We start from the raw sequence: 114,525 nt of genomic DNA, 5'->3' as shown, positions 1-114,525 counted from the left end.
GCCTCTCCCAGCAGTCCAGGCTGACAGCCTCATGAGCTGTGGGCTGAGTCTGCTTCCACACTAGACTCATTTCTTTTTTTTTTGGCTGCCCCGCAACTTGTAGGATCTTACTTCCCGCACCAGGGATGGAACCCGTGCCCCCTGCAGTGGAAGCATGGAGTCCTAACCACTGGACTCCCATGGGAGTCCCATGGGGCTGACTCATTTCTGCTTCTCCCCAGCAACTAACATGAGGTGAGGCACAAAGTAGACATTCACTAAAAATCTGAATGAAGAGATGAATGAATGAATGGCATATTCCCTCACACCTTTATCCCAGCATAAAGACAAAGAAGGGGGCTTCCCTGGTGGCACAGTGGTTGAGAGTCCGCCTGCCGATGCAGGGGACACGGGTTCGTGCCCCGGTCTGGGAAGATCCCACATGCCACGGAGCGGCTGGGCCTGTGAGCCACGGCCACTGAGCCTGCGCGTCCGGAGCCTGTGCTCCGCAACGGGAGAGGCCACAACAGTGAGAGGCCCGCGTACCGCAAAAAAAAAAAAAAAAGACAAAGAAAATAAGTTCCATGAAAGCAGGGATTTTCTAAAAATTGAAATATAATTGATGTACAGTATAAATTATGGGTGTACACTATAGAGATTCACAATTTTTAAAGGTTATACTCCATTTGTAGTCATTATAAAATATTGGCTATATTCCCTATGTTGTACAATATATCCTCATAGCTTAGTCATTTTATACATAATAGTTTGTACCTCTTAATCCCCTATCCCTATATTGTCCCTCCCCCTCCCTCTCCCCCCTGGTAACCTCTAGTTTGTTCTCTATAACTGTGAGTCTGCTTCTTTTTTGTTATATTCACTAGTTTGTTGTATTTTCCAGATTCTACATATAGGTGATATATACAGTATTTGTCTTCCTCTGCCCGACTTATTTCACTTAGCATAATACCCTCCAAGTCCATCCATATTGTTGCAAATGACAAAATTTCATTATTTTTTATGGCTGAGTAGTATTCCGTTGTGTGTGTGTGTGTGTGTGTGTGTGTGTGTGTGTGTGTACCACATATTCTTTATCCACTCATTGGTTGATGGACACTTAGGTTGCTTCCATATCTTGGTAATTGTAAACAATGCTGCTGTGAACATTGGGGTGCAATTATCTTTTTGACTTAGTTTTTTTTAAATTGTTGTTGTTGTTGTTTGGAAATATACCAAGGAGTGGAATTGCTGGGTCATACGGTAGTTCTATTTTTAGTTTTTTGAGAAACCTCCATACTGTTTTCTGCAGTGGCTGCAGCAATTTACATTCTCACCAACAGGTTCCCTTTTCTCCACATCCTCGCCAATATTTGCTATTGGTGTTCTTTTTGATGACAGCCATTCTGACAGGTGTGAGGTGATATCTCATGATGGTTTTTTTTTTTTTTTTTTTTTTTTTTTTCTTTTCAGTACGCGGGCCTCTCACCATCACGGCCCCTCCTGTTGCGGAGCACAGGCTCCGGACGCGCAGGCCCAGCGGCCATGGCTCACGGGCCCAGCCACTCCGCAGCATGTGGGATCTTCCCGGACCGGGGCACAAACCCATGTCCTCTGCATCAGCAGGCGGACTCCCAAACACTGCGCCACCAGGGAAGCCCCTCATGATGGTTTTGATTTGTGTTTCCCTGATGATAGTGATGTTGAGCGTCTTTTTATGCGCCTGTTGGCAATGTGTATATCCTGTTTGGAGAAGTGTTTATTCAGGTCTTCAAGGCAGGGGTTTTCGCTTGTTTTGTCCATTGCTGGTTCTCCAGTGGCACTATGGCACCTGGCACATAGTAGGTGCTCAATAAATATTAGTTAAATGAAAAAAAACAAAACAAAAAAGTAAATATTCATTAAATGAGTGAATGTGTGAAAGATGCACAATTCAAATCTGGCTGTGGCTCTAAGGACACATATAAGCACACACGATGTGATGACAATGGTAATCCGTCTCATGGGTCAGTGATTTTGAGCTCAACACATCCATGATCACTTAAAGTCCACTCAATAACAATGTGAGGTGGGTTGCCTGGACCACACACCAGCCTCCTGTGCAGTCTCCCTGCCTGAGTGGCCTTTCTAGAGCATCAATATCACCAGGCCAGCCCCTGCTCAGAAAACCTCTCCAGTTCCCCATTGCTGATGAGATAAAGCTCAGACTTTCTCACCTGACTTCCCACTTTAGCACATACCACCATTCCCCATGTACCTGATTCTGGTCCCAAGGTAGTTCCTGCGTCTCCCCACCTCCATGCCTTTCTTCATGTCGTTCCTGACCCTTGGAATACCTTTCCCTCTCCCATCTCCAAGTCCAACTCCTACTCTTCCTTTCACGGTGAGCTGCAGGAGTCTTTCTTGACCCTCCCGAAGCTGGAGGACAAGCCTGTTACATATACAGATGACCAGGTCTCTTCCTTGGAAATTCTGAGTCAGTAGATCTGGGTTTTTAGCAATTACCTCTGGCAATTCTTATTTTCAGTCAAGTTTGAGAACCACAGTTTATCAGATAGGGAAGGCTAAGGCTAGGTTATGCTACATAACAAATATCTCCCAAATCTCAGTGATTTAATACAACAAAGGTTTATTTTTGTAGTGGGCTTGGGTTACTTCCCAGAGCATCTATCCTTCAAGGAAGACTCAGTGCTTCAGGTGGCAAAATTTAAATGCAGCTTAACAACCCATTGGACTCCGAGTGCCTCATATTCAAGGACCCCATCTGATTAATCTCTGCCTCCCCATGGTACCTGGCACAGGACCTATCACACCTGCTTGCTCAGGAACAAAAGAAGGAATACCCATTTGACCTATTCATCCATTAACCAGTATTTATTGAGGCCCTGCTCTTTGTGCCAGGACTATGCTCTGTGGCTACAGACACAGAAGAGGGCAAAACAAACATCAACCTGTCCCCATGGAGTCACTTACCTCTCTAATCCCTAGTTTCCAAATCTGTAAAATGGGCTCTAATGCTTATCCTTCAGGCACAGCATGAGGATTTACTGAGAAAACGAGCATGAAAGCCATGTATAAACTTGAAAATTTTCAATTCAAGCAGATGTGGAAAAGCACTGTTATTCTGGTGTGTGCCCTTTCCTGTTCCTCCACCCCTCAAATCCAGTGCTCAGGTTATATTCATTAGGGCCCTGGAATTTAGTCACACATCCCTCTCCACACTGTCCCTACTGACTGTTAAAATCATCCTGAGCCCAAAAGTGAATATAATGTTAATAACTTACATAGTGCTTATCATGTGTCAAGTTCTGTTTAAGTGTTTTTGTTTGTTTTTTAATTTTTTTGGCCACACCACACAGTATGTAGGATTTTAGTTACCTGACAAGGGATCGAACCCGTGCCCTCTGCATTGAAAGGGCGGAGTCTTAACCACTGGGCCACCAGGGAAGTCCCTGTTTAAGTGTTAGTTCATTTAATCTTCACAAAAACCATCTGGGATTACTGTTATTATTATCTCCATTTACAGATAAGGAAACTGAAGTAAAAGAGTTTAAGTAACTTACTCGAGACAGGAGCTAGGATTCAAACCAGGCAGAAATCCTGGACTACTGAAACATTCTCCTGATCGACTGGTATCTGCCTCCCAGTGGGCTCATTCTAGCCCTTCCCTCCATCAAAACCAGAGTCAACATCATGCAGCAGAGACTAGATCATGGCACTGACTTTGTAGATGTGTTTTGGGAGAACCGATGGCGTTATAATATTGAGTCTTCCTATCCACATATGTGGTATATCTAGCCATTAGTTTAGGACTTCTTTAAAGTCTTTCAGTAAAATTTAAAAATGTTCTCTCAGAAAGGCCATTGACATATTCTTAAAAGATTTATTTAGGCACCATATATTTCTTTTTTTAAATATTTATTTATTTGGCTGTGCTGGGTCTTCATTGTGGCATGTGGGATTTTCATTGCCGCATGCAGGATTTTCTTTGTGGCATGCGGGATCTAGTTCCCTGACCAGGAATTGAACCTGGGTTCCCTACATTGGGAGCATGGAGTCTTAGCCCCTGGACCACCAGGGAAGTCCCAGGCATCATATATTTCTGTAAATGGTGTTTTTACATTTCCTAATAGTTTGTTGCTATGATTTATAATGCAATTTATTTTAAGGTATTTCTCTTATTCCCGCAAACTTGCCTCCACATACAGCAAGGGCCAGAGACTGAGGAGTGCTCTAGGACCCTCCTCCTCCCTCACCATCCCTTCCAATCTGCAACTGTGTCTGATAGATTCTGTCTCTTTAGTGAATGTTGCATCCCTAACTTCAGGCCTCATTATTTTTGGCCTGATCCCTAACTGATCTCCTAATTAACCTTCACTATAGTCAATACTTACTGCACCCTTGTGCAAATAGAGAAAGGTGTCCTTTCCCAGGACACTCTACCTCCATCTGTCAGATAACTGTTGTAATAAGTGTTCAAATACATGGTATCTACATGTACTTGGTGGCCCTTTTGTGTGGTGCCTTGTGTAGTGTACACTGGCACAGTCATCTGTGGTGGCCTTGCACGTGGCCACCAGAGGGTATCTCTGTAAAATGAAAGTTTGATCATGGTGTTCTATCAGGGGCTGGCTGTCTGTGTCCCCCCAAAATTCATATTTTCAAGCCCTAATTCCCAATGTAATGGTAGCAGAAGATGAGGCCTTTGGGAGGTAATCAGGTTTAGATCAGGTCATGAGGATGGAGCCCCTGATGGGATTAGTGCCCTTATAAGAAAAGGAAGAGGCAGCAGAACTTTCTCTTTCTGCCACGTGAAGACACAGTGAGTACAAGCTAGGAAGAGAGCCCTTACCAAGAACTAAATCTGTTGGCACTTTTTTTTTTGTGGCCGTGCCACGCTGCTTGTGGGATCTCAGTTCCCCAACCAGGGATCGAACCCTGGCCCTGGGCAGTGAGAGCACAGAGTCCTAACCACTGGACAGCCAGGGAATTCCCTCTGTTGGCACCTTGACCTTGGACCTTCCAGCCTCCAGAACTGTGAGAAATAAATGTCTGTTGTTTAAGCCACCAAGTATATGGTATTTTGCTAGAGCAGCCCAAGCTAAGACATATTCCTTTGCTTCAAATTATTTAAAGGTATGCCTTTACCATTCTTTGTTTGATATAATTATTTAAAATAAATAATACTGGGCTTCCCTGGTGGCTCAGTGGTTAAGAATCTGCCTGCCAATGCAGGGGACACAGGTTCAAGCCCTGGTCTGGGAAGATCCCACATGCCGCGGAGCAACTAACCCTGTGCGCCACAACTACTGAAGCCCGTGCGCCAAGAGCACGTGCTCTGCAACAAGAGAAGCCACTGCAGTGTGAAGCACCGCAACGAAGAGTAGCCCCCACTCACCACAACTAGAGAAAGCCCGCATGCAGCAACAGAGACCCAACGCAGCCAAAAATAAATAAATAAATAAAAATAAATAAAAATAAATAATACTTTCACATGGTCCAAAAATCTAAATTATACAAAAGGTTTCCAGTGAAAATTCTTACTCTAACAACTGTACTCACTACCTTAGTCTCACAAACCACCCACATTTGTTTATGTACAACTTTCCAGGATTTCTTTACGAGGTTCCAGGAAAAACACGTACATATGCCCGCACGCACACACACACTCACACGCACACTTTCTTTCTTATACAACAGTAGCATGATACACTCATTCTAACATTTAACTAACAAGATATTTTGAAATGTTTTCATATTTATACATAATGAATATCTTCATTCTTTTTGATGGCTGCATACCCGCTAATGGACAAGTTTCGGATGTACTGCAAACAATATCCAATGAATAACATTGATGTATGTGTCATTTCACACGTGTGCAGATCTGGTGAATTAAAATTCCATTTCTTCACCCTTTGCAGCCCGCATGGACTTGTGACTTGCTCTAATAGAATATGGTGCAAGTAATGTTGTGCCAGAGGGCCTCAAGAGACCTTGCAGCTTCTACTCTCACCCTTTTGGAACTCTGAGGCCACTATGCTATGAAGAAACCCAGGATGAAATACCATAGAGAGAGAGTGGCTCAGCCATCCTGGTCAACTGGACCATCAGAGCTTAGGTCCCAGACATGTAAGTGTGAGAGAGGTCATCATGGGCCATCCAACTCCAGCCAAGGGGCAAGCTGACCGCTGCTGAGTAATCTAAGGTAAGATGGGCAGAAAAACCACTGAGCCATTCTTAGAATCTGGAGACACAATATATGCTTTCAGAATTCAGAAACAATATATACATTCAGAAACTTGATAACTATGGTCTGGGTTGTATCATTTTGCAGCCCCACCAATGAGTGAAAGTCCCTGTTTCCCCACAGTTTTGCCAAAAGACTATGTTGTCAAACATATGGATTTTGCTGGACTTCCCTGGCAGTCCAGTGGTTAAGACTCCACACTTCCACTGCAGGGGGCCTGGGTTCTATCACTGGCCGGGGAACTGGGATCCCACAAGCTACGCAGTGTGGCCAAAAAAAAAAAGAAGAAGAAGAAAAAAACCCATGAATTTTGCTAGTGCAATAAATAAAAAAATAATATCTCAGTATTATCTTAATTTTCACCTCTTATGTGCAAAGATGAACATCTGCATATTTGTTTGTCTTTATTGTCTTTTTGTGATCTGTCATGTTCTTTGCCCATTTTTTTATTGAACTGTTGGTCTTTCTTATCGATATATGGGAGCTCTTTAAATAGTAGGGAGATTAGCCCTTTGTATATGATAAGGATTGCAAATATTTTTTCCCAGTTTATTGTCCTTTGATTTTGCTTTGACTTTTTTGCCATGCAGAATTTTTTCATGTAGACAATATATTAATCTTTTATTTTATAGTTTCTGAATTTTTCATATCCATTGGTAATGTGCTTTTATTTTTTTTACTGAAGTTTGGTTGATTTACGAAGTTGTGTTAGTTTCAGGTGAACAGCAAAGTGATTTAGTTATACATACATATATATCTTTTTTTTTCAGATTTTTTTCCCTTATAGGTTATTACAAAATATTGAGTATAGTTTCTGAATTTTGAGTTGTAGTTGGAAAGGCCTTCCTCACTCTAAGAATTATAAAGAATTTTGCCCATATTTTCTTCTAGTATTTTATTTTATTTTTTAAATTTTGGCTGTGTTGGGTCTTTGTTGCTGTACACGGGTTTTCCCTAGTTGTGGCGAGCAGGGGATACTCTTCGTTGCGGTGCGCGGGCTTCTCATTGTGGTGGCTTCTCTTGCTGCGGAGCACGGGCTCTAGGCGCACGGGCTGCAGTAGTTGTGGCACATGGGCTCAGTAGTTGCGGCTCGCGGGCTCTAGAGTGCAGGCTCAGTAGTTGTGGCGCACGGGCTTAGTTGCTCTGCAGCATGTGGGATCTTCCCGGACCAGGGCTCGAACCCGCGTTCCCTGCCTTGGCAGGTGGATTCTTTAACCACTGCACCACCAGAGAAGCCCTCTTCTAGTATTTTTATGGAGGTTATCCTGACAAGTTGTGTGAAGCATCACCTTTAGAATGAAGTTCAAGGCCAAGGTTATGGCATGGGTGACACGGTGTCATCCACATGGAGGAAACAGGAGGAACAGAAGCTGGTTTAGGACATTCTCAGGGGGGAGATGATGCATGGTGTTTGGGACACGGTGAGTTTAAGACGTTCATGGGACCTCCAGGAGGGGAGGAGGGGATGTCCAGGAGGCAAGTGGATTCAGGGGTCTAGAGCTTATGAGAAAATTGGGGGCTGAAGACGTGGGCTTGGGAGCCAAATACGGATGTCAGTTAAAGCCACAAGAATGTGTGTGGAGTTTAAAGAAGGGAGGTTCTCAGATGGCGCTCTAGGGAGTGATCAAGGTCAGGCTCAAGACACATCATGAGGAGAGCGCTGTGTGGGCTTCATCTCTGTAGCCCCTGGGGCTTGGGCACAAAACCAGCCTCAGAGACATCTGCAGGGTGAAGAGAAGCCCTTTATGTAATACATGCATGGACATCTTTGGTTCCTGGGGAGACGGCAAACAGGGAATGGGAGGAGGACCAACAACCTCCCCGGCAGTCTGCCCCAAACCAACAGGTGTGGAAGAGAGACCCTGTGATGGGGGAAGGAAAAAGGCTCAGTCTTGCAGTCGGCCCCCTCCTCCCCCCACAGATGATCCAAAGCAGAGCATCAATAGGTGGCAGCAACTCCCCAAAGGTGGGTGGAACACAGGGAGCCATCCCTGGCTGGCGTTTTCCTTGGATCCTAGTGTACTGGCTAAGAGCATAGAGTCTGGGGCTTCCCTGGTGGCGCAGTGGTTTAGAATCTGCCTGCCAATGCAGGGGACACGGGTTCGAGCCCTGGTCCGGGAAGATCCCACATGCTGTGGGGCAACTAAGCCCATGCACCACAACTACTGAGCCTGCGTGTCACAACTACTGAAGCCCACGCGCCTAGAGCCCATGCTCTGCAACAAGAAAAGCCACTGCACTGAGAAGCCTGTGCAGCAATGAAGACCCAAAGCAGCCATAAATAAACAAAATAATTAACAATTTTTTTAAAAAGGGCATAGAGTCTGTAGCTTCCTGTCTGGTTCCAAATACTGGCCCTTGCATTTACTAGTGTGTAACTTTGGGCAAATTACTTAACATCTCTGTGCCTCAGTTTCCTCCCCTGTAAAATGAGGACTCTGTAAAATAATAGTACTTTCTCATAGAATTGATATGAGGATGAAATGAGCAAATATTTATAAAGTACTAGTATTGGTACCTGGCACATAGTGAATGCTAGGTAACTATTAAATTAAAAAGAAATAATTTAATTCCTTCGTGAATACTTATTGACCAGCTACTATGTGCCAGGCACTGTTGTAGGCAATGGGGACACGGCAGTGAGTAATGCAGGTGAAAATCCCTGTCCTCATGGAGCTTAAATTCTAGTAGGGTGGAGAGGAAGGGTGAAGGCAGACAATATATAAAATAAATTAGCAAAATATATGGTGTGTCAGATCCAAGTGGAGACACGAGAGATGGGCAGGAGTTGGCAAGACAGGTAGCCTAGGATCTGGCGCACAGTGGGGCTCAGGAGATGGAAAGGGGAAGGAAGACGAGCAGCAGCGTGGAAACCCTGGCAGAGACACTGGGACTGATGACATCATCAGCGTGACAATCGTGATCATCACTGTCATATAACAGCAGAAAACACTTAGCTAGCACCTAATACCAGATACTGTTCTTTCACTTTACACATATATCATTTCATTGAATCCTTATGGCAACCCTATGAGATTGGTACTGTTATGGTTCTCATTTTTCTTTTTTTTTCCCCATTTTTAAAATAAGGAAACTGAGTTAACATAGAGAGGTTAAGTAACTTGCCTTACAGAGTTATACAGCAAGTGAATGAGCTGGGATTCCAACCCAGGTCATCTGGTTCCACTGTTGGTAGATGGACCTGCAGATGGAGGGGACAGGACAAGCTGCCGAGCATCAAGATCAAGTAGGGTTTGAGACTTCCCTGGTGGTCCAGCAGTTAAGGATCCACCTTCCAATGCAGGGGATGTGGGTTCAATCCCTGGTGGGGAAACTAAGATCCCACATGCTGTGGGACAACTAAGCCTGTGCACTGCAAGTAGAGAGAAGCCTGCACGCTGCAACTACTGACCCCACGCGCTCTAGAGCCCAAGCGCCACAACTAGAGAAGCCCGTGCACCACAACGAAGAGCCCGCAAGCCAAAAAAAAAAAAAAAAAAAAAAAGATCAAGTAGGGTTTGACCTTCACACAGACTGAAAGGAAAATACCCCCCAACACCCACACATTCGAGGCCCAATATAGTTAATGCACCCTTCAAGGCTGCTCAGAGGGCCTGAGAGGAGTCAAAAAGGACCTTGAAACCATGAAACCATGAGAGATACGGGCTCAGCTCTGGAAAGCTCCATCCCCAGAGCCATTCCCTCTAGATGGCCTCTGGTCCCCAGCTCCTCCACACACCACTCCATGGGGCTTTGAGCCCAGCCTCCTATGTATGACCTTAAGTCACCATCCCATAGCCCTGTGATCCCATCCAGAGACCACAAGTAAAATAATGACTATCATAATCCTGGGAAATTTAACAAAGGCACCAACAAATCCAGATCATAGCTGGAACCAAGAAGGCAAGTCATCAAAAGGCTGAGAAACAGAGAGGCAGGTGGGACTGGTGGGCCCAGAGAGACCTGGAATCCACAGTAGTAAAAGCCCACAGAGGGGGGCTTTTGCAAGACTCTTTCATATCCTTCCTTACCTCACCTGATATTCCTCAATTCTTACCTTAGGCAAAACAGAAATGACCAGACCAAGTTGTCAAATGGAGAAATTAAGGCCCACGGAGGAGCAATGAATTATTTAAGACAGGATTAAAGGTCAGATGTCCAAAAGCCCGTCCACCGTACCACTCAGAGAGACAGAGAGAGACTAGGGACAGAGACAGAGGGAAAGAAAGGAGTGGGGCAGGGAGGCAGAGGCCAACAGGAAAGACCCAAGAGCAGAGCAATTCTTCCTCATGATTTCCAGGGAACTCCGCGGGCAGGGCTTGGCCTCCTGAACCCTTCATTTAAGCCTCTAACCCTTCATTCCCGCTGTGGGTTGATCAGAGCAGCACCATCTTCACTCCTTCATCCCCAACCCCAGATGAGCCGAATTCTAAAGGGAAGAGGAGAAGGATCAAAGCCCCTCACATAGAATGATACAGCACTTGCCAGTTTCACTATCATTGAACTTTAGAGCAGGGAATACCCATAAAGACTATCTCCCCATCCCCCTATTGCCACCCATTGTAGAGATGGGAGATCAAGGCCCTGAGATAAGAAGTGACTTTCCAGAAGTCCACAGCAACTCAGTCACAGAAATCTAGGTTTCCTTGGGACTTCCCTGGCTTCCACTGCAGAGGGCATGGGTTCGATCCCTGGGAACTAAGATCCTGCATGCTGCACGGCATGGCCAAAAAAAAAAAAAAATGTAGATTTCCTTACTAGGCCATAATAGAGAGGGACCCTTCCTCCCCTTGCTTGACCTTCATATAAGCTCCCTGGAAAGAACCCTGGGATCCAGGAGAACTAATATTCATTCTGGCTATGCTGAGACTCACTCAGTGGCCTTGGGGCCTCCTCCTATAGAATGTAGCTTCCAAAAGTGCAAGGCATTCTTGTCTGTTACGCCCTCATGTATCTCCAGCCCTAGAACAGTGTCTGGCCCATAGTAAATTCCCAATAAATATCCACTGAATGAATGAATGTCTACAGGGCTAGGGTTAGGGAAGTGTCACCGTGACAGCCTGAGGCCTAAAAGAGAACACTAGGGAACCATAAGCTTCATCTTCAGTTGAAAGTCTAAGATTCTGTCCACAAATATTTACTGAGGGTCCACTATGTGCTGGGTATTGAACTAGGTGCTGGGATTCTGGTGAGAACCCTACAGTCATGCCCTCACCTCAAGAGCTCACAGGCCACTATAATGTGGAGTTTTTTTGTGGACTCCAGAGGGTAGACTCCGGTGGAAGGTGGGGTTCTGGGGGGGGCGGTCTAAGTGACATGCTGCTCAATATAATAGACTCTTTTCTCAGCCTGAGCTGCCCTGAAATGGTGTCGCTGCTCAGAAGGTGGTGAGTGCAGCAGGACTGCAGCGTTCAAGCCGGGCGCCAGCCGCCCACCTGTCAGAAGCTGTGCCAGGAGTATGCGGGAGAAGAGATTTCTGCCTCGGGTGAGGTCACTTCCCACCCCCAGATGCTCTGCCTACAAAACCCTGCAACTCTCTGATGCTGGATCTTTTCCTTTTCTGAATTTCAAGGTCTCATCATGTTGACAGCTCCAAATTCTAAGTCGTCTGCCCAACACGCCCGGACCCAAAAGAAATAAAGCCGAATTCAGCCAGGGTCCTACCACCCACTGCCTCTGGGGATAGTCTGCGCCCCCTCCCCGCCGCGTGGGGGCTGAAGGGAGGTAACTTGGGCACCGGGGTGCCGAGGACGTCGTGGGGAGATAGGTGTTCCAGAGACGGAGTTGACAGAGCCGAGACATGTGACAGTCGAAGCGTCACGTTCTGTGGTCCGAGAGGCTGGGACCGGGCCGGTCACGTGACGCGAGGAGGGGTGCACCGTGGGGTGATGTGAGATGAGGGGCCTCTCAGATTACATACCAGTGACGCATTCTCACCCCTTTTGGCAAGTAGATTTCCGTTTGAAGATGCGAGAGTTCCGGCGAAGTGGGCGGGTTCTCACGTCCTGGCAATTTTGCTTCCGTTCGGGGCCCTGCTGCTTCCGACCTCCGCCTTTCCCTCGGGTGGGGAAGGGACGAGATCCCGTGCGCATGCTCCAGTCATCCCAGAGGGGGCGGGGCCGAGGCTACTGGAGCGGGAGGGGGGGGAAGAAAAGGGAATTCCAACCTGTGGAAACTTGGGGGTCCCCGAGGTCGGCTCCTTCCCCTTGACTGTGGATGGTGCCAGGCAAAGAGCCTCTGGCGGCTCGTGGGGGGCAGTTTTGGGGTCCGCAGGGTGAGGGCGGAGGGGAGTGTCAGAGTGTGAGTGGGATACGGGAGTTCCAAACTTAGAATCTTGAGGCCCGCCGGGCTCCGGCGCCGGGGAGAGGGAGCTCGGGCCGCCATGCGGGACAGGACCCACGAGCTGAGGCAGGTGAGAAGTCGGCGCAGCAGGGTTGGGGACGGGCGGACGGGATGGGGTCTGGCTGGAATGCAGGACTCCTGGTCTTCGGGGCAGGGAGGGGTGGCTGTGGGCTAGGAAGAAAAGACCCGGAAGTCTGTGAGTCGTGCTGGGCGAGAGCAATAGCAAGGAAGTGATGCCAGTGACCCCGGCCCTGGCAGGGGGATGACAGCTCGGACGATGAAGACAAGGAGGGAGTCGCGCTGGTGGTACACCCGGGCACTGCACGGCTGGGGAGCCCGGACGATGAATTCTTCCAGAAGGTAAGAGGCTGGGGTCTCGGCCTGGATTCACGAGGGAGCTGGAGGACTCGAGGAACATAGCGGCCTGGAGTACTCCCATATCTCCTTCAGCCCTCTCGGTCATCCTCCCCAGGTTCGGACAATTCGGCAAACTATTGTCAAGCTAGAAAATAAAGTCCGAGAGTTGGAGAAGCAGCAGGTCACCATTCTGGCCACGCCCCTTCCCGAGGAGAGTGAGTCAAACCCTGGGTGTAGAACGCATGCTCAGCCCGAGGGATTGTGGGGATTGTAGTTCCACGCAGGTGGTGGGCAGGGAGATTTGTTGAGGTAGGGGCTGCTGTTTGGGCATCATGGCTTTCTCTTGTTCAGGCATGAAGCAGGACTTGCAGAACCTGCGCGACGAGATCAAACAGCTGGGGAGGGATATCCGCGCACAGCTGAAGGGTGAGCTCCTAGGACCTCAGATTCTTTCCTCTGATCCTGCCCAGCTCCTGGTATATCTGGGGAGTGTGTGGCCCAGAGAGGCCAGTGATATATATCCAGGTCACACAGCAGGCCTACGTCTAGAATCTCCGTCTCCTGACTTCCAGTCCAAAGTTCTTTCCACAGCATATGCCTGCCTCTCAGGTTCCCTTATTTATAATGAAACCATTTACATTTGACCCTTGACCGAGGCAGAGGTTAGCGTTGCCACCCCACCCCCCAAGTCATAATATGCATATAACTGTATGGTCCACCCTCCATATCCCAGGTCCTGCATGGGTGGATTCAACTAACTGTGGATCATGTAGTTCTGTAGCATGCATTTATTTTCTAAATATCCAAGTATAAGTGGACCCACGCAGTTGTGCAAGGATCAGCTGTACTTCTACAATTCTTGCTGCCCAGTGTGCATTCTTTGGGCAGGCAGATGGGGGTTTTGTTAGGAGGCCTCTGCATGCCTGTGGGAATTCTCCGATGTATTTATTGCAAAGAAAAATATACTTTTGCCTGTCAGAGACTCAGAATTAGTCACTTTATGATAAATTTTATTTCCAAAAAAACATCCTATGGCCATAATCACCTCTCTATTGTATGGCTGGGTGGCTGGGGTCCTAGTCCCCAAACGAATTTCAGAAGCCACAGGTCAAACTCCCCTGCTCTACCAATACTCTTGTGTCTTTCCACAGCCATAGAGCCCCAGAAGGAGGAAGCTGATGAGAACTATAACTCGGTCAACACAAGAATGAGAAAAACCCAGGTGGGTTCATTATTCCCAGAACTAGGAAATTTCAGCTAGTGTTTTATAGATCATTAGATGGCAGATGTAAGAAGGAAGGGCCCTTAGGGATCATCAAGTCCAACCAGATGATTTTCCAAATGGGGAAACTGAGACTCAGAGAGGAATAGGATTCACCCAAGGTCAACAACCCAGGTCTCATGACTTCCAGTCCATTATATCCCTGCCCTCTTCTCCTCCATTCAGTGGGAAGTTGCTGAGTCCCTAGACATGATCTGGGCTCGGCTGTAGGAGATACTTTCTAGAAGCCAAGATGGGGAGTTAAGCTTGAATAGATGACAAAGGCATTATTCAGGTAGGACTTGGTAGCTAATGGCTCTACCCAGGGAAGAAGAGGGTGCAGTCAAATGGCTGGGAGGTTCCCTGCCCATGTGACAGGGACATCCTCTGCCCCAGGGACAGAATTCAAGAAGTCAGGAAGAGGAACTTCCCTGGGGTGGAAGGTCACTGAATCAACAGCTTTGTAAGGAGATTTTTTTTTTTTTTTTTTGCGGTATGCGGGCTTCTCACTGTTGTGGCCTCTCCTGTTGCGGAGCACAGGCTCCGGACACACAGGCTCAGTGGCCATGGCTCATGGGCCTAGCCGCTCCGCGGCATGTGGGATCTTCCCGGACCGGGGCACGAACCCGTGTCCCCTGCATCAGCAGGCGGACTCTCAACCACTGCGCCACCAGGGAAGCCCTGTAAGGAGATTTGAGGTGGTCTGAGCAGCCTCCTCTGAATGCCCAGTGGGGCATGGTTTGGAGTTCTTGGAGATCAGAGTTGAAGTAGGTGGGCCCAGAGCTCAGCAAAGACCCCAGATTGAAGATGGAACAGTTTGGACATCTTGAAAGGGTACAGCTGAAGCCAGGAGAGCAGATGTGTCTTTGAGGAAGGAACTCCAAGGAATGAGCAGATTTTAGATATCAGCGAAATGGACAAGGAGAGAGGGCCTTTCGGGGGGGGGGTGGCTTGTGGTAGTCATTGGTGTAAGAGGCTGACGGCCCAGGTGGGCCTGTAAAAATCTGGGCAATCGCTATGACCCCTGGGCATCCCAGCACACCTCTAGTCTAAGCAGTGAGGCTGGTGTTCAACAAGCATTCCACAAATATTTGTTGAAGGTCTACTGTGTGCCAGACCCTTTTTCAGCTGTTTGGGATACAGCCGTGAACCAAAGATCCCTATCCTCACAGAGCTTACATTCCAGTGCGGAGAGACAATCACCATAATAAATGAGTAAATTATTTTAGAACATAGGAAGTATTAAGGGAAAAGAGCAGGAGAGGGAATGAGAACATCGGGAAAAGGCAGGTTGCAATAAGGTGGAGAAAACTTCACTTAGAAGGTGACATTGTAACAAAGACTAAAGGCCTTTGTGGACCCTGAGCATTCCAGGCCGAAGGCACGCAAGTGTAAAGGCCTGAGGTGGGGCTGTGCTCTGCTCAGGGAGGAGTAAAGAGCCCACTGTGGTTGGAGGGAAGGGGTGAGGGAACAGTGTCCGGAGGTAAGGTCAGAGGGGCAATGGGGGAAGGGGCGGGTCATATAGGGCCTTGCAGGTCCTGGTAAGGGCTTTGGCTTTTACTTTGAGAAACTGGGGGAGCCTTTCAAGGTGGTCAAGGCAGCAGGCACCTATGAGGTCATGCTCTTTGCTCACTGTACCCACGGGGACGCTGAAGCCCAGACCGGGCAGGGATCCTCCCAGGAGTACCCAGCTTCTATTCTCCATCCTTAGCACGGCGTCCTGTCCCAGCAATTCGTGGAGCTCATCAACAAGTGCAACTCAATGCAGTCCGAATACCGGGAGAAGAATGTGGAGCGGATTCGGAGGCAGCTGAAGATCAGTGAGTTGCGGCGTCTGGTCCACAGGGTCAGGTGACCTGACCAGCTCTGAGCCTGGCCTTTTCCTTCACAGCAAATGCTGGAATGGTGTCTGACGAGGAGCTGGAGCAGATGCTGGACAGCGGGCAGAGCGAGGTGTTTGTGTCCAATGTGAGTGGCCGCAGCCAGCCTCCCTCTGCCAGGCTGCCCGTCCTCTCTGAGTCCTGGCCCTTTTTCATGGAGGGAATCCTGAGGCCCAGAAGGGCACGAATTAGCCTGCCTGGAACCACTCATCAGGGGCCTGGCCCCAGTTCTAGGCCTGAGGGCTCCCCAAAGCTGAACAGGAAATTCTGAACCTGCTGCTGGTTTCCCTGTGACTTGTCCCTTCACTCCTGTCCACTCTCCAGATACTGAAGGACACACAGGTGACTCGACAGGCCCTAAATGAGATCTCGGCCCGGCACAGTGAGATCCAGCAGCTTGAGCGCAGTATCCGTGAACTTCATGAGATTTTCACTTTTCTGGCTACTGAAGTGGAGATGCAGGTGGGCACCCCAGGCAGCTGGCCAGGCTTGATTCAGCCCCTATACGTGAGACCGTGTTGTGCCTGTCAGCCCACCTCCACCCTTAGCCTCTCTCCCTGGGGCTTTTGTTCCCCTCCAGACTGGGCCAAGCCCCCAGGCTGGCCTTTATTTCTATCCTTAGCTGTGCCCCCAGATTGCGTCCTCCTGAACAGCTACTTGGATGGCCACTCCTCTATACATTGTACCCCATCCCTCAAACTTGAGCCCACCCCAGGTATGGCCCCAACCCTGGCTTCTCCTCCACCAACAGAATCTACCCTCATACTTCTGAGAGGTCCACAGCTGCCCCCTAGAGGGCCTGCCTCCTAAAGTCTGTACAAGGATGGAGTGGGAGGTGGTATTCTTCCCCCGGCCCTTATCTCAGGATAAGGGGAGCTTCCAGCCCTGTCCTGGAGGAGCTGACCCAATGCTCTTTCGCAGCTGGGAGTCATGGGGAAGAGCTTTCACTCGGTAGGAGTACCAGGATAGGGAGAGCTTCACAGCAGCAGGGAGACAGGCCTAAAGAACACGTGACTTCAGACAGACTTGTGAGGGGACAAAAGTTCACCCTGTGTGAAAAGATAGGAGCCATGTAAGGCACTCAGCTCCCAGCCAGCACTGCGAGTAGAGGTTGTACGGGGCGAGGGAGCAGGACAGAAGGGACCACATGGTGGAAGGGGGCCTCGAAGCCACCTGCAGGAGGGTGGACTTTGGTCAGATGTGGTCCTGCCTCCACATCTTTGTTAGTGCAGTGTTTTCTGCCAGGAATGTCCTTCAGTCATTTGTGGTTGGGCTGGGCAGACTGAGGAGCTGCTGGGCCCTCCACCCCCAGTCATTCCTACCTGCCTGAACCGCCCCCTCTTCCGAGCAGGGGGAGACGATCAACAGAATTGAGAAGAACATTCTGAGCTCAGCAGACTATGTGGAACGTGGGCAGGAACATGTCAAGATGGCCCTGGAGAACCAGAAGAAGGCGCGGAAGGTCAGCCTCCCCCCACCCCCACCCTGGGTGGCCCTCCCTCCCCTCCTGAGTTTCCCTGACCCCCACTCCTCTCCCACAGAAGAAAGTCTTTATTGCCATCTGTTTGTCCATCACTGTCCTCATTCTGGTGGTCATCATTAGCGTCTCCACGTTGGTTTGATAGCGCTGCATATTCTCGGTGAGATACTGTGGGCCTGCCCCCTGGCCTGCCCCATCCCTGACCCCAGCCTTTCCTCCTCCTCTCAGACCCTCTTCTGCCCTCCTTCCCTTGCAGGCACTAAGAGCACCAGGGACCCCGGGTCTACCTTCTCTCCCAGCAGCTGGGGGTGGGCAGGACAGAGCCTCCAGCCAGACCCCTTCCTCACACTGGCCTTGTGCAGAGGGGCAGACGGTCCTTCTGGGGTCGGCAGCCCCTCATCCATGGGGGCCTCCCTCCTCAAGCCACAGTGCCTGGGGGCGGGCCTGCACTGTCCTGTCTGGCTGGGACATGTGGTTTTGTAAGAAATTAAAAAAAAAAAAAAAAAAAAAAAAAAGCTTGGAGATTCCCCTGTGCATGTGTGTTCCTGAAAAGGCTGGTCCAGGGCCCCCAGGTAACCAGCCTCCCACCTCCTGGCCACCCTTGGGGACAGGCCCAGCCCAGGCAGGCTCAGATCAGACTGTCATAGGTGCTGTGAGCACACCAGGCTGGCAGTGCCCTTCTACTCTCCCATGAGAATGAGTGGGGCCGGGAGGGGGTAACACCCACATCTGGCTGTGAGTACCTAACCCCAAAGGAGTGAGGCTGAGCCAGGCCAGGCTGGGACACAGGTGGGATGTGTGTATGTGTGTGTGTGTGTGTGTGTGATCTATGGGCATTCCTGAGGCCAAGAAGAAGAGGCACTGTGAAAAAGTAATTGAGCCTGTTACTTTGAATATAGTGGACTCGGAAGGGCCTGTCTCAGAGGGCGTGATATTTGAGTGGCGTGGCAAGTGAGGAGGGGCCGGTTATGGGAAGAATCAGTGAAGAGGTTGCCAGGCAAAGGTTCAACAGGCCAGGCCCTGTGCCCAGAAAAAGGCATTGCCCCTTATATGAGTTCAGGTTAGAGAGCCAGGCACTGCATCAGCTCACCTTGTTTCTCAGGGGTCTTGTGGCTGAAGCGGGTAGAGGAGGCAGAGGAGCCTGACCCCAGGGTTTCCATGACTCACCTGAGCTCCAGGCTTCCACTCTAAATGTCTAAGAGTTCCAAGTCCCATGCCTAGTTTCTGCAGCTGGGTGTGGCGCCTGTCCCCAGACACCTAGTTTCAGGGCTTCTGGCTCCGAAGCCTGGTAAAAACAGGGAGGTGCCTGATCCTGACCAAGGTCTGGGAGCTGGGTTCCAGCCGCCCTGTCCCATCGCACTTTCGATCCCACAGGTCACCGCTGCTGCTCCTGTAGCCCAGCCCGTCTGGTTGCAGTACCGCTCACTTCGGCCACCAAGTATGGGGTGCACATGTGGGTGCCGGGGCGACGCGAGCGATGAAGGGCTAGCTGTGTGGTCGTTGGTGCAGACTCAGACCCGCCCCTGGACCCGGGATGGGGGAGGGGTCGGAGGGCGGGATTGGGCCGCAGTGACGTGGGACAGGACCGCTCAGCCTCCATCCGCGGCTGGGCGCCCGCCTGCAGCGCCTCCCTGTGGCCCTAGAATGGCGGTTGCTCTGTGCCTGCGCCAGATCCGAGGGTACACTTGGCCCCGAGTGTACAGGGTGTGGCTGAAGGGTAGCCCGGTCGCTACTTGGAAAATGACTGACTAGCGGACCTAAATGTTGTTCCTGAAGAGCATCAGGATTGGTCCGTAGGGCGTCCTGAAGAAGCGAGCACCGGGTATTAAACAGCAATTAGAGGACGCTGATGTGGGCGGGGCCTCAGAGGGAGTCCTCAGTCGCACCCAAAAGCGATTGGATCACAGAGCTCAAGGGGCATGATCAAAACGCCAAAGGAGACGGAAGGCAGCTGGCCAGTGAGAGACTGGCGTGCGTGCGTAGGGAGTCAGAACCTCACGCGAGAAGGCGTGGCCGGGTCGCTCTCCCGCTGCCCGGACTTGCGGCTGGCCGAGTCTGGGAGGTTACCCACGCCTTCGTCCTGCCTGAGATCCTGTATCCTGTGTACAGAAGAAACTCTAGACGCCTACAGGAAGGAACCCCTCATTTTCAGAAGCGTGCGAACACTCTGGATGCCCACCCAATGGGGAAACTGCGGAGCCGGATGGATCCTGCCCCAGGGGAAGATTGATTTGGACGCGGGGCCTCTGCGCTTCCCTGATTCTCCATTCTCCATCTCTTCCCCTTGCGGCCTGCTTCTTCAGCAGAATTCTGTCCTTTTGGTCTCCTTTGTCCAATCCCCCATTTTTCTGCCTTCAGAATCAAACTGCACGACCCATGGTACCTACTGGAATCTGGTAGAGACTGTCAAACCGACGCGGAGACTGCCACATCTACACAGCTGGGTGTCCACGTGCAGCGTGTGTCTTCCGCTTGGCCGTGCTGGACAGCGCCACCCTGAAAGGCTGCTTACCCTCTCACCCAGGATGCCGTCCAGAACCTCCTGGAAGAGTTAGCTAGATGGCCAAGCGAGGGCTCAGATGCCGGGCTCAACAATTTGAACTTTTTCTGTGGGCTGTGGGGACCTATAGAAGGTTTTTGAACAGGTGAGTGGCAAGTTTGGAGCAGACTTAGCAGACAAGTGCACTGGAGGTTTCACAGGCTCCCTTGCGTATACCCCTTCCCTGTGGGAAACCGACCTGAGTGAGGGGCTAAGGGCAGGTTTTGCACTGAAATCCTGGCTTGGCTGCTGTCAGCCCAGCTTTCAGGGAACATGGCCTGTGTTAGTTGTGGCTTTTCCAAATCATGTTGCATCACAACCTTTCACCTGCAGCCCTCTCCACTTACTCCCTAACCTGAATATTTCATGGTTCAGATTCTTAAGAAAAGGAACCTGACTGGTCTAGGTCAGGCTACATTGACCTACCTATGAATCGTCTACCTTGAGTCAAGATTTTACCCTTGACCAAGATGTATGAGAGGCGTTATGTGGTACAAAACGCTGCAGCAGAGTGCATATGAAGCAAGAATGGACGAGTTCAGTGATTGATATCAGTTTCTGGTACAGCCCTGTGGTAGATTATTGTTCCAAATATATGCTGTCCTTCCTACTGGGCCCCTCACATTAGGAGGATTATACATTCATGCCCCACTTACAATGGGCTTGGCTATGGCCAGTGGAATGTGAGTAGAAATGCAAAGTACCACTTCCAAATAGAAGCTTTAAGCACTAATGAGTATTCTGAGAGCTTCCCTTCTCTTTTTCCTCGGCCATGAAACTGTCAGTTGCCATATCAAGACTTCTTCAGCCTGGAACCCAGAATTAACAGGACATGAAGCTGAGCTGTAGCCCACCTGTAAAATGATGCGTAATGTAAATGAGAAACTTCTCTTGCTGTGAGCCACTGATATTTTGAGGTTGGTTGTTACCACATCAACAGTCGTTTCAACTGTTACAGAATTATTACCCAGCAGTGGGGTGTTGCTACAATAAAAAATAAACCTGAATTGTGTGTCATTGGCTTTGGAGCTGGACAGTGGCTGGTGAGGAAACTACCATTGGAAGCTGGAAAGATGGTGATGTGTGTTATGCAGTGGTGAAGCATCTTTTTAAACTGTAAGCTGGAAATAGAACTAAGTATAAATAATGTCCCACTGAGTTTAGAGCTTTAGGCAAAAAACTGGGGAAAGAGAATATTAGTAGCATGCCTTGGTTGCTATTGGGTGCATTTGACAAGTTACTGTAAGAAAGAAATGACTCAGAATATAATTGGCCAGTTTTTAAGCAGAAATGGAAGAGAATATAGAAACTCCAGGCAAGTGATCCAAATTTTTAACCAGTGAAAGATACAACTTGACAAGGCCATTAAGGCACAAAGTTTTATTAAAATTCATCTTTGTGGGACTTCCCTGGTGGTGCAGTGGTTATGAATCCACCTGCCAATGCAGGGGACACAGGTTTGAGCCCTGGTTGGGGCAGATCCCACATGCCGTGGAGCAACGAAGCCTGTGTGCCACAACTACTGAGCCTGCACTCTAGAGCCCATGAGCCACAACTACCGAAGCCTGCATGCCTAGAGCCTGTGCTTCACAACAAGAGAAGCCACCTCAATGAGAAGCCCGCGCACTGCAAGGAAAAGTAGCCCCCACTCGCCGCAACTAGAGAAAGCCCATGCGCAGTAACGAAGACCCAGCGCAGCCAAAAATAGAATAAATAAATACATTTATTGTAAAAAAACAAACTCATCTTTGTGGCAAGGGCCATATCAAGTGTATGGCTCTCATGCCTTATGTAAAAACCTCTGACTTGGTCGAAGTGGTTCCCAGTAAATCCTTTCAGTTATACAAGGTGATTCAGGGAAAAGAGATTAAGAGTGTAACTCTCAAAAAAAAAAAAAAAAAAAGAGTGTAACTCTCCATTTGCCTACAACTAAGTCGAAAAAGAGGCATGTCTGGGGCTTCTCTGGTGGCGTAGTGGTTGAGAGTCCACCTGCCAATGCAGGGGACACGGGTTCATGCCCCGGTCCGGGAAGATCCCACATGCCATGGAGCGGCTAGGCCCGTGAGCCATGGCCGCTGAGCCTGTGCGTCCGGAGCCTGTGCTCCGCAACGGGAGAGGCCACAACAGTGAGAGGCCGGAGTGCCGCAAAAAAAAAAAAAAAAAAAGCGTGGCCAAGGAGAATAAATGGAAACGGATGGGCCATTATAAGGGCAGAGCCAGAACTTCCCTCGTGGTCCAGCGGTTAAGACTCTGCACTCCCAATGCAGGGGCCTGGGTTCGATCCCTGGTCAGGGAACTAGATCCCACATGCTGCAACTAAAGATCTCGCATGCCACAACTGAAGATCCCGCATGCAGCAACTAAGACCCAACTAAGACCTGGTGCAGCCAAATAAACAAACAAACAAACCAAAAAAGGCAGAGCCAAGGACATGGATAAGAATGAACTAGGGAACTAGTCCCAGGAAGCAGTCCCACTCCCAGGGGAAGGAGGGGGTCCTTTTCAACATCTGCCCAGCAGGATTTTTAGAATTATCATAGACCAGTAACTTCTGTCTCGCATTTTTCCTTCTGAATGAGGGTGTTTACTGCTATTATCCTGTCCCTGTTCCACTTCATATGTTGGATGTGGTGGAGGGGACAGAGATAACTTGTGATTGATTGATTGATCTATTTATCTACTTATCTAGTTATTTATCTATCTAGTTATCTGTTTATCTGTTTATTTACTTTGGGTCATAGGTCTCTGGATCAAGAGATGCCACATCTGGACCTGATACAGAGACTATCAGAGGTCCTGGATTTGAGCCTGATGCCATGATTAGATAGGTCATTTGGGTGGTCTGCCTTGAGATGGGGATGCATTTATTTTGCATGTGGAGGAAACACAAAAGACAGTATTTGTGACAAAGAGGGCAGACGGGGGAAGATTTTACAACTGTTCAAAAACTCATTGGCCTTCCCTGTGGGGCCCCTCCATATGAAAAGATTATATATCCCCACTCCACTGACATCAGCTATGGTTTGCTTTAGGCAATGGAACTTGAGTTTCTTATTACTCCTGGCACAACTTACCATAAACTTAGTGGCTTAAAACAACATACATTTATTCTTTTATAGTTCTGGAGGTCAGAAATCCAAAATTAGTTTCACTGGGCTAAAGTCAAGGAGTTGGCCGGGCTAGCTCCTTCTGGAGGAACCATTTGCTTACCTTTTTCAGTTTCTAACTGACGCCTGCATTCCTTAGCTAGTGGCCTTATCCTCCATTGCAAAGCACATCATTCCAATCTTGGCTTCTATCATATCACCTTCTCCCACTCTGACCTTCCTGTCTCCCTCTTATAAGGACCCTTGTGATTACCTTAGGCCTATCCAGATACTCCAGTATAATCTACCATTTCACCATCCTTAATCACATTGGCAAAGTCCCTTTTACCATGTCAAGTAACATTCTCAGGTTCCAGGGATTAGGATGTGGACATATTTAGGGGGCCATTGTTCAGCATACCACACCACTCCAATCCACATTTAACTGATTCTTTCATTTATTCACAAAATATTTATTGAGCAAGACTTACGCACCAGGCATTATGGCGGGTGCTGGAGAAATAGAGGTGAAAATTCAGACAAGGTCTCTGCTTTCATGGAGTTTATATTTTAGTAGAGATGACAAGTAAAGAAATAGCTAAGACATCCCAAAACCAGGACATGTATTATTAAAAAATTAAACAGTGTGTTGTGACAAAAAATTACAAGGGGTTGGAGACGGCTGTTCTAAAAGATAGGAATGGTTTCTTAAGGGAGGTGATTAATCCAAAGGGCAGAACTGAGAGCTCATAAGGCAGAGCAGAGCCCTGGAGGGTTACTTATAGGCCTGGACACCTAAAGAAATTTGCCCAGCTGGCTTTTGAAATTGCTTTGGATCAGTGACTCCTTTTTACCTTCCATTTCTTCCCTTTTTGAACCAGAATGTCTATAACTATTACCCTATGCATGTCTCAGCATTGCATGTTGGAGTACATGACTTGTTTCTTTAGTTTCATAGGTCCACAAATGGGAGGAATTGTGCTCCAGGATGGATTATACCCAGAGCCTCATCTGCATCTAATTTAGATAATGAGACTTGGGACTTTTGGTTTGATGAGATTTATTATGAGATTTTTTTTTTTTTTTTTTTTTTTTTTTTTTACTCTGACTTGATGCTGTAATGGGATGAGACTTTTAGGGACCTCGGGAGGAAGTGAGTGTATTTTGTGTGGGGGACAGACATGAATCTTTGAGGGCTAGAAAGTGAACTGTGGTAAGGAGAATAATGGCCCCCAAAGATTCCATGCCCTAATCTCTATGAATATGTACCTAACATGAGAAAAAGGGCTTTGCAGATGTAATTAAGTTTACTAATCAGTTGACCTTAAGATGGGGAGATTGTCCTGAATTATTCATGTGGGCCAAATGTAATCATATGAGCTCTTAAAAGCTGAAAAGCTCCAGCTAGCTACAGAAGAGGAAGACAGAAGTCAGAGAAATTTGAAGCAGGAGGACTCAATGTGCCATTGCTGACCTTGAGGAGGGAGGGCCCCCTAGCCAGGGAATGTAGATGGCCTCTAGAAACTGAGAACAACCACTGGCTGACAGCCAACAAAGAAACAGGGACCTCATTCCTACAGCCAAATGGAACTGAATTCTGTTAATAACCCAGGTGAGGCTGGAAGTGGATTCTATGCCAGGGCCTCCAGATAAAAGCTCACACTGGCCAAGACCTTGACTTCAGCCTCATGAGACACTAAGTAGAGGACCCAGCTGAGTCAGCCTGGACTTCTGATCTATAGAACCATAAGATAAGAAATGGACGTTCAGGGCCTCCCTGGTGGCGCAGTGGTTGAGAGTCCGCCTGCCGATGCAGGGGATACGGGTTCGTGCCCCGGTCTGGGAGGATCCCATATGCCGCGGAGCGGCTGGGCCCGTGAGCCATGGCCGCTGAGCCTGCGCGTCCGGAGCCTGCGCGTCCGGAGCCTGTGCTCCGCAACGGGAGAGGCCACAGCAGTGAGAGGCCCGCATACCGCAAAAAGAAAAAAAAAAAAAAAAAAAAAAAAAGAAATGGACGTTCTTTTTAAGATGTAAAGTTTGTGGTCATTTATTATGCAGCAGTAGAAACAGTAAGATTTGAGCTGAGACTTGAACAGAAAGAGCATCATGGGCAAATCTAGGATTACGGGTTCCATCCCCAGGAAGGAGCAAGTGCAAAGGTCCCAAGACTGGGAAGAAAATAAACAGAAGGCCAGCATGGCTGGAGCCTGCTGAGTGTAAGAAGTAGGTAAGAGATGAGGTCAGAGCTGGGATAGGACTTGAATGGAAAGCAGGATCCAGGGAGAGGGATTTTAGTTGAGAGTGGGCTGTGCATAAGTAATTGAGAACAAGTCTCCAAATCTCCTTGGTTGAATCTAGAATGACAGCCCCATCTACAAAGCCTGCTGTCTTCCGTTACCTCTGCCTCAGCCCCGGTTCTGGAGTTTTCTCCTGCGAGGGGTCCCAGTTTATGCAGACATTCAGCTGGGGAGGGGATCATGACTGAAGTCCAAAGTACAGACTAAGGAGTGATGCCAGCTATTGCCCCAGCAGCGGGGCCTATGATTTTGCATTCCTAAGATGCTTTCACTACCTGGGACAGTCCTGGCAGAGAGCCAGGGAATTAAAGGAAGTTGGGGCAGAAGAAAAGTGAGGGCCAAAAGTCAGATTGTCTGGGAATTATCCAGATAACAAAACGGGACAAAGACATCACAAGAAAGGAAAACTTCAGATCACTATTTCTTATGAATATAGATGTAAAAATCCTCAACAAAATACTAGCAAACAAAATTCAGCAATTTATAAAAATGATCATATAAGTGGGATTTATCTCAAGAATGCAAGGTTGGTTTAACATCTGAAAATCAATTAATGTAATAAAGAATATTAGTAGAATAAAGAACAAAAACCCTGTGATCATCTCAATAGACACAGAAAATACATTTGACAAAATTCAACAACTTTGATTTTCTTTTTTTTTTTAATTAATTAATTTTATTTTTGGCTGCATTGGGTCTTCATTGCTGCGCAAATGCTTTTCTCTGGTTGCAGTGAGCCGGGGCTACTCTTCGTTGTGGTGCACGGGCTTCTTATTGCGGTGGCTTCCCTTGTTGAGGAGCATGGGCTCTAGGCGTTCAGGCTTCAGTAGTTGTGGCATGCAGACTCAGTAGTTGTGGCACATGGTCTTAGTTGCTCTGCAGCATTTGGGATCTTCCCGGACCAGAGCTTGAACCCGTGTACCCTGCATTGGCAGGCAGATTCTTAACCATTGTGCCACCAGGGAAGCCCAACAACTTTGATTTTTTTAAAAAAGCTTAAGAAACTAGGAATAAGAGGGAACTTCCTTAACTTGCTAATTATCAAAGGGCATCTGTGAAAAAGTCACAGCTAACCTCATATTTAAATGATGAAAGACTGGATGTTTTCCCCCTCAGATCAGGATGTCTTCTCCCATTACTTCTATTTAACACTGTAAGCAATAAAAAGAAATAAATGGCATCCAGACTGGAAAAGAAGAAGTAAACAATCTCATTTTACAGATGACATGATCTTGTATATAGAAAATCCTTAGGAATACACACACACACAAATATTAGAGCTAGTAAACTGGTTCAGCAAGGTTGCAGAAAACAAGAACAATACAAAAATCTATTGTATTTCTCATCACTAGCAATGAACAATCCAAAAAGGAAAGAAAACAATTCCATTTACAATAGCAACAAAAGGAATAAAATACTTCTATATAAATTTAACAAAAGAAATGTAAGATTTATACACTGAACACTATAAAACACTGTTGAAAGAAATTAAAATCTAAATAAATTTAAAAACACCCCATGTTCATGGGTCAGAAGATTTAATATTGTCAAGATGACAGTACTCCTCAAATTGATCTACGGAGCCAATGCAATCCCTATCAGAATCCCAGACAGCTTCCTTTTCTTTCTCTTTTTTGCAAAAGTTGACAAGCTGATCCTAAAATTCATATGGAAATGCAAGGGAGGTAGAAAAACAAAACTAATCTTGAAATAGAAGAACAAGTTGGAAGACTCACAGGTCCTGATTTAAAATTTTACTACCAAGCTACAGTAAGCAAAACAATGTGATACTGGCATAAAGAAAGATATATACCCAGGGAATAAAATTGAGAGTCTGGAAATAAACCCTTATATTTACAGTTAGTTTATTTTCAACAATGAAGTCAAGACAATTCAGTGGAGAAAAAAATAGCCTTTTCAATAAATGGAGTTGGGACAATTGGATATCCACATGCAGAAGAATGAAGTTGGACCCTTACCTCAAACCATATACAAAATTAACTCAAAATGGATCAAAAATCTAAATATAAGAGCTTTTAGCTATAAAAACATAGTTTACTTTAAAAAAAACTTTTATGCATTTTAAACTTCTACGTTTATAACTAAATTATAAACTTTGTAAATGTTTATAAAACTCTTGGATGAAAACATAGGCATAAATCTTCATTACCTTGTATTAGGAAATGGGTTATTAGATATAGCTCTCAAAGCACAAGCAAAAATAGACAAAAATAGACAAATAAGACATCATCAAAATTAAAAATGTTTGCACTTTAAAGGGCACCATCAAGAAAGTAAAAAGACAACCCACACAACGGGAGGGAATTTTTGCAAATCATAAGGAACTTGTATCTAGAATACATAAGTCTTACCACTCAACAGAATCAATCCAATTTAAATGGGCAAAGGGGGACTTCCCTGGTGGTCCAGTGGCTAAGACTTGGTGCTCCCAATGCAGGGGGCCCGGGTTTGATCCCTGGTCAGGGAACTAGATCCCACATGCCACAGCTAAGAGTTTGCATGCTGCAACTAAAAGATCCTGCATGCCGCAACTAAGACCCAGTGCAGCCAAATTAAAAAAAATAATAATGGGCAAAGGACTTGAATAGATATTTATCCAAAGACGATATACAAATGGCCAATAAGCCCATGAAAAGATCCTCAACATCATTTGCCACCAGGGAAATGTAAATCAAGACAACAAATTTACACCTACTAGGATGGCTGTAATAAAAAAGACAGATAATAACAACTGTTGGTGAAGATGTGGAGAAACTGGAACATTCATACCCTGTTGGGAATGTAAAATGGTGCAGCCACTTTGGAAAACAGTCTGACAGTTGCTCAAATGTTTAAACATAGAGTTACCATATGACCCAGCAATTCCACTCCTAGATATATACACAGAGAATTGAAAAATATGTCCACACAAAAGTACAGGTACTTCCCTGGTGGTGTAGTGGTTAAGAATCCACCTGCCAATGCAGGGGACATGGGTTTGATCCCTGGTCCGGGAAGATCCCACATGCCACGGAGCAACTAAGCCCGTGCGCCACAACTACTGAGCCCGCAAGCCACAACTACTGAGCCCGCGTTCCACAACTACTGAAGCCTGCGCACCTAGAGCCTGTGCGCCACAACAAAGAGAAGCCACCGCAATGAGAAGCCCGTGCACTGCAACGAAGAGTAGTCCCCGCTCGCCACAACTAGAGAGAGCCCGCGCGCAGCAACGAAGACCCAGTGTAGCCAAAAATAATAAAATAAAATAAGTAAATGTATTTAAAAAAAAGACAGGCTCACTTAGTTCATTAAAAAAAAAAAAGCTTGTACATGAATGTTCACAGCAGCATTACTCACAATAGACAAAAAATGGAGACCCAAATGTCCATCGGCTGATGAAAGGATAAATAAAGGTAGCATATCCATACAATGCAATATTATTTGACAATAAAAAAGAATGAAGAATTGATCAAACTACAACAAGGATGAGCCTTGAGAACATTATGCCAAGTAAAAAATCCGTCACAAAAGACCACATATTGTAGGACTCCATTTACATGAAATGTCCACAATAGGCAAACCTATAGAGACTGGAAGTAGTTTAGCATTTGACTAGGGCTGCGGGAAATGGGTTGGTGGGGGGAGGGGCTTGGATCAATAGGAAGTGACAGCTAATGGGTATGGAGTTTCTTTTGAGGGTATGAAAATATTCTAAGATTAGACTGTGATGGTTGCGTTACCCTGTGAATATACCAAAAAAACACTGAATTGTACACTTCAGACAGGTTAATTGTATGGTATATGAATTATATTTTAATAATGCTATTAATTTTTTGAAAGTCAGACTGAGTCCTCAGGGAGCAGGAACTAGGGTATGGGATACGGGGGGTGTCAGAGAAGAGGGACCAAGGGATGGGTGTGTTGTCTGGGCCCAGAAAGGGAGCAGGAGTTGTGGATCTGTTCTGAACATCCAGGGGACCCACTTCATCCTTCATTGTAGATAGCTACCCAGGGATATCTGTTGATTAGTGTATATGGTATCTTTACACCGATTTTTAAAAGGTGTCTCCCCAAACCCCAAGATAAGTCATCTTGCTCAAAGCCAAAAATCAAGTCAGTAGTAAACAAAAGTTCCCCTGCTTTCAATCCCCCAGTCCGGTGTCTGTTTCTTTCCTGCTCTGGATATGGTTATGGGCAGTGAGTGTCCTTGGTCAAACTGGTGCCCTCTTTCTGCAGCCATGACACTGGTCCCTGCTGTTGCCATGTGGCCCCCTTGTTCTGCTGTGGCGAACAGGAATGAGGGCCTGGGCATGACAACACTGAGTGAGGCCCCTGACACCAAGGGGATACCTAGTACTTCTGCTCCAGGTGCTACCTGGTATACCAGTCCTGGGCTACAGCCAACTGCTGCCTAGTCCCCATTACTGGCAGTGGCACATTGGGCACTTCCTAAGGCTGCCAACTTGGTGGCCCCCAAGTCTACAGATAACAGCATAGAAAGAAGGATCTGGTTCACTCTGACCTTTGGCTTTGTTTTGGCTTATAAATGCAGAAGTCCCTGGTAGTTGGAATTTATAGTCCAGAATCAGTTCTTGATTATCTTTCTAGAAATATTCTATAGGAATTTGAGCACTTATGTGTAATTCGGCCCAAATGGGAGCATACTAACCACACTGCTTTGCACTTCACTATTTTACACTTGACATATTTTTTGAATATTGCTCAACAACATAGATTAATAAGCCTCATTTTTTAAAACATTTAAAAAATTATATTTACTTATTTTTGTGTGTGTTGGGTCTTCATTGCTGCCTGCGGGCTTTCTTTAATTGCGGTGAGCAGGGGCTACTCTTTGTTGCGGTGTGTGAGCTTCTCATTGCGGTGGCTTCTCTTGTTGCGGAGCACTGGCTCTAGGCATGTGGGCTTCAGTAGTTGTGGCACACAGGCTTAGTTGCTCCACAGCATGTGGGAGCTTCCCGGACCAAGGCTCAAACCCGTGTCCCCTGCATTGGCAGTGGATTCTTAACCACTGTGCCACCAGGGAAGTCCTGATAAGCCTCATTTTTTTTTTTTTTTTTGAGTTTTGTGTTTTTCTTTCTCTTGGCTTTTTTTTTTTAAACATCTTTATTGGTTTACAGTGGTGTGTTTGTTTCTGCCTTATAACAAAGTGAATCAGCTCTACATATACATATATCCCCATATCTCCTCCCTCTTGTGTCTCCCTCCCACCCTCCCTATCCCACCCCTCTAGGTGGTCACAAAGCACCGAGCTGATCTCCCTGTGCTGTGCGGCTGCTTCCCACTACTGATAAGCCTCATTTTTTAAAAAAACTGTTGCATAATATATCTTACAGCGGCCTTATTTAGGTAGTCCTTTGCTAATGGACATATAGGGTGTTCCCAGTTATCACAAATTTTGCTGCACCGAAGAATCTTTCATCTTCAGTTTTGCCACAGAACTGGAAAAAGAAATCTGTGATGTAAACTCTTTGAGGTGTACTTGCTGAGAGTATATGCATTTTACCTTTTTTTAAAAAATGTGTTTGTTTCCCCCCCGCCTTCCAGTTTTGAGACGTGACATACAGCACTGTATGTTTAAGGCGTACAGCATAATGATTATATACATCATGAAGTATTTAACTTTTGATAAACATCAAATCATCTTCCCAATTTACACAAATGTGGCGCCTCATTTTTGTTTTTCCATTTTTGGTCTTTTCAAAATTACTTTAAAAGTTATGTAGCCTTCCAGCGTATGGCTATAACTGTCAAATTATTTAACAGCCTACATTTTTCCCGATTTGAATAATCATATTTATCATAAACTACATTCCCAGAAATAGTGAGGGCTGCTTTTGAACCCTCTCCCCCACTCTATTAATTAATTAATTCTTGTGTCAGTAATTTCCTGTTTTTATTCCAGTGCTTTGGTGTTTGATTATCTAGCATGTCAAATACATCACTTCCACTGTTTTTTTGTCTTTGTTTGTTTTGGGCAGCACAGCATGCAGGAACTTAGTTCCCTGACCAGGGATCGAACCCTTGCCCCCTGCAGTGGAAGCACAGAGTTTTAACCACTGGACCGCCAGGGAAGTCCCCTCCACTGTTTTTAAATATATATATATTGCACAGGAATTTAGGATTTTCAAGTTTTGTTAAAACATTCTTTTGGATGGCAATGAACTTAAGGATTAAACTGGAGAATCAACATCCTTTAATAATATCTTTCCACTCAGCTACATGGTATATCTCCATTTAGTTAGGTCTTATATCCTTCAGGACAGAGATACTATTTTCTTCATACCGGGTTTGCATGTTTTTTGTGAGGTTTACTCCTTTGTAGTTTATGGGTTTTGTTGTTATTGTGAATGGGACCCCAAGTGTATTTTCTAATTTGTTATTGCAATTTGTGGGAAATATACTAACTTTGGGCCTCAGTTTATTATCTGCAAAAGGACAGAAGTAGAGCTACTCAGTAACAGGTCAAGTAAGTGTGGGCTAAACAAAGCGAAATAGATTTGTTCATTGCAGGACTTATCGATGACTTTAATATACTTTGATCACCAAGAGTCTCCAAGAAGGGTACAGGAATTTCCTGTACTTACTTGACCATGGAACCCTTTGTCACAAGACATTCTGAAACATAGAGAAAACAGTGCACCCAAAGACCCTTCTAGTTTCTAATTTGTCAATCCAGGGATCTCCACTGAACCTTATCTGATGCCCAAACTCCCATTACTTACCCCCGACCAGAACACAGAAGACAACCCAGTGTCAAAGCGAGTGCTTTAATGAGTGGTGCTCAGAGGGAGCCATGTCTCTCGGAGGCTGCTGCCAGCCTCCACTGTCCCCAGCTCTTTGTCAGGAAGGTGAGCTAGCTGCCTGGGGTGAAGGGATGGATCTGGAGTCTAAGAGTGAACTGAGGCAAAGGGAGGTTCAGGAAGCACCCTGTAGGGGCAGAGCTCCCAGCGGGGGCCTGGGACTCAGGCTGGCCCCTCTTCAGGCATTCCTAGCAAAGCCACGAGGGGCTCGAGGGGCGTGGGGGTCCCGATGGGCACAGGGTGGGTACGTTCGTGCTTGCGCAGGTCGCTGGCACTCAAGAAGGCCTTGGGGCAGTGGGAGCAAGTGTAGGGGCGCACAGAGCTGTGGGTGCGGCTGTGCTTGCGCAGCCCAGCCCGGTCTGAGAAGCTCTTGCCGCACTGGGTGCAGGGGAAGGGCCGGAGCTCTGGGTGTGAGCGCTCGTGCCGTCGCAGCAACGTCAGCGTGGAGAACGTCTCCTTGCACTCCCGGCATACAAACTGTGGTGGTTTCTCGTCCACCTCCTCACCCCCCACTTCGCCTGCCCCCCCCAAGGGACCAGGAGCCTCCCCAACCCCAGCATCTTGGCACTCCACGTGCTCCACCGTCATGCCCACCACTTGCCACTGGGTGGCCATCACACCACCCGATTCCGGAGGCAGCCCCAGCAGCCCTGCTGCAGGGTCCCCAAGCCCAGCCCCTGCTGCTGGGGCCGCTGAGCCCTCGCCTGCCACGCTGACCGGCAGCGCCAGCCCCACTACCAGCTCCTGCTGCGGGGGAGGCCCTGCGGCCTCGCTACTGCGATGAGTCCGCTCGTGCTTCCTCAGGCTTGACGAGACCACGAAGGACTTTCCGCAGGCGTTGCAGTGGAAGGGGCGCTCACCCGAGTGCACCCGGCTGTGCTTAGTGAGGCTGGCTCGCTCGGCGAAGGCTCGCCCGCACTCCTCACAGCGGAAGGGCCGCTGGCCGGAGTGCACCAGCGCGTGCCGCTTGAGGTCCCAGGACGCGACGAACGTCTTGTCACACTGCAGGCACTTGAACGGTCGGTCGCCTGTGTGCACCCGCCGATGCATGGCCAGGTCGGCCGGCTGCCGGAAGTCCTTGCCACACTTCTCGCAGCGGTAGGGCTTCACACCCTCGTGCGCCCGCTGGTGGCGCCGGAAGCTCGAGGGGTCGGAGAACATGCGGCCGCAGCGGGGGCAAAGGAAGGGCTTCTCGCCAGAGTGCGTGCGCTCGTGGCTCTGGTAGGAGCTGAGCTGCGTGAAGCCCTTGCCACAGGCCGGGCAGCGGTAGGGCTTTTGCGCCGCATGGATGCGCTGGTGGCATGTGAGCGAGGACGAGCGGGAGAAGCTCTTCCCGCACTCTGAGCAGAGGAAGGGGCGCTCGCCAGTGTGGGACCTGTGGGAGTGGAGAGGCCTGGAGTGAAGGTGGCAGCCCATCGCCCGACCCCCGCCGCCTGTCTGTACTGTACGTTAGGGCCCCCTAACATCGCTGGGACCTTGGACCAATCCCCTAAGGGCTACAGGTCTGTACCTCAGAGTAAGAAACTTTCAGGCTGGGTGTCTAGGTGTTCTAGATCCATCTCTGCACTCAACAGACCCGGCCCCCCACTCGTACCTCCTGGGCAGCAGCCCAACTTCAAGCCCCGCCCCCTTCCTAGTCCAGGAACCCAGGCCAATCAGACCCCAGTTTCACCCTCCGCCCCCATAGCTCTGCCTCACTCACTTTCCCATTGGTTCCTTCCGATCTTTGGGACTCAACGCCTTCACGCTATTGGTGCGCTCTTCCCAACCCCTTCAGCTGCCCCCCACCCAGCCCAGCGCCCTCACCGCTCGTGGTTGCGGAGGTCCTTGAGTTCCGCGTAGGCCTTGCCGCAGCGCTCGCAGCTGTAGGGCCGCAGGCCTGCGTGTGTGCGCCGGTGCTTGCGGAACACCGAGGGGTCAGCGAAGCTCTTGCCACAGTCGGCGCAGGCGTAGGGCCTCTCGCCGGTGTGACCACGCTGGTGGATCTTGAGCTTGGAGAGCGCGCCATAGGCCTTGGGGCAGTGCGCGCAGCGGAAGGGCAACTCGCCGGCGTGCGAGGCCAGGTGCACGCGCAGGCACACGGGCTGCATGAAGCGGCGACCGCACTCGGGGCAAGGGAAGGGCTTCTCGCCCGTGTGGCTGCGCCCGTGACTGCGCAGCTCTGGTGCCGTTTTGTAGGCCTTGGGGCACAGCGGGCACGCATACGGCCGAGGCTTCGCTGCTGCACCTGATACCTTGTCCCCGCTGGCATCCTCCGCTTTGGGGTCTGTCTCTGGCTTCAGCTTTGCCTCGGCCACCTCCTCTGTGCAGTCTGCAGGCCCATGTGTGGCAGCATGGCGTGCTGCCCGGGGTGCATTTGGAAACGTCTTGGTACAGGACAGGCACTTATAGCGGCGGCCAGAGCGCTTGTAGCCAGGGGCTGGGGACCTCTCCTCCGAAGACTCTACCTCCATGGCCTGGATGGGCGGGGCTTCTCTGCAAGAGAGGCAAAGTTAGAAGCCACACCCCTTTCCAATTCTCCAAGGCCTGTCTCCTCACCAAAGCCCTCTGAGGCCTCAGAAGGAACTCTATCTTATCTGCATTTCCCACCCAGGATGCACATCCTTCCTCGTAAACATTCCTGTCTCTCTGCGCTCAAGTTTCCTCTCTGGTCTGTTCACTGATGAAAGGAGCTGGACCAGGTGACCTCAGAGGAACTAAGAGAGGAAGCTGGGATCATCGAAATGCCCACCTGCACTTCCCTCCCCAGCCTCTGAGCTTCTCCAAACCCTGTGGCATTCCCAGAAGGCCCAGGCTCTGTCCATCTCACCATCTTCCTTCTACAGCTCAGAATCCAAGACCTGTGCAAGGCTGCAGACACGGAGGCTACCTAGATGTGGGTCTGGCCTGAAGGTCTCCAAGTGCTCAGGAAAGACAGAGATAGGTCCAGAAGAAGGCAGAGCCAGTGGGCTAAATGTGGTGATTGGCACCATCTGTCTGGAAGGGATAGGTCCCCAGCGTATGTATTTTTGTCTTTCCCCTCTGGTTGATTAGCTTTCAGAGGCAGCAACTGTTCACACAGAATTCTGGCCTTGCACAGCTGTAAGGTGCTCCACCCCAGATAGGAATCCTGGTCCACCCTCTGCTCTGGAATGGGTCTTTGGTTCTTGCTCCCATAACTCTGGTAATGGGAAGTTCAATTACTCTCAAAGCAGCTTGAGCCATTGCTAGCAGAAGTTAGAAGTCTCTTTCTCATACTCAATGTATCTGCTCTGGCCTGGCCTCCTGGGACACCCACTCTAGCTATGGCCCCTTCTTTCTCTGTTCAGAGCCCAGACAGCCTCCACCCAGCTGCTCCTGCAGATCATGGCTGGGAGCAAATAGGATTAACAGCTGCATTAGTCTTAACACCAGCTCATCCTCCCTGGGGGATGAAGGGAAGAGGATTACAGCAGATCCACTTAAGATGCAGCAGCTGCTGGGGCAGCCAGGGTGGGGGGAAGGACAATGTTATAGAGAGGGGAGGGGAGCCAGGTGTGTCCAAAAGATGGGCTGGGAGGTAGGAGGTTTGTATTCTAGCACTCCTTTCTAGGCCTGTTTCCTCATCTGTATACCTCAGGGGTTGGTGTCTTCTAAGTTATGACCCAGGGAGGATGCAGGAGTCCCCGGGTGATTGGCAAGGGCTGCATCTTTAGAATCAGCACCCTTCTGCCTGGTGGCCCTGCCTCAATCTCCCACCCCTACACACACAATCTAGTGTGCACAGGCAGCCGGAGTCTTTTCTCCAAGGTACCATGTGATGCTCTGTCCCCTGCTCAAGAATTTTTCATGGCTTCCATCACACCATGCAAGTTCCCAGGTCCTTCCTGGCTGTTATGAATCCTACCAATCCTTCCTTTGAGCCTTACTTCCCAAAGGAAGGTCTTGCATCTCCCCTTTGGTTTCTGGCCTATATCCCACACAGCTCTGTTCCACCCTCAGCTTGGTTTTTTCACTTTCCCCACTAAATCCTAGGGCTGGAAGGTGAGTTAAAGGGCTTGAGGCCCAGCCTTCTCCAGGGCTTGAATTCCACCTAGTTTCTAGGGAATCTGCCTATCCTTGGATGAGGCCCTCACTACCTCCTTTCTAGACCATCTCTGGACAGTCTGATAAAGTTTCTCCTTAATAAAAATGATAGCCTGGGACTTCCCTGGTGGCTCAGTGGATAAGACTCTGTGCTCCCAATGCAGGGGGCCCGGGTTCCATCCCTGGTCAGGGAACTAGATCCCACATGCATGCCACAATTTAGAGTTCACATGCCACAACTAAGGAGCCTGCCTGCCACAACTAAGACCTGGTGCAACCAAATAAATAAATAAATATTTTAAAAAAGAAAATGATAGCTCACATTTACCGGGCACTTGCTAAACAATAGGCAACATCCTAACCTTTTTACATGTATTAACTTACTTGCACTTCATGTCAGCACCATGAAAAAAGTTCTGTTATTACCCCCTTTCACAGATAAGGGAACTGAGGCCCAGAGAAACAATTTACCATTGTCGTTAAGTGCAGTCTCCGAAGCCAAACTGCGTGGCTTCGAATCTTACCTTCCTCACTTCCTAGCTGTGCAATTTACTTCATGCCGTAGGACCTCAGTTTTCTCATCTGAAAAAAGGGAGGTAATAACACTACTTACGTCACAGGGCTGGGCGAGGGCTGAATGAGAAAAGAATAATTACTGCCCTCAATTACTGAATCTTCTCAGAGCCAGAAACCTTGCTGAGTGTGCAACCTTATTTAATTCTCTCATAGGTTCCTGAGATAGGGATTATTGTCCTCATTTTACAGAGGAGTAAACTGAGTCTCTGAGAAGGTTAGTGATTAACCTATGGTCACATACCTAGTAACTCATGCAGCTGAGACTTGAATCCAGGTGTTTAATTCGCCTTGAGTAGTTGGGCCCTCCCAGACTTATCTGCTACCTGGGCCAGCCCCACGATGACCAGAACCCTGAGCTCAGGTTACACCTTGGTCTCCTCTCATTCCTGTAGAAGTCCCTGGAGACCAGAGCCAGCACCCTTTATGTTTCTGTTTCCCTCTCAGAGGGCTGGACCCATGGGTTCCAAGCTCTGGGCCTCAGTCTTCCCATCTGTGACCCAGAAACCAGGTAGCTGGAGGGGTAAATCCCTCCTCCTAAGGCACTTCCCAGGGTAAATAGTAGGGGCGTGTCAGGCACAAGCTCCATAAAGAATGAAGGGTCAGGTAGGCTAGGCCCCTGTCTAAAACCCCTCCATTGGGAATTCCCTGGTGGTCCAGTGGTTAAGAATCTGCCTTCCAAAGCAGGGGACGTGGGTTTGATTCCTAGTCGGGAAAGTAAGATCCCTCATGCCACGGGGCAACTAAGCCCATGTATCACAACTAGAGAAGCCTGCACGCCACGACAAAGACCCAGTGCAACCAAAAAAAGAAGTATTAAAAAAAAAAAAAAAACCCATCGTCAGGGGCTTCCCTGGTGGCGCAGTGGTTGAGAGTCCGCCTGCCGATGCAGGGGACACGGGTTCGTGCCCCGGTCCGGGAAGATCCCACATGCCACGGAGTGGCTGGGCCCATAAGCCATGGCCGCTGAGCCTGTGCTCCGCAATGGGAGAGGCCACAACAGTGAGAGGCCCATGTACTGCAAAAAAAAAACAAACAAACCCATCATCAGCTCTTCACTTCCCTGTTCACGGAGGACTCTTCCACCCACCACTCCCTAGAGTGATTCTGTGAACTCCCTGCATGAAAATAATCATGCAGGGAGCATGGGGTAGGACTCAGAAATCTATTCTAAACATGCTTTCTGGGTCATTCCAACTAACACTCATTTAAGAACCTTAGGTTTTCAGAAGCTTCTAGGAGAGAGGCATTTTTAATACACCTCTTTTTCAGATGTGGAGATTAAGGCATCCGTAAGGGAAAAAACTTACATAAGGACACATAGCTAGTCGAGGAGCCCAGACTCAAACACGAGTCTTCAGGTCCCTGGGCTGGGCTCTTTCTCTACCAGTCTTCATTTACTTAAGGTTTATTAGCCAAATCATGAGACTTTCCACTGCTCCCAGGACAAAGACCAATATCTTTTCCATGGCAAGCAAGGCCCTGAACTATCTAACTCCTGCCTATCCTATCTCCCACTCCTCTCCCCTTGGCTCACTAGGCTCTACCCACACAGGCTCCCCCTTTTTCCCCTCAAAGACTTAAATTCCTTCCCATCTCAGGGACTCTGCACTAGTAGTTTCCTCTGCTAGAAACATTATTTCCGAGGGTCTTTGTGTAGCTATCTCTTTGATTCCATTTGGGTCTCAGCTCCCTGTCACCTCCTTAAAGAGGGCTTTCCTGACCACCTTTCTTAATGCTATCTGCACCCCTGCTAATCACTCTCTATCCCCCTCCTGTTTAATTTCCTTCATGTTGCTCATCTGGATAACATTCCTTGCAAATTTACCATGGGCCAGGTATCATTCTAAGCATTTCATGTGTGCTACTCAAGCTAAGCCTCACGATGGCCTAGGAGTCTGTTATGGATGAATGTGCGTATGCATGGAAGAAAGGCCATGTGAGAACTTAGACAGAAGGTGGCCACATACGATCCAAGAAAGGAGCCTTCACCAGGAACGGAATTGGCCAGCACCTTGATCTTGGACACCTCAACCTCCAAACGATGAGAAATAAATTTCTGTTGTGCCCCCCAGTCTGTTATGTTTTTTTGTTTTTGTTTTTGTTTTGCGGTACGCGGGCCTCTCACTGCTGTGGCCTCTCCCGTTGCGGAGCACAGGCTCCGGACGCGCAGGCTCAGCGGCCATGGCTCACGGGCCCAGCCGCTCCGCGGCATGTGGGATCTTCCCGGACCGGGGCACGAACCCGCGTCCCCCGCATCGGCAGGCGGACTCCCAACCACTGCGCCACCAGGGAAGCCCTGTTATGTTTCGTTGTTGTTGTTGTTGTTGTTATGGTAGCCCAAACAGACTAAGTTAAATGGTATTATTTTCCCCCCATTTTTCAGACAAGGATACTGAGGCACACAGAAGTGAAGAAACTAGTCATAGTCACAGCCAATACTCAAAGCCAGGTGGTCTGCCTCCCAAACTTCTGTCCTCTGTCCCCTGCTTATTGCTTTGCTAGCACTTATACATTTTATGGTTCAGTTGTTAATTCTCTGTCTCCAGCTTGAGAGTCTAGGCTGGCAAAGAGCCAGGAACCTTTATTATTCTGTATCCTCTACACATAGAACCATGCTTGGTGCCCAAAACAAACTGAACAAATCAACCTCCGAGGCAGTATTTGAACCCAGGTCTACAGCCTCTGCCTCCTCCATAGTAGGAGTTTGTAAGAATGTCGGTCAACAACTATTTAGTAACTGAATTTCTCTGCTTCTCCAAGTTCACAGGGTCCAAATATCGCCCCCAGTACCCCACAGTGGATTCATTGCTCTGGTGAGGGAGGCTTGTCTTTGTCTTTGTTTACTACTGAATTTAGGGGGCGGGAGACGTCCTGCTGCATGAACAGGCTCTAAATGCCAGGGATGCAGAGATTTAATTCCCAGAGTTTAGAACCCTGCGGGCAGTGATGAGGTGAAAAGCCACTTTTTATCCTCTCTGCACCTCAGTCTCCCCACCTCTAAACAAGTAGTTACCAATAGGCCTCACAGGCCATGAGAGATCCGGTGAGACGGCAGATGGGGAACTGTGAACCATGCAGAGATAAGAACTAATCATCTCCTAGGCATCCAATCTGGTCAGTCCACAACCTAATCCCAACCCACTTTTTCAGCCTCACCTCCAGAGGCAGTGTGCCCCTCCCGACTGCGACCTTAGCTCCAGCCACAATTCTCAAACTTCACCACCTAAATACATCTCCATATGCAGTTCCCTCTGCTTTCTCCCGTGGGAAAACTCTTTTGCATCTTTCAAATACCTGCTTCCCCAGTGCCCTCAGGAATACTTAATAGACTATAGAGGTAAGAGCGCCATGGCTCTCTGGGCCTCAGTTTCCTCATCAGTAAAATGAGGTCTCTGAGGCATGTGGGAGTTTTAAGGTCGTTAGAGCCGAAAGCTGCGGAAACATTGCGCATTCTCGCTCCCTGCAACTGTCTACGTGTCGGAGCCCCCGGCAGACAGACAGCCCCGCAGGGCAGGGCCCTGGGCTGCCTCTTCTCAGGAAAAGCCCTGGGAAAACGTGGAATCGGAGAACGTGGCAAGAAGGAGTGAACGAAGGATGACAGAATGAACAAATGAATGGACCGAAGGCCATACTTTGGACAAAGGCCGGCAAGATGGCGTTCTCTAGGACCGCGGGAGGGGCGGCCAGGACCTCGACCGGGGAGGGGGGCCGCCGGCGCCGGGGACCGTGCTTGGAGGGCCGCACGCCTGGGACAAAAGCCCGCAACATGGCGGGCTCTAGGACCCTCGTGCGCGCACGGCGCAAGGCGGGCAGCCGTGCCGCCCGAGCCCAGGCGTCTGCTGCAGCCGGTCCGCCGGGACAGCCGGCGGGTTCTAGGACCCGCTGGGCCCAGAGCCCGCCCGCCCGCGCCCTCCCGGGGCCGCACTCCTCCCGCCCCGCCCGCGCCGCTCGCGCCAGGCCAACCCCATCTGCCCTCTGCACCCACAGGGAAACTGAGGCCCGCTCGGATTGCGTCCGCAGTGGGACTGCCCGGGGGTCCCTGCGGCTTCCCGCCGGCATTTCCTACCTGAACAGACTGGGGTTGGTTCTGTGGCGTCAACGGCAGCTCCTCTCACCGACGGAGCTCGGGACACAGCCAGGGAGCGGCAGGCACTAGGACCCAGCTTGGGGGTGGAGGGAGGGACGGGAGGCGGGGCCGGCGAGCGGAAGTGGAAGGGAGCTTTTCCCGCTAGGGAGGAAGGCAAAGTTTATCCGAGCACCGCCCCCAGCCGAAGGTGGCGGAGAAACACCTTGCAGGGGGTCACTGTGGGTGCTAATGACAGAGGACACCGGAATAGGTTTACGGGATGCACCGGCTATTGCTAGCCTAGGGATAGATCACCGTGAACTAGAAGGTGGGAGGACAGAAAGGCCATGCCCAAGATTTGTAGTACCTAAATCCGCTTATATTCCACAACATTTCCCTTAATAGCAAGGAGTAAATGACGCTCCCTTCAATTGTCTTTAGAAGTTTTACAAGAAGCCCCAGGAAAAGTCGCCAAAATACTGAGGCCAGGGCTGCAGAACCCTTTTTATCCTCTTCTGCGCTCAGCCAATATGCACCGGAACGATTTTAGCGGCTCTTCCCGGAAGTGTGGCTAAGGTTAGTGCAGAAAGACACAGCTCTTTGACCTACGTGGGCGGGGTCAGAGTCGCGCGTTAGCCGCTTCTCATTTAGCACCGGAAATGTGTCTGTGTAGAACCGGTGCTTGGAGGCGGGACAGAAGCTTTTTTAAGGCGGAAGTTTCGCGGGGAAGCTTTTGCGGCTAGGACACTTCCTGTTTCCTAGTAACAATAGGAAGTGTCCGCGGAGCTGGGGGGTAGACTGCTGGCTCGTGCCAGCTGCGCCTTCTTTCCTCTACGTCCTTCCTTCTCCCCCTCTCCTTTCCCTCTTTCCCTCCCCTGCCACCGCCCAGGAGCCCTGGCAGAGTGTGCGTGTGTGGGAGCTCGAGAGCCCCTCCACAACCACCCCTTGGGGCGCGCGGCTGCAGTTAGGGTGAGGGTCCCAGTGCGCAGGCGCATTCCCGTTCGCGGTCCCCAGCGGACGCACCCGCGGCGGGAACGAGAAGGGGCCACCGGTGTGAGGTAGGGGTCCTAAGAGAAAACTGGCCGAGGAGATGAGTGAGGCAAGAGGACCTTATTGGTGGTTGATTAGGAGAGGCGACTCTTGAGCGAAGGGGCTTTGTGAAGTGAGAATTCTGGGAGCAGGTTCAGTAAGGGGGTTTAGAGTCGGAGATAGGAGTTGTATTGGGGTCCCAAGGGAGTGAACAGTCAGAGTCAGAGAAGGCCAAGGTGCTGTAGGAGGCATGGGGGCCTGCCATGGAGAGAGCAAGGGCTTTGGAAAGAAGATTGAGTCAAACGGGCTGGCTTGTGTGTAAACTGGGATAGCAGGCACTGCAGTGTGTTGTGAGGACTAAGTGACATAACGAATATTCTTTACTTAGCACAGTGCCTGACACATGGTAATGCTTAGGTAGCACGTGTTGCTGTTGTCATCAGTATTATGAGAGAAGGTAGAAGAAAAAATGAGAAGGGATGGAGAGGCGTAGGAAAGATAAAGGTTAGGGGTGAAGAACCAGAAAGGAGATGAAATTTCCAAGATGGAAGATCGTTTGGAATCCGGGGAACCCAAAAGAGTCTTTCAGAAAGGTGACTTTGTGACCCTGAAAGGAATAGGGCAGGTGGGGGAGCAAGCCAGCCCTTTCTCTGAAGGGGGCCTCTCACCTCACCTCTCAGGTCCGAGGCTGTCAACTGAAGAAAGAAGCTGCTTTTTCCATGCCTCTAGGCTACTCTTTAGCTGAGGGGTGAAGGAGGGAGGATTGGACTTACCTTATAGAAGGTCCTAGGAGAGGTACAGGTTTCCTTTTAAGATGTCGCAGAAGATAGGTTGTTTCAGATTTATAGAGAGCAGAGGGTTAGGGACAGGAAGGCTTTTGGGATTTGGTCTGAAGACAGAATAATAGGTTTGTGATCAGAGGTAGGTTGCATTCCTTTAGATGTCAGTTTCCTTATCTATACCTCCAGAGATGAGTCAGGCCTAGAGGAGCTCCCATGTTTGGGGAGCTTGTATGCAGGGAAGTATTAAATGATGGTGCTTCCAGAATAGATCCAGTAGAGAGCAGGTCTCTGGGCATTGCTGCTTGGGGAACCCATCTGTGCCCTCTGGTGAACTTGTTGCTCATAGAACTAGAGGCAAAGTTAATTCAGGCCTTCCTTCTGACCACTGCCCCTCTGTTCCTAGGACTTGGACCCTCCACCAGAGGAAGATGCTGCCACCTGCCTGCTCTTCCTGAACCTTCAGGTTTCTGCCACACTGCCCCATGGAGGACACGCCCGCCTCACTCAGCTGCTCTGACTGTCAGCGCCACTTTCCTAGCCTCCCAGAACTGTCACGGCACCGAGAACTGCTCCATCCATCTTCCAACCAGGACAGTGAGGAGGCTGACAGCATCCCTCGGCCCTACCGCTGTCAGCAGTGTGGGCGGGGCTATCGTCACCCAGGGAGCCTGGTCAACCACCGCCGGACCCACGAGACTGGCCTTTTCCCCTGTACCACCTGTGGCAAGGACTTCACCAATCCCATGGCCCTCAAGAGCCACATGAGGACTCATGCTCCTGAAGGCCGCCGGCGGCGCAGGCCTCCGCGCTCCAAGGAAGCCACTCCATGCCTCCAGGGGGAGACAGTGTCCACTGACTCCTGGGGCCAGAGGCTTGGCCCTGAGGAAGGCTGGGAAAACCAGAAGAAACATACTGAAGAGACATCTGGCTGTGAATCTGGGCCAGACCCTAGGGCAGCTCTGGGCACTTGGGAAGATCCACCCACCAGACAAAGAGAAGGCTGGGAAAGTCAGCCAGATCCTGAGGAAGGCACAGAGGGCTGGGGGCCCACCACCAACTCTGCCAGAGACCCACTGCTCCCCACCCCGGCCAGCAGTCTCCTTAGCAATTTGGAACAGTATTTGGCTGAATCAGTAGTGAATTTCACAGCGGGCCAGGAGCCCACCCAGTCGCCTCCTGCTGAGGAGGAGCGGCGGTACAAGTGCAGTCAATGTGGCAAGACCTACAAGCATGCCGGGAGCCTCACCAACCACCGCCAGAGCCACACCCTGGGCGTCTACCCTTGTGCCATCTGCTTCAAGGAGTTCTCTAACCTCATGGCTCTGAAGAATCACTCCCGACTCCATGCCCAGTATCGGCCTTACCAGTGTCCCCACTGCCCCCGCGCCTTCCGGCTCCCCCGAGAGCTGCTGGAACACCAGCAATCCCATGAGGGTGAAAGTCAGGAGCGGCTGTGGGAAGAGAAAGGGATGCCCACCACCAATGGGCACACAGACGAGAGCAGCCGGGACCAGCTCCCTGGTACACAGATGCTGAATGGCTCTGGGGAGCTGAGCACCTCTGGGGAGCTGGAAGATAGCAGCCTAGAGGAGTACCGGCCATTCCACTGTGGGGACTGTGGCCGTACCTACCGCCATGCTGGGAGCCTCATCAACCATCGGAAGAGCCACCAGACAGGTGTCTACCCCTGCTCCATATGTTCCAAGCAGCTGTTCAACGCAGCTGCCCTCAAAAACCACGTGCGGGCTCATCACAGACCCCGGCAAGGAGCCGGAGAGGATGGGCAGCCATCAGTACTGCCAGCTCCCCTGCCGCTGGCTGAGGCCACCCACAAAGAGAAGGAGGTCCCCGCCACCACCCTGGACCACCGCCCTTATAAGTGCAGTGAGTGTGGTCGGGCTTACCGGCACCGGGGGAGCCTGGTGAACCACCGCCATAGCCATCGGACAGGAGAGTACCAGTGCTCACTCTGTCCCCGCAAGTACCCCAACCTCATGGCCCTGCGCAACCACGTGCGGGTACACTGCAAGGCTGCTCGCCGCAGCACAGGCCCAGGGGCCGAGGGTTCCCTCGGTCGCCGCAAGGTGGAGCTCCCAGCTGACCCAGTGGGAGCAGAGGCAGCCCCCCGTTCAGATCAGGGACCTGGGTGCAGACGTGAAGAGGGGGCCACCAATGTCCCGCCAGCAGCAGATAGGACCGCGCCACAGATGTGTAGCCTGGGTGGCATGCTCTTTGAAGACGCTGAGAGTCTTGAACGTCACAGCCGGAGCCATGGGGAAGGTGAGAATGGCAGGACCGAGACCAGGGGGGTGTCACCTCCTCGGGCGTTTGCCTGCCGAGACTGTGGAAAGAGCTATCGCCACTCAGGCAGCCTCATCAATCACCGGCAGACCCACCAGACGGGAGACTTCAGTTGCGGGGCCTGCGCCAAGCACTTCCACACTGTGGCCGCCATGAAGAACCACATGCGCCGCCACAGTCGGCGGCGGAGCAGGCGGCACCGGAGGCGGGCTGGCAGTGCTGGCGGTGGGGGAGAAGCTGAACTCCCGTCAGGCAGGAGCTGGGCCCCAGAGCTGGTGGAAGACGGTGAGGGCCTGAGCCGTCCCCAAGACCCTTCAAGGCAAAGTCTGAGTGGAGCCGAAGGCAACGTGGAAAGTGATGGGAGCTGTTTGCAGGCTGCAGCTGAAAGGGACAAATGTGGGCTTGAGAGGGATGAGGCCTGTTTCCAGGGTGATAAAGAGAGCAGCGGCACTGAGGAAGGACTGGAAAGGAAGGAGGCCTGTTTCCTTGACAACTTGGACATCCCAGGCGATGAGGAGAGCAGTGGGACTCGCTTCTGTGGTGGCCCCCCTGGGGTGGAGGAAGACCAGAAACCAGCCCCTGGCCAGCCCAGCTCCCCTTCCCACTCTGCCAGAGCTGCCACTGGCTGGCAAGCTGAGGTCTCCCACACGTGTCCTGACTGTGGGCATTCTTTCCCCCACGCCGCTGGCCTGCTGAGCCACAGGCCCTGCCACCCACCGGGCATCTATCAGTGCTCCCTCTGCCCGAAGGAGTTTGAGTCCCTGCCTGCCCTGCGCAGCCACTTCCAGAGCCATGGGCCCGGGGAGGCAGCCTCCGCACAGCCCTTCCTCTGCTGCCTCTGCGGCATGATCTTCCCTGGGCGGGCTGGCTACAGGCGTCACCGGCGCCAGGCTCATGACTCCTGTGGTATGACTGAGGGCTCAGAGGAGGAGGGGGAAGAGGAAGGAGCAGCAGGGGCAGCCTCCACCCATAGCCCCCCACTGCAGCTCTCGGAAGCAGAACTGCTGAATCAGCTGCAGCGGGAGGTCGAGGCCCTGGATGGCGCCGGGTATGGGCACATCTGTGGCTGCTGCGGTCAGACCTACGATGACCTGGGCAGCCTGGAGCGTCACCACCAAAGCCAGAGTTCTGGGAACACCAATGGTGAGGTTCCCAGCCTCATTCATCACCCGGGAGAGTCAGGTGATGCCACGGGGATGGTTGCAGATGGCACCTTTGAGGGCACGGTGACCTCTTTTTCTGGGGAGGGTGGAGACACAAAGTCTGGAGAGGGAGTAGGTGCCATGCTTGCAGACAGCCTTTGTATGCAGGGTGGGGAAAGTTCTCTGGAGACCCAGCCCCGCCCCTTCCGCTGCAACCAGTGCGGCAAGACCTATCGCCATGGGGGCAGCCTGGTGAACCACCGCAAGATCCACCAGACCGGAGACTTCATCTGCCCCGTCTGCTCCCGCTGCTACCCCAACCTGGCTGCCTATCGCAATCATCTGCGAAACCACCCGCGCTGCAAAGGCTCTGAGCCCCAGGTGGGGCCCGTTCCAGAGGCAGGAGGCAGCAGTGAGCCCCAGAACATGGCAGAGGAGGGCCTCGGGCAGGCAGAAGTGGAGAAGTTCCAGAAAGAACTTAAAGTGGAGCCCCTGGAGGAGGTGGCGAGGGTGAAGGAAGAGGCCTGGGAGGAGACCACTGTGAAGGGGGAGGAAATGGAGCCGAGGTTGGAGACCGCAGAGAAGGGCTGCCAGACTGAAGCCAGCTCTGAGCGGCCCTTCAGCTGCGAGGTGTGCGGCCGGTCCTACAAGCACGCCGGCAGCCTCATCAATCACCGGCAGAGCCACCAGACCGGCCACTTTGGCTGCCAGGCCTGCTCCAAAGGCTTCTCAAACCTCATGTCCCTCAAGAACCACCGGCGCATCCACGCGGATCCCCGGCGTTTCCGCTGCGCCGAATGTGGGAAGGCCTTCCGCCTGCGGAAGCAGCTGGCCAGCCACCAGCGGGTCCACATGGAGCGCGGTGGGGCTGGGGGCTCCCGCAAGCTGCCCCGGGAAGATCGGCCCTTTCGCTGTGGGCAGTGTGGGCGGACCTACCGCCACGCCGGCAGCCTCCTGAACCACAGGCGTAGCCACGAGACGGGCCAGTATAGCTGTCCCGCCTGCCCCAAGACCTACTCCAACCGCATGGCCCTGAAGGACCACCAGAGGCTGCACTCGGAGAGCCGGCGGCGCCGAGCTGCGCGGTCCCGGCGGGCAGCTGTGCGCTGCGCCCTCTGCGGCCGGGGCTTCCCTGGCCGGGGATCTCTGGAGCGGCACCTGCGAGAGCATGAGGAGGAGACGAAAGGGGGTCAGGGAGGCCCAAGCGGCACCGAGGGCGGTGAGGGGAACCTGGTCGATGACCAGGGACTAGAGGACAGGTGTTGCGGTCCTGGGTCGGTACCCCTGCTGGAGGCCGGAGTCGTGAGGCCAGCAGAGCAGAGTCCGAGCCCCCTCGAGGCAGCAGGTTTAGAAGGCACAGAGCCAATGTCCTGGGGCACGGGGAAAGCAGATGGGCGGCGAGGAGACAGAGGACCGGTGAATCATGATGGAGATTGGGTTTCTGTGGGTCCCGTACCAACCAAGCCGGAAGACGAGTCAGGGGACAGTGTCCCCAGGAGTCCTTGCCACCTTGGCAACAGCCAGCCCAATGGACCTAGTCTGATTCCCATGGATAGCTGGGACAGTGGAGACAGCAGCCCTCAGCCTCAGCCGGAGAGCCACTCCTTTTCCTGCAGCCCTTGTGGCAAGACCTCCTGCCAGTCGGAAGGGCCCTTGAACCACCACAACACCCACAAGACAGGCCGTCACTATTGCCTGCTCTGCTCCAAGGAGTTCTTGAATCCTGTGGCCACCAAGAGCCAGAGCCACAACCACATGGCTGCCCAGACCTTTGCCTGCCCTGACTGTGGCAAGGCCTTTCGGTCCCACCATGAACTCGCCAGCCACCTGCTGACTCATGCCAGGGGCCTCAGTCAGGTGTCGCCCCAGATGGAGGCCAGAGGTCCCAAAGCTGGGGCTGTGGAGGATGAGGTGGATCTCCCTGGTCAAGTCCGGAAGGCCCCATCAGAACCCCCCAGGGCCCCAGGAGAGAATGCCGGGAGAGCTAATGGAGGCCAAGGCGTCAGGTCCGCAGCGGCTGTGGACGAGGAGCGGCCCTTCCGCTGTGCCCAGTGTGGGCGTTCCTACCGCCATGCCGGTAGCCTGCTGAACCACCAGAAGGCCCACACCACTGGACTGTATCCCTGCTCCCTCTGCCCCAAACTTCTACCCAACCTGCTGTCCCTCAAGAACCACGGCAGGACCCACACGGACCCCAAGCGCCACCGCTGCAGCGTCTGTGGCAAGGCCTTCCGGACAGCTGCCCGGCTGGAGGGCCACGGGCGGGTCCACGCACCCCGGGAGGGGCCCTTCACCTGCCCCCACTGTCCCCGCCACTTCCGCCGCCGCATCAGCTTCCTGCAGCACCGGCAGCAGCACCAGGAGGAGTGGACAGTGGCCAGCTCTGGTACGGGGGCGTGAGTGGGCTTGCGCAGAGGACCGGAGGGTCCCAGAGGAGGCGGGCACACGGTAGAGGGTAAAAACTGGCCCCAAGGGGAGCAAGGAGTGAGGATCACTTGGATTCCAGGAGGTGGCCAGGGCTGGGATGTAGAGAAAGCTAGTTTGCAGATGCTGCCTTTTGAGTGGCTGAGATCTGAACCCCTGGGGGCTACCTTACCCCGAGGTGAATAGGTAGCCTGGTGGGTTGGGGTAGTTGGGGGTGGTAGGGAGTGGTCAGGGGCAGAGGCAGCTGCCGGGGCTCCTCTGCTGTGCCGGAGCCAGAGAGGAATGGTCTTTTTGTTTTCAGAGGGGAGGTAGCTGGGTACCACCTGGCTGCTGCATCCGGAAACTCCCCTGATCCAGCCAGTTAAGTAATGATTTCCAGAGAACAAGATGGTCTAGGTTCTGCTCTTCCCAAGAGTAGGCAAGGAGGCAGGGAAAAAGGAAGGGGGCATGGGAGGTGCCCCCAGACTGTGGCTTCCATGCTGACCTGGTCGGGGAACAGTGTCATTAGTTGGCACCCGGCTCCCTGTCCCTGTTTCCCCGAATCTTGTCTCTGCTCCCCCTCCTCTTTTCTTGGAAACTAGACCCTTGGCCCTTTCCCACCTGTGTTGGCCCACGTTTCTTCTCCTTCCCTGTATTCAACCTTCTTTTCTCTCTGCTGCGCATTTCCTTTTTGGGATCCAACCCTTTCCACCTGCACACCGGCCTCCCCGCTGGCACACCTTTCACTGGAGGACTGAGTCACAGATAATTGTTTCTTTGAAGCCAGGCCCAGCTATAGCAACAACAGTTAGCAGCCCCTATTTCCCATCCTCTGTCAAGGGGAATCCCAGGGAAAGACACCTCCGCCCAGCCTTGCTGGAGGACGAGGCTGCGGAGGAGTGGGAGAGCCTGTTCCCTCAGCAAGTCCCGGGCTTGCTCTCCACCTCCCCTAGGGATCTGTAGCCCTTCTCCCAGGGCCCCTTCCATTTAGTGGCCCCCAAAGTGGGTGTCCCTGAGATGGTGGGCCCCTTGACCAGAGATTGTCAGGGCAGGAGGGGTGGGTGGTGAGATTCCCCTGAGAGTTCTGATAAGATGGCTTTCAGGATAAAAGATTTCTCGTGACCCCAAGGGAATGAGTGAGGAGCTAGTTAACCAGGTCTGGGGAAATAACTGGGAGTTCTCACACAGGCCTTGGGGGCAGGGGCTGTGGGGAATGGCCTGCAGGGCTAGGGAGGGGGAGGGGTACAAGCTGTGTGGGGTTTGTGCCCTCAGTCGCCTCGTCTCTCTCTCCCCAGGAACCCCAAAGGCACCAGCGGCGGGCAGAGGGGACTTGTCATTGCCCCCTCCACCCACCCCCACGACCCCACTCCTGGACCCTTCACCCCAGTGGCCTGCAGACCTCAGCTTCTCCCTCTGAAATTCAAGTTTCCAAAGATCAGAATACGGGGTAGGGGGAGGGCAGGTTGTAGGGAAAGGCTTGATCTCGTTGTTTTGCTCAGGAGTAGTTTGGGCATCCCCAGCTCTCTTCTCCTCTCCTCCTGCAAAGAGGACCCAGATCTGGCTTCTTTCCCACGGAGGGGGTGAGATGTTCCTCCCGTCCTGTCCTTCAAGGACCTCCTTTCCCCTGCCTTTGTCACCATGCTCTTCCCTGTGACCAGCCCTGCAAGAAACCCAGTGCCAGGCTCTGCAGCCAGGCCACCCTCACCAGCCAGATTCCAACACTCGGGAGAGGCAGATTCAGAGAGAGCCATGGGTGGGAATGTTGCCTGTGGAAGGGGGGAGCCTTTTACTACAATTTGTAATTTATTTTCTAAAGTCTATTTTGTAACAATTTATTTAAGTTTTAAAAAACAGGAAAATTGCTTCCCCCTAAAAAAGAAATTTTCAAAGTACATGGCTGGTGTGGTTATATCTGAGGGGATGACGAATAGAGAAAGCTGGGGATGCCTGCGTTGGACCGCAGAGCTGGACGTGGAGGGGGCATCCACAGGGGAGGTCTCCCTGTCCTGCAGAGGGGAGCGGGGGCAGCTGTCGGTCGGGGCAGGCTCCTTCCCAGAGCCCATTGCGCTGTCGGGCCTGCCCCAGTGGGGGACGGGGTCGGAGGGGGATGGCAGAGGGGCAGGGGCAGTGACGCAGGAATTGCCTCACTGTGACTGCAGCGTCCCAGAGCCACCTGTCAACAGCCGGCTGGCTGGCCTGTCAGGGAGAGGAAGGAGGATGGGGCTGGCCTCGTCCTCACAGCTTCCCTCCCTTCCTCCCTTAGAGGAGGAGGAAGGAGGCGCTCCTCAGCCCCCATGACAGATGAGAAAAGTGAGGTCGGAAGAGGTTGAGAGGCGTGCTCTCCCAGTCAAACAATGACAAGAGCCAGAATTTGAATCCAGATGGGTCCGTCCACTGCTCCACTCTACCCAGGGCAGTTAGAGGTGGGTCAGGCCAGACCCTGCCCTGCCTTGCCTCAGGTCGAGAGAGAAGGTGTCTGCGGAGGCAGTGTTGGCAGGAGGCCCCAGGGCCACATACTGTTGTTAGCTGGGCAGCTTTCAGGCTTGGCCTCAGGCCCTGGCTTCTCAGCGAAGTAGACCTGCCATTCCAAACTGTTGACCCAGTTCTCGTAGGTGGGGAGCATTGTAAAGATGGCAGGCCTTGCCGGGCCTTCGCAGGCATCTCCGAAGCTGTGCAGCCCAGCCAGGAACCATGTGCCCCTCACTTTGTGCACCAGCGGTGCCCCCGACAGGCCCTGTCAGGGGTCAGGGGACACCAGTGACTTCCTCCTCTCCCTAGGCAGCTTCACGGGGCAGAAGGGGCTGAGGCCGGGGCTGGGGGCCTGGCTGTTTGGGAGCCAGTTGGCAGAAAGGCTGAGTTTCGGTGAGAGGTCTGAGGCCAAGCCTGGCAGAAGGACTGTTCATGAGTGGCAGTGTGAGGGGTCTGTGGGGTGAGGACAGGGGGAGTGGGGCTCACCTCACAGCCGGGCGGCTCACCCACAGCACTGGTGCACACCATCCGTGGCAGAATGGGGGCTCTGTCGCTCCCAAGGGCTGCGTGCAGGCGGCTACAGGCCCTGGGCCCCAGGAGGGTCACAGGCACTGTCTGAGGGGAGCTGGTGCCTGCAGGGCGATGGAGAAGACCCAGCTGCTGCCTCGGCCTCTAGGCTAGATGCACAGCTGCTGGTGGCCCTGTCCTACCTACATACCTGCTCCTTGGCGGGCTAGCCCCAGGACCCAGCCGTGTCCCCCATCAGGCAGGCGGTGGTCCGCGTAGGGCAGGCAGAGGGGCCGCAGGCTGGAGCCCAGTGTTACGGGCTGGGCCAGCAGCAGGAGGGCCACGTCATAGCCCCCCTCTGGGTGGCTATACATCCCATGCAAGATGACTTTCTTCAGGCCCCGCTCCTCTGGTCCGGCCCCCAGGCTTACAGTCCATTCCTCTGGGGTCTGGCGCCTGTGCAAGGACAGCATTGACAGCACTGGGTGGCAGGGCTGCCAGCAAGGGTGGGGGCACAAAGGCAAGGGAGACGGGACTCACCCAATGAAGCAGTGGGCAGCAGTCAGCACCACCTCCTCTGACACCAGGGCTCCGCCACAGGCCAGCTTCCCTTGGTGCTTCAGCCTGGCGTCCCAGGGCCGTGGGGAGGGAGCTTCTGCCTGGGGGCCTTCTCTCCTCAAGGATCCACAGGCTGAAACAGAGGGATTACATCATCATCTGCCTTCCTGCTAAGTGCTCACTGCGTGCCAGGCCCCGTGCTAAGCGCTCCCCATGTGCTATCAACCATCTTCACAATATCCTTTTAAGCTGAATCTTGGTTACCCTAATTACCGAAGGTAACCAAAGTTCCAGAGGGGTTAAGTGACTTTCTAGCTCAGTAACCACAGGCAAATAGCCAACTTGAGATTCAAAACCCAGGGCCTAAGCTTTTAACTCTGATGGTCCAGGATCATGGGAGTGGCCTGCTCATCATTCCCTACCCCACCTGTCTGCACCCTCTGGGCCTGGAGTGGCCCCAGAACTCCTGGCTCACTGGTGCTTCTCTTAACATCAAGATAGAGCTTCCGCCTCAGGAATTATTTTGCATGCAGTTTGCATGTTAGTCACTTATTGCCAGAACTAATGCCCCACTGAGTGGGAGCCCTGCCCTCTCCAATCCCATGGAGTTCCTGCTTGGAAACTTGAAGCCTGCCCCAAAACCTTCAGCCAGACTGCAGAAATTCCTCGTCTTACCTAAACCCCAAATTCATAAAGTTCCAAAGCATCTATGCCTCTTAGCTGTAAATGGAGCTGTTCCCATCCTGGGGGCTGAAAGGGGCCTTATAAGCCCCCTCATAAGCCCCTGGCAGCGTGTGGATACCCTGTATCAGTTTTCTATTCTGAGCTGAAATTTGTTCCACTGTGGCTTCCACCTGCTGCCCAGAAGTCATGCAGCCCTGGGGGGAGGTCCCCCAACGTCCCGCTCCTGACACCCGCTGCTCATACCTACACAGCTGTCCTCATCACTGATCTCTGGGGTCTCAGGGTCCTGGGCTAGGAAGGCTGCCCCCTGAGCTTGAGCCTGGAGCCAGGAGCTGTGAGCAGCCGTGTTGATCAGCAGCACAGGAGTGTCTTCCTGGGCACAGTCTGTTGCAAAACTGACGATCCCAGCTTGAACCCAGTGTCCGTCAGGTTCGCGGCACAGCACGGGGCCCCCGGAATCTCCCTGGAGCCGGGCAGTGTTGTCAAGGACAGACACCTGACCCCCAGCCCTGGGCGGACACCCTCTACGTGTGGTCCTTCCACCAGTCCCTGAGGATTGAGTGCCCAGGCCCCTCCCGTTCCCTTCCCTTGTCCTCCCCCTCAGACCTGACAGGGCCCCTGCACTCCGGGCTGGGGACCTCCACACAGCATCCCAGGCCGGGCCGGGCTGGCCAGCTGCCGCTGGTGCAAGCGGTTGTAGAGACAGTTACACGTGGGGCGGCTGATCAGACGCAGGCGTATATTCCGTAGGGCTCTGGGAACTGGCCAAAGAGAGGGGGTTGGGGCTGGAGTCTGGGCTCAGAGGAGCAAGGGAGACCGGGAACGGGGACAGTTGGCAGCTGAGGCTGTGTGACCTTGGGCAAGCAGAGTGCCCCTCTGGGCTCCAGCCTGGGCCAGCACTTACCGTCATTGTCCTGATCCCAGCCAGCGGCCCAGCAGTCGGTCCCAAAGGGGAAGCGATGGGCAGGTTGAGGCAAGCAGAGGGGTGTGTGGGCCACGGGGTGGGCGAGCCGTAGCAGGGCCAGGTCCGAGCCCTGGCTGTAGTGCTTATAGGCCCTGGGCAGCTGCAGAGCCGTCACCCCCACCTCCTCAGCCCCTGGGCTCAGCCCCTCATGCTTCAGAGAACCCAGGACAACTGACCAGGAGTGCAGTTCTGTGACTTTCACCCTGGAAGTGGGGGGGGGACAAGACCCAGGCATTGAATGCAAAGGGGGACGGTGACACCATGGGAGACAGCACAAAGTGGGTGAAAGATGGACAGAAAACCTGTGGCTTTAAGCAAGGTCCATCCTTCTCCCAACTCAGTTGTCTCATTTGTAAGGCTTCTACCATGAAGGGCTGTTAAGATTAACTTGATAGTATGTACCCGGCACATGGCATATTTTTAATAAATGGTACTTTGTTACTCTAGGGGCAGGGCTCAGTCTTGAGGGGCTTGGGGACAAATCATTCAGCCCCAAAGCCAGAAACCCTGTTTGACCACAGCCGTGACTCACTTTTCGAAGCAGTGGGCCGCAGTGAGGACCCAGCTGTCCGCCACCAGGGACCCGCTGCAGATGTGGGCCCCCTGCCTCCTCACACTGGCCTGCCATGGCCACTCGCCAGGCACTGTGTTGCCCTCCTGAGGTGTGAGGGGGCCAGGGCCACGCTGCCCGCATGCTGTGGAGAGGTGGGGGTCAGGCTGACAGCAGGCCCCTGTCCTGCCCTCACCCCTGGCCCGACCCAGACCCAAGTAAGGCCCAGGCCCCACGGCCCCAGAGCTTACCACGCGGAGCTGCTTGAAGACCTGGGAAGAGAGAGACACAGGTGAGCCTTGGGGCAGGGAGCCTTACCTGCCTGGCCCAGCCTTGGTGGAGGGAACAGGTTTGGGGGGATTGGCGTGGGTTGCTGTTATGACTCTGTGGCTACCTCACCAGCCCCTCCCAGAATGAAAATATTTATATGAGATCAAGAAACAGCTTTTATTGGAAGCTATTCAGAGTGTACACTCAGTCATTAATTCTCCTGCCTCAGCTGTGCTCAGCACTCCTGGGCCTGAGCGGCAGGGCCTGGGGTTCAGCTTGGGACCAGGCCAAGCCTCCTCCAGGCCGCAGAACCCCCAACTCCTGCCCCCACCGCTGAGTCAGAGAGGCGGTCTGTGCGTGTGGAGAGCATTAGCTTAATTGTGCCCTGCGCCGCGGAGGCCTAAGAGGAATAATTAGAGGCCTGTGTCACGTCCAAGTTGGGAAGGGCATCAAGAGATTGAGACTCGGGCTTCCCTGGTGGCGCGGTGGTTGAGAGTCCGCCTGCCGATGCAGGGGACACGGGTTCGTGCCCCAGTCCGGGAAGATCCCACATGCCGCGGAGCGGCTGGGCCCGTGAGCCATGGCCGCTGAGCCTGCGCGTCCGGAGCCTGTGCTCCGCAACGGGAGAGGCCACAGCAGTGAGAGGCCCACGTACCGCAAAAAAAAAAGAAAGATTGAGACTCACCCCGCCCCCTGTTCTGACGACTCGGGCTCCGCCACCTTTCCAGAAACCACCAGAGACTACCAAAGGGTCCCCTGCCCTGCCTCTTCCCCATCACAGGCACACACGCAAACACACCCATTGAACATCTGCTCCAGGAGAGACAGGACGTATGTAAAGGTGGGGAGACTGAGGCCACAGAGCCCCAGAACTTGCCTAAGGTCATTCTGGAAGTAGAGGGGCAGACGGGGCCACAGGGCGCACACACAGGCATAATGACAGTTCCTGCAGACAACGACTATAATCCAGCCCAAGGAAATCATACCCATTTGGACACAGGCGGCCACATACCCCTCCCCCCCACACACACAGCTGGACACGGTTACGTTGCCACAGGCTGACTGTGGCCTCCTGGGCGGGCTCTCTCTCACACACCAAGCTGCAGGGGGCTGCTAGGGTAGAGGACAGCCCCTGAACCCCACCATACCGCCTCCTCCCCAAACACGGGTGACTCACCCTCTATGAAGACCACGGCTCCCAGGATGAGCAGCCTCAGTCCCCAGCTCCCCTTCATGCTGCTCCAAGCCACTCTGCCGCCTGTGCTCTAGGTCTCCCTAGCTCCACCTCTGCTCCACTCCCAACTTGCTAGGAGTTAGGTGTCATTGCTTTTCCTGGGCTGGAAGGGAGCCAGCAGTTTCCAGCTCTGGGGCTGTGGCTGTGTGACCCTGGGCTGTTCACCGCCTCTCCCTGGGCCTCAGCCTTGGCCACACTGCCTGGGTTCAAATCCCAGTTCCCCCTAACACGTGAGTGACCTTGGACAGTTAGCCCGTTTGTGCCTTGACTGAAGAACTCCAAACTATTGAGTGTAAAAGTGCTTGGACTGAAGCCTAGCAGAGTAAACTTGCTCCCAAGCGTGGGAGCTGTCCTACTGGAACAGGTGAAGGGCATGGTGGGCAGGCCTTCCCCAGTTCGCACTCTCCATTTCAGCTTCCCTCCCAGGCCTGGGTCCAAATGGGTTTCATTTATCTTCTATTTTGATTCAGAGGCAGGGTGTACAGGGCTAGGTGTCAAGGGGCCAGGCTGTCTGCTTCTTGCTGGCTACGAGACTAGCAAATCTCAATGCCTCTCTGCCACCTTCCCGGGAAACAGGGTTACATGGTGCCCACCTTCCTAACAGGTGTTGGAAGACTCAATTAGGAGGGAGGAACACTCAGGGTGCATCCTTTTCCTCTTCCTGACTTCTAACTCAGAACAGACCAGACTGTTCAGGGACCCTGACCCCAACTCAGAGGCAGCTGTGGCTCCAGTTAAGAACTTAAGACACCAGAGCCATATGGCCCTGGTGGATTCAAGTCCTGAGGGCTCCCTAACCCCCTCCCCCAAACTAGCTGTGTGATCTTGGGCAAATTACTTAGCCTCTCTGAACCTCAGTCTCCTCATCAAGATATACAGCCAGCCCTCTGTATCCACAGGTTCCACATCTGCAGATTCAACCAACTGCAGATCCAAAAAAAAAAAAAAAAAAAAAAAATCCAGGGCTTCCCTGGTGGCGCTTCTAGGGCTTCCCTGGTTGAGAGTCCGCCTGCCGATGCAGGGGACGTGGGTTTGTGCCCCGGTCCGGGAAGATTCCACGTGCCGCGGAGCAGCTGGGCCCGTGAGCCATGGCCGCGGAGCCTACGTGTCCAGAGCCTGTGCTCCGCAACGGGAGAGGCCACAACAGTGAGAGGTCCGCGTACTGCAAAAAAACCCAAAAAAACAAAACAAACAAACAAAACAAAAACCCAGAAAGTTCCAAAAAACAAAACTTGAGTTTACTGCTTACCAACAACTAGGTACCTAGCATTCACATTGTATTTACAACTATTTACATTGTATTAAATATTATAAGTAATCTAGAGATGACTAAAAAGTATATCTTAAAGTAGATGGGAGGGTGTGTGTAGGTTATATGCAAATACTACGCCATTAAATTAAATTAATTAATTAATTTTTTTTTTTGGCTGCACTGCGCAGCTTGCAGTGGGATCTTAGTTCCCCTACCAGGGATTGAACCCGGGCCCACGGCAGTGAAAGTTCCGAGTCCTAACCACTGAACGGCCAGGGAATTCCCTATGCCCTTTTATATAAGGGACTTGAACATGCTCGGATTTTGGTTTGGGGGTGGGTAGGTGAGTCTTGGAACCAATCTCCTGTGGATACCAAGGGATGACTGTGAGAATAATACCTACCTCATACAATTGATATAAGGATTAAATGAGTTGACATGTCATGTCCTTAAACAGAGTCACATGTGGATAAGTGCTTAGTACATACTAGGAAAAACAAAACAAAAACACAACCTGTACCTGGCCTTCCAGGGCTGCCAAGACTGGCTTGGGGTGGTAGATAAGGCAGCTGGAGGGGTTAGGTTAGACTACAGGAAGAACTTCCCACCAAGCCTGCACAGAACCAGAAAGGCGAATCTCACATGCTTGGCTGTCCCAGAAGACAAGGCCTGGCTTCTGTGGGTAGGAGGGACAAGCTGCCAGCCCATTTCCTGGGGGTGGGGGCTGATGGCACCCCAGGTCTTGCTGACTCCACATACTGAAGAAGGGACTAACTACCCTTCCCAGCAGACCCTCCACTCTCCCTCTGACTCATATCTTCCCGTCCCAGAGGAGGAAAGACTGGGGAAGCCCCAACACTAAGGTCCCTGGCAGACAGATGGCTCAGACTTGGCTAATTTATTTAAGGAATTTTATTGCTCTGAACCATCCATCCTTGGGCAATAGCAGGGACTTTGGAAACCAGTCTTTGGGGACAGAACCAGAGGCACTAAGGTGAAGGAAACAGTGTGGCATGTTTGGTCCATTGTCCCGTGTGGGAGTATGGCAGGGGCAGGTTGCAGACTCTTCTAAGGATCCAGACGTAGCCTCCTTGGGCAAAGATCACAAGGCAAAGCAGAGCAAATGAGGTCAGCCTGGCTTGGGGTGAGGGCTCAGTGTCCCTTGACCTTGCCCTGGGGTTCCTGGACCTCTCGGAAGCTCAGCACCATCAGGCCCACATTGATGGCATAGGTGGTGATGCAAACAATGCAGAAATCATAGAGCACGAAGAACAGGATCCAGGCCAGGTAGACAGAACCAGCTAGAGACACCAGGGAACTCAACACCAGCAGGACAGATGCCCAGCGGCCCTGTAGGCAACCTGCAAGGCAGAAAAGGGTCAGGCATGGGCTTCAGGGACTGGCTACCTCTAGAACACGCCACGACTCTATGGTGCCACCCAGATGGCAGGGGCTACTGGGGAAGAGTCTCTAAAATGAGAGGCTCTGACAGGCTCTGCCAAGGCCTTGGTTCTCCTATCTGTTCAATGATTCCTGGGACCCAAACAGTGAATATTCCTGCTGAGCTCTACATGAGATGAAAGATAAGCAACCCTTGGTTTTCCCCCAGAAAGGAACTTCTGAGTCTTTTCCAGAAAACTGGGCTCCTATGAAGTCTCTAAGGGCCCTTCTGGCTCTGACAGTAAAGACTCCTATAGGTTTCCACCTCCCAGGTGCTCAGTGATGAGCAGTTGGCCATCAGATGTCTGGGTCACAAAGATTGCAAGGGATGGGGCTGGGCTGGCCAAGACAGGAAGGGGCCTGTCATGAGAGGGTAGGGCCACTCACCTAACAACAACTGTAGTGTGTAGAAGATGCAACCAAATATGCTGTTGGATTGATTGAGGACGCTGTCCTTGCCCAGAACATGTTCCACCAGTCCGAAGCCCCGGCCCCACCTGGTGGAGGGGAGGGCCCAGGTTAGGAGTGTCAACTGAGTGCCATGGGCCTTATCCTGGGAGGGTTATTTCCAAGAAGGCATCTGGGCTGTCCTTCCCCTTCTAGCCCTTCCCCCAACCCCCACATGAGTCCAAGGGTCAGTGGCCTCCAGGAACAGCCTTTCTTTGGCCAGGACAGGATTCCATGTCACTGCCCCTATCCTCCCCCATTCCCAGGTCACACCAGGCCATGGCTCCCCCATAGGCTCCTCTTTTCATCCTAGACCTTCAATAAGTCTTAACATGGCAAGATGAGTATAACCCTTCACCTTGCTTTACAGAGTTACCAAAGACTGGGAAACCAGGGCAGAATCTCTCTGTCCTGGATCCCTAAATCTCCAGCGCCCTGGCCAACCTCTCCCCTATTCTGTTTTAGGTCATCCCACTAACCTAGACCCTCAAGCATAGCCAGATCTGGCCACCTTGTCCCCAGGCAAAGCCATCCTTAAGACCATAATCAAAATAAATTAAAAAAAAAAAAGACCATAATCAGTCCCTACACTCGACCCCACCTCCCCGTCCTGCCCGGTCACTTATTTCTTGTCATCAGGATTCACGTGCACTCTCCCTCGAATAACCCCAGTCCCCAGCACTATCTGACCCCTGTACCCCACACTCCTATCTCGGACACACCCGTCTCGCCAGGCAACGCCCCCTTGAGCAGTCCGGCTTCGTGCGTCCGCTCCACGGGCACCCCAATCCCAGATTCATCTGGCAACCTGGTCGCCATGCACACCTGGTCCCCATGCACCGCTCCTACGAGCAGCGGGTCCCCCAAGGCTTCACTCCCGCGCGCACCTGGAGGAGAAGACGCGCGAACAGCTGATGGCGGTGCCCACGTCGCAGAGCGCGCGGTAATCCCGGTCCCGGGCGCGCGCCGCCTTCACGTGCAGCGCGTAGAGTGAGAGTCCTAAGCCCGCGAAGCAGAGCGCGAGCCGCACCCACCCAGGGCTCCGCCAGGTATTGCCCATGTCTTCTGGTCCCGCCGGAGGCGCCAGCCGGAAGGGAGCCAGCCACGGAGCAGGGGCCGGGCCGGATTTGGCCACGCTCTCTCCCGCCCGTCTGGCTGGGCGATTGGCCTGTTGGTCTCACACTCCCTGATCCAATTGGGTGTTCCCAGGGTTTGGCAGGAGTGCTTGCCTGTGTATGAAAACTGCTGAGGAATGCTGGGACTGGAAAACCAGATTAAGGGACGTGGGTACTTACTGATTTGACGGCCTGCCAGGCATGATGGGAATTGTAGTCGGGGTCGCCGCAATGCCTCAAGGGTAATGGAGTCTCCGGAGTTTTAAACATTTTATTAATCGGGCTAACAGTATATAGAGTTTACTCTAGCCCAAGCCCTGCTCTAACTTTGGAACATCCATGAACTAGAGACCAGCGGATCGGGGAATCCAACGAATACTGCGATCCGATCAAGAACCACGCGTTTCCCCTGAAATTACTATCTCAGACATTATTAGGACTATAACCTCCAATCCGCCGAGTTTGCCCAGCCATTCCCTCCTGCTGCACCAGCGCCTCCTGCTGGCCGATCTCTCTCTCTCCGTCTCTCCCCCACACTCCCAGCTCCATCACCACCGCCATACCCTTGACAGTATCCTAACCTCCGTTCTATTGTGGCGCCACCTGGCGAAACCAGAGCCCAGATCAACCCAACAGTCCCTCCTTCCCAAGTCTTTGGTGGGCTAGCTGAGCACCCCCCTTCACAGACATAGCATCTATTGATGACCCCTCTCACCTATACTTCCCCTTCCTTCCCATTTGCATTGAAACTTTTCCTCATTTTAGAAGTTGCAAAAAATATCCCTTTACAATCAAGTTTTTTGGAAGATTTTACACTCCCAGTCTTTACTTCCTCACCTCTTCCTTGCTGCCCAGCACACCATAAACTAGCTCCTGCCCCCAATACTCCCCTGACAACTTACGGCTGGTGTCACCAGGATGCTAAATTCAATGCAAATTTTTCAGTTCTTATCATGCTTGGCCTCCCAACAGTATTAATCACTGTTGGGCACTCCTTCCTGGGAACTCTGTCTTCCTCTGGCTTCTGTGATATTTTCACTCTCCTGATGGCCCTCTTCCTTCTCTGGCTGCTCCTCCTCAGGCCCATTCCTTTTCTTCCAGACAATGTGGCCAGTGGAATAATGGCTCCTAAAGATGTCGGTGTCCTAATTCCTGGGACCTGTGAACATGTTAGTTTACATAGCAAATGGGAATTAAAGGTTGCAGATGGAATTAAGGCTACTAATCTGTTGATTTTAAAACAGATTATCCTATGGATCCAATGTAATCACAAGGGTCCTTAAAAGTGAAAAAGGGCAGCAGAAGAAGAGATTCAGAGGAAGGTGTGACTATAGAAGAAAAGCACAAAGAGATGCAGGGTTGCTGGCTTTGAAGATGGAGAAAGGGTGTCATGAGCTAGGGAATGTGGGTGGCCTGTAGTAGCAGGAAAAGTTGAAGAAATGGATTCTCCCCTAGAGCCTCCAGAGAGGAATTTTTTTTTTTTTTCGCCCAGCCATGTGGCCTGCAGGATCTTAATTCCCTGACTAGGGATCGAACCTGCGACCCCTGCATTTGGAGGGTGAGAGTCTTAACCACTGGACCACCAGGGAAGTCAAAATTCATGTTGTTTTAAGTCACTAAGTTTGTGGTAGTTTGTTATAGAAACAATAGGAAACTAATACAGAGGACTAAGACTTAGACCAGTTTCTCACTTCTTTCCACAGTTTTCTGGAGTGTTCCTATATCCATGACTGACTTCCCCCTGAATGAGTCATCTAAGAGGGAGCAAGGTGGAAACCACAGTATCTTTATGACTTAGCCTTGAAAGTCCCATATTGTCATTTATCCTTTCTGTCTGGTCAGCCCTGTTCAATGTGGGAAGAGACTACAGAGGGATATAAATACCGGGAGGTGGGAATCATTGCGGATTCACACAAATCACCACAAAAATAATGACTTAAGAGAAAAACAATCATTTTATTTTCTCTCAGTTTTTAGGGGTTAGGCATTCAGTACGAGAATTTTCGCTGGGTAGTTCTGGCTCACATAACTGTGGTCAGATGCTGGCTAATGCTGGAACAATGGGAGGCTGATAACCTGGCCTCTCTCTTCTTGCAGTCTCAGGGGCTATTCATGAATCCCTGTAGCCTCTCCGTAGGCACTAGTTTGGGCTTCCTCACAGCATGGCAGACTCCAGGCTACAATAGCCAGTTTCCAAAGTTGTCTTCAATGATTTTCACCTCCTGGGATTCATAACGTTGTGTAGTTTCTTCCCACACGAAATAAGGCTGATCTGACCCAGTAGGATAATACAGAAATGATGGTTTGTGACTTTGGCGGCTAAGTCATTAGGATATTGTGGCTTCCATTTTGCTCTCTCTTAGATCACTAACTCTGGGTGAAGCCAGTTGCCATGTTATGAGGACACTCAAGCAGCCCTAAGGAGAGGTCCACTTAGTGAGAAACTGAGGCTTCCTGTCAACAACCAGCACTAACTTGCTAGGCACATGAGAGAGCCACCCTGGAAGTGGATTCTCTAGCATCAGTCAAGACTTCATGTGACTGTAGTTTTGGGCAACATGTTTTTTTTTGTTTGTTTTTGGCAGCACCAAGCAGCTTATGGGATTTTAGTTCCCTGACTAGGGATCGAACCCAGGCCCTCGCGGTGAAAGTGAAGAGTCCTGACCACTGGACCATCGGGCAACATCTTGACTGCAACCTCATAAGCAACCCTGAACCAGAACCACCAGCTCAGCTGCTCCCAAATTCCTGACCCAAAGAAACTGTGGGAGATAATAAATGTTTATTGTTTTGAGCTGCTATATTTTGAGGGTAATTTGTCACACAACAATGGACAATTAATACAGGGCAATCAGACTGCTTACGTGGTAACTCAGGACTCCAGTAAAAATTCTCCAGGGAGCCAAGTGGAAGCTGCATCATCTTTTATGATCTAGCTTCATAAGTCATCATATAGTATCCGTTCCACTGTAATCACAAATTTGCTTAGCTCTAATGGAAAGGAACACAGAACTTCACCCCTTGATATGAGAGGTGTCAAAGTCATATTCTAAGAAGTTCATGTGGGCATGTGGGGTGGGGCATCTTTGGGAAACACAAACTGCCACATGAGGCAACATTATTTCCACGGATGTCTTCCCTTACTCCTTACAGTTCACAGCTTCTGAACTCTGACCTGAGCCCAGATCTCTTTCCTGGGCTCCACACCCCAGAGCAGAAACACTTCTTGGACATCACTATATGTATGTCTCACAGGCCAATCAGATGCAATGCAATGCACCCCAAACTGAGCTTCTTACCTTCCCCAAACCTGGCCCTTCTCTGGGGTTCCCATTTTAACCATGGTCCCCCCCCAATCCACCCAAGCCACTCCTCCTGGACCACTCTCTCATTCCCTGTAATCTATGCAGACCACTACCTTGACCCAAACCATCATCACCTCCCACCTAGATAAATGCAGTAGCCTCATCTTTGGTCTCTCAGATATATTTGTCTCTTACCCTAAGATACATTCTCCATACAGCAGTCAAAGTACATCTTTTCTTTTTTTTTTTTTTTTGCGGTACGCGGGCCTCTCACTGTTGTGGCCTCTCCCGTTGCGGAGCACAGGCTCCAGACGCGCAGGCTCAGCGGCCATGGCTCACGGGCCCAGCCGCTCCACGGCATGTGGGATCTTCCCAGACCGGGGCACGAACCCGTGTCCCCTGCATTGGCAGGCGGACTCTCAACCACTGTGCCACCAGGGAAACCCCAAAGTACATCTTTATCAAAAATTAAAAGATGTAGTTTTGTTACTTTGCCTTTCAATAGCTCAAGAAGAAAGCCCAATGTTTCTTCCATTTATTTAATAAATGTTTATTGAGCACATGTTATGTGCCAGGGACTGTGTTAGGGGCACAGGATAAATCAGTATAGCAGACAAATATTCATACTGTGGTCTTACATTTTAGGAAAAAAACTGAGCAATTACTATGATAAATACATAAGTATACAGTATGCTGTCGGTGATACATGCTACGGATAAAATAAAGAGTAAAGCAGAAGGAATCCCCTGGCGGTCCAGTGGTTAGGACTTGGTGCTTTCACTGCCTGGGGCCAGGGTTCAATCCCGGGGAACTAAGAGCCCAAAAGCCACACAGCGCGGCCAAATAAACAAACAAATAAGTAAGAGTAAAGCAGTGTGAGGGGAATGGGGGTGGTTGCAATTTTAAATAGGATGATCAGGTTGGGCTTCATTCAGCTGACATTTGGGCAAAAGCTTACAGGAGGTAAGGGATTAAGCTATGTGGAAATCTAGGGAAAGGGTGTTCCAGACAGAGGGCACAGCTTGTGAGAGGTGGAACGTGCCTGGTATGTTGAAGGAAAAACAGGTGGGCCAGTGTGGCTGTTGCCATGAGTATGGGGGGTGAGGACGGAACAGAAAGAGGGGACGGAGGAGTCGTTCAATCATTCTGGGTCTCTGTTGCCCCATCTGTAAAATGAGGATAATCACATTACCTCAGAGGTTCGTTATGAAGATGAAACGAACACATGTAAATAAATCTCTTAGAAGAGCGCCTGACCAACGGGAAGGTGGACTCTTAGGGTGCAAGTCCAACCTCCACCGCCGGGAGGCAGCAGCGAGTCCCGGCCGGGCTGGTCCAACGCGCAGGGTCTAATGCACTGCCGGCCACGCCACGGCCACGTGAGCGCCGGGATCTGCCACGCTTCAAGCCATCTTTTGCTTCTCTGCGCACTTCGGCCTTCCCAGCGGGAGCACCCTCCCCTCTCCCTTTTAACGCTGGCTCAAGCCCTGCCTGCCTCCAGCCGCCTCCAGAGCTGAGCGTCCTCCCAGCTTCACTCCAGGGTATTGCCGGGATGCGGGAAAAGAAAGGGTGGGAATGGTGTGGGGATGAGGGGCGAAGAGAAAATCCAGAGACTCAGGGAGCCCCTTCCTCATGATCTGTGCAGACTTTCCCCCAGTCCCTCAGGCAGGCCAGCCGGTGGTGAAGGGTCCCACCTCTGCTGAAGTTTAAAGACAGCTCCAGGGAATCCCTTGGCGGTCCAGTGGTTAGGACTCCATGCTTTCACTGCCGAGGGCCACGGTTCAGTCCCTGGTCCGGGAACTAAGATCCCGCAAGCCGCATGGCTCAGCCAAAAAAGAAAAAAATTTTTCAAAAACAAAACAAAACAACCCCCTCAAAACTCCAAAATATCTCCTGCTTCACTTACCCCTTTGCTTTAAAAATTTAAACTATTTAGAAAATACATGACCATGGTGAAGAAAAATCTAGTCAGTATAAGTACACACAAACACACACTGAAAAGTCTCTCTCCCATCATCGCCTGCTTGGAAAAACTGTCTTTTCACTGGTCTCTCTTCGTTTGGTCTCACTGGTCCCAATCACGACCGCCAGAGCATTCTGTCTAAGGAGCAGATCTATCCAGTTAAAACCCTTCAGTGGCTTTTAAAAAAAATTAATTAATCAATTAATTGTTTTTATTTTTGGCTGTGTTGAGCCTTCGTTGCTGTGCCGGGCTTTCTCTAATTGCGGCGAGCGGGGGCTACTCTTCGTTGTGGTGCGCGGGCTTCTCATTGCGGTGGCTTCTCTTGTTGCGGAGCACAGGCTGTAGATCGCGGGCTTCAGTAGTTGTGGCACTCGGGCTCAGTAGTTGTGGTTCACAGGCTCTAGAGCTCGGGCTCAGTAGTTGTGGCACACGGGCTTAGTTGCTCCACGGCACGTGGGATCTTCCCAGACCAGGGCTGGAACCTGTGTCCCCTGCATTGGCAGGTGGATTCTCAACCACCACGCCACCAGGGAAGTCCCCTTCAGTGGCTTCTTACTACTTCAAGACAAATGCACCCTCATCCTTCAAAATTTGGCTCTGGTCACCTCATTCAGCTCCTCTCCTCCCAGACTCCACATGCTCCAGGCTCTTCCCTGTCCTGACATGTCCTTCCCACTCCAGCTCCCAGGCCTGACCAGTCCTACTCACACGGCACCTATACCAATATTCCCAGACCCTATTTGATGCTCCCACAGCCTCCTGTGTGGCTCTTAGCACAACTGATGACACGGAAATTGTCTGTCTTCCTCTTCAGGGCAGGGAAGGGTCTATTTATTTAATTCAACACCAATCTCCTCTCCTTGCACAGAAAAGTCACCTAAACAGTGTTTGTTGCTGGCATTAATTAGTAATAATGATAATGTAACAGGGAAGAGCCATATCTGACTACATGTTCCATCTGTTTCTTTTACTTTAACCTTTGCTTTCTGCTGCTTTTGTTCACTAAAAGGATACTGTCTACACACAATGGCCTGCCTTGGGGAACCCTGCCCTTCTGCCTGAATGTTAAACCAAAGTGCCTTTGTTCAGGGAAACATCTGGACCCTGTCCGCCTGTGGATGGCTATAAGAAAGAAGAAATTAACACATCCCCTCCCCGAGGCTGGCCATTCCAGGTGATATTTGCAAAACTTATGGCCTTTTAACTTTACTTCCTCATCTCCTCCCCCTCTCTGTGCTATAAAAGAAACTGGCATCCAAACCCCCATAAGTTGGTTATTTTGAGACTTTAGTCTGCCATCTTCTCGGTCTGCTGAGTTGCTTGCCCAACACCTCGTCTCCAATGGCCTGTCGTGCGGCGAGCAGAGCGAGCTTGGACTCAGTAACAATAATAGTAATAATATTAATAATAATAATACCTAGTAGAGTGTTAATTCCACGCCTGGCACTATTCTGGGCACTTTACATATATAAATTCATGTGACCACACAACCCCAAGGTTGGTACAACCTCATTTTACCAATACGGGAATTGAAGTATTGAGTAGTTTAAGTAACTTGCCCCACATGGTAAGTGGCTGAGCTGGGGGTTGAACCAGGCAGTCTGGTTTCCCACAGATGAGTCAAGAGCTAGAAGGGAGAAGGACGGGACCTCAGGGGTGGAATCCAGGTAGGGTTTGGTCTGTGCACTTTGCATCTAAGGGTCTTCTCGCCCCCTCGCATTTCTTTCCCAGAAAGCCTATTTTATAGAGCAGAAGACAGAGGCCCAGAGATACCAAATAACTCCGGGAGCCCTGTGGAGAGAGCTGTGCTATTTATTTGGGGACCTGGGAGCAGAGAGACAGCCACGATGGGCTGGCGCGAGTTGCGAGTCCTCCGCTCCAAACTACAACTCCCATGAGGCACCGGGCGCCCATAGCCCACGTGACGTCACGGCGCCAGAGGGCGCAGGCGGCTCGGCCAGCCCGGCCGGTGGACTTTTGGGCCGTTCCTCTCGGACCCCGGCCCTAGCTCTGGCCCCGAGGTAAGTGGAGATACCCGCTCAGACCGTGCCGCGAAGGCTTCGCAGCGCGCGCCCGCCGCCTCCGCCCTTGCTCTGAATTGCTGGAGCGCGCGTGGACTGGGGTTCGGGGGCTGGGGGACTGGCATCTACCATATGGGGAAGATCCGGGCCGAACCAAGTGACCCTGCGTAGGGAGGGAACCAGACGGGGACTCCCGAGCCGCTACTTCAACGCGGCCGACCCTGGGGTGCACAATTCTGTGTGCCGCAGGTACGCAGGCCAGACACCGGCCGGGGTCCGAAGGCGCCGGATTAGGGGTCAGCCCCGCCCCCTGAACGAGGGTGCCCGGGATTAGAGGGAGCAGGGGGGTTGAGGTTTTCGGGCTGGATGGGTCTAAGGATCCCCTTCCCTCCAGACTACCAGATAGAACATCAGATTGAAGAATAGTAGCCCCGGAAAGCAAGGTTATCCAGGCTCGGCCTGTGTGTGCTTGGGGAAGTGGTTGAAGGGATGGGCAGAGATTGTCCAAATCTGACTAACCAGTGCTCACGTGGAAAGATAGTGCGCCTGGATTCAGAGCCTTACAACTCCCCCTTCTTCCGCCTTTATAGATGGGAGCTGCTCCTGGAGGCTGAGCTTGTCAGCATCCTCGACCGGCTCTCGCCCCTGAAGTCAGAGAAGTGCCCCTGCCCACCTACACCCTTCTTGCCCCGTTTTGGGGTCGCCTCCATCTATCCGGTCCTCAGCCCTAGTGGCTGCCCAGTTCGACAGAAGAGCAAAACGATGATACTGGCTTCCGTGCTGGGGAGCGGACCCCGGGGCGGGCCAGCACTCTGGCCTCTCTTGGGGCCCTCACTGTCTCTCCGGGCCCGCTCCACATCAGCCACCGATACCCACCACGTGGAGATGGCACGGGAGCGCTCCAAGACAGTCACCTCCTTTTACAACCAGTCGGCCATCGATGTGGCAGCGGAGAAGGTGTGCAGCTAGGGCGGTGAGGCCTGGGTCCAGAGCTGGAGTGGGTGTCCAGGGAAGGGGTGCAGCTAATATGATGGGGGCGGGGTGTCAGAGATTCAGTGCTCAAGGGCCCTCTGCCCCTCCAGCCCTCAGTCCGGCTCACTCCGACCATGATGCTCTATTCAGGCCGCTCTCAGGATGGCAGTCACCTTCTGGTAAGATTCCTGCCCCTATTTTTCTCTTGGTCCCTGGAGCTCTGACCCAGCCACTCAGGCCCTGGCCTTAACTTCCTTCCTCTCTTTCTTCTAGAAAAGTGCCCGGTACTTGCAGCAGGAGTTGCCAGTGAGGATCGCTCATCGTATCAAGGGCTTCCGCAGCCTTCCTTTCATCATTGGCTGCAACCCCACCATACTGCATGTGGTAAGGTGGCCTCAAGGGGGCTTCGGTTTCCCTAGTAGAGAGGACCTTAGATCAGTGTGCCCACTGCCCATGGGGCAAATGGGGAGACGGAATCAGAGTGGTAGAGACTTACCTGCCAAAATGTTTCAGGGCCACAGAGGACTCAGACCCAAGCCTTCATGGAGGCTAGAAAGGCCATGATGGGGTTTGAACCAAATGAATTGGGGTGGATGGCAATCCCCATAGGTGGGCACGGGTGGCTGTTCTCTACCTGGTGCCCACAGCATCCCTGTGAATTCCCACACCTCTTCCTTGCAGCACGAGTTGTACATCCGTGCCTTCCAGAAGCTGACAGACTTCCCTCCGGTGAGGGCTGGGCCAGGGCAGGGTGAGGGGCTGAGAAGTCAGGGCTGGACCATCCAAGCTCATGACTCTGTGGCCTGCAGATCAAGGACCAGACGGATGATGCCCAATACTGCCAGCTGGTGCGACAGCTGTTGGACGACCACAAGGACGTGGTGACCCTCTTAGCTGAGGGCCTGCGTGAGAGCCGGAAGCACATAGAGGTCAGGGGCAGCACAATGGGGGATCAGGCCTGTTGGGAGGGCCTGGGAAGGGCACAGGGTTTCTTTTTTCTTTTTTTAACATTTTTTGTTTTTGTTTTATTTTTTGTTTATTTATTTTTGGCTGCGTCGGGTCTTTGTTGCTGCACGGGCTTTCTCTAGTTTCGACGAGCGGGGGCTACTCTTTGTTGTGGTGCGTGGGCTTCTCATTGTGGTGGCTTCTCTTGTTGCGGAGCACGGGCTCTAGGTGAGCGGGCTTTAGTAGTTGTGGCACGCAGACTCAGTAGTTGTGGTGCATGTGCTCAGTAGTTGCGGCTTGCGGGCTCTAGAGTGCAGGTTCAGTAGCTGTGGCGCACAGGCTTTGTTGCTCCACGGCATGTGGGATCTTCCCAGACCAGGGATCGAACCCGTGTCCCCTGCGTTAGCAGGTGGATTCTTAACCACTGCACCACGAGGGAAGTCCCAGGCACAGGGTTTCTGAGCCCCTACTCTTTACAGGATGAGAAGCTCGTCCGCTACTTCTTAGACAAGACGTTGACTTCAAGGCTTGGGATCCGCATGTTGGCTACACATCATCTGGCGCTACATGAGGACAAGGTGGGGCGCGGGGACCTGAGACCTACCTGGGAATGTCAAGTGGGGCAGGGGGGACTGAGCCAGGAGTCCCCATGGGCTGGGGACCCGGGCCGAGGGCCTGGGGAGAGCCTTGGGGCTGCTTCCGTAGTCTAGAGTTTGCAAGCTTTTGGTGGCCACGGTGTGGGTGGAGGTGATCCCTGGTCCTGACCTTCTTTCTCCTGCCAGCCTGACTTTGTTGGCATCATCTGCACTCGCCTCTCACCAAAGAAGATTATTGAAAAGTGGGTGGACTTTGCCAGGTGAGGCTAGAACGGCTAAGGGGGTGACGTCTTCGGGCAGGGAAGGTTTGGGACTGATCCGTTGCCCAGGGCATGGTCCAGGGCAGGGTTTTTCAACTGTGACACTGTTAACGTTTTGGGCCAGATCGTTCTTTTTTGTGAGGGGCTGGCCTGTGCTTGTAGGATGTTCAGAAGGGTCCCTGGCTTCTACTCACTTGATGCCAGTAATACTCTCCAGCTGTGACAGCCAAAATGTCGCTAGAGGCTGCGAAATTGCCCTGGGAGGGTGGGGACAGAATCATCTCCAGTTGATAACCACTGGTTGAGGTCTGAACCCTTGCTCCTTTCTGCAGACGCCTGTGTGAACACAAGTATGGCAATGCCCCCCGAGTCCGCATCAATGGACATGTGGCTGCCCGTTTCCCCTTCATCCCGATGCCGCTGGACTACATCCTGCCCGAGCTGCTCAAGAATGCCATGAGGTGGGCTGCTGGATATCTTGGAAGGGGGCAGACAGGAACTGGGGTGAGGCTGGGGCACCACCACCTACTGGTCTTTTCCCCCTGCATAGAGCCACAATGGAGAGTCACCTAGACACTCCCTACAATGTCCCAGATGTGGTCATCACCATCGCCAACAATGATATCGATCTCGTCATCAGGTTTGCCCTGGGTGGGAGTTGGGGTGGGATGCATGGGGGTTCCGGGCACTGTTTCTGATTCGCTGGATGATTTCAAGCCAGTACCTGCCCCAGTCTGAGATTTAGTTTCTGGTCGGACAAGATATTCTCCAGTCCTGAGATTGCCATGAGCTGGACATGAGTGGATCTGGGGCCAGCTGTGGGCTCCAGGGCCCTGTCCTTGTCAGCAGCTGAGGGGCCCAGAGTGGGGAAGGAGTCAGAAATAAACAGTCTGCAGTGCTGGGCTGAGAATAAATGTCAAGTCCTATGAGAAAGTATAAGCAGTTAGTGGCAGAGGTGAGGGTGGAGAAACATAGCTTAAAAAAACAAGGCCCAAGAGTCTAGGTGACCACATTCCATGTCTGCGTGGAAGCGACAGGAAGGCCGACTTAGCACTGTTTACTTGGGGAGGTAGTGAGCCCCGCCAAAGCTGAGCCAAACCCCTGTCGTCGTCATCCTGCCAGGATTTCAGACCGGGGCGGGGGAATCGCTCACAAAGACCTGGATCGGGTTATGGACTACCACTTCACTACAGCTGAGGCCAGCACCCAGGACCCCCGGATCAGCCCCCTCTTCGGCCACCTGGACCTGCACAGTGGCGGCCAGTCGGGACCCATGCACGGGTGAGGCCCCACCTGGCCAGAATGGGGGGTGGGGGGGCCCAGGAGACTCAAGCCTCTGAAGCCCGTGTTCTGTCCCCTTGCCCACCCCCAGCTTTGGCTTCGGGCTGCCCACATCGCGGGCCTACGCGGAGTACCTCGGTGGTTCCCTTCGGCTGCAGTCCCTGCAGGGCATTGGCACGGACGTCTACCTGCGGCTCCGTCACATCGACGGCCGGGAGGAAAGCTTCCGCATCTGACCCCGCAGCCCTTGGCCTGCTTGCCTGCCCAGGCTAGGCCACACACCCTGGCAGGACCTTCCGGGCCCAGCAGGGTGCCACCCTGTTCCACACACTGGTGCATCTCGGGTCTTCGGGCCCCAAGCAGATGGACTTACTTGGAGCCAGGCACCTCCCCTCCTCGATGGGGTCCACTGCTTCCCTGCCTCCAGGCCTTAGAGGGGATGAAGTGGGGACCCTTGGGGTCTCCAGCACCAGCTCCGTCATTCTTGTTCCTGGGGAACCCCCACTCTGACCTGCTGTTTGTTATTAAAGTTCACATTTTGAATGCCCTCTTGGGCCCCATGTGTGGGCAGGGCAGGTGAGCCTTTGTTTCTGCCCCCATTCAGGTCCCCTGGGCCCTTGGGTTTAACTAGTTCATGTTCCAGTCTCTGTCCTCACAGCCTGGCAGACCAGGAATGGAACTGGCCCCGAGTCGCTTGCATGTTAGATTTGGCGCGAGTGGGGATGACTTGGGCAGTTTATGCAAAGACCTTTCATTTATTTCATTTACCAAATGTTTCTGGCTCCCAGACAATATTGAAGGCACGGGTTGGCCCAGCTTTAGGCCTCAGTTCTGACTCTTCCCTTACCAGCAGTCACAGGTTGCGGAGGTGTAGGTCGCCAGACTAGGCAACTTTCCAAGCCACCTGATTCCTGAACCTGAGTTAGGTTAAAAATACTGTCTGCCAGCTGTGCTTGCTGTTGCCAAGGGAAGGAGCACACCAGATTGTGCTCTGGCAGGCCCCAGAGGACAGTGGGGTCCTGGTAGGGAGGGCAAAAGGAAAGGACTCCAGGGAGCAGGTGGTGAGGTGACCGCCTGCCTATCTTGCCAGGGAAAGAGAAGGCCTGAGGGCCTGCTTGGTGGGACTGCTGATGGAGGTGGGGCATTGAGGGGAGACAGGAATTGTATCTGGTGGTGAGAAACCATAGTGACTTGCCAGGCTGAAAATCCTGCTGGCTGCAGGGCAGAGGGGGTGAGACTGGAGAGGTAGGTGGCAGTCAGGGTGAAAGACCTTGAATTTACAGTGAAGAAGCACGGGTTTTATCCTGGAGGCAGCAAGGACCCATGGAAGGGTTTTAAGCTAGGAAGGGATGTTTCAGGTTGGGTTCCCTAGAAGCACATCTTAAAAGGAGGATTTGTGTCCGAGTGATTTGTTGAGAAAGTGCTCCCAGAAGGGAGTAGGGGAAGTGGGAAAGGTAAGGGCAGGAGGCCAGGCAAGAGAGCTAAGCTCTACAATCATTGATGGACTCCTCCACTGGACAGTCATTCGTTTAATGTCCCTATTTGAGTGGGATTGGGGAGGTACTTAAAACTCGCTGGCTAAGAACGTCTGTTTTCATCTCTTCTGAGGCAAAATAGCTCTATTAGCCTGAGGGGCAGTTTGCGAAACAAGCCTCTGGTGCTGGCTTTTGAAAGCCCATCAAAGGAAATATGAGCACAAAGAAGCAACAGAAAAAGATTCTAGGGGATCTGGGTGAATCATCTACATAGTTCTAGGGGTGGGTGGAGAGTGGGAAAAGGTACTACAGTTTTAATTTTTTTTTCTTGCCTGATTTTTATTTCTTCTGTTTCACATGCTGCCAGACAACTGGCATTTACTGCTCCCTCCAAACTCCTTCATTCCCCAAAAGCCAAGTTACCAGCACTTCCCACTGCCATGCCTCGCAAATACTTAAGACAGTTCCTGATCTATAACCTCATCCTTAGGGCTTGAGCGTTACACTCCTCTTAGAATTGTTTCTAAGCCCAATAACCAAATTATAAGTCAAAGATGATTAAGAGAGGACAAAGGGAATGTTTGAGCACCTACCCTGTCTGGTATTGTGCAATACACTTGTTTTATATACATAAAAGATAAGTATATGGTTCAACCTTTTTATAGTTATATGGCTTATATATTTTAACCTTTAACGACACTCTGGGAATGGACATACTTGTACAACTTCCCCAGTGTAGGGGCAGAACCCAGGATTCCTCACTCAATAAGCCCCAGATGCTCTTCAGTATGTCCACTGCCTTTGGCTAGTTTCTGTTTAGGGGACCTGGTCCTTTCTTTACAAAGGCTTGATTCTGTGAGAGATTCACTGACTGTCCCAGGACACACATCCGTCCTGCTTCCCCCACCCCAACTGTCCTTTTCCCCAATCTCACAAGGAAGGCAATTTCTTCAGTCTTCAAAGACGGGAGACCCGTATTTGGCAGCGGAAGTGGGCGGCACGGGGATGGGTGTTAATCCCAAATTCATCGCCCTAAAGCCAGGCATACAGGGAGGCTGCTTTGGCTCTGCCCCGGTAAAGTGGGGGCAGCGCCCCCTGATCAGGCACCCGGACCTTTAAAAATATCGAGCTGAGGCATCACATCAGGAAAGCCTTTTTCCTCACTTCAACTCTAGGGTGCAGCCATAGTTCCAAACGGAAAACAGCTCCAGGGCAACCGGCACAGTCCACGTCAATCTGGCCCAGCGCCGCGGAGACCGTCGCACGAGCCAATGAGCTCCTGCTACGTAACAGACCCCCTCCCCCCTCCAGTCTGCCGCGGCATCCGCCACGAGTTGCTGACCCGGAGCTAAAGGCCCTGCGCGGCGCAGTATTCTGGCGTCACTTCCACTACAGCGATGGCGGCCCAGGGAGCAGCCGCGGCGATTGCGGCGGCGACTTCAGGGGTCGCGGGGGAGGGCGAGCCCGGGCCCGGCGAGAATGTGGCGGTCGAGGGGACCTCCCCGTCCCCGGGCCGCGTCTCTCCGCCGACCCCGGCGCGTGGCGAGCCAGAAGTCACCGTGGAGATCGGAGAAACGTACCTGTGCCGGCGGCCGGATAGCACCTGGCGTGAGGGCGGGTCCCAGGGCCAGGGGGCGGGGTTTAAGGGCGGGGGCGGGGCCTAAGGGAGGAGAACGCGGACTTTCGGACTTGCCTGGGCGACGCCTACAACCCCCCCCCCGCCCCGAGTTGGGCGTTCGCCAAGTTCTTCCTAATGTGTGTAGAGCTCCCAATCCACTTCTTTGCCCAGTCTTAGGCTTCATTCCCTTTTCTTGTTAACCTCCTTCCTCCATGGTCTCCCTTGTCTCTCTGACTCCACCTTCCATCCATCCCCTGCAGCCGCCAGCGGAGAGGACCTACCAGAACACAGAAGCGAGCTTCTCCTCCCTTCTATTGCTTTGCCTCATTTCCAAAATAAACCCCAAGTTCCTTAGAATGGCATTCATTTTTGTAACCTCTCTGTTTTTCAGCACCCCTAGTAAAGGCCATTGCCAGACCAGACCACACTGTATGCTCTGAAGGCCATATGCCTTTTACCGCCTGTGCCCTCTGCTTGGAATGCCCTTTTTTCCCTTTCTCCTTGTTTAGCTGGCTAGCCCCAGTCATCCTTTTAGCATCATATCCCCTGTGATGCCATTCTTGACTCCCTTCAGGCAGACTGAGTCGTTCCCTTCTGTAAGTTCCCTTTCTGTATGAAGAAATGCAACATTTTCTTCATACCTGAGCTATAATATATGTACCATTATGTTGTCATTGTCTGTCTATCTGTCTTCTATCAAAGTGGGAACTTCCGGAGGGCAGGACTGCTCATGATCCATCACTGTATTCAGCAGCAACCCAGCACAGGGCCAGACATGCATTGGTTGCCTTCCTCGTTTATCGAATGGTCGGCTGTTTGTCAGGTGCTATACCGAAAGCTTTAGAGCCATTAATTCACCGTTTGAGGTGAGCACGGTTATCCTTATTTTACAGATGAAGATGCTGAGGCTCAGAAAGCCAAAATACCTTGTTCAGTTAAATATAGCTAGGAAGTGGGGCTGTCTGATTCCACAGCTAGCCCTCGTGACCCCTGAACAAATGAACGACTGAGTATAGTAAAAGAAACATTGAATTTGGAGCCAGATTTAAATTCAGTTAAGTATTAGCTCTTATCACTTTTCAAATAGGTGACCCTGGGTAAGCCTCATTTTCCTCGTCTCTAAAATAAGAATAACAGGGCTTCCCTGGTGGCGCAGTGGTTCAGAGTCCGCCTGCCGATGCAGGGGACATGGGTTCGTGCCCCGGTCTGGGAAGATCCCACATGCCGCAGAGCGGCTGGGCCTGTGAGCCATGGCCGCTGAGCCTGCGCGTTCGGAGCCTGCGCGTCCGGAGCCTGTGCTCCGCAACGGCAGAAGCCACAACAGTGAGAGGCCCGCGTACCGCAAAAAAATAAAAAAATAAAAAAAATAAAAATAAAATAAAATAACAGCCCAACCTGGCCCACCTCAGACAGTGATTGAAGGGAGTGGCAGATGTGAACAGGTGAGGTTAGTGTACATTTGGCCACAGAATCTGGGAAACTGCTCCTCAGTGTGAAGGATCACTCTGTTCCAGCCCTGTTTTCTTTCCTGGTGATCCTAGCCTTTTCCCTTCACAGATTCTGCTGAAGTGATCCAGTCTCGAGTGAACGATCAGGAGGGCCGAGAGGAATTCTATGTACACTATGTGGGCTGTGAGTGACTTGGGGTATCCAGGTCTGGTGGCGGGGGGCAGGGGCGGAAGGGCAGCACCCTCATGGCCCATCCTCACAGTTAACCGGCGACTGGACGAATGGGTAGACAAGAACCGGCTGGCGTTGACCAAGACAGTGAAGGATGCCGTGCAGAAGAACTCAGAGAAGTACCTCAGCGAGCTGGCCGAGCAGCCTGAGCGAAAGATCACTCGCAACCAAAAGCGCAAGCATGACGAGATCAACCACGTGCAGAAGGTCCGGGCCCCTCCCCTTCCCCGGGGCCGCAGGAGGCTCAGCTGCCTCTGCTGACTCCCTTGGGTCCCAGTGCCAAAACCACAGTAGCTCCCATTTCTTAAGCTCCTACAGTGTGTAGGGGACTCTGTCTACTTCTTCTCAGGTATTCTTCACAGATGAGAAAACTGAGGCTCAGAGAGGGTGAGAGCTTGGCTACAGTCTTGTGGCAAGGAAATGACACAGCTGGGACTGGAACTCAGGCCTCTTGCACCTTTCATGCCCGCCCTTGGCTGTGCCACATTGACAGATGGACCTGAAGTCCAAAGGGGAGGAAGAGAATGAGTGATTTGGGGCACTTGCTATTGCCAAGCATTGTGCTGAGTGTTGTGCCTGTATAAGCTCATCAGGTCCTCCCTAACAACTCAACACCACAGGGATAATTAGTTCTTACTGAGGAAAACAGGAAACAGGCTGAGAGAGGTTAAGTAACATGCCCAAGATCACACAGCTAGTAAAAAGGTGGGTTGAGATTAGAGTAATAATGGCAAACATTTATAGGCTTGTGAGCCACAGTATTAGGCTAAGTATTTCAGTATACGATCACAGTGAAGTTTCACAGCAACTCTGTGAGGTAAGCATTATATCCCCAGTTTACAAGGGAGGTACAGGTAGTTTTAGGAATCCAGTTAGAAATTAGATTGGCCAACTAGATTGTCCTACTTTGGGGCACAAGCTCTTTGCATCATTCTTGCCACTTTATTCTAAAACTTGGGTTCTTTTCACGAAGCTAGCCTGCCCTGGGGGGTTTCTATCCTCCCACTCTGAATCTTAGTTTCTGGATTTGTGAGATGGGGTGTGCACACAAGATGAGGGTTTATGGAGCTCTCGAGGCACCCAGACGTTCATTATTTTCAACCAGTGCCAGTCCATCCTTCTGAGTGCTCGTCCTGGGCTTAGCAGCAATGGTTTGCAAACTGTGGGGCTGTTAGTAGATTGCCAAATTAGTTCAGTGGGGTTGTGACCATTTAAATTTCAAAAATGGAAGAACTAGGACAAGTTAGAAAATACCATAGTGCATTGTACTTTATTAAAGGTAAGTATTGTTTTAAGAAGCTTTTATCTCACATACAAATATATATATATGTATATACACAAACTTGACAGTTGGTTTACAGTGCCGTGATAAAAAAATTTGAAATACCTGAATTAGAAAGATCTCTCACTGGGAATTCCCTGGCGGTCCAATGGTTAGGACTCGGCACTTTCACTGTCATGGCCCGGGTTCAATCCCTGGTCAGGAACTAAGATCCTGCAAGCCACATGGCGTGGCCAAAAAAAAAGATCTCTCACCATCTAAGGCAGCACGGTCCACTGAACGTCCTGTGATAAATGGAAATGTTCTGCCTCTGTGCTGTCCGAAAGAAACAGTAGCCACTACCCACGTGTGGCTCTTGAGCACTTGAAATGTGTTTCATGTGAGTAAGAACTAAATTTTTAAATTTTATTAAAAGATTTTTTTTTTTGGCTGTGCTGCACGGCATGTGGGATCTTAGTTCCCTGACCAGGGATCGAATCCTTGTCCCCTGCATTGAAAGGCAGATTCTTTACCACTGGACCACCAGGGAAGTCCCAAGAATTAAATTTTATTTGAATGTAATGAACTTAAATTTAGGTAGCCACTTGTGGCTAGTGACTACCGGACAGCACAGATCTAAGGTTTTCTTAGCTCCCCAGCCAGGTTGCACTGGCACATTAAGTCACAAAGGTGTACCTCTAAGCTGGCAGTCAGCAGGGTGGTTGACAGTGGGCCAGTGGGGATAAAATCAAAGAACGAGTAACAGCGAGTTAACGATCAGCAAGGTTCTTCAGAGCCTAATTAATGTTTAATTCTAAATAAACTGCAGCATTTACAGAAAGTAGTGTTTTTGTAGTTCTTTAATGCATTTACAGAGGAGGATTGTTGTATGAGTTGGGAAATGTGTTTTAAAGAGGCATGTGAGGAGGAAAATCATCCTTCCCTCATCTTTGCAGGGGTTAGGTGTGGAGTTGGACAGGCGAGGGGCCCATGCCCAGCTGTGCTGGGTGCCAGTTCTGTGAGCTCACCTCTCTGTGCCTCAGTTTCCTCTTTCGTGCAGTGGAGAGAGTGAAGACTCCCATCTCAGGCTTGTTCTGAGTAATGCCTACGACGTAAGTGCTTAGTACTTGGAATGAGTGGCAGCTGGCTAGTCCCCAAGGGCCAGTGACCTCGCCTCTCCCTGCCTGTTTACTTCTCTGTAAAATAGAAGTAAGAACATTGTATCTCAGCGTTGCCAAAAGGGTTAAATGAGGCCATCCAGGCAAAGTGCTTTGTGGAAGGGGTTCTGGGTAAAAGACTGGCTCCTTCTCCCTTCTGAACTACAGGGCAAGGCTGCCATCTACTCTGGGGTAGGTCATAGGCCTACCTGCGTCCACTGTCAGGCTGGACTTGGTTCCTCCTTCAGCATCTGGCCTAGGAACAAGATGGGCTGTGAGTGCCACCTGACTTGTAGTCCCTGCCTTCCAAAGACTTGGAATATGGGGGAAACCAAGAAGGAGGAGTCGGAGGGTACTGTTGTTGACCACTGAATTCCTGACTTGGGAACGAATGTATTCTGCATCGGAAGAATGCAGTCAGGCCTCCTGGGGGATTGTTGACCACACCTTCCCAGGGTGCTGGGCCTTGAAGGACAGGGAGAGCACAGCAAAAACAATTACACATGATCACTTGCCAGGTTCTGCCTCATCGTGCACTTGCCTGGCTCATGCTCGGTACCAGACTGAGGAAGCATTTTCTGGCAGCTGTAGGAGAGGGAAGGACATTCAGGGTGGAAGGAACTGCATGTGCAAAAGCGTGGAGGCCAGAAACAGGAGTGTCGATAGCAGAGCAGATCTGAGGGGGCTGAGACTGGGGGCTGGGAATTTACAGAGGCCTTGTCAACTATGCAGACCTGAGACGGTGGCAGTGGCTATTTGGTGTGGGACAGGGGAACCGGTTCCAGAGATGACAAGGAGGTAGAGCTAACAGGACATGGCCATTATTCGAATGCCAGGCTGAGAGGAGGAGGAGTCTTGAGAGCAGGCCTCTTATTGGTCTGGAGTAGCTGGACTGAAGGTGATGCTCCTAGTGAGATGGGGAACCCAGGAGGATGACCAGGTTTGCAGGGAGGAAAGGTTGAGTTCCTTTCTGGACACCTAGAGCCTGACGTGCCTGCGGGAGGGCCCTCTGGGAGTAGTCCCATGGGCAGGAAAGAGGTCCAGGCACACTGGGGAGTCCGCACCAGTTCCTGCTGTGGAAGCGGAAGACCAGGCCCATTATGTCATCTGTCTCACAACAACTGTGGCAGAGCTGGATTGATCACGTACAGCTGAAGCTCTTACCAGCCCAAGAACTGGAACCAGGCCTCCTGATCCTAGCCCTGTTCATCAGGCAAAAGGTCCAAACTTGGGCATCGGGAGTGTCTGGGACGTATGGGTGGGTGGGCAGATGGGAGAGGAACTTGGACCAGTCAGCTCCGAAACCAGGTGAAACAGGTTTGCTAGACAGGAGGGAAGTGCTGGGTTCTGGGACGGGAGGGGTGGCCTGACCTCCACTTCTGTTCACCTGTGTCCACTGCTCTTTCTCACTCAGACCTATGCAGAGATGGACCCCACAACGGCAGCCTTGGAGAAGGAACATGAGGCAGTAAGTAGGGGAGGGGGTCCTAACTGGGGGCACCCCTTCCCTACAGCATCCCTTGCCCCGACCGAGCCATCCCCTGCCCTTCACTCCCACCTCGCCCACAGATCACCAAGGTGAAGTATGTGGACAAGATCCACATCGGGAACTACGAAATTGATGCCTGGTACTTCTCCCCGTTCCCTGAAGACTATGGGAAACAGCCCAAGCTCTGGCTCTGCGAGTACTGCCTCAAGTACATGAAATACGAAAAGAGCTACCGCTTCCACTTGGTGAGGCTGGGCCGGGCCGGGCCGGGCCTGGTGAGTGCGGTGGTGGGCATAGAGGCTGAGGGCCGGCTGAGGCAGCGGCACTAGGCAAGGTCCAGAGCAGTTGAGTCCAAGGAAAAGCTGCCCCGGCTGGAGAGACCTGGATTCCAGGCCTGACTCTGCCTTTGCCAGAGTGACCTTGGCCAACTTGCTGACCCTCCCCAGACCCCAGTTTCCTCTTCTGTGGAATGGGGACCTTCTGGGGTCCCTTGCCCCCAGCACATGTTTATCAAGGCCAGTCCAGTGCCAGGTTCCCCTGTGGAAAAGAGGAAGTAAGCACAGCCCCGAGCCATGGGACCATGTGGTGCAGACAGACGGGAAGCTTTAATCCACATGGAGGACCTGCTGGGGCAGGGCAGTGGTGTGTTTCCCACAGGGTAGACACTGAGGCAAATGTATGTGGTTTGGGAAATGCCCTTGTCATGGGTGCCAGCCCTCCAGAGTCCTCCAGAGCCAGGCTGAGCTGGACTTAAAAACCGTCTCGCTGTGTGATGTTTGAGCCAGTTACTTAGCCAGTTACTGTGCCTCGGTTTCTCCATCTGTAAAATAGCATGCGTCTCCTGAGATGGTTGGGAGGATTACTCGATGTAGGTAAAGGGTGGAGCCCGGGGTCTCCAGGTGGAGAGAAGCAGAGGCCTGCTGCAGGCCACACACGGCGGGATGGGGCACCTAGGGGGGAGCCTTGGGGCCTCATACCTGTGCTTCCCCCTGCCCGTCCCCACCCCCAGGGCCAGTGCCAGTGGCGGCAGCCCCCGGGGAAGGAGATCTACCGCAAGAGCAACATCTCTGTGTACGAGGTGGACGGCAAAGACCACAAGGTGAGCCCCAGGGGGAGGCACTGTGGCAGGTGGGGGGACACGCTGGGCACCTCCCGACGATCCTCACGGGCGCCAAAGGGTAGAGGCCAGCCTTAGTGTGCGAAGAGGACTGCGGGCTTGTGCTCAGCCTGGCACTCGGCCTGTGGTTGGTGCATAGTCAACTCGTGGCCCTGTGGTGCCAGCCTCGAGTTCTGGGTTTCCCTTCTGTCCCTGAGGACTTGCCTTCTGATGGGGTAGCTTGGGGTGGCTTAGGTTCAGGCGATTTTGGAACCCAGAGCGGAGACTGTCTTGCCTCAGGCTGTTCTTAAAAACTGCTTTCTCTTTTTGCCTGAAGAAAAGGTGTTTGTTTTTCCTGGGTGTGAACTGCTTTGTGTGAGGTTTCCTGCCAGGGAGCTCTGTGGCTCAGACCGCTAAGTTCCTTGTTCCTGAAGGACTTTGTTGTGGCAGGGTGGGGCCTTTGGGGTCTGCTTTGCTGTCGTTGAAAACTTGACCCTTGCCTGGTCAATCTGGGAAGGTCTCCTAGGGAAGGCCAGTGGAGTGTAAGATGCAGAGGCCTGGCTTCTGAGTGGCTCCTGGCTTCAAATCGCCCCGTCACTTCCTAGCTGACCTTGGACAAGTTACTTAAGCTCCTTTGTTCCTGTTTCCTCATCTTTAAGACAGGAGTCATGCTAATAGTTAACTAACAGGCTTGTTAGTGGAGTAAATGAGACAGCAAAGTCAAGTACTTAGCACAGTCCCTGGCATTGAATAGGGGCTTAGTAAACATGGGCCTCTGTCAGCCTTATGATAAGTAGCTTGGGAAATACCCATTCTTAGCCCCACCAGAGCCCCCTGCTCTGCCCTCCTGAGCATGAGTGGGGCTGGGGGCGGAAGGAGGGGCCCCAGCAGGAGATCTGGGTGTTCTTCCCAGTTCTGCCTTCTCCAGCTTTGGGTCCTCAGGCAAGCACTCCCCCCTGCTGCCCCCCAGAGCCTCCGTTGCCTCCTAAGCAAAATGGGTCTAGCAGCGCTGGGCTCACACAATTGTTGAGTCAAACGAGAGTGGATTTTAAAGGTGTCCTTGATCTCTGCCATGAAACCAACCTCCAGGTCCCACTGGCCCTCCTGACATTGGTCTCTGTCCCGGTGTGGCTGAGTGGGCAGACAGCTCAGGCTGCAGAGTCAGGCTCAAGGTCGTCCATTCAGCAAACATTTACCAAGCTCCCAGCTTCACGCTTAGCCTTGAGCTAGGTGCTGAGGACACAGCTATGAAGAGTCAGTACTCATATAGCAGGTTGAGTCCTGCCCTAGTGCTCACCAGCCATGGGACCTTGAGCGAGCCACTGTCTCCTCTGAGCTTGTTTCCTGACCTGAAACAGAAGAGTTCGTGTCTGTGAAGATTGAGCTCCTCTTCAGCACTCGGAAGCGGTAGCCATGATTGGTCCAGCTCTGCTGTTACCTCCTTGAGCGCGCATAGCTCTCTGATTTTCGGTTTCCCCATCCATCAGAACGTGACTCTAAGACTCCTTCCAATTCTAAACATGACTGTTCTGGTGAGGATCCCACTTCTCACCGTGCTGGCACTGGCTGCTGTCTGGAGCCTGGCACTTGCAGGGCAGGGTGGCAGCTCCTGCCCAGGCCTCCATGGGGCGAGGCGGAGTTACGCCTGCTCCCTGAGCCTGCTTCCACCTCGCGACCCCTCAGATTTACTGTCAGAACCTGTGTCTGCTGGCCAAGCTTTTCCTGGACCACAAGACATTGTACTTCGACGTGGAGCCATTCGTCTTTTACATTTTGACCGAGGTGGACAGGCAGGGAGCCCACATCGTCGGCTATTTCTCGAAGGTGCTGGGTTGGGAAGCCCGGGTTGAGGGAGAGGGGGAGAATGAACCTGAAGCAGGGGCTGAGCCTCTGCAGAGGTCCTGACCACCCACCCCTACAGGAAAAGGAGTCACCAGATGGGAACAACGTGGCCTGCATCCTGACCCTGCCCCCCTACCAGCGCCGTGGCTATGGAAAGTTCCTCATTGCTTTCAGTGAGTGGTTCCCGGCCTGTCCAGGAAGGGCAGCTGTGGTGAGGGGTGCCAGGGCAGGGTGGGTCCTCAGTTTCCTCATTTCCACTGTTGCCAGGTTATGAGCTATCCAAGCTGGAGAGCACAGTAGGCTCCCCTGAGAAGCCACTGTCTGACCTGGGCAAGCTCAGCTACCGCAGCTACTGGTCCTGGGTCCTTCTGGAGATCCTGCGAGACTTCCGGGGCACACTGTCCATCAAGGACCTTAGGTAAGGGAGGCACCTGGAACCCTCAAGAGGGAGGGACTCTCCTAAGATTGGCCGTGATGCCATCAAACTGTCTCCTTGTCCCCTTTTGCTGTCCCAGCCAAACCCCACAAGGGAGCTCTCTCCAGCATCTGCTCTAATCCCTTTCTGCAGCCAGATGACGAGCATCACCCAGAATGACATCATCAGCACCCTCCAGTCCCTCAACATGGTCAAGTACTGGAAGGGCCAGCATGTGATCTGTGTCACACCCAAGCTGGTGGAGGAACACCTCAAAAGTGCCCAGTATAAGAAACCACCCATAACAGGTGGGTGGAGTCTGCCCAGGGTGTGTGTGTGGGGGGGCAGGGGGGGTAGATGTAAGGACTGCCGTGAACCAAGGCCTCTGTTTTGCTGTCATCGGATCCCCAGCCAGTCTGACCAGCTCCCAGGACCGAAGCCTGGGGCAGCCCCCTCCCCAGGACTCAGTCTGCCCCTGTTCTCACCTCGAGGTGAAACCTGGCCTGGGCCCAGGGCAGAGCAGCCAGTGTGAGCGGCCTGGCCTGGAGGCCCAGTCCTGCCTCTCATGCCTCTTCTCCCCACAGTGGACTCTGTCTGCCTCAAGTGGGCACCCCCCAAGCACAAGCAAGTCAAACTCTCCAAGAAGTGAGTGTCCTGTGCCCCTGCTGCTGGACCTGTGCCTCCTTGCACCCCAGCCTGTAAATATGTACAGACCTGTTTCGTCATTTTTTTGTTGTTGTTACGCGGGCCTCTCATTGTTGCGGCCCCTCCCATTGCGGAGCACAGGCTCCGGACGCGCAGGCTCAGCGGCCATGGCTCACGGGCCTAGCTGCTCCACGGCATGTGGGATCTTCCCGGACCGGGGCATGAACCCGTGTCCCCTGCATTGGCAGGCGGACTCTCAACCACTGCGCCACCAGGGAAGCCCTCGTCATTTTTTTAATAAAGTAAGTTCTGCCAGTGGCTCTGGACTTTGGAGGTGTGAGGGAGAGGCCCAGAGCGGATGGGCCTCATTTCACGTCACACACACACGGCCAGTTGTGCTCAGAACGTTTTACTCCATCTCGCTCCGTCTAACCCCGCACACCAGGTGCAAGTCGGGGCCCAGTTCCGGTGGGGGCTCAGTCCTCCGGAGTCCAGGAGTCAGGGCTCAGGGGGGTGTGGCAGCCAGTGAGGCAAGAGGGGGGCCTTTTCTGTCCTTGAAAGCATGCTGCCCAGAGGCAGCCCCAGCCCAGAAAACAGTGAGAGGGTGAAATGATGGGGCTCATCAGGCAGAGCAGGTGAGGTGCTACAGCCAGCCTTTCAGCAGCAGGCATCTGGACAGTCTTCTAGAAACAGGTGGGGAGCCGGGGCCCAATGTCATAGCTGAGGGTCCTTGGGGGCTCCATAGGAGCCCAACCGATAGGCTTGTGGACAGCAGATGGAGATGACCAGAGTTTCTAGCCAGTGGACTCTTAGGCAGTAAACTCCTGTGGTGGAGGTTACAGCTCAAAGGTCAGGATGGTGCTTTGAACTCCCACAGGGTCCTGGGAGGAAGGAGTGGCTCAAAGTCAGGCATCCTGGGAGCAGGCGTGTGCCCTTGGGTGTGATGTGGAGGTCCCGGAAACAAGTCAGCTCCCAGGGTGAGTAGCTCAGTGGTTGTGCTGTGGGCGGAGGAGGCCCAGGGTCAGGCCTAGTGGCAGCAGAAGGAGGGGTCTCACCAAGCCTGGGGCTGGGGCAGAGTTGAAGGCCCCGTAGTTGCTGCAGAGGTTGCCATCAGGCTGGGACTCCTGGATTTGGGGCACCACCTGAGGCTGGAGCTCTGCCACTTTGTGGTGAATCCAGGAGGCATAGCTGGAGGTCAGAGTATACACACCGGGCCTGTTGGGGGCCCCACAGGCATCACCCCAGCTTACGATGCCTGCCAGGTACCAGCGGCCCCCCACTGGGCAGGAGAGTGGGCCCCCAGAGTCACCCTGAGGAGAAAATGCACACAGCAGCTGTCAGGACCAGACCCCAGGCCTCCAACCATCCGTGCCAGCCCCACTGAGCCCTCATCTCCCAAGGCACGCCTGTCTCATCTTTTCCCCTGGACCCCCCGCATTTACCTGGCAGGCGTCCTTGCCCCCGTTCACATAGCCAGCGCACACCATGTCCTGCTGGATAAAGTGGGGCTCCTCGGGCTTGGCGTTGATATTGTACAGGCAGTTACAGGTCTCACGACTGATCAGTGGCACCTCAAGTTGCTGCATTGTCTTGGGGGCCTGGAGGCTCACTGTGGGGGCAAAAGATGCTTACCCAGGGCATCCTACCCTGCGTCGGCTCCCTCCGTGCCTCTAGACGTCAGCACCCACCTCACCCTCACCTGAGGGGGCCACGTGGCCCCATCCCGTGACAGTGCACTGGAGACCATTGGGGAAGGAGGCGTTGGCGGCGGGGAGGCAGATGGGCCGGATGTAGCGAGAGAAGGTGACAGAGCGGCTGAGCTGGAGGAGTGCGATGTCACCCATGGAGCCCTCCTGGAGGTAGCTGGGGTGGGAAATGACCTGCGCCACCGTGCGGACCTTGGTGTCAGAGCTGTAGTAGTTCAGCTTGTGGGCCCCCAGCTTTACCTCGTAGTCCTCTGTGTGGTGCTCCCTGCAGGCAGAGGGGCGAAGGCTGGGACCCGAGAGACTGGGATCCCATTGCCTTGTGGCATCCAACCTCAGTTCCTGACCTTTCAGGGTCCACCCTGCATCCTAGTTTTATCCTGTGACCTGTGACCTCTGGCCTTCACTCCTGATGGATCCTTACAGACTTTACTGATATCCCTAGATACAACCCAAGAACCTCCAACCTCTGACCTACACTGATCCTTGAACTTTGACCTCCAGCCCACTTTTGACTTCCCCGCCCTGCCCCCTACCCAGCTGGTACCTTGGGAAGCAGTGAGCAGCCGACAGCACCCACTGCTCAGACAGGAGAGAGCCGCCACACACGTGGGCACCGTTGTAGCTGATGCTGACCTGCCAGGGCCACTGGCCGTGGGCTGAATCGCTACCACCTGTGATACGTGCTTGGGGGACCACGCCGCAGGAGGCTGCCCAGGGAGGAAAGGGAGGGAGGGGGTCAGGTCCTCGGGGGCCCCCAAACCACATCCTTGACCCTGCCACTCCCGACATAGCCCAGGAGGTCTGGTTTGGAGCTTGGGGAGTGAGTTCACAGAAACCAGCCACCCTGTGTCCCCATCCCATGGCTCACCAGTCACGGTGAGTTCTGCCCGCCCCCGCTACCCTCGACCCAGTGCCTAATTAAGGTCTCATCCAGCTTCTGTCCTCACCGGCCTTCCTGCCTTCCATCTGCTCCACTCCTTACTAATCTGGCCAGGTCATACCCCCGCTTAAATCCTTCCCTGGCCCTCACTGCCCTTACGAGAGACTCTGGACCTTCCATGGCACAGCCATCCCTCTGGACACCCTGTCACAGCGGGCCACACACTTGTTCACCTCCAGACCTTGGCTTATTCAGGTCACTCTGCCTAGAATACCTTTCCTCATCCCTACTTCGCTCAGCAAACTGCTATTTGCCTATGGAGATGGTTCAAATTCTCAGTCCCTCTGTAGCCTGCCCTGACCCTGCTGGCTGAGTGAGGCGACACTTCAGAGCTCCCGAGGTCCGTGCTTCCCAGACGTGGCTGTTCCACATTATGACGGTGTCTGCTTCAACCAGCCAACCTGGGCGTTCCCTAGGGGCAGGGACAAGGGCAGATCCCCATGTCCCCAGCACCCAGCACAGGGCTGGGCACATGGATGGAGTCGTGGATCTGTGCTGAGCAAACGAAGGGAATAGCCGGGCTCCCAGGGTGTGAATGTCTAGTTTCCAGGACAGCCCCACCCCCGCAGAGGCCGCTGTTTGGAGCAGGACCCAAGTGCCCTTCACAAAGTCACCTGCTCAGAAGCAGGGAAAACCACCCAGTGAGGCTCCTCCCCCTCTCCTTGTAAAAAGGACAATAGAGACCAGCAGTTCAAGCAACGCCAGGCCCCAAAGGGGCTTTCACTTCCTTAATCTTCCAGACTCTTCATTGCAGCCCCAGGAGACAGAGTCAACTTCATTTTTTAAACAAATTTTTTGTTTTTGACCGCACTTATGGCATGCGGGACCTTAGTTCCCTGACCAGGGATCGAACCCGTGCTCCCTGCATTGGAAGCGCAGAGTCTTAACCACTGGACCACCAGGGAATCCCCAGAATCAACTTCATTTTATTTTATTTTATTTTTGCCGCACCACACGGCCTGTGGGATCCTAGTTCCCCAACCCGGGGGCCCTCGGCAGTGAAAATGCGGAGTCCCAACCGGTGGACCCCCAGGGAACTCCCTCAACTTCATTTTAGAGGTGAGGGAACTGGCATTCGAGACACAGCCAGTACATGGTGAAGCCGGGATTGCCAAGGAGATGGATCCTTGGTTTGTTTCCCTCAAAACAACCCACGTTTGGAGTCAGACCTGGGTTTAAATCCCAGCTCTGCCACTTACTGGCTGTGTGCCGTTGGGCAAGTCATTTCTCTGCCCCTCAGTTTCTTAATCCAAAGAACGAGGGCTGTAATCCTCGCCTCCCAGAGCTACTGGGGGACCTAAATAAGACAACAGGAGTGAACGAGACGGCCTTGCAGAGAGAGGGTCAGGCACTCAAACGCCCCAGGGAAATCTGAACCCATGGCCCCTCCCCCTCCCCTTCCCCTCCCCGCACTTCCCCGGCGAGCCTCACCTTCAGCCCCAACGGCTCCTGGAGGGAAAGAGAAAGAGGGAGGGGTAAGCAGGGAAGTCTCAAGTGCCCAGACGCCCCCTTACCTGCTGCTTCTCCAGAGGGCTGGCCTCCGCCAGGAAGCCAAAGCTGAGGGGAGAGGCCAAGAGCCAGGGAGGCTGAAGCTGGGGGTTCTTGAGCCCAGAATAAGGGATGTGCCCCAGAAAAGGGTTATACCCTCGGCCCCGGTGCACTACCGGCCGCCCTCCTCCCCCCCTCCCCCCCGTGCTCCACACTCCCCACCCCCACACACTCACCCATCTCATTCCGGAATAATCCAAGCAAAAGCAGAGTGGCCAGAGCCTCCAGCCACCTAGGCCCCAGGCCTGCCCTCTGGGCCATGACCCAGGACCAGGGGCCCTGGGAAGACACCAGGCACCCAAAGGAAGGGACCTCAGGCTGGGGTTCAAAGGCAAGATCCAGGTGGCAGGACCAGAGGGAAGCGGGAGCAGGTGTCCAAGACGGCTTCGAAGGCAGGCAGCGGGCTCAGAGTAAACGCCGGGGTCTCCGCAGCCGGCAGTGAGGACGAGTCTCCAGCACGGCCTGGGTACACAGCAGATCTTCCTTCCAGAGTGGCAGCTCCTGGGAAAGGACATCTACCTGCCGGCCCCTCCCCTGGCCCCGCCCTCCCTGCTCAGCTCAGCCGGCCTCTCTCGTTGCCAAAGTCCTGAGTCCTCTCAGACCCCTAGGCTGGTGTGTGTGTGTGGGGGGGGGGGGGGGCGGAGTTGGGTTGAGCAGCCCCAGGCAGGGCTGGAAACCCGGGTGGCTGGATTCCTGACCCAGCGGCTCTCGGTCCCAGGTCTTTCAGGTCTCCACGACCAGTTATGCCCCCAGGGCCTGGGCTGGCCTGTGTTACCCTGGGGGCCACAGCTGCTTCTCCCACCGTTCTGCCTGAGGCCTGGCATCTGAGCCTAGGACAGCCAGGCTCGCCCCCGGGCTGGGGCCTCTTCAGGTCCTTCTGTGGAGCCTGCAGCCTCATCTTCACGTGGTGAGGTGAGGTGAGGTGAGCATGTCTGGTGGTGCAAGTCATTCCACAAATACTTACTGAGTGCCTAATATGTTCCAGGCACAGGAGACAAAGTGGACGCTGTCCCTGCCTTCCCTGAGCTCATGGTGAAGTTGGGGTGACAGTCTTGAATGATATAATGACAAGCAATTATGGAATAATTTCAAGCTACGAACTGTGATGGAGAAAGAAGAATGCGGGCTCTGGGAGCCACTTACAGGAGCCTGACCTAGGCTGGCATCAAGAAGGGCCCCTCAAGGAGGTGCCTTTAGAACTGAGACCTAAAGGGATTATGAAAAGGTGTTAACAAGGCAAAGATGGGGAAGGGTGGTCCAGGTGAATCGTCCTCAGAAGGAGGGCGCAGGTGGCCTAGGTTCAGGGAAAGGAGGCCCATGTGCCTGGGTTGGGGGTCAGGAGCTTCCTCTGTGAGTGTATGAATCTGGGCAATTGGGAAAGTGTGTTGGCTTCAAGCTTTAGAAAAACAGAGCCCCACTTGTCCACCTACCTTCCATAAGACTAGGTGTCTGGACCTCTGAGCCAGGACTTCAGGGCCCAGGCTGGAGGGCAGGGAATTCCTGGAATGGGAAAGGGGACAAGACCGACTCGGGGGACTTCCCTGGTGGAGCAGTGGTTAAGAATCCGCCTGCCAATGCAAGAGGCACGGGCTCGAGCCCTGGTCCGGGAAGATCCCATGTGCCACGGAGCAACTAAGCCCGTGCGCCACAACTACTGAGCCTGCACTCTACAGCCCGCAAGCCACAACTACTGAGCCTGCGCTCTAGAGCCCGCGAACCACAACTACTGAAGCCTGCACGCCTACAGCCCGTGCTCCGCAACAAGAAAAGCACCAGAACGAGTAGCCCATGCACCGCAACGAAGAGTAGTCCCCACTCAATGCAATCAGAGAAAACCCGCGCGCAGCAACGAAGACCCAATGCAGCCATAAATAAATGAAGTAAATACATTTCTTAAAAAAAAAAAAAAAAAGATTGACTCAGGAAGGGGTCTAAGCTGGGGTGGAGGGGGAAGACCCTGAACACTGTGGGTGGGTTTGGGTAGAGGACAGGGTATATTAAATGTTTGTGGGGGATGACATACGAGTGACTGACGGGGTATGGGTGATCTTGGATGGCCTCAGCCTGCAGTGGCTTGAAGCAGGATTTCCGTTCTCTGGCCATAGACTGAAGTCAGGCCATGGCAGTGAGAGCGCTGAATCCTAGCCACTAGACCACCAGGGACCAGTGGCCAGTGACAAGGCCCTGTCCCGTCAGCTGTGTAGAAATGAATTTCCACAAAGAGACGGAAGTAGTGAAACAAGTAAAGTATTTATTAGGAGGAAAAAGGGTATGTGTGGATAGACACACGGGTGGACTCAGCGAGTCGCGACCTCGTGGGTAGTTTGAATCACTTATATGGGGCATTTCTTCCAGGTTTCCTTTGGCCAATCATCTTGCTTTCTCTGCCTCTGAGTCTGTACTTGGTTTACCTCAGGGTCCTCCCACGTGTGCATGAGCAACTCTTAGCCAAGACGGATTCTAGCAAAGAGGTCTATGGATAGGTTGGCATCACTTACTGTGGGGTGGCACCCCCTACTTTGACCTCTGAGGAGCCTTTCTGCGCATGTATAGTCGGGAAGGTCTCCTTGACCTCGAGAACGAGAAATATATGGTCTCTTATCTGGGCAGGGCTTAGCGCCTCCTCCACTTCATCTTGGAGTATCTGCCCACAGGGGACAAACTCCAGCTACTCAGCCTGAGGCCCATCAATCTCCTGCCTCATGGAGAGCAGGTAGGGGTGTATGTCCCTGTGGAGATAGATAGATGCAGGGGAATATTCTCTTTGGGTTCTGGCAGCTGAAGATAAGCCAGGCCCGGGAATTCCCTGGCTGTCCAGTGGCTAGGACTCTGTGTTCCACTGCAGGGGGCAGGGGTTCGATCCCTGGTCAGGGAACTAAGATCCTGCATGCCATGCAGTGCGGCCAAAGAAATAAAAAGAAAAACGATTAGCCAGGGCCTTTAAGAACCTCTGCCCATCTTCTCAATCTCCCAAGAACTTCCAGCTTCCCTGTAAGGTCCCCCCTCCCCAACCTTCTGCCTACTCAACTCAGAGGTGGTGACCCCAGCCCCAGAGGTGACCCCTCTGCCACCCTCAGCATCTGGTTTCCACCCCAAGCACCCCTCCTGCCCCGGATGGGTCTCCCTTTGCCCTTATTCTTTGCTAGAACCTCCTCTATGACTTGTTCCTGATCCCCAGTCCATGTGTTCCCCACCACGTTGGGAGCACTTCATGGGCTTGTCAAGGCCCGAGCCGTGCCGGGACTTAGCAATTAGCAGGGAACGTGGTTGAATGAATGCAGGGAGGCGCACTGGTAAGTGGGGGTGGGCGGAGGTAGTGAGATGTACATACAGGGGACTCTTGATGGGGCCCAAACCCTGGGGGCACTGGGCAGGATGTGGTGGACCCTTGAACGGTACAAGTGTCATGTGTGTGTACTGGGGACACTGGAGGTGAACACTCTGGGGCACCATTCATCAGGGTATGTGTATGGGGGAGGCTCCGAGCGGGTACAGGATATGGCAGACAGACCCTGGATTCCCAGACTCCTGGACCCTTCCTCTGATCCTCACCCTCAGTCCTTCTTGCTCTGGGGGGAGGGGCAGCAGGGTCCAAGAGAGCTAGGGCTGAGGTGTCCAGCAGGTGCGTGCTGGGGATGCTGATTCCACTGGGGAGGTAACACACACCCAGCTGGCCACTCGACCTCCCCCCGCCCTGGGGCAGGAATGAGGGACAGATGCCACATTATCAGGGATACATTTTCTGGGAGCCCAAGGCCTGACTCACAGAGGCTCAGGAGGGAGAGGCCCGCTCCCTGGAGCTTCCCCGGGTCCCTCTGCCAGCCCCCAGCAATGCCACAAGGCCACGCGTGTCTCTGTTTACAACTTTGTGGTCCGCTGGCTCCCCCTGCCCTCAAGCATGCCAGGGCCCAAAATAGCTGGGCACTGAGGCCCAATTGTCTGAAGCCGCTGCAGTCTAGGTGGGTGGGGCGCTCTGGAGGTTCTGGGTAAGGGAACAGAGCCGGTTGGGCCACATTCCAGCCCCACCAGGTGGGAAGTAGAGGGCTGGAGGGGGTGGGGGAGATGAAGGGGAGGTGGCCCAGGGACCCAGGCCCCCTCAGCCCTGGATCAGGAGGGTCAGTAGCAGCAGGAAAAGAGCAGCTCGAGGGGAACCTGAGGCCCTGGCCATGTCAGGGGGACAGAGGTCGCCGCCTTCTGGGAGCCAGTGGGGGAAGCCACTGGGGGGCAGGAAATGCGCCTCCCCCACTGTCTGGGAGATCCAGGTCTCTTCGGGTGCGATGGCGGCAAATAGCTCCTTGCTGCCTCGAACAGCCATGCCCACGAGGACCCAGGAGCCTTCCTCAGTCTGGCACAGGAGCGGAGGTGCTGAGGTCACCTGCAGCATCAGAGCCAAGACCAAAAGGGTCTCTTACCCTTCCTTCTGGTCCCCTGCACCTTCTAGGGCCCAGCCACAAAGCACAGCTTGTCTCCATCCTCAGGCAGCTTGGCCCCTGGTCTCTCTCAAGGTTCAGCCAGGAAGCACTGCTTCTTTCTATCTGAGACCCAGCACCCAAGAATTCCAACCCTGCCCTCTCCCTGGTGTCCAGCTGCCCAGCACTGCCTCTCCCCTGCCTGGACCAGGATACCCAGGCTCCGTACCTCACACCTGTCCTCCTGCCCCTCTGCATACAGGACACAGAGAGTTCCAGGGGGCAGAATGCCCTGATAGAGGCAGTGACAGAGTCGTGGTGTCAAGATGGAGACAGCAGCAGCCACAGGGACTAGAGAGAGGAAGGAAGGTTGTCCCAGGGATTCTGGTGTCCAGCCACTTCTCACCCCCAGGACCCAGGGCTCTCACCTCGGTCCTGGGGGTCCTTCCAGCCCAGCACCCAGCAGCTGGCCCCCAGGGGAGTACCCCCTGGGTGAAGGCAGATGGGCAAGGCTGATGGGGAGGGCTCCACCCGGGAGCTCAGCTCCAGGAGGGCCAGGGGTGGCCGAAGTCCCAGGTGCCGGGGCAGGCGGATGCTGATGACCAGCCGGGATACCTGGTGACTCTGTGGGAGGGGGCTGGCCCCAGCCCGGCCCAGGTACACTTCAATATAAGGCACTGTGGTAGAGCCCAGCCTGTTGGAACAAGGTCCAGTGTCACTTCCTGTTCCCCTCATTGCTGATAAAGTCCTTCCCAGTCCAGGGGAAAGGGTGGAATGAATCTCCAGGGTCATTCCACTAACTCCTTCATTCATTATTCCTCCTTCCAAATCTCTCTTCTGTCTCAAAACACGTCGCAGCAATTACCCTGTGCTATAAAAGCCCTAAAAGGAGAACAAACCTCTATTGAAAGAATCCTTTGGCCCATCTTCCAATTTTTCCCACTTGCCAGGGAGATGGGTGAGACCCACCTGAGAATACAGTGAGTGGCTGCCAGGACCCAGCCTGGGGCCACGAGGATCCCAGTGCAGACTCGCTCTCCAGCTACATGCACCTCTGCCAGCCAGGGCCACAGGACCCCCATCAGAGCCGGCTCTGGCCGCAGTCCACAGGCTAGGGAGAGGAGGCGACTCCCTCAGTGGGGGCCCAACAGCTGAACCCCAAAGCCCCTACCATGGATCTAAGCACTCCCAGGAGCCCCTAAGCCCCAAAGGCACCTCCTCACCGCCATGCTCTGTGTGAGGGGGACAAGTTTGTGTCTCAGTCTCCTCCCCCTCGGGGCCCCAGTCCCAGGCCAGCTGGTCCTCCAGGTAGGCTCCCCGAGTCACATGGCTGATCCATGGGCCGTGGGTCTGCAGCGGGTAGAAGGCTCTGGGACGCAGGCAGTCACTGGGTAAGTCTCTGATTCCAGCCAGGAACCAGGTCCCCTCTTCCCGGCATAGAAGGCTCCAATGAGAGTAGTTCTGCAGCGAGAGAGTGTGTGTGTTACCAGCCTCTACGTGTGTGCCAGTTGATGAGGGGATGCCAAAGGTCCCGGGGCTTTCCTGGACGCCACACTCTCGCGTACTCGGACGGAACAAATCCCACCTCCTCCAAGCCAGGCTCCAATACAAATCTGTGTAATAAGTCGGCCCTCAGTTTAGGATTCTCTTTAAACCTAGAGGTAGTGAAAAGGCCCGGCGGGTCTCGCTGCCCCTCCCCAAAGTCCTTCTGGCCCCGCCTTAACCCCGCCTCCATCCCCAGATCTCCGAGCCCAGTTCCTGTCTCTCTCAGGCCTCGCCCCCAGTCTGCCCCTCCCTCCCACTCAGACCCATGGGCCCCTCCCCCTGCCGCTCACCCAGCAGCGGCCCGCCACCTCCTCCTCCTGGTAGGCGGGGCAGAGAGCTTGAGGCGGCTCTCCCGGCGGCGGCACTGACTCCCCCTGGCGGCCGTACAGGCAATGACACCACCAGACGCCCAACAGCTCCGCCTCAAGCAGCGAACCGGCTCCGGGCACTGGTTCTGGAAGAGAAAGGGAGGAGGCCTGCGCTGCGGTGGTGTCCGGCCCGGCTCCGCCCCCACCCCCACCCCCGGCCCGAGCCGGGCCCCTGCTCACCCGTGTGGCCCCAGCGAGCCAGGCGGCAGCGGCTCCCGGGCAGGAAATAGTGTTCTGGGTGGGGTAGGCACACTGGCCGCGGGGCCGCGCTCAGGTTCACGGGTGCGCGCAGCTGCAGCAGCGCCAGGTTCGAGGCGTCGTCCCACGAGGCGTTCTCGTGCGGCACGAGGCGTGCCACCCGCTCCGCGCGCGGGCGCGAGGGCAGCATCACGCGCCAGTTGTCCAGGTCGCGGGGTGGGAGGTCTGAGCTGATGCGGCTGCGGGATGGGGAGACTGGGGATGTGGGCTGGATCCCGATGCTCGGCTCTAAACCTCCACCCGTGGCTTAGACTCTGGATCTCCAGGCAGGATTCTGCATCCCGGACCTGAGACGCCCCCCACCCCCACCCCAATCCTGGGTCGAATTCGTATTACCCCTCTATTCGCCCCAGAGAGACTAGGACCCCGATTTTTGAGGTGGATCATACACCTCCCAATGGTACCCCACTCCCCTACCCCTATCCTACCCAGAGGAAGGGGTGGGCCAGTTAGATAGTGTCTCAGACTGATGGGGGAAGGGGCAAGAATCTGCCTGAGACTGGGTTTTCACTCACCCCGGAAAGCAGCTGGCAGGTGCCAAGACCCAGCTTTCAGACACCAGTGCCCCATAGCAGGGTCTGGATCCTGGGACCATCACCTGGGCTTCCCAGGGCCAGGCCCCTGGCCTCGGGGCCTTCCCGCACTCTGAGGGGTGAGAGGCTTGAGTGAGGGGGCTTCCTGAACCCCAGGCAATTTCCACCTGAACTCAAATCTCCCAGATCCAGCTGACATCCAGGGGTCCTGCCCCCCCTCACCTGGCAGGGCGATGGTGCAGTTCTCATCCGTGGGCTCGGGGAGACCTGACTGGGGCTCCGGGGACTGGGTGGGAAAGGCAGGGCCAGGCTCTGAGCCCAACACCTGTTCCCTTATCCATGCCTCATAGGGAGCCACAGCAGTGAAGACTCCGGGGCGGTTCCTCCGTCCACAGCCAAAGCCAAAGCTGGTGATTCCCGCCTGGAACCATCGGCCACCTTCCTCGCAGACCAGGGGCCCCCCAGAGTCTCCCTGATGATAGATGACTTAGTGTCATGGGATCAGCCCAGAGACCCACCAGCTTATACCGGACCACCTCGCAAAGGTTCTACACCTCTTCTGGTTGGCCCTACATACAGCCACCTTCTCCTAGAAACCTTTGCTGGCTGTGCCTTGTCCTCTGTAATCCCTACAACTCTAACCAGAAGAAAGCCTTGTAAAGCAGAAAGGCTGATAAGCAGTCAAAGCCAGGAGCACCAAGCTAACGACGCATTAAAGGCCATGCCAGAGAGGCCTGCAGGTCTCACTCACAGCCAATGATTCTTGTTCAACAAATAGTTCAAACAAACCGTGCCTTTGATTTCTAAGTTGTTAGAATTCCTTGTTAAATTGTTAAAGTAAATCAGAGATGCCAGCATTCAGGAGGAAAAGGCTGTTGGAAATAGGCTATTAGAAAAGCAGCAAGAAGGGACAGTTTGAAGGCAAGTAAGGAGGAAGAACTACCAGGAACAGACACTAAAACAAGGGTTCTGGGGCCATTTAATGCTGGGGCATTGTCCCTAAGATATCACTATATTCCAGGTTAGGCACCTCTGTGACCCCAGGAGGGTTACAAAGAAGGTGCAGAATCATCTAGAATTGTGCTGTCCAATATGGTAGATACTAGCCCCATGTGGCTATTTGAATTAATTAAAACTAAATAAAATTAAAATTCAATTCCTTGATCACACTAGCCACCTTTCAAATGTTCAATAGCCAGTGTGGCTAGTGACTATCATACCAGACAATGCAGATAGAAAAGATTTCCATCATCATAGGAAGTTTTATTCGACAGCACTGGTCTAGAGGAAGTTGAATTGTTGGCAGTCTTGTTCAAGAAGGCAGGGATTATGTCCCTAGGTCCTGGAACTTCATAACTGGGAAGGACCCTGAAAACCATCTAGCCTGAATCCCCAGCACCACCATGCATGCTTGAGTGCCCTCAAAGCTCTGTGCCATTGGAGGAACATTTCTGGGGAAAATGGTTAAAATATATCATGTTTTGGCCTTCAGCAGGTTATCTGGAAAATTCCCTTCTGTGAAGGATTAATTCATTTTAAAAAATAACTATTTGTTGAGTATCTACTAAGTAATAGGTGCTGTGCTATAGGCTAGGGATAATAATATAATGATAATAATAGTAATAATAATAGCTAATACTTATTTAGCTCTTACTAAGGACCACACACTGTTCTAAATGTTTTTTACATGTACAAATTTATTTATCATGATTAAATAAATCATATGATGATTTATTTAATCATCATAACCTCCCGACAAGTAACACTTCCATCCCCATCTTCCAGATGAGAAAATCTGCACAGAGAGAGGTCAAATAACTTGGCCAAGGCTATACAGCTAATAAGTGGTGGCACTGAGCTTCTAACCAGGCTAACACTCCAGAGTCTGACATGTGACCACTGCGCTATACTGCCATCGATAATAGTGCCCATTTGTTGAGCCCCAAGTTCTGTCCATTTGTAATCTTCACATCGATCCCATCCACTGGCAACCTTGCCCTCTTTTTGCAGATGGGGTTCAGAAGTATGAGAGAGATGGGATTTGTCTGTTACTCATACTGCTTCCTATTGGTGAGGACTCTGCCTGGCCCTTCAGGCAGGTGCAGGGGCCTCCCCTCACCTGGCAGGTGTCCCTGCGGCCCTCTGGGTAGCCAGCACACAGCATCCCTGGCAATAGCTGGAAAGTGAGATTGAAGGGACCAGGCCGGCTGTAGAGACACTGACAGGCAGCTTCTCCCAGCAACCTTAGCTCCACTTCTTGTAGCACCCAGGGGAGAGGCAGGGGGTCTGTGGGCAGAACCAGAGAAGAAATGCTGTGAGTCAGGAATGCAGCCCCCTGTTCCCCAGGGCTCAGCTTGGTCCCCTCCAGCTGCCTCCTGGATATCTTTATCTTTGCGCCCACCACATCCCAAACCAATGTCCCCTCCTGCTCCTCTCCGCTCTTCTTCCTACAGCCTCGTCTCAGGAACGGCCCCATCAAGCGTCCAGTGCCGGCTGCCCTGGGGCCCCACCTGGTACCCTCCACCTCACCAATAACCCACTTCCTGAGACGCCCCCCCGCGCCCCCGCCCCCGCCCCACTCACCGGCCTCCTGGACGTCCCCCCAGCCCGTGGCCCAGCAGGCGGTGCCGTGAGCAAAGCGGTGCGAGGCGCGGGGCAGGCAGACGGGACGCACGGTGGGGCCCAACCTGGCGGGAGAGGCCAGGCGCAGCAGGGCCAAGTCGGCACCCCTTTCCACGCCGCTGTAGTTGTCCGGCACCAGGATGGCGGCCACCGCGCGGACGTGCGCGCCGTCCAGGGGCCCGTCCTGGGAGTGCACGCCCAGCACTACCGACCACTCGGCCGCGGGCTCCAAGGTCCCGTTCCTGCGCCAAGGCCAAGGCCGGGGTGGGGTTAGGTGGACCGCATGGAGGGGGCAGGCCTCGTGGGGCTGGGGACTTGGAACCAGGATGAAGGTGGGGTCAGCGGGAAGCCAGGAGGGGCGGAATCCGATCCAGATTCGGGGCTGGGGCGATCGAGGTTGAGACAGACTTCTGAAAGGGGGAGGAGCGGTTGCGATTTGGAGGTGCTTGATGGGGGGCTTTGGAAAGGTGGAATTCAGACTCGGATATTTGGTGGAGTGGTGGGCGGAGTCTGCTGGCGGCCTCACCACACTCTGAACCTGGATACCCCGCAGAGCACTTAGCTTCAGGAGGGCGGGGAGGCGGGGGTAGCTGGGCTTCAATTTAGCCTGAGTCCGCGGGACCCAGCTGCGGGGCGGGCTTGGCTTTTGAAAGAAAGGGGCTGGACGTGGGCGAATACTCACGTCACGAAACAGTGAGCGGCCGAGAGGACCCAGGAGGGGGCGATGAGGGAGCCCCCGCAGATGTGGCCCCCGCCCTGATGCAGGCTCACCTGCCACGGCCAGGTGCCCGGCTGCGCGTCTGAGCCCCCCATGATTCGGGCAGAGGGCTCAGGGCGACCGCAGTCTGCAATGGGATACCGTGGAGGTCATCACCTGCCCCTGTCCCCCAAGCCAGAGGCCCAGGTAACTCAGGGCAAAGCCCCATCCCCCAATCCACTTCAGTTTGCCCCCGAACAGGGAACAAAGAGAACCTGGGCACTTCTAAGTTTCTGATCATTTCCACCTCCCTCATCTCTTAGCCAGCTTTAACCTCCTTTAAGATCTGAGGACCAGCCCCCCACCCTTCCTTACCCAGATCTTCAGGTTCTTCTTGGGTAGGACTGAGAGCTGGGAGTCACAGGATAAAAAGAGGAAGATATTGGTGACATCCAGCCCTTGACAGTGCCCAGCTGCCATCTTCCTACTTTCCTCTTCCCCAATTCGCTGCCCTCTCAGCCGCCCTGCCAGCACCCATGCTACCCCTCCCATCTTTTCTGCCTCTGTGGGTGATATTCACCAAGTCCAGCTGCCTTACCTGAGTCCTGGAAGGCTCCTGGGATGGGGCTTATGGCTGGAAAGATGGAGGCAGGAAGAGGCTGGAGACCTATTCTCACAACACGCCCTCCCTGACCCCCTCCCCCCAAGCTTTACAGGTTCTCCATCCCCCCATGGCACCCAGGCCTCCTTTCCTCCTCCTCTCATATGCTATTCCTTCCCCTCCCGACGCCTCACTCCCACCTTCGCTGATGTCCTCCTCCCCTGCCTCCTCTGACACCCCACTCCCCAGGCAGACCCCTGGAGTCCTGCTTTCCAGCTCCCCAGAGGTTAGAAGCCAGGCCCCTTACAACCATGCCCTGTCCCCTGAGGTTACCAAGGATGGCAAGTGGGAGAAGCAGGTGCTGGGACATGGTACATTTGAGTCAGCTGGAGGCACAGAGATGGGTGAAGATCTGCTCCCGGCCACAGCTCTGTCTGCCTAGGCAGCCCGTGACTCCTGATGGTCCCAGGGACAGCCCCACCCTCCCTGGCTGGAGCCCATCTCTGGGAATCTGAGTGGATCTGGGGCTAGAAGGAGGAAGTAGGGAGCCTGAAGTCCCCACCCAGAGCCCTGTGCGCGTCTCACGTCTCTAGAGGCCCTGTGTGGGTGTTGGGGGCAGGTGTCCTTGCTCCAGGACACTTACTGGGTGGGAGAACCCACAAAGGTGGAAGGAGAGGACAGCCAGGGGCTGGGAGGCCAAAGTTCTGGGTCCTTGGTGAGGCAGGGCTGCAGGTCAGCAGTGGCCCTTGGGACAGAGAAAGTGGCCCCTCAGTGGCGTGACTCACCTGAGACTTCATCTCTCTTTGGGGTGTGGCTACCCCAATGGCTTGGCCTTTTCTTCTCACACAGCTCTGGTTACTGGAGTTGCTGGCCAGGTCTGGGACGGGAGCCCTAGGGAATTCAATCCCATCCCAACAAAAGGATCACAGATTCCGGCAGGTTGGGCAGGACATAGGATTCTGGGAGGGGGCTGGGCAGGCTGGTAAGGCCGAGAAAGACTCCACCCTTCTTTGTGTTAGTGTAAGTACTCTCAGGTGTTTTGCCACTTACTCTGTGTGACCTTAGGAAAGTCACTCAACCCATCAGTATATTCAGTAGGAGTCTACTTAAGAAATATGGTGCCTCGAAGAGGAATTGAGGAGAGTTTAATGAAGGAACTATTTACAGAGGTGTAGGCAGGGAACAGGGAAACCGACAGGGATGGTGAAGCACCCGGGGGCTAGCAGTAACAGAGAGGCAAAGAGAGGGAGCAGATACTGGAACCGGGAAAGAGAGAGCTGGGCTGTAGGAGAGGGCCAGCCAACAGGAGTGCCTTCAATGGAGGAAGGCAACCTTTATCAACCTGTGGCTCAGCAGGGAGGGAGCTGGGAAAGAAAAGTCCCTATCTCACTCTTCTCCTACTCTCTGATCACCTGCCAGCTCCTCCCATCATCTGAAACCTACCAGAAGTCAGAGTGCAAGGGAGCCCATGATGTGGTCCATAAAGGTCACCCTTTGGGGGAACAGATCAGGATGGAGAAGTGTGGGGAATGGAAATGGAGGGTCAAACAAAAAGTATCCACACAAATATATCTATTTTCTTATCAATAACATAAGCTAATAATAACAATACTCTATTAGTCCAGTTTCCCTAGAAAACAGAGGCCTAGGCAAAGCCTACATGCTGTTTCTTTTTTGGGAAGTACAATCCCAGGGCAGCAAGAGTAAAGGAAAATAAGTGATCGGGGAGAGAGGAAATGCAAATACAGAGACCCAACAATTGATTGACTGGATTCAGCTGATATGTTGTTAACCTTAGCTAGTCCGTGGCAGGAAATGAAGGTCAACGTGGTCGTGTGAATATTACTAAAGGGAAACCTCACTGAAATGGAGTTGGGAGGCCAGAAGGGGGAGCTCTCACGCACATATTACTTGATGTCAATAGAGTTCCCAACTGGAAGAGACATCGCCTTGCATCTCCAGCAGGAAGTGACACTACTTTTCTACCCCCAGCAGGAGGAAGAAAGATTTTCTCCCTGCCTGGCAGCAGCTCAGCCAATGAGAGACTGTCATAACTCAGCCAGTGAAAAGCCACTATACTTTGAACTCCCAGTTTCTTCGAATGGACTTTTTGTTTATAACAGCCCCTCTCAACTTCCCCCTCTTCTCTATAAAAGAGTTAACTCTCCTTTGCGTTACCTGGCTTGCATGTGGTTTGCCATAGTTGCATGTCCCGAATGGCAAATCTCTGTTGCTCCCGAATAAACCCACTTTGCTGGTAAATAACTGGCTGTTGTATTGTTTTAGGATAACAACTTAAGACTTGTTAACACAATCTTCGGGTTTCTAAGTCTCCCCCAGCACTTATTTGTAGGCATTTGCCCCTCCAAAGATAAAGAACCAGTCATTTATTCAACAAACACTCAGAAAAATGAGGCATGGGCAAAAAGAAGGTAGGAAGAGGAGGGTGTGGAGAGTGGCTAATGCAAAGCATGCGCACCACGAAGACCCTCACCTACAAACTGCTTCCAATTCAGCAGTTAAGTGTTTTGGTCTCAGGACCTCCTTAGAAATCTTAAAAATTATTGAGGAGTCTGAAGAGTTTTCGCTTATGTGCCTTATATCTATCAATATTTACTGCATTTGAAATTAAAACAGAAATACTTGAAATACATATTAATTCATTAAAAAGAAATTCATTATGTTAATGTAAATAATATATTTTTATGGAAAACAGCTACATTTCCAAAACCAAAAAAAAAAAAAAAAAAAAGGTGAGAACAGTGGCATTATTTTACACATTTGCAAACCTTTTTTAGTGTCTCGATTAATAGAATACAGCTGGATTCTCATATCTGCTTTTGCATCCAGTCTTTCGGGACATCATGAGTCAAGAATCCTTTGGAGGGCTTCCCTGGGAGCGCAGTGGTTAAGAATCCACCTGCCAGGGCAGAGGACACAAGTTCGAGCGCTGGTCCGGGAAGATCCCACATGCCGCGGAGCAACTAAGCCAGTGCGACACAACTACTGAGCCCGTGCGCCTAGAGCCCATGCTCCGCAACAAGAGACGCCATCGCAATAAGCCCGCACACCACAATGAAGAGTAGCCCCCGCTCGCCGCAACTAAAGAAAGCCCGCGTGCAGCAACGAAGACCCAACGCAGCCAAAAATAAATTTTAAAAAAGAAAAAGAAAAAAAATAACCGCCATTAAAAAAGAATCCTTTGGAAACCTACATTGTACACTTGACATCATGAAAATAGTTTTGCCCTTGAGCACCTCTTGAAAGGGTCTTGTGGCTCCTACAGGGGTTCCCAGACCATATTTGAGAACTGCTGCTCAAGACAATAATTCTTACCCTTTCCCCAACCCAAAAGACCTTTCTAAATAGGACAGGGGCTCCCCAAAGCAATGCATCTTGTGGGAGCAAGAGGGAACACTTTCTTCTAGGGAGACAGATTGGAATTTCTGAGGGAGTGCAAGTGTAGTTTTCAAAAGCTGCCCTGGTGATTCTGATAGTTGCTCCACCCCAGTATGCCCTTGCTTAAGAATCACTGCTCTAAGTTTTCTAATAGCTAACACAGAGGGAAACCCAAGCAGGAGTCTCTCTTCCAGGTACTAGGACAGAAAATAAATTTCTCCTTAAGTACTCATGGAGGGGACACTTTGGTGTAATGAAATCTTCCTCCACAGTATCACGGTGGCAAAAACAGCAAAGAGGGACTTCCTTGGTGGGCCGGTGGTTAAGACTCCACGCTTCCAATGCAGGGGGCGTGGGTTCGTTCCCTGGCTGGGGAACTAAGATCCCACATGACGCGGGGCAGCAAAACAAACAAACAAAAAACAAAACAGCAAGGAGTTTCATAAGGTTGACTTCTTTTTTTTTTTTTTTTTGCGGTACACAGGCATCTGACTGTTGCGGCCTCTCCTGCTGCGGAGCACAGGCTCCGGATGCGCAGGCTCAGCGGCCATGGCTCACGGGCCCAGCTGCTCCACGGCATGTGGGATCCTCCCGGACTGGGGCACGAACCCGTGTCCCCTGCATCGGCAGGCGGACTCTCAACCACTGCGCCACCAGGGAAGCCCCATAAGGTTGACTTTTATAGTGCTGCTGAACGTCAGCCCATAACACCATAATCAAACATCGTCAATAAAATAATTATATTGGGATGCCTTTGGGTAAGAGAGGCAGTGCATGGACACACAGTTCACTGTTGATCTGTTTGGTGGAAGGGGAAATTATAGGTCAACTAGTGTATTAGTTTTCTATCACTGACATAGCAAAATACCATACATTTAGTCACTTAAAACAACACACTTATTACCTTACAATTTTTTTGTTGTTTGTTTGTTTGTTTGTTTGTTTGTTTTGTTTGTTTTGCGGTACACGGGCCTCTCACTATTGTGGCCTCTCCTGTTGCAGAGCACAGGCTCCGGACACACAGGCTCAGCGGCCATGGCTCACGGGCCCAGCCGCTCCGCGGCATGTGGGATCTTCCCAGATCGGGGCATGAACCTGTGTCCCCTGCATCGGCAGGCGGACTCTCAACTACTGCGCCACCAGGGAAGCCTACCTTACAATTTTGAGGGTTAGAATTCTGACATGAGTCTCCCTGGACTAAAATCACGGTGTCAGTAGGGCTGAGTTCCTTCCTGGAGGCTCTAAGGGAAAATTCATTTCCTTGTCTTTTCCAGCTTTCAGAGGCTGCTCTCACAGCTCATGGCTCCTTTCCTCCATCTTCAGAACCAGCAATGTTGCATCTCTCTGACCCTTTTCCTGTCTTCACATCTTCCTCTCTGGCCAAAACCAGAAAAAGTTCTCTGAGTTTAAGGATTCATGTGATTTGCGAGGATGTGGAGAAAAGGGACACCTTGAAGACTGTTGGTGGGAACGTAAATTGGTGCAGCCACTATGGAGAACAGTATGGAGGTTCATCAAAAAATTAAAAATAAAGCTACCATATGATCCAGCAATTCTACTCCTGGGTATTTATCTAATTAGAAAAGATATATACACCTTATGTTTGTTGCAGCATTATTTACAATAGCCAAGATATGCAAGCAACACAAGTGCCCATCAATAGATGAATGGATAAAGAAGATATGCATATATACAATGGAATATTATTCAGCCATAAAAGAGAATGAAATCTTGCTATTTGCGACAACGTGGATGGAACTAAGAGGACATTACTTTTAGTGAAATAAGTCAGACAGAGAAAGACAAATACCATATGACTTCACTTACATATGGACTCTAAAAAACAAAATAAATGAACAAACATAACTAAACAGAAAGAGTCATAGAAACAGAGAACAAACAAGTGATTGCCAGAGGGAAGAGAGGTGGGAGGAGGAAAGAAATAGGTGAGGGAGATTAGAGGCACAAACTTCCAGTTGCAAAATAAATGAGTCACAGGTATGAAATGTATGGTGTGGGGAATATAGTTAATAACTATGTAATAACTTTGTATGGTGACATATTGGAACTAGACTTATTGTGGTGATCATTTTGAAATGTACAGAAATACCAAGTCACTATGTTGTGTACCAGGAAGTAACACAGTGTTGTAGGTCAATTATACTTCAAAAACAAACCAACAGGGACTTCCCTCGTGGCACAGTGGTTAAGAATCCACCTGCCAATGCAGGATACACGGGTTCGAGCCCTGGTCCAGGAAGATCCCACATGCTGTGGAGCAAAAAAGCCCATGCACCACAACTACTGAGCCTGCGCTCTAGAACCCACGAGCCACAACTACTGAAACCTGTGCGCCTAGAGCCCATACTCTGCAACGAGAGAAGCTACCACAATGAGAAGCCCGCGCACCACAACGAAGAGTAGCCCCAGCTCACCGCAACTAGAGAAAGCCGGTGCGCAGCAACGAAGACCCAACATAGCCAAAAATAAAATAATTTTATAAAAACAATGATATGAATGAACTTGTATACAAAACAGAAGCAGATTCACAGACACAGATAACAAACTTATGGTTACCAAAGGGGAAAGGGCGGCAGGGGGGAGGGATAAATTAGCAGTTTGGGATTAACATATACACACTACTATATATAAAATAGATAAACAGCAAGGACCCACTGTGTAGCACAGGAAACTATACTCAATATTGTGTAGTAACCTATAGGGAAAAGAATTTGAAAAACGGAATCACTTTGTCATACACCTGAAACTAACACAACATTGTAAGTGAACTATAATTCAATAAATAAATAATAAATAAATAAATAAACTTTGAATAAATAAATAAATAAATAAATAAAACAGAACCCATTTTATTATCTCTCTTTGTTGTGTGGGGTGACTGGGCTTCACTGGGTTGTTTTGCTGCTGATCCAGCTTGGGGTCTCTCATGTGGTTGCAGTCGGATGCAGCTGGGGCTGGAAACTTCTGGCTGTTCACCTGGGATGGCTGGGCCTCTCTCCTTCTCCACGTAATGTCAAGGTCTCTCCTCTCCATGTAGTCACTCTACATGGTCTCTCCAGCAAGGCAGCTGGACTTCTTACTGGTGGTGCAGAAGTTCCCAAGAACTCTAGAGCAGACGCTGCCATGCCTTCTTGGGGCTTAGGCCAGGACTGGCACAGTTCCACTGCTGCAGCATTCTATTGGTTAAAAAGAGTCACAACCTAGCGCAGATTTCAATGAGAAGAGGATTACAAAGGGTATGAGTACTAGAAGGCATGCTTCCTTGAGGGGGTCATCTTTGGAGCTGACCTACCACAGACTCTCAGGTACTTCAAAAAAAGAGGCTACCCAACTGCCAATATGCATATGAAAAGCTGTGCAAGATGACTTGAGAGAAATGAAAATGTAAATCATCAAGAGATTCCACCAAACACCCACCAGAATGGCTAAAATTTTAAAAGCTGTCAACGCCAAATGTTGGTGAAGAGGTAAAGTGAGTGAAATTCTCATACACTGCTGAGGGGTGGGGAGGGTGGGTAGAAAATTGTTTGGTAGTATTCACTAAAGCTGAACATATACCTACACCATGACCCAATAACAATACTCCTATGATTAGACACAAGAGAAATGAGTGCACCAGAAGACATGAGTGTAACAAAGTGTCTGTTGAAGCTTTATTCATAAGAGCCAAAACCCAGAAACAACATTAATGCCTAGTAACAGGAAAATTGATAAATCAATTATAATATATTCATACAATGGAATACTATGCAGCAATGAAAAAGGATGAATTACTGATATGTACACCCACATGGATGGATCTCACAGAAATTATGTTCAACAAATATAAGTATAATAACTGTATGATTCCAATTATATACAATTCAAGAACAAAACTAATCAACAATTATAGAAGTCAGAATAGTGGTGACCTCTGGTGGAAGTAGTGACTGGGAACAGCACAAAAATACTTGTTGGAGTGCAGGAAAGTTCTATATCTTGATCTAGGTGGTGGCTACTCAGGCGTATACAAATTCAGAACTTCATTGAGATTTAAGATTAGCACACTCTGTGCACTTTTACTGTGTGGTCGTTGCACCTGAATAAAAAGAGACAAAGCACATTTTGCAATTAAGTGAATTCCAGGGTCAATTAAGGAAAAACAACTGAGCCAGCTCCAAAAATTCTTTCCTAGACCACAAGCTTTGGTAAAAGGTGGAGCATTTCATCAGATACACAAGAGCAGGCATGTTATGTAGTTTCTGAAAGTTTAGCCAAAAGAATGAAGCCCTTTAGTGATTGGAGAAACAATAAAAGCACACTTAAGCAAAGTTGTTGATACTACATTCCTGATAAAAAAGATAATTTCTTTAAAAAAAAATTGGTAACAAGTTACTTTTTTTTCTGAATTGGCCTTTTCACTAAAAAGGTTGATTATCACTGACCTAGAAAAAAAGACATTCTTGAGATAATCGTTAAAAAATATGGTTTCTCCCAGCCAAGCTTTTGAAAGGTGCTGAGCAGAGGGGGCAGGAGATTGTTTCAACAGGTTAAGGTCGGGGCCACATACACTCCATGTGACTAAGCTGGACAGTGCTGCATCTTCTTGTGAAGATGTGCAGAAATTGGAAAAGAATCTGGGGTGTCTGCTCTAACGCACACCAGAAGGGTGTCATCACAGAGCAAGGCTGCAAACATTTTAGTTTGGAAAACTATTAAAATTGGATGTAACCCCTGGTAAGTTTGTCAGGTAAAATAGACGATGTTCAGTTAAATCTGAATTTCAGATAATCAATGAACAAGTTTTTTGTATAACTATGTCCCACGCAATATTTGGGAAATCATTATTCGTGTTTATCTGAAATTCAGAGTTAATTTGGCATCCTGCATTTTTATTTGCTAAATTTGGCAACCCTATTCCCTTGGCTATAACATTGCCTTGCTAAGTTACTGCGTTGTTGTCTCTCGCTTGGAAGAAGGAGACTTTCTGGAGTGTGCTCCAAAATAATTTGAGATGGGGTCTAAAATGCACACGCCATGTAACTCGGTGCAGTGTCCCTCTGAGTGGGACTATTTGAGAGACCATTGATAAAAGTTGACATATTTGACTCCATTCTGTACCAGAAGCCAAGTTGACTGGTACGGTCAAGATGTCGCCTGAAGCTCCCGCTTGTGGCAGGAAAGAGTAACTGCTCCTCTTTCCATTTCACTCTACCAGACACTCCCATCCCCTGCCTCTATCACCTGGTCTCCAGGGACCATGCTGGCACAAGATCACCACCTGGGCCTCCCCGCTTCCTTTCCTCCAATACATTCCCCAAGCAGCTGAGGCATACTGGAGACAGAAATTGCCCCAGGACTCAGCACTTTGGTCTCAAATGAGCAGCCCTACTTCAAGAGTATTCATTTTAGTGAGGTGCGGTCTATGTCATGTGGAGGGTGGTCCTTGAGAGAAAGAGGAAATGATCTGTGTTGGGGTCTGGGAGAGAGACCCTCTGCCTCTGAGGAGAACAGCTGTGGACAGGTGTGGCTGAGCCCGGTTTAGCCCCTGGGGGTAAAAGAGGGTGCCAGGAGATGATTGGGGTGGGGGTGAGGGCAAGATTTTTGAGAAGCAACTGTGGCAACAAGGCCCTGACTTGGAGGCCTGGGCTCAGGAAGCCTTCTGGACCCTTCTGTAAAGATGGGGGTGAAGCATGGTGGGCCTTGGGTACTCGTACCATAGCAGATATTTCTCCTGTAGGCTGTTTGGGTTTTCTGAATTCTAAGCACCTAAAATGAGAGCGTGTATGAGGAGGGAAGCTGTAGATTATAGAAACCCATTCAGATTATATTAATAAAAAACAGGCACATTATTTCAGGTTTCCCTTTATAAAAAATTAATAAACAGAAACCTCAATTAAATAGAATCGGGAGACCAGAAGGGCCTACAACAGGAAACAGAGCCCAACAGCAAGAAAAAAGACTCCTTTTCTGGCAAAGCCTTAGCCAATGAAAAGCCATGGACTCTTTGTTTACTATAGCTCTCCCAACTTCCTTTTCCCCTCTATAAAAGAGCTCTCCTTCCCCTGCTATACAGGGACTTGCATGTGGCTTGAATTCCCTGATGATTCCAAATAAACCCATCTTTGCTGGAAAAATAACTGGCAGTCTTTTTATTTTAGGTCAACATTTTGGTGGCCCATACAGAGACCAGAGAAGACCCCTGAAGGCTCTGGGGCTGTTGAGCAGACAGGTGTGGTACCCACTATTGAGCCCATTTTCACTCAGTGCTTTCTCACCAACCCTGGAGTTTGAAGGTGCATCTTTCTCCTGGATTGGAGCTCACACCCTCTTTGCATTTGAAGCTTTCCAGGATTTATTCAGGGTTTATTTTTAGGTTTTGTCTTTTGAGTTAAGGCCTTGTTCTGCATGTGAGTACTCATTTGATACTTCAGTCTGATTTTGAGATCAGACTGTTTTAACCAAAGCTGGCTGAAAATGCCTTTGGCCCATTCCTTTGGGAAGAGGGGCTGCTTCACTTAAACTGTGCCAGTTTTGCCACCTTTGGCCTATTCCTTTGGAATAAGGTATTCTCTGGAAACTGGCTGAAAAAGTCTTTGGCCTGGCTCCTCTGGGTCCAAGCTGTTTCCTTAGAATTGGCTGATATTAGCTTTCAAGCTGTCTGAATTGAGCTGTTTGAAGCTGGAAGCTGTTGAAGCTGTTTGAAAATTTTTCTTTTACTCTAGAGAAAAACTTCTGAGAAATGGGATCCAGGTTATCTAAATATTTTGAGAGTGCCCCACATCTAGGGACTCTAGCTGATTTTATGTTTCAAAACTGAAGTTCTTCCTCATACTCATTTCTAACTAAACTGACCAACTTGAGCAAAGGCAATTTAGAATATCGATGGCCATGATGGGGAACTTTGGAAATTCCCAAACTTTATTTCCTTAAAGCCAAATTGGACTACAATAGCTCAAATGTTTCCAGAACTCAGTGGAATGCTTATTTTGATTGATCTTTTGAGGCTTCCCAACATTATTTAGAGTCTAAATTGCCTCTCTGCAAAATAAGATTTTAAGGTTAACTGAGGCCAACAAATGATTTTTGTGTGTGTGTGTGTGGTACGCGGGCCTCTCACTGTTGTGGCCTCTCCCGTTGCGGAGCACAGGCTCCGGACGCGCAGGCTCAGCGGCCTTGGCTCACGGGCCCAGCCGCTCCGCGGCATGTGGGATCCTCCCGGACCGGGGCACGAACCCGCGTCCCCTGCATCGGCAGGTGGACTCTCAACCACTGCGCCACCAGGGAAGCCCCAACAAATGATTAAAGAAAGAAAACATGCTTCCGGAAGCCTCAGGCTCTTCTTCCTTGGCTTCTTTGTCTTAGGTGCCACCTCTGGTGTCATCTTGTCTCTGTCTATGGGGCCAACTTCCTCTTTCCCTCCTACACCACCTAGGCCTCCTCTATACCCTCAGTTCCCCAGTACCAATTCTCTCCCTGAACTTCCCCTTTTCTATGAAAATTTCCTTGCTCCCTTTTCTTCTGAACTGTTAGAATCTGTTCCTTTAAAATTAAGCCTTCTGAGGATCCAGAGGCTAAACCTTTAATAACTTATACTCCCTGAACTAAAGCTGAACTGCAAGCCATAGTCAAAGATTTTCCCAAAGTAACTGAAGTTTCTCACAGATTTGCTGAGAAATTTAATAAAGTCATTCAGACTTACTAACCTGGTTTCTCTGACTTGTCAGCTATTTTTTTTTTTTTTTTTTTTTTTTGGCTGTGCCACACAGCTTGTGGGATCTTAGTTCCCCAACTAGGGATCGAACCTGGGGCTTGGCAGTGGAAGCGCTGAGTCCTAACAATTGGACGGCCAGGAGATTTCCTTTATCAGCCACTTTCTATACTTGTTTGTGAAGGCCAGGCCCAGCATTGGATGAAAATTGAAAATAATTAGAAAAATCCTGACAGATCTCTAGAATTACAACTGGGAGACCAGCCTGCTAATTTATTGTATGATCAGGCTCATACAGTCGCTAGGTGACTCAATAGGGAAATTTGAAAGTCTGTTGATTGGAACAAAATTCAACCTTGCACACAAAAATCTGATGAACCTGTTCATGGCTACTGCAATGGGCTTCAGATTATTTTTAAAAAAAAGATGGCCCTTCCTTTAGATGTTGATTCCACCCAGGTAGATTTTAGCTCTATATTTGTTAATGAGCTGAGATGGGAACTTTCCCTTTTAGGTAAAAGGACCAGAAAGGAATGGGAAACTACGTCCACTTCAGATTTAAGGAAGACCGCCAAAATTCTTAATTTTCAACTCCAGCAAATGAAATCTCCTAAATGAAGGCCAAACCCTCCTAGTTTCTGCTATTATTCCAAAGAGACAGGACATTGGAAAAAAGATTGTTACAAATTTAAGTGCTTTAGATGCCTTCAGCCCTTTAAGCAGTCTTTCCAACGTCCTCTTAATTCTCAAAATGATGAGGCTCCAAGGATCTACAGGGGTTCTTCCCAAACTTCCCTTTTAATCAGTTTGGAGAAACATTTCTCCGGATTGGGGACGAATTTCTTCCAGTCCTAGCTGACACCAGAGCTACTCTTGACCCCACTATTATAAAACAGCCCCTGCCGCAGAGTGCTAACACAGTTCAAATAGTGAGGACCTCTAATGAACCTCAAGAAGTTCCTGCCTCAGGGACTTCCCTGGTGGTCCAGTGATTAAGACTCCATGCTTCCACCGCAGGGGCGTAGGTTCAACCCCAAGATCCCACATGTCACACAGCTAAAAAAAAAAAAAAAGAGGGGCGCTTCTGTCTCTGAATCTATTTATTTTGTTTAGGCCCTTTGAGAGATACACACCCTTTTATACTTAGTTCCTCTGCTCTTACCCACGTATTAGGCTGAGACTTCTTAGAGAAGCATCATTCAAGAATTTCTCTCTCTCAAAAGGAAGAAATAATTTCAATCAAAGTAACCAACCAGGTGAACCAAATGACCCTTTGACATTCTTTATGACTTCCATCTCTGACAGTGCTAGAGCTGATTCTGGAAACACTGATCATTTGTCCCTATTGAATCAGCTACCACCTTTCTTATGGGAAAAAATCTCCAAATGATGTTGGCAAAAGTCACAGCACACCTCCCATCAAAATTCAAATAGAGGGCTTCCCTGGTGGCGCAGTGGTTAAGAATCCGCCTGCCAATGCAGGGGACATGGGTTTGAGCCCTGGTCTGGGAAGATCCCACATGCCGTGGAGCAACTAAGCCCGTGCGCCAGAACTACTGAGCCAGAGTGCCATAACCACTGAAGCCCGCGTGCCTAGAGCCTGTGCTCCACAACAAGAGAAGACACCGCAATGAGAAGCCCACGCACCACAACGAAGAGTAGCCCCTGCTCGCCGAAACTAGAGAAAGCCTGCGAGCAGCAACGAAGACCCAACATAGCCAAAAATAAAAATAAATAAAATAATAATAAAATACATTAAAAAAATTCTAATAGGTTCCTCAAAACCTCTTCTCAGAATTATTCAATACCCTGTAAGTCAAGAAGCCCTTCAAGGCATAAAGTCCATAACAGAAGATTACAAGGTTCAATACCTCATTATCCCTTGTATTAACCCCTGTAACACTCCCAGTTTTACCAGTGAGAAACCTGAGGGCCAAGGTTTTCAAGACTTCAAGGTTTTACTGAGAGTCCCTACTTCTTGCAAATCCTGAAGGCTGATCTATATGATATAAAGTTCCCTAGAGGTTTTATTTTGTTGCAATACGTGGATGATTTGCTTCTTTGCTCTCCTTTTCAAGCCTCCTCACAGGAAGACAACATCCACTCGCTAAAGCTTTTAGCCTTAAAGGGACATAAATTCACCAAAGAAAAATTACGGTTTGCCCAAGCCCAGGTATCAATATTTAGGGCATTTGATAAGAGAACAAAGGCTACAGTTGGATCTAGATAGGACTCATTGTGTCCTAAGTTTCCCCAAACCAAAAACTAAGAGTTAACTGGGAGGTTTTCTTGGGCTAGTTGGTAATTGCTGAAACTGGATTCCAAATTTTTCTCTTATGGCCAAACCTCTGTATGTTTTAGTCAGCAATAATAATGCTGACCCAATTTTGAGCCAGACAACATAGACTTCAAGGCCTTAAAAGGAGAGTTTGATGAACATACCTGACCTTGGGAATCCCAATGCTCAGATTCACCTTTTCCTTTTCGTATATGAAAAGGAAGGGAAAAGAGAGCACTTAGGGTACTCACCCGAAAATACAAGGACCTCCATCAATCCATAGGGTGTTATAGCCAGTAACTGGACCCAGTGGCACATGGATACGCCCTTTACCTTAGAGCCATTATAGCCACTGCCTTTTTGGTTATGACCACTGAGAAAATCCTTGTGAGATCCCCTTTATCCATTTTTGTATCTCATGCAATAGAAGTTTTCCTGAATTTTCACCACACTCAATAGTTCTCAGTCAACCACCTCACCTCCTATGAAGTCCTTGTGTTAACTGCTCCTCCTCACATAACTCTTTTTTGTTGTAATAATTTTAACCCTGCTACTCTTCTCCACTCTGTCACTGATGAAATTCCTCATGACTGCTTAACACTGATGGACCACCTCCTGACTCCCTGTGATGGTCTGCAGGAAATTCCTTTGGATAACGCTGACTTCTCATGGTTGACGGATGTTTCTTATTTAAAAGGTAACAATGGCTAATATCATGCTCGGTATACTGTGCTACTCCTTTTGATGTTGTCTTGAGGCAGCAACTTTACCGATGGCTACTTCAGCCCAACAGGCTGAATTATATCGTTCTTGTTCTTTAGCCAAGGGCAAAATTGCCAATGTTTGTTTATTTATTTTTATTTAATTAATTTATTTATTGGCTGTGCTGCGCGGCATGTGGGATCTTAGTTCCCTGACCAGGGATGGAACCCGTGCCCCCTGCAGTGGAAGCGCAGAGTCCTAACCACTGGACCTCCAAGGAATTCCCCCAAATTGCCAATATTTATATTGATAGTAGATATGCTTTGGGAGTAGTTCATGATTTTGGAATGTTGTGGAAGCAACATGGCTTCCTCTCACTTCCAGTGGAAATAAAATTAAAAATGGCCCTTATATTCAGGAATTACTGGATGCAATACTTTTACCTGCCACTTTAACTATTATTAAGGTTCTGGGGCATTCTAAATATGACTCTTTAGAAGCTAAGGAAAATCACTTTGCTGATATTTCCACAAGAATGCTGTCCTTAATGGGACCAAGAGCAGCCAAACCTCTGTCATGGTCCAAAGGAATATTTCCCCCAAAGGATAACTTAGAAAAACTGGCTAGAGAACCCCAACAATTGGCCTCAGAAAAGGAAAAACAAGTTTGGAAATTCAACAACTCTTGGTTTGATAAAAAGAGGAGGCTCTGGTTTGGGTCAAATAACAACCCAGTCCTACTGGAGACTCTAAAATTCCCACTTTTCACCACTGTACATGCATTAAACCATTGATCTACTAATAAAATAATAGCATTCATGAATCAATATTGGTGAGGAAACATTAACAACACCACAAAAAGTGCCTACCTCACTTGTCCCACTTGTCTGAGTATAACCCAGGGAAGCCTGTTCGTACTGCTCCTGGACATTTTTTTTTTTTGCGGTACATGGGCCTCTCACTGTTGTGGCCTCTCCCGTTGCAGAGCACAGGCTCCGGATGCGCAGGCTCAGCAGGCATGGCTCACGGGCCTAGCCGCTCCACAGCATGTGGGGTCTTCCTGGAC

General features: G+C 51.8%; 9 protein-coding genes across 20 annotated transcripts; 4 read left to right on the top strand and 5 right to left on the bottom strand.

Annotated features, from left to right (window-relative positions):
* Window positions 1-12,348: 12,348 nt before the first annotated feature.
* On the top strand, window positions 12,349-21,092 carry STX4 (syntaxin 4). Of its 4 annotated transcripts, none has more exons than XR_014296051.1 (11): window positions 12,349-12,638; window positions 12,827-12,928; window positions 13,041-13,140; window positions 13,277-13,351; window positions 14,077-14,147; window positions 15,898-16,006; window positions 16,078-16,154; window positions 16,391-16,528; window positions 17,418-17,528; window positions 18,921-20,191; window positions 20,871-21,092. XR_014296051.1 is itself a non-coding variant. In XM_082644392.1 (11 exons), the coding sequence occupies exons 1-10, from the start codon at window positions 12,609-12,611 to the stop codon at window positions 17,686-17,688; spliced, it is 894 nt and encodes a 297-aa protein (XP_082500518.1). In that variant the 5' UTR covers window positions 12,353-12,608; the 3' UTR covers window positions 17,689-17,706; window positions 18,921-19,054. The 4 variants fall into 4 exon arrangements, 3 of the variants coding, with proteins under 3 accessions (XP_082500516.1, XP_082500518.1, XP_082500517.1); XM_082644392.1 differs by lacking the exon at window positions 20,871-21,092 and adding an exon at window positions 17,608-17,706 and having other exon boundaries at window positions 12,353-12,638; window positions 18,921-19,054; XM_082644391.1 differs by lacking the exons at window positions 18,921-20,191; window positions 20,871-21,092 and adding exons at window positions 17,608-17,706; window positions 17,803-18,248 and having other exon boundaries at window positions 12,354-12,638.
* Window positions 21,093-31,703: 10,611 nt separating this feature from the next.
* Window positions 31,704-41,125, bottom strand: ZNF668 (zinc finger protein 668). Of its 3 annotated transcripts, XM_082600386.1 has the most exons (4): window positions 40,976-41,125; window positions 36,858-36,915; window positions 34,096-34,764; window positions 31,704-33,664 (listed from the first exon to the last, which is right to left on the bottom strand). In XM_082600386.1, exons 3-4 carry the CDS (start codon window positions 34,740-34,742, stop codon window positions 32,452-32,454), a joined length of 1,860 nt encoding a protein of 619 aa, XP_082456512.1. In that variant the 5' UTR covers window positions 34,743-34,764; window positions 36,858-36,915; window positions 40,976-41,125; the 3' UTR covers window positions 31,704-32,451. The 3 variants fall into 3 exon arrangements, with proteins under 3 accessions (XP_082456512.1, XP_082456513.1, XP_082456511.1); XM_082600387.1 differs by lacking the exons at window positions 36,858-36,915; window positions 40,976-41,125 and adding an exon at window positions 37,151-37,331; XM_082600385.1 differs by lacking the exon at window positions 36,858-36,915 and having other exon boundaries at window positions 31,705-33,664; window positions 40,976-41,124.
* On the top strand, window positions 41,125-50,205 carry ZNF646 (zinc finger protein 646). Of its 2 annotated transcripts, none has more exons than XM_082600384.1 (3): window positions 41,125-41,551; window positions 43,190-48,615; window positions 49,928-50,205. In XM_082600384.1, the coding sequence occupies exons 2-3, from the start codon at window positions 43,269-43,271 to the stop codon at window positions 50,047-50,049; spliced, it is 5,469 nt and encodes a 1,822-aa protein (XP_082456510.1). In that variant the 5' UTR covers window positions 41,125-41,551; window positions 43,190-43,268; the 3' UTR covers window positions 50,050-50,205. The 2 variants fall into 2 exon arrangements, with proteins under 2 accessions (XP_082456510.1, XP_082456509.1); XM_082600383.1 differs by lacking the exon at window positions 41,125-41,551 and adding an exon at window positions 41,752-42,033.
* Window positions 50,206-50,297: 92 nt separating this feature from the next.
* PRSS53 (serine protease 53) lies at window positions 50,298-55,946 on the bottom strand. The gene is made up of 11 exons (XM_082600388.1): window positions 55,812-55,946; window positions 54,616-54,636; window positions 54,347-54,509; window positions 53,755-54,017; window positions 53,457-53,611; window positions 53,094-53,313; window positions 52,149-52,299; window positions 51,820-52,064; window positions 51,588-51,733; window positions 51,150-51,366; window positions 50,298-50,886 (listed from the first exon to the last, which is right to left on the bottom strand). The coding sequence occupies exons 1-11, from the start codon at window positions 55,867-55,869 to the stop codon at window positions 50,777-50,779; spliced, it is 1,749 nt and encodes a 582-aa protein (XP_082456514.1). The 5' UTR covers window positions 55,870-55,946; the 3' UTR covers window positions 50,298-50,776.
* A 2,068-nt stretch (window positions 55,947-58,014) lies between these two features.
* On the bottom strand, window positions 58,015-60,202 carry VKORC1 (vitamin K epoxide reductase complex subunit 1). Of its 2 annotated transcripts, XM_082644604.1 has the most exons (3): window positions 59,895-60,180; window positions 58,948-59,057; window positions 58,015-58,481 (listed from the first exon to the last, which is right to left on the bottom strand). In XM_082644604.1, exons 1-3 carry the CDS (start codon window positions 60,065-60,067, stop codon window positions 58,273-58,275), a joined length of 492 nt encoding a protein of 163 aa, XP_082500730.1. In that variant the 5' UTR covers window positions 60,068-60,180; the 3' UTR covers window positions 58,015-58,272. The 2 variants fall into 2 exon arrangements, with proteins under 2 accessions (XP_082500730.1, XP_082500731.1); XM_082644605.1 differs by lacking the exon at window positions 58,948-59,057 and having other exon boundaries at window positions 59,895-60,202.
* Window positions 60,203-64,793: 4,591 nt separating this feature from the next.
* BCKDK (branched chain keto acid dehydrogenase kinase) lies at window positions 64,794-72,012 on the top strand. 2 transcript variants are annotated; one of them, XM_082644874.1, is made up of 13 exons: window positions 64,795-64,968; window positions 67,122-67,411; window positions 68,002-68,368; window positions 68,494-68,562; window positions 68,657-68,767; window positions 69,065-69,112; window positions 69,193-69,312; window positions 69,808-69,906; window positions 70,111-70,184; window positions 70,517-70,645; window positions 70,735-70,824; window positions 71,307-71,465; window positions 71,557-72,012. In XM_082644874.1, exons 3-13 carry the CDS (start codon window positions 68,174-68,176, stop codon window positions 71,699-71,701), a joined length of 1,239 nt encoding a protein of 412 aa, XP_082501000.1. In that variant the 5' UTR covers window positions 64,795-64,968; window positions 67,122-67,411; window positions 68,002-68,173; the 3' UTR covers window positions 71,702-72,012. The 2 variants fall into 2 exon arrangements, with proteins under 2 accessions (XP_082501001.1, XP_082501000.1); XM_082644875.1 differs by lacking the exon at window positions 68,494-68,562 and having other exon boundaries at window positions 64,794-64,968.
* A 2,270-nt stretch (window positions 72,013-74,282) lies between these two features.
* Window positions 74,283-84,461, top strand: KAT8 (lysine acetyltransferase 8). 2 transcript variants are annotated; one of them, XM_082644872.1, is made up of 11 exons: window positions 74,303-74,548; window positions 76,116-76,190; window positions 76,270-76,445; window positions 80,071-80,124; window positions 80,226-80,390; window positions 81,155-81,244; window positions 82,925-83,065; window positions 83,163-83,256; window positions 83,351-83,501; window positions 83,652-83,806; window positions 84,083-84,461. In XM_082644872.1, the coding sequence occupies exons 1-11, from the start codon at window positions 74,338-74,340 to the stop codon at window positions 84,145-84,147; spliced, it is 1,377 nt and encodes a 458-aa protein (XP_082500998.1). In that variant the 5' UTR covers window positions 74,303-74,337; the 3' UTR covers window positions 84,148-84,461. The 2 variants fall into 2 exon arrangements, with proteins under 2 accessions (XP_082500999.1, XP_082500998.1); XM_082644873.1 differs by lacking the exon at window positions 84,083-84,461 and having other exon boundaries at window positions 74,283-74,548; window positions 83,599-83,722.
* An 82-nt stretch (window positions 84,462-84,543) lies between these two features.
* PRSS8 (serine protease 8) lies at window positions 84,544-88,854 on the bottom strand. Of its 2 annotated transcripts, XM_082644880.1 has the most exons (6): window positions 88,514-88,854; window positions 88,221-88,238; window positions 86,394-86,556; window positions 85,843-86,114; window positions 85,586-85,752; window positions 84,545-85,453 (listed from the first exon to the last, which is right to left on the bottom strand). In XM_082644880.1, the coding sequence occupies exons 1-6, from the start codon at window positions 88,596-88,598 to the stop codon at window positions 85,130-85,132; spliced, it is 1,029 nt and encodes a 342-aa protein (XP_082501006.1). In that variant the 5' UTR covers window positions 88,599-88,854; the 3' UTR covers window positions 84,545-85,129. The 2 variants fall into 2 exon arrangements, with proteins under 2 accessions (XP_082501007.1, XP_082501006.1); XM_082644881.1 differs by lacking the exon at window positions 88,221-88,238 and having other exon boundaries at window positions 84,544-85,453.
* Window positions 88,855-90,590: 1,736 nt separating this feature from the next.
* On the bottom strand, window positions 90,591-99,740 carry PRSS36 (serine protease 36; the record flags this gene model as incomplete). Of its 2 annotated transcripts, none has more annotated exons than XM_082643914.1 (15): window positions 90,591-92,712; window positions 92,976-93,097; window positions 93,175-93,440; window positions 93,716-93,857; window positions 93,970-94,207; window positions 94,582-94,745; window positions 94,840-95,096; window positions 95,433-95,562; window positions 95,673-95,922; window positions 97,570-97,736; window positions 98,034-98,314; window positions 98,755-98,917; window positions 99,145-99,180; window positions 99,368-99,436; window positions 99,704-99,740. In XM_082643914.1, 15 exons carry the CDS (start codon window positions 99,738-99,740, stop codon window positions 92,434-92,436), a joined length of 2,601 nt encoding a protein of 866 aa, XP_082500040.1. In that variant the 3' UTR covers window positions 90,591-92,433. The 2 variants fall into 2 exon arrangements, with proteins under 2 accessions (XP_082500040.1, XP_082500041.1); XM_082643915.1 differs by having other exon boundaries at window positions 99,368-99,403.
* Window positions 99,741-114,525: the final 14,785 nt, after the last annotated feature.

Source organism: Mesoplodon mirus (genome assembly GCF_964341445.2).
Source record: "Mesoplodon mirus genome assembly, chromosome: 15".
NCBI lineage: Eukaryota > Metazoa > Chordata > Mammalia > Artiodactyla > Ziphiidae > Mesoplodon > Mesoplodon mirus.
Note: the sequence above shows the minus strand (reverse complement) of the source record. Positions and strands in the feature narration are given on the sequence as shown.

Bases quoted from the DNA above. Each gene is read 5' to 3' on its own strand.
- STX4 (XM_082644390.1), top strand. From the start codon at position 12,609: ATGCGGGACAGGACCCACGAGCTGAGGCAG. The intron at 12,929-13,040 runs GTAAGAGGCTGG...CATCCTCCCCAG, and splicing joins ACGATGAATTCTTCCAGAAG to GTTCGGACAATTCGGCAAAC. The intron at 17,529-18,920 runs GTCAGCCTCCCC...TCGATCCCACAG, and splicing joins ACCAGAAGAAGGCGCGGAAG to GTCACCGCTGCTGCTCCTGT.
- ZNF668 (XM_082600386.1), bottom strand. From the start codon at position 34,742: ATGGAGGTAGAGTCTTCGGAGGAGAGGTCCCCAGCCCCTGGCTACAAG. The intron at 33,665-34,095 runs GTGAGGGCGCTG...CCACTCCCACAG, and splicing joins GACCTCCGCAACCACGAGCG to GTCCCACACTGGCGAGCGCC.
- ZNF646 (XM_082600384.1), top strand. From the start codon at position 43,269: ATGGAGGACACGCCCGCCTCACTCAGCTGCTCTGACTGTCAGCGCCAC. The intron at 48,616-49,927 runs GTACGGGGGCGT...CTCTCTCCCCAG, and splicing joins GTGGACAGTGGCCAGCTCTG to GAACCCCAAAGGCACCAGCG.
- PRSS53 (XM_082600388.1), bottom strand. From the start codon at position 55,869: ATGAAGGGGAGCTGGGGACTGAGGCTGCTCATCCTGGGAGCCGTGGTC. The intron at 54,637-55,811 runs GTGAGTCACCCG...CTCTCTTCCCAG, and splicing joins AGCCGTGGTCTTCATAGAGG to GTCTTCAAGCAGCTCCGCGT. The intron at 51,734-51,819 runs GTATGTAGGTAG...ATCGCCCTGCAG, and splicing joins GCTAGCCCGCCAAGGAGCAG to GCACCAGCTCCCCTCAGACA.
- VKORC1 (XM_082644604.1), bottom strand. From the start codon at position 60,067: ATGGGCAATACCTGGCGGAGCCCTGGGTGGGTGCGGCTCGCGCTCTGC. The intron at 59,058-59,894 runs GTGCGCGCGGGA...CCCCTCCACCAG, and splicing joins TCGCGCGTCTTCTCCTCCAG to GTGGGGCCGGGGCTTCGGAC. The intron at 58,482-58,947 runs GTGAGTGGCCCT...TCTGCCTTGCAG, and splicing joins CACACTACAGTTGTTGTTAG to GTTGCCTACAGGGCCGCTGG.
- BCKDK (XM_082644874.1), top strand. From the start codon at position 68,174: ATGATACTGGCTTCCGTGCTGGGGAGCGGACCCCGGGGCGGGCCAGCA. The intron at 68,563-68,656 runs GTAAGATTCCTG...TCTTTCTTCTAG, and splicing joins AGGATGGCAGTCACCTTCTG to AAAAGTGCCCGGTACTTGCA. The intron at 70,185-70,516 runs GTGAGGCTAGAA...TCCTTTCTGCAG, and splicing joins AAGTGGGTGGACTTTGCCAG to ACGCCTGTGTGAACACAAGT.
- KAT8 (XM_082644872.1), top strand. From the start codon at position 74,338: ATGGCGGCCCAGGGAGCAGCCGCGGCGATTGCGGCGGCGACTTCAGGG. The intron at 83,257-83,350 runs GTGAGTGGTTCC...CACTGTTGCCAG, and splicing joins AAAGTTCCTCATTGCTTTCA to GTTATGAGCTATCCAAGCTG. The intron at 83,502-83,651 runs GTAAGGGAGGCA...CCCTTTCTGCAG, and splicing joins CTGTCCATCAAGGACCTTAG to CCAGATGACGAGCATCACCC.
- PRSS8 (XM_082644880.1), bottom strand. From the start codon at position 88,598: ATGGCCCAGAGGGCAGGCCTGGGGCCTAGGTGGCTGGAGGCTCTGGCC. The intron at 86,115-86,393 runs GTACCAGCTGGG...CTCTGCCTGCAG, and splicing joins GCTGCTCACTGCTTCCCAAG to GGAGCACCACACAGAGGACT. The intron at 85,753-85,842 runs GTGAGGGTGAGG...TTGCCCCCACAG, and splicing joins GGGCCACGTGGCCCCCTCAG to TGAGCCTCCAGGCCCCCAAG.